Source organism: Scaptodrosophila lebanonensis, unplaced genomic scaffold (assembly GCF_003285725.1).
Source record: "Scaptodrosophila lebanonensis strain 11010-0011.00,11010-0021.00 unplaced genomic scaffold, SlebRS2 tig00000001-arrow-pilon, whole genome shotgun sequence".
Classification (NCBI taxonomy): Eukaryota; Metazoa; Arthropoda; class Insecta; order Diptera; family Drosophilidae; genus Scaptodrosophila; species Scaptodrosophila lebanonensis.
Window position 1 is genome coordinate 6,231,678 of NW_022060529.1, and position 143,127 is coordinate 6,374,804.

The 143,127-nt window shown below is 37.8% G+C and overlaps 14 protein-coding genes across 21 annotated transcripts; 6 read left to right on the forward strand and 8 right to left on the reverse strand.

Moving 5' to 3' along the window:
* Nucleotides 1–1,808: 1,808 nt before the first annotated feature.
* LOC115634675 (ras-related protein Rab-3) lies at nt 1,809–10,471 on the reverse strand. 2 transcript variants are annotated; one of them, XM_030532546.1, is made up of 5 exons: nt 9,609–10,471; nt 5,620–5,868; nt 4,784–4,902; nt 4,551–4,722; nt 1,809–4,494 (listed from the first exon to the last, which is right to left on the reverse strand). In XM_030532546.1, the coding sequence occupies exons 2-5, from the start codon at nt 5,842–5,844 to the stop codon at nt 4,348–4,350; spliced, it is 663 nt and encodes a 220-aa protein (XP_030388406.1). In that variant the 5' UTR covers nt 5,845–5,868; nt 9,609–10,471; the 3' UTR covers nt 1,809–4,347. The 2 variants fall into 2 exon arrangements, with proteins under 2 accessions (XP_030388406.1, XP_030388397.1); XM_030532537.1 differs by having other exon boundaries at nt 5,620–5,881; nt 9,609–10,470.
* On the forward strand, nt 6,420–8,292 carry LOC115634664 (carbonic anhydrase 1). The gene has a single exon (XM_030532527.1). The coding sequence runs from the start codon at nt 6,614–6,616 to the stop codon at nt 8,078–8,080; it is 1,467 nt and encodes a 488-aa protein (XP_030388387.1). The 5' UTR covers nt 6,420–6,613; the 3' UTR covers nt 8,081–8,292.
* Nucleotides 10,472–11,276: 805 nt separating the features above from the next.
* LOC115632789 (D-aspartate oxidase) lies at nt 11,277–13,275 on the reverse strand. The gene is made up of 5 exons (XM_030530044.1): nt 13,137–13,275; nt 12,410–12,733; nt 12,222–12,345; nt 11,960–12,105; nt 11,277–11,899 (listed from the first exon to the last, which is right to left on the reverse strand). Exons 2-5 carry the CDS (start codon nt 12,595–12,597, stop codon nt 11,350–11,352), a joined length of 1,008 nt encoding a protein of 335 aa, XP_030385904.1. The 5' UTR covers nt 12,598–12,733; nt 13,137–13,275; the 3' UTR covers nt 11,277–11,349.
* Nucleotides 13,276–13,474: 199 nt separating this feature from the next.
* Nucleotides 13,475–22,242, forward strand: LOC115622706 (ubiquitin-conjugating enzyme E2 W). Of its 3 annotated transcripts, XM_030516748.1 has the most exons (6): nt 15,063–15,090; nt 19,937–20,085; nt 20,952–21,043; nt 21,215–21,317; nt 21,382–21,613; nt 21,688–22,242. In XM_030516748.1, exons 2-6 carry the CDS (start codon nt 19,954–19,956, stop codon nt 21,699–21,701), a joined length of 573 nt encoding a protein of 190 aa, XP_030372608.1. In that variant the 5' UTR covers nt 15,063–15,090; nt 19,937–19,953; the 3' UTR covers nt 21,702–22,242. The 3 variants fall into 3 exon arrangements, with proteins under 3 accessions (XP_030372617.1, XP_030372608.1, XP_030372599.1); XM_030516757.1 differs by lacking the exons at nt 15,063–15,090; nt 19,937–20,085 and adding an exon at nt 13,475–13,683; XM_030516739.1 differs by lacking the exon at nt 15,063–15,090 and having other exon boundaries at nt 19,709–20,085.
* Nucleotides 22,243–23,015: 773 nt separating this feature from the next.
* Nucleotides 23,016–24,244, reverse strand: LOC115622697 (CDK-activating kinase assembly factor MAT1). Its single transcript, XM_030516728.1, has one exon. It carries the CDS (start codon nt 24,174–24,176, stop codon nt 23,214–23,216), a length of 963 nt encoding a protein of 320 aa, XP_030372588.1. The 5' UTR covers nt 24,177–24,244; the 3' UTR covers nt 23,016–23,213.
* A 613-nt stretch (nt 24,245–24,857) lies between these two features.
* LOC115628490 lies at nt 24,858–67,710 on the reverse strand. Of its 2 annotated transcripts, none has more exons than XM_030524633.1 (8): nt 67,444–67,710; nt 41,583–41,632; nt 37,932–39,108; nt 35,930–37,411; nt 27,131–27,293; nt 26,821–27,044; nt 26,317–26,517; nt 24,858–26,247 (listed from the first exon to the last, which is right to left on the reverse strand). In XM_030524633.1, exons 3-8 carry the CDS (start codon nt 38,991–38,993, stop codon nt 25,990–25,992), a joined length of 3,390 nt encoding a protein of 1,129 aa, XP_030380493.1. In that variant the 5' UTR covers nt 38,994–39,108; nt 41,583–41,632; nt 67,444–67,710; the 3' UTR covers nt 24,858–25,989. The 2 variants fall into 2 exon arrangements, with proteins under 2 accessions (XP_030380493.1, XP_030380484.1); XM_030524624.1 differs by lacking the exon at nt 67,444–67,710 and adding an exon at nt 60,160–60,879.
* A 6,300-nt stretch (nt 67,711–74,010) lies between these two features.
* LOC115625939 (activating transcription factor 7-interacting protein 1) lies at nt 74,011–82,973 on the reverse strand. 2 transcript variants are annotated; one of them, XM_030521178.1, is made up of 5 exons: nt 82,843–82,973; nt 78,828–78,983; nt 75,478–78,769; nt 74,945–75,333; nt 74,011–74,836 (listed from the first exon to the last, which is right to left on the reverse strand). In XM_030521178.1, the coding sequence occupies exons 2-5, from the start codon at nt 78,937–78,939 to the stop codon at nt 74,388–74,390; spliced, it is 4,242 nt and encodes a 1,413-aa protein (XP_030377038.1). In that variant the 5' UTR covers nt 78,940–78,983; nt 82,843–82,973; the 3' UTR covers nt 74,011–74,387. The 2 variants fall into 2 exon arrangements, with proteins under 2 accessions (XP_030377038.1, XP_030377046.1); XM_030521186.1 differs by lacking the exon at nt 82,843–82,973 and adding an exon at nt 80,023–80,116.
* Nucleotides 82,974–83,096: 123 nt separating this feature from the next.
* LOC115625956 (transmembrane protein 223) lies at nt 83,097–84,043 on the forward strand. Its single transcript, XM_030521198.1, has 2 exons — nt 83,097–83,614; nt 83,680–84,043. Exons 1-2 carry the CDS (start codon nt 83,224–83,226, stop codon nt 83,970–83,972), a joined length of 684 nt encoding a protein of 227 aa, XP_030377058.1. The 5' UTR covers nt 83,097–83,223; the 3' UTR covers nt 83,973–84,043.
* Nucleotides 83,968–84,380, reverse strand: LOC115625964 (H/ACA ribonucleoprotein complex subunit 3). Its single transcript, XM_030521211.1, has 2 exons — nt 84,253–84,380; nt 83,968–84,197 (listed from the first exon to the last, which is right to left on the reverse strand). The coding sequence occupies exons 1-2, from the start codon at nt 84,304–84,306 to the stop codon at nt 84,057–84,059; spliced, it is 195 nt and encodes a 64-aa protein (XP_030377071.1). The 5' UTR covers nt 84,307–84,380; the 3' UTR covers nt 83,968–84,056.
* Nucleotides 84,381–84,506: 126 nt separating this feature from the next.
* Nucleotides 84,507–85,476, forward strand: LOC115630686 (crossover junction endonuclease EME1). Of its 2 annotated transcripts, XM_030527345.1 has the most exons (2): nt 84,717–84,822; nt 84,890–85,476. In XM_030527345.1, exon 2 carries the CDS (start codon nt 84,966–84,968, stop codon nt 85,434–85,436), a length of 471 nt encoding a protein of 156 aa, XP_030383205.1. In that variant the 5' UTR covers nt 84,717–84,822; nt 84,890–84,965; the 3' UTR covers nt 85,437–85,476. The 2 variants fall into 2 exon arrangements, with proteins under 2 accessions (XP_030383197.1, XP_030383205.1); XM_030527337.1 differs by having other exon boundaries at nt 84,507–85,476.
* Nucleotides 85,477–85,600: 124 nt separating this feature from the next.
* On the reverse strand, nt 85,601–86,735 carry LOC115630699 (transmembrane protein 170A). The gene is made up of 2 exons (XM_030527355.1): nt 86,433–86,735; nt 85,601–86,341 (listed from the first exon to the last, which is right to left on the reverse strand). The coding sequence occupies exon 2, from the start codon at nt 86,141–86,143 to the stop codon at nt 85,757–85,759; it is 387 nt and encodes a 128-aa protein (XP_030383215.1). The 5' UTR covers nt 86,144–86,341; nt 86,433–86,735; the 3' UTR covers nt 85,601–85,756.
* A 363-nt stretch (nt 86,736–87,098) lies between these two features.
* Nucleotides 87,099–88,251, forward strand: LOC115633802 (craniofacial development protein 1). Its single transcript, XM_030531284.1, has 2 exons — nt 87,099–87,965; nt 88,025–88,251. Exons 1-2 carry the CDS (start codon nt 87,199–87,201, stop codon nt 88,116–88,118), a joined length of 861 nt encoding a protein of 286 aa, XP_030387144.1. The 5' UTR covers nt 87,099–87,198; the 3' UTR covers nt 88,119–88,251.
* An 8,100-nt stretch (nt 88,252–96,351) lies between these two features.
* On the forward strand, nt 96,352–99,415 carry LOC115631963 (UDP-glucuronosyltransferase 2C1). 2 transcript variants are annotated; one of them, XM_030528841.1, is made up of 7 exons: nt 96,352–96,491; nt 96,563–96,703; nt 97,261–97,444; nt 97,720–98,016; nt 98,136–98,800; nt 98,869–98,991; nt 99,050–99,415. In XM_030528841.1, the coding sequence occupies exons 2-7, from the start codon at nt 96,567–96,569 to the stop codon at nt 99,210–99,212; spliced, it is 1,569 nt and encodes a 522-aa protein (XP_030384701.1). In that variant the 5' UTR covers nt 96,352–96,491; nt 96,563–96,566; the 3' UTR covers nt 99,213–99,415. The 2 variants fall into 2 exon arrangements, with proteins under 2 accessions (XP_030384701.1, XP_030384691.1); XM_030528831.1 differs by having other exon boundaries at nt 96,358–96,497.
* A 169-nt stretch (nt 99,416–99,584) lies between these two features.
* Nucleotides 99,585–101,645, reverse strand: LOC115634659 (sensory neuron membrane protein 1-like). Its single transcript, XM_030532519.1, has 8 exons — nt 101,544–101,645; nt 101,323–101,480; nt 101,124–101,265; nt 100,810–101,064; nt 100,293–100,607; nt 100,033–100,236; nt 99,798–99,976; nt 99,585–99,741 (listed from the first exon to the last, which is right to left on the reverse strand). Exons 1-8 carry the CDS (start codon nt 101,643–101,645, stop codon nt 99,585–99,587), a joined length of 1,512 nt encoding a protein of 503 aa, XP_030388379.1.
* Between the last annotated feature and the right edge of the window lie 41,482 nt (nt 101,646–143,127).

The following is a 143,127-nucleotide window of genomic DNA, read 5'->3' on the forward strand; positions in this document are numbered from 1 at the left end:
ACACATATCCACCAGCAAATATTTATATGTCTGTAATTTAAATTGCATCTTAGCCATTGTGTGGGCCCCTTGAGTCTGTAGGCAGGCTTATTAAAGGCTGTATTCGCACACAGTATTTAGCTACCAATTGACCAAAATTCTCTCTCAAAGGAGAAGGAGGCAGCTATTAATAAAATATTAACTGCGCAAAAATAGTTAAATATGAGAAATAATGTATTGAAATGTGCTTCAACTTCGCAAAACGCTTAATTTGGTGTAGCATAGTGTATTGCTTATGTATGTCGAAAAGGAATTCATTTCTACAAGAACCCAAATGTTTGTAGTAACACCGAGTTATGATATTTATTAAAAGTGGAGAAATCCATAGCATTTATGTGAATTGACTTATTTAATTGTACAATATTAAGCAAATTTATCGATATACAATAAATTGAATTAAAATGTGTAAAATAAATAAAATACTCATTAAATGTTTTAGTAAGAAATGAAAACGGGTAAGTCCAAATTAATTTTAGGTTCAACTGTATTCCTTAAACTATTTAATTTGCGTATTTTAGCCTGTATCCAACAGATGAAATGGTATACTATATGTGCTCGCAACACAAAAGGAGGTAGACCTCACAGAATATACATACGAGAGAGATCTTCGAAAGCATTAAAGCTAGAGTCATAAAACTTGATAGGCAGGCGCAGTGCCAGGAATCTTTGTATACTCGCGCTGTGCTCGAAACTTAACATCACATTTTGCCTTTACTGTATTCTTCGCTAGTCTGGTGTTAGGTTTTGTCCTTTCAGAGCAGCCTCAGGACTCTCCTGCACGTTTACAGCATTCTTTCTTTATTGGTATACATAAAGCAAAAGCACACAAGTATACTTACCAAATAAAACCAAACAACAATGGGATAATTCACCACATTCCTGGTAAATGCAAATGTTGTAACAATGGACTCATTTTTGACAAACACGTGTTGGTTACGATATTTTAAAAGCAAGAATCGTATTTTCACACCAACTCTAACGCACCTGTGTAAAACTTGCTCGTCTGCACAATTTAAATACAAATGAGAAATTATTCAAAAATATACCAAATATGTATGCAAAAACATAACATTTAATTATCATGATTGGAAATTGACTACCTTTTCGAATTTGAACAAGCAAATTATTTTTATCAATCATAAATTTTAAAACTATAAATAATAATTGGAAAGCAAAATCTTAATAAAAGTTGTTAATACAATACAAGAAGACGTGCAGAGCTTTACGAGTATTACCTTTTTACCCAACCTAAATAGTCGTTTTAATTTGTATTCATCTTTATATTTGTCTGCGTTTTTTGTGTGTTATTAATCGAGTTGCCTGCACCAGAGTACAATAATAAATAGGTCTGTAAGTTCACTTTGTTATTTTGAATAATTTCAATACATATTCATTTGGTATTCAAAAACAAACACTAATTACATATGTATATATTTGTATTATAGTTTTATACGCAATTATTTATATTAGAACATAATAATTCTCTTTGTATATTCAAATACATAATACCCTCAATATCGTCATAGTATGAGTAGGTATTTATGCATTGCGTGTTCTGTTTAGGTATGTATTTGTATATTAAAAACCGTAATTGATTAATTTAATATTTTCTGTATACTTTGTTCAATTTTACGATTGTTACATTTGAATTTAAATACAATGAAGGTAATTTGTATTTCATGTTATTACATTTCTTGGTTGCTAAGTAGTTTTCACCCACACAGCAATAATTTATTCATTTTACTTTTCAGTTAGGTCTTTCTATTTGTAATGCAACAATACAGCTAGGATTTCGCTCATAAAAGCATAACCGACAGATGCATAACAACACATACATTAATAATGTTTTTCTTTAAATGATTTTTACAAATAGTTCATATGCCAATTGTTTAGTGTGTGTCATCTGTGTTTTTAAGGCATTTTTAATAAATCAATAATTCCTCAATCCTTATGTGTTGTTTATTTTTGCAACAGCGTTGCAGCAATATACACGTACACTGTAATAATAACGATCTCGCACATGGTATTTTATAGTAAGTAGTTGTTATATATATTTTTTAGACATTATTTATTCGTCTCGTTGTGTTGTGCAGTTGGAAACTACCTATTACTGATTACATGCAATCTGTAGGGTATTTGGGGTATTTATAATACAGCGATATGCTCTTTATTATTTCAATTGAAACACCATTTTTATAATATTTTGACGCATTTGTCCAATCGTTCAGCGATTTTGTTTTAACTATAGTACAAATTTGTTAGTACTTTTCAGTTTCTTGTTACTCAGTTTTTGAAGCGAGAAGTCAGGCAGAGCTGAATTTGAGTGTAAAGCTTAATATTTTACCGATGGCCAATGCACGAATAAGTGCACCCAAAAGAAAAAGCGTGGCAGCATTTGGCTTACTCTTCTTTTCCTTAAAAATCATAAAAGGCAATTAATAAATACATATATAGTATAGTTATCAAAATGTGCATATAAAATAGTAGGTTATTAAATGAAATAAATGCACCAATTTCTCTTGTGACTTGCTGAACTGTGCAGTGGCACGGTGGGTTTCATATTAAAAGTAAATTAAAATAATTGTAATAGTTGTGCGATGCGTGTGTATTAAATATTTGAGAATATTTTGCAGCCTATGGCAATGACCGATTTTGAACTAATATACAAATGTGTTCATACATATGTGCCAAAAAAGTAATAGTCCCTTAAGTGTGTCTTTTCCTGCTTCGTGGATGTGCAGCCACATCTATGTATGTCTATTCAGACGATGCTTTTAATACAATTATTAAAATGCTAGCTTCCATTATTGTACGAGAATGTGTGTGTTGATGTCCGTTATTGTCCACAATTGCCAACTTCGAATCTGTTGATATTATTATAGCATTGCAGTCAGCGTACGCCCATAACTCCCAAGTACATAACTCCCAACCGCTGTTGCAAGTTATTATATGAAATTTCATTTATCAGAGCAAATAGAAACTGCATACTTTTTTAAAAATTGAAAATACCCGATCACCAATTGTCAAATTTGTATACACATTCTTTTATTTATATAGGCTCTGCAAATTTTGATATATTTCATATTTATATATATATATATATGTATTTATATTAAGCAACACATTAAAATTCCCATTTGACTACATAAATATACATAATAATAATAATGATTTTTACTAGAGCATTATGCTTAAACAACTCTTTTCGTAATTCAATTTGCGCACTCAGCAATTACACTGCATTCGAAGACCATAACTCTGCCAAATTGTGTCGATACTGGATGCATATTGGTGGTGTGAGTATCCAGAGTGTTAGTTTGTAAAGTGTTTACAGCATGTACTATTAGTTGGTCTCTATGCGTTTAGGTGTAATTGTGTGATGTGTACTGTTTAATTTGTTGTACTGCGCTCACAAATTGAACAAAGATATATGCTTGTATTATGTTTAATTTCACCAATTGATAGCTTTGTGCGTTTTTGCTTATGCAGCTACTTTACTTTTTCTCTAGTGTACATTTCAAATGCTGACCCACACTCATTGAGAATCAAAATTCAAAGCTTGAACTGCACTAGAAAAAGCACGAAGGTGCACATTTCATTAGTGTATTTTGGTGCAAACTGAAGCTTCGAATTTTGCATAGATTTATCAATAATTACATACATACATACATAATAAGTACACACATCGATACACAACGGAAACCACATTCGAAAGCGTACATATTTAAATTGCACAATTTTAGCTTTTAATTTTTTATATATTTAGATAGTGGTAGCACATACCTTTTACTAATTCATTTGTTTCTTGCCAAGCTTTGCATGCTGGAATCGAAACTTTTTACCCGACTCTACAAGGACCCTGTTCGTAAGTAACTATTGATTAGCCTTTGTTGAAAGCACAGTTAGGCGCTTCGATTCAGCTGAGCATGTAGGCGCTCAGCATTGTATTAAAATGCTGGCCATAAATTCTTTTCTCTTTTCATTTCCAATACTTGTACATACATAGATAGAAAAGAATAGTCGGAATACAATTAAAACACTGATAACATTTATATGCAAGTAGCTTGACATTTACACTGAGCGACAATGCAGAAAAAAATATTTAAAACAATTGGATTAATTTGCAATTATTGTTGTGTTTGTTATTTTGGTATGTTATGCTTTTGTCTAACTTCAATACGCAAACAAATTATTTTATATATATGTATATGTTATGTGGGTATGCAATTTTTTATATATGTACTTATGGGTTTTATGCTAAATGTATTTATAGTATATATAGGCTGCTCAACTCTTTTTTGAATACATTTAACAATTACAATTAGCGTTGGGCGTACCCTGCGGCTGATCCGTCAAGCGTTGTCCTTTCTGTGTTCCACCTACTAACGTTGGATCAGCATCAAGACTTTCAGACATCTTGTCGCATATAATATCCACTAAGCGCTCGAAAACAGCCTGATCAATGAAATTAGTTGTTAATTATAATACAAGGCAAAAGTCATCTACAATACCTTGACATTAACATTCTCCTTTGCCGAGGTCTCGAAGAACTCAACACCCAGTTGATCGGCCAATTGTCGGCCGCGCTCAAAACTAATAACTCGTTGGTCTTCCATGTCGCACTTGTTCCCTACGAGAATGACCTGCGCATTGTCCCATGAATAGGTTTTGATTTGGGTGACCCTGGAAGGAGCATGGAAAATTTAAAACAGTTCTGTAAGTCAAGCAATGCTTATTCTCTTACCAATCCTGCACCGAGTTGAAGCTATCCTCGTTTGTGACATCGTACATCAGAATGAAGCCCATAGCCCCCCGATAATAAGCAGTGGTTATAGTGCGATAGCGTTCTTGACCGGCCGTATCCTGTTGGCAGAAATGCGTTCAAAAAATACAATAACATGGTTCTAGACACTTCCGACCGAAATCAAGTACATGTATTATATATACACAACTACATCGTGTTTTACTGACATAACTTGGACAAATTTTGTGAGTTGGACCTTATAAAGTACCACCTCTTTTTAATAAGCTAGTGATAACGCACAGAACCTCTGAAAATTTGATACAATACAATAATGATATTTTTATCTGAATATATATGTTGCGCAGAGAATGCGCTAATTTTAAAATAACGAATATTTAACGAATTACGATAACTGCTAGAATTCGCGTTTAATAACACTGATTTGTAACCGATTTGTAACAAAGATAAGATAGAAATATGGCTTCTTTGTGACCGGGAGAGAAAAGGAGCGTAACTTCATTGTGAATTTTTAAGGAAAAAAGCTAAAATTTGTATATTTATTAGGAAATAAAACCTACCCTAACGTACTTAACCTTATTACTTGACAAAACTGGACCTTTATTGGATTGTGGTGCTCATTGGTTTTATGCGCATATCTCTCGCTCTATTGAAACGGCTCCAACAATATACATATGTTGATTGACGCCATATTCGACATTTTAACGGCCTAAAAATTCTCCAGCATATCATAGCAAAGTTATAAATAAATTCCCCATGAAAGTAACAACATTTGTTTGAAAACCTTAAATATACAACATACAAACATGCTTACTTACCCATATTTGCAACTTCACCCGCTTGTCATGACGGAATACGGTCTTCACTTTGAAATCAATGCCCACCGTTGATACAAAGGCTGATGTGAAACTGTCGTCCGCATATCGAAATAGAAAACTGGTCTTGCCAACACTTGAGTTGCCAATAATAAGAAGTTTGAACATGTAATCGAAGTTTTGATCGGCTGCATCCTTTTGCCACTTGGGATCTCCACCGCCAGCCATCTTGACCGCTGTCTCGGATTCCTGCTGAAAAAGTCAACTGAGATTATAGGTTTGTTAATCATTTAACAATTCACACAATACCGATTTACAAGGTACCCATCGGTACCCCTATTGTTAGGCTAAATCATTTGTGTATTAGTTTCTTCTTATTACAATTTATTTGTCGCAAAATTTGTGTTTTTCTGCTTCATGACCTGTTGCGCGCACTTCCGATTGATGATTTAAGCTGCAGCTGGATTTTAAGCTCTGTGAGCAACACATGGGAAACTTTAACTGCTATTTGTATACACTATATTTACTTTGTTCTCGTTACTTCTTACATTGGATAGATTTTTTCTCAATGCATCCCCTTCTGTGTTACTAATGTACTATAGATGTGGGCTCACGAACCACGAGCAACTGAGCGCTACCGTTTCAACAAAGTGGTGCACCATGCATCTGAGGTTTTGCTTGCAAGTTAAAAAGGTGAGCAAAACGGACCGATCATATTATCCTGGGCTTTGTTGGTGTTTTTGTCAGTTTATACGAGTGCGACGCTAATGCTCTCGAAATAGTTTTCAATATTCAAACAGTTGAACACTAAAAACGGCAGCGTTAGTAACAGAAGCAAAAAAACACGAAAAAACGTTCCGTAAATCAAATTGAGAAGACGAATAATCTTCTCTCGCTTTAACCATTTTCGCACAACACATCCGCATTCGGTACAGTATCCGTTTCCGTTTTCGCTTGCATTACTTGGCCTTTCGATGTTCTGTGCCCAGACGTCATCATGTTTACCACCACCATTGGCACTTTGGTAAGTTCCCTAGTGCAGTGCTTATGGCTCCTGTGCTGCCACGCCTGGTCACATCCGCTGCTGTCAACGGGCGTCTGCGTTCTGGTGGCCTTGATATGCCAAAACAACGTAAAAGTGCGCCAGCTGCGCCTCAGCCAGCTCTATGAGCGCTTATGCACTGCATTGCCTTGGAATCGCAGCACTCGCTCTATCTATGGCTACAACTTTTCACTGGGTCCGCATACTTGGAACTGTCGGCCAGCCGTCTATCAGAGTCCTGTGAACATCGATGAGCGCTTAGTTCAGAAGCTGGCTATACGTGAGCTTCTCAACTGGAACCACTACGATGACCTTCCTGAGAGCATTGTGCTGGAAAATACTGGAAATACACTCGTGCTACGTGCCCAATTTCGAGGCAATGCACCCACTATCAGTGGAGCTGATCTGCTCGCTAGCTACACCTTCGTTGAGTTGCGTTTTCACTGGGGCTGGTGTAACAGCGAGGGTTCCGAACACACTCTCAACCATAAGAAGTTCCCGCTTGAGATGCAGGTGATGCATCGCGCGGGAGCTGGGGTTCCGCGCGCTTGCACTTCCAGCTATGATCTGTTAATGATTGCCTACATTTTTGAGCTGTCCGCGCATAATCCCTTTTTGGACCCACTAATTCAAAATTTAAAGCTGGTGCAAGTACCCAACAAAAAAGTCAGAATTGCCCCATTTCCACTCTCCTATCTCATCTATGCATTTCGCACCGGATTTTATAGCTATGGTGGCTCATTGACGGAACCACCCTGCTATCAGGGCACTGAATGGTTCGTTTTTCCCGAATCTCTGGCTATCAGCGACTTCCAGCTGCGCCACTTCCGCCAGCTTCTGAGTGCCGATAGAGTCACGCCGATTACGCGCAACTCGCGTCCTGTCCAACAACTTGGCAGCCGTGTAATTAATCTCAACTATTTTTGTCCATATAATAGTGCTCAGTTGGCGCGCCTACGAAGCGAATTGTGCGATCAACAGGAGGAAGGTGAAGCTACCACAGAAGCAGTGGCCTATGAAGAAGAGGGACAACTGGTGGAGACCCTCGACACAACCACCATCATCACAACCAGCTCCAACACAAGCATTTGTGCAACAACCCTAAAGCGCTCAGATGCCGATACAGATGGGCATAGCAACAAAAATGGACAACCGCATGGCATTGTCATCATCAGCAGCAGCCACAACAGCATCGGAGGCAGCGGCAGCTGCAACAATACTGGTCCCGACAGTTTCAACAACAGCCCCAGCAGCAATAACATTGGCGTCTGTTGCAACAACAATAAACGCTCCTGCTGCGGCCCCCTTCTGGAGCAGACCGAGGAAATACCATTAAGCATTACCCCGAACACTGACTGCGACGCTATGTGCGGCGTAGGTGACGGCGTCGGCGTTGGCGTCAGAATTGAACTAATTGAATAGTGGCCAGTGGTCGCAATATTCTGACTAGCTGATGGAATTTCTGGCTAGTCATTGTTTTTAAATTTGTTTTACTTCCGCCATGGCCAATGCATGGAGCGATAGAATGAAAATGAATTTTCTCATTTTCAGTGGCACTGAGCTAGCCATTTTTTGAACCGCGGATTAAACAAGTTGTGTTATATTTTTTGAAGCATTATAAGCATTGCCTTTTATTTGTAAGATATTTCTATCAGCCGAGTGGCACTCAAATTTCAATCGTAATGTATGTAATTTTGTTTATCCAAATTTCCAGCCACTGGACAAATACTAAATTTTCTGGGATTTACTTATCATATCTGGCCTACTAATTAATGTTTCAAGATCTATTGTTCTAAGATACGATTCGTTCTGCCGATTGCGTCAGAAAAACATAGAAAATGGACTCCCTTTTCCGCCCACTATATACAAGTATTTTGTATATTTCAGGAAATTATTCGATCAAGTACATTTTGTATGCTTGTACTATCGATCAGGAAATATTACGTTCACACAAACAGACAGACAAGCCTCTTTAAATTAGCTAATGTAGATAATTTTTATGTACAACCTTCATCAGGTTGACAGCTTCATAATTTATAAATCAAAAGTTGAGGGTTCACTGAGATGCGCGACGGAATAATCATCAAATTTTGATGAACTCAGTGGTTGTGGCTTCATCATCAATATCTCCGTGCAGGCAGGCGACAACCACCGAGGTTGCTGAGGGCCTCTTCAAACACAAACACGGAGACAGACACACTCAAGTGAGTAAGCACGGCTGTTATCAGCTTTTTCACGGTGGAGCTAGGCGAACGATGGGGGAACGTTTTTATCTTGCTTGCCTTTGTAATATTATCGATTTTTGCCGCATCTGTATATATGTGGGTTGTTGTTGTTTCAAAATTTAAGGCTCCGTGTGTCCCTTCATCGCTAAGCAGCTGTTCTCTTGCCTACGATGTCAAATTACGTTGCACACTTTTGTGACAGCAAATAAATCCTTGGTTAACGTCGATATGACTTTTATATGCTCTCTTTGAGCAGCCCAAGCAGCCACATCTAAGTCATATCTAAACTTTTCAAGGCCGATGATAACGTCTTTACTTAATATTTGTGTGAATGTTCCAATAATCTATTCAGAAAAAATCAAAGACCAGCAAACTTTGTTTCCAATTTGGTTTTCTCTATACCACGTAATTATTACAAGCGCATTATACTTGTATGTTAGTGGGATCTATCAGGAATATTTCTGCATTTGACAATAACAGCTTGTACCTTAACGTTTATTTGTGTGGTATGTGGGGGCACGTTCTTGACAGCCACTGCGCCGCAAAAGATTGTGGCTTCCGTTCATTTTGGTGTTTAGGTACAGAAATATAAAACCGCAACTGTCCTGCGGTGTTTTATGCGTCTTAGGCAGGAAGCTTATACATATGTACATATGTATTCAGCTTTGTTGCATTTATGGCTCTGGGGCGTATACTTAATATAATGATAATGCAAATGCACTTACTCTGCCCTGATTACTGCGGTAATCGGGTGTCCGTCCAATGGCACTAGGCTTTTGTGTACTCTGTCTCTGGGTGTTGCTGCAGCTGATCTACTATCGTTTTCTGTCCTTAGTTGTTTCCTCGTTACTTATGCGTCGACAATGTCGATGTTGATGTCGTCTCTGTACCTGTTTTTGTTGCTGATGTCCTTCTTCCTGTGCACCTTGTAACAACTGCTGTTGTTGTTGATTATTTTTGATGTATGTTTATGTATGTATGTGTGCTTGTTGTGTGGGTGTATTGCACGCTATTAACTGTTATTTTTCACACATATGTATACATATACACAAATCAATAATGTCGCTGACGTTTTTTTTTTTTTTCTATTCAACGACTTCACATCTGCTTCTTTTACACAATGGCAGCGTTTTTTGTATATTTTTCGCCTTTTACCGCAGATTGTGTACAATATGTTTTCGAATATTAGATTTTGTCTAGACCAATGCTGCCATACGACTTCCTTTGTTTACGGTTACTCAATCAATTATTCAAAAACGCACACTCACTACTTGCCTATAGCATCAATTAAGCAATTATTCAACTTTTTTCACTTTTCTTTCTTCTGAATTTGGCAAGACTTTTCCTTTTTCTTGAGTTTGTACACGTCGTCGTTGCCCTCGACTTTAACAGGACATAAATGATGAAAAAATTTCCTGTTCTACTGCTACATACATACAATGCATGTGTGTATGTCTTTTCTGCTATTCTATTGTGCCCGTGGAGTTTCCGGCGAATTCATGAGTGGCGAGGCGAATTAAAAAGCGCGTTTTGTATACGTTTTTGTAATTTCACTACGTATTTCAATCTCGGTCCCTTGTCCGACGGTTCGTTTTCGTGCTGCTGCCCACGCAGTTCAGTGGTGAAAATCGATGGGTCTGGGCCGAGTGGGTTGTGTGGGTTGCTTGCTGCCTGTCGTAGCCTCAAATATGGGGCGAATTGAATGAAGTTGCAGACTTTGTGCTTTCCATTCATGCGCATGCGATGCTCATGCGCAATAAATTAAGTATTGAAAAGTGGAAAGCTGTACAATACTGTTAACTAAAAGATGGCGGTATTTTCAAGCTTAAACCAATTGTGCAGTACATCAGTACTGTATAATGAATCAAAAAATATCCTGTTATCATTTTATTATGAATCTAAATTGTCGTCTCAATGAATAAAAAATGCAAAACGTAATAGTCCTTCAAAACGTCTAATGCTCACGCTGAGATGTCAACAATCATCCAACGTTTATACCTAATGCACTGTAATCTTTAAGTTTTATTAACTCAACGTTGTGCAGCGCTTATCATTTCAAATGACATTTAGCCATTCGATTTATAAGCTAACAAAAATATCAACTCCTAAAAATCGCCAAAAATGCATTTGATAATTAAACACGCAATCATTTAGATATATTTCCATAAAAACCCGGACGGTCGATTTTCATTTAGCAATTACGTTTTATCGACACACCGGATTTATGAGCAATTGAAAACTTTATGAGTTGGAGCAATTAAAAGCTGAATATGTTCTTAGGATCGTAAAATACGCGATTGGACTGTATATGGGGCAAAGTTTTATGCAGAACACCTGAAAATCAGCTATGTTTTGCGTGAAAGCGTGATATGCGAATCATAAAAGGTACTAACTAAAATGCAACAACATTTATTATAATTATATAAATTGCACAAACAGAAAATAAAGTACATATGTTATACGGCTTTACAGCTTGCTGTTGCCTGCGAGCATATCACGGACAATCTTCACAGCATACTTCGCAGTGCCCGGGGCTGTGGTTACTCCATATCCACCATGTCCATAGTTGTGCACAATCTTTAAGTGACGACCCTGGTCGTTGCTAACCAATTCAGGCTCCACACGCACTACTGAACGATGTGGGCGCAGTCCTACACACTCACGCACAATCTCCGCATTCTTCAAGCTAGGAAGCAAATTGTAGCAACGTTCCTTGATGGCCATGCTGTCGTATTTGCACCACTCAGTGTTGTAGCTATCGTACTGTCGACAGCCGCCAAGAGTCACAGTCTCAAATCCTGGGAGCACATATGTATCAAGATCACCATAAAAAGCCGTCTTAATCCAGGGCGCACGCACTTTTAGTACCTGTCCACGTATGGGAACTAAATGCTGATCGCCACAGAGGTCCTTAGCGCCCATACCTGTGCAATTGAGAAGAACGTTAAAGTTTTGCGGCACATCGAAAAAGCTCTGGACATGCTGGCGCACCACTTTGCCACCGTTGTCTAAGAATCTGTAAAAAGTATTTACGGTGTTATATATTTTTGTTGATCTTTAACCGTGCATCATTTACTTTTTGGTAGCATATGGCAAAAACAGGCGGCTCTCGGTTAGACAGGTGGTAAAGAACGATCCATATTTCCAGCCGCCATGACACAGCTGCAGTTCCTCCTCAGTGGCACGCCGATACACCGGCAAAAGTTTCTCGATGAAATGGTTCTAGACAGCGAAAGCAATTACATACATATAGTACATACATATGTACATTAGCTTATAAAAACATGAGCGATAAGATTGCTCAAAGAATAACAGCTGATACTAGCCCCACCACTTACTCTAACGATTGACGGCGTTGTGCGTGAGTAAATGTATCCAGACAACTGGCATACACCAGCCAGAGGCGCCTCCTTAGATCGCCGTATGTCATCCCAGTAGTTGAACGCATCGGTCATCCATTGTCTGGAAGTAAAAGTTAAATATACATATGTACTTATAAACTTATTTAATAGGCGACTGTTCATACTGAGTAATTTCCTGGGTGGGGCCCATGAAACTGGTTCCCGGACGAAAAATGCCCGCCGCCACATAGCTGACAGTATCCTCATTGAAGCGATCGGCAATGATAGACACATGTGCTGTGGGAAACTGTTGCTGCAACTCCAAAGCGGTTGTCAAACCAATAATACCGCTTCCCAAGACGCCAAAATGCATTTTGTTGTGTTACTGACTACTAGCTGTGTATCTGATTTCTGAGAGAACGCAACTGGCACTAACTTATATACTTCACACCGAGCGTATTTAAGGGTGCCGCCTGGGGGCAATTGAGCGTCTAATCAGCTGCATTAACCTTAGCGATAACATCAAAAAGATTTTTGAAGAATATTATTAACCATAACCGTAGCCTTGAAGGGGCTATTTTAAAAAATGATATCAACGGCTTTAGATGTGCGGGCAAACTTTAAGCCTTTTTTTTATTTTTCGATTGTCTAACAACTCTTTATTAAAAAGCATCTTTAAAAACTTTCCAAAAACTGAATTCCACTTCTTTGTTCATACATACATATGTACATAGATATGTATAGTATGTTCATAAATATGTACATATACTTATGTATTTTTTAAGTATGTAAGTATTTCAAGTTTATAACAATGCATTTAAGCTTTAGCTCATTGTAATTTTACTTTTGGGGAATGCAAAGCCTTTTAGGTCGAAAGAGTTTACATACATACATATGTATGTCTTGTATTACCGGTTGTTATCATTGTTGTTCGTAATTTGCGGAATATATGCTATGAAGTAGCTCTCTCACTCGCGTGTCAATTGTTTTCTTGAATTCATTCCAACAATTTGATGAACAATAGCACACCAATGCTATAAACGTCTTTGTAAGTTATTTATTTAATTATCAATTTAAATTCAGTTCAGTTTGCCGTCATTGTCTCTGCCCAATTGTTTCAGCTGTTTTTATACACTTACGTAGCCCTGGTGTATAGCGTTTTGACGTTTTCTAGTGCATTTTATATTTTAGATAGCACACTCGGTATGTAAACACTGTGTCAGTCATATGGAAACAAACAATTAAACAAATACCCATATTCAAATTTTCCGAAATTTGCACATGAAAATTAATCACAGAAGCGAAGGAAAAACAACGCAGGATCAGTGCGCCTAGTTTCTCATATTGCTGGCAATCACGTGGCCAGAGAAACCAGTCTTATACATTCTAAGACCATTAAGTGTTCAACGCCGTCAAAATAGATCCGCCAAGGAACATGTCATCAATGTCGCCAAGCGAGGTAAGTTTGAGTGGTTACTGTCATTGTTGTTGCTATTTGATGGAAATGATTTGCGAACGGCGTCTAGAGCAGCACCAGCTGCATTGCCATATTACATAGACCACAGACAAAGACAGCACCTTACCGGCCACTCTGCGTACAAACGAATGAAGCCACTTGTGCAAATGTTTGTTGTCTTGGCGCTTCCGTGGTCATACAAAGAGTTCATCGTCACCTTATCGGAGCAAATTATTTTGCTTTCGGCAAGACCTAGAAGAAGGAAACGTCATGCGATAAGCGGGTGCGCTAAATCAAGAAAATTTAATACATAATCGGTGCAAGTTTAACAGCGGTACCCGCACAGCAGCAGCTATCAAAGAGCCGCTTTGTACGCCGGTTTAGTCACAGGTCAAACTTTCGCTTGTCAGCTCTTGGGGGAAAGCCTTGAAAAAGCTACCAATTCCTGACATTGCAAAATGGGTGCTAATTAAGTTGTGCTCATTTAGCCTTCTTTATACCTTAGTGTGTCCCTTCGCATTTCCGCCACCACCTCCAGCAATTTGATCGATCGTTTCACTCGTGCATCGTAGGCGCCTTTGTGGTTTTGTTTATGCAACACAGCTAAATCTCAGTGACCATCGAACGCCCGTTGGGCATCGAATGCTTGTTTGTTTGTTTATGTCGTCTACGCCCACATAACTGCTGCATTTCCCCGACAGCTTTTGTTTATGCAGTGTAAACAAATTTTACTAGAGGCGTCTTTGGTGTCAAGAATGGTGTTTCTGCAATGCTCGAGCGATCCTAAACAGACATTAACCTGTCCCTGCTCAAATTTGACTCAAAATGACTCCCTGCTCTCTCTTATATCGAATGTTGACGTCTCTCACAGTTAGTAAAAAAAGCTCTTGTTGCTTCGCCTGGTCGCTTTGCATGCGCGCCTTGTTCATATTTCCATTCAGATGTTCAGTCGTAGCTAACACGCCAATTTGCACGCGCCGATTTTTTAATTGTTGTTGACATCGGAAAGTGTGTTTGAACTATTACAAAGCTTTACAATATAATAATATTAATAGCTGTTGCAGGGCGTTACAAAAACAAAGCGCATCATTTGATTTAGGAATTTCGCGATTTATGAATACTATAAATCTCCAGTACTCAACGAATCGACCACTTAAATGAAATTCATAATAGGAAATTCTGTTCGATTATGTGTGTTTGTTATCTAATCTTATCAACCTTTGTTCCCAGAATAATGCAAATATGTGCACATTCGGCATCTGTGAATTATTCGTCTGTGCTAAACAAATTCAAATAACCTGGAGACATTCCTAAAGAAATCAAGATAAAAAAAAAAGTAGAAAATTTTAAAACCGTTCACACTCATACTTTCAATGATGAACGAAAATACGTACATATATGCATCTACTTGTATGTAAATACATAAATAAGTATTAATCGAATTTTGAGTACGGTTTATTTCGAAACGAACCAGTTTTCGAGTCGCCACAAAATAAAAAGTAAACCTAAAGCACCTCATTCGATATTCAAGCTACTTAAAAAATTTGTTTTTTTTGCGACTTAGAATTCAGTCTTTAACGGCTTGATCGCACACTTTGATGATCATTATGCACAAGACATCGGTCATGAAATATGCATGTGGCTTTGGAAAAAAATTATGTATCTTTATTTCTCTAATATACGCTTCCTTATGAGTAAACAATGTACAATTTATATTATATTAAAAAATCGTTTCGCCTGCTATGTACTGCAATGCGTAGAATCTTTTGTTCTTATTGTTCTGAAAGCTACCCATAACAGAAAATATCTGCTAAATAATTCGATATAAAGACAATGTATTCAGGTCAATCAACTTCCCCCACAATTAGCGTTCAGTGATCCGCTAAACTCAGACGGTTTATTCAATTTTAAAGCTATAACTTTTCCACATTATGTAACTTTACATAAAGATTTCCCCCCTTTTCCAAAGCATTTCTTTCATCATGCCAAGAGATCATGTCAGGCCAGTAAAGAAATATTAATTTATATTTGCTCTTCACTGCGTCATTCTGTTTTGTACCACTGTATCTCACTGGCACGCTTTATCAATAAAATGTAAATTAATCATTATGCTCTGAATAAAAAAGCGCCAGCCACTCTTTGTAGTGATTTTGCAAATGGAAACGCGTTGAGTGAAAATATGAAAAATTATTTTCATTTAATTTCAATTAAATTGTTGCTGATTTTGCGCACACTTTTTGCCTTACCTCTCCCTTATATACGAATGTTTATTGTTGTAATAGCATGCGCCTTTCACGTGTCGCCGTCAAGCTACTTGACACGTCTTTATTGGTGGCGTCGTATGTGTACTCAGTTGCACATCTGTTACTTACAATAACAACACTTATGGTATTCCTGCAAATGAGTTAGATTTGATTTAGACTAATCAATGCAAACCTTAAGGTACGATAAATTATTTTCTGCTAAGCGAGTAACCCATTCTGCCTAGTATATACGAAGCCTGAGAAGCGAACAGGTCCGACTAAAATATCGCGCTATCCCGGCACTCCTTAGGCGTACGCTGAGAGCCTACTATACAACGAACTTTTTTTCAATTTCCTGAATGTTCAAATTACAATAGCAAACAAAGGCTACACCTACACATATTCCGTCAACACCAATCTCTTTTCAATGACGTCACAAAAAGATAATACTAAATATCTTGGCTGCGCAATGACCATTTGGTACCACGGCTAAATAGAGTACAAATTCAGAAAATTAGACGTTTCATAAGCAGTCTTTCCAGTGTTGTAACTCTTATCCTCCTCATCTAGAATATTTTCTGACTAGCAAGGGACATTAATACTCACTGAACAAGTCCGGACACATAGATACTTATGTACGTATATATGTACATATGTACGAACATGAGTAGAAGGGGCACTTTATTTGGACGTGACACACGCGGCTGTTAAATGTTCGGCTTCATCATCATCTCGGACCCGGCCTCTGATAAATGGCAATCAAACTTGCTGACCGACTTGCTCATCAGGTTTGTCGATAAAAATGTTTCTCTGACGTCACATCAGTCAACACTGATGTCGTTGGTGGGACGGATGCCGAGAAGCAGCTCGTTGCATTTTTCACTTCAGTTTAGTGCATGATTGCTGTTTTTGCATTTTCTTTTCGCTGCCCCTTTTTCGCGATTTTATCGATTCTATTTTAGCGCTGTCGCTGCTTGGTGCGAAAATTGAATGGCTAGAGATAAGTGGGAAAGAGGCGGAGCTACTGGCAGCGAAGGGCAAATTGTTGATTTAACAAGTTTAAGGTTCTGTAGCAGCTGCAACAACAACAAAAATGACAATAGCAACAGAACCGTATTCGCTTCCGAGTACAGCTATTTTTGCAATTTCATTTGGCAAGCAACGTACTCGTACTATTAGTTTGCTTGTGTTTTTTAATTTACGAATAATGCGCTTACCAATTCTTTTCATTGTTGTACGGAGGTTCGGGCTTATGCTATCAGGAAATCATTTTATATGGCTTTGTTGTTGCATAATTAAGCGTATTGGGTCGGGCGGGTCGGGGTGGGGTTTTGGATATAATGTTGAGATATGCTGTACATATTTCAATTGGCCATGAATCAGACAAAAAGCAGCTCAATTTGCACTACAAACAACAATCATCAACAACTTTCGACATGACTCACAGGCGCCACACTTTCCACTAATGATACACGTGTTTATTTTTGTTATTTTCCGGCTGGCTGGCAGGCTGCTTGGCTAGCTGGTCAACGTCCTTCGTGCCACCCACAAGCCTCCAAATGCTCATACATTAATTTAAGCTGAAAATCACCCAATCTCATTTAGTATGATTTTTATCGCCTTTCGGCACGCTTTCTAAAGAAGAAGAAGAAAACGAAATTGTACAGATTTTAGTAATTATTCTCAAAGTCGGTTAAGTTGTTTATTTACTATTTGGTTTGTTTTTGCTTCTCGGATTTTAATCGCCGACGCTATCAAATCTACGAGCCTCGAATGTTGTTTTGTTGTTTTTTGCAACAACCCGAAAATATGCAATTGATTATTCTTCTTTTTTTTTATTTACTTAAGGCACGCAATTTTATAGAATTTTGTGGAACTGCAACATCTGGTAGTTGAGTATTGAAAATGGAGTTTATGAAATTACAAATATATATTTTAAGGGTTCATTGCACGTCTCAAACAGAAGGCACGGCCACACACAATACGTTAAAATTGATGCACGCTACATGAGTAAAGTGCAGATATCAGATATATTATTTCTATAAAACACTCCTCAAAACGTTCAAAAGCTTAACTGTGCCATTTCGATGTTACCAGTGCTCTGACGGACTAAAATAGGTGATAAATCGACGTATATTTGTCTTTCATAATGAACAGAACAGATCAAAATAAATTATTAAATTGCTTAGTGACCACATCATAATAATGTTGTTTAAAACCGATCCTAATTGTTATTCCTACTATTTGTTTTATTTTATTTTAGATTGATATCTTGAACATTGTTGTTCGTAGTTCCTTCGAGCAGTAGACGCCTTTAAATTCGACTTTCATAGCGCATAACGTGACCTTTAAAATTGTAAATAATGCTGTTTCATTCAAATTTGCAAAAAATTTGAACAAATCACATTAATTATACTCATTGCGTTAGTAAAGAAAGTTGGCACATTTATCTAAGATAAGTGCACCATATCCATTCGAGTCGTTGTTACTTTTCGATAACAAATCAATTGCATAAATAAATTCTAGCTGAGTAACTTGCAAATCAAATGCATGCATACACTCAAATATACAAGTATATTTACTTGAAATCGAAGCTTCGACGACTCAGCTTTTGCCTTGACTGGGAACGTTGCCCATTCAAATGTTGCAGCGATTTTATTAAGCAGCTGTTTTCATTTACCCAGCGGTACTTACCATTTTCTTTACATTTATATATATATATGTATTTTTATGTGTGAGCGCCCGTCTTGTCTTGAAATATAAGGTATCGCAGTTTTTAATCTTATCAGCGCTTATCAGGTGTGCGAAACATGCAATTGCCCTGATAAGAGTATCACGTTCGTATGGAGCGAGTTGGGCAAGGAAGTGCTCTGTCAGACTTTGCACTAATTGCTGTTTCTGTTTGTTTGCTGTTTGTTTGCTGAAAGTCAGTAAAGAGCGCAGCGAATATGTTCTTTCCGGTACCCCTCACGCATGCAGTTCACATAGAGATACTCGTACACGAATTAAATGTAGATATAAATAAATAGTCGAGCTGCGGCTGCAATGGATATTTATAAACATGTTTAGTGTACACTTTATTTAACTTGGCTGACGCCTGAAATTCTTCGTCTGTCGTGACGCTCCTTGTTGCTTTATAGCCAACAATGTGCATATGGACGCGTTTATTTTGATAGCACGCCCAGTCGATGGGTACGTTTATCCTAAACTCCCTCCCTGCTTGTCTGACCCCTATTCGTGAAAAAACTGCCAAGACTTGAGTGCGAGGCGACACACAGATATAAATGTTGCCGTCCGTCTTCACAGTGGAGCGAGCCATACAAAAATATTTTGAAATATCTTGGATGTTTAGTTTTAAAGAAATCACTTACATCACACCTTCTTTCCCAACCGAACACTTTGGCAAATTAGCACTCAACTCTGATCGCTATTTGAGGGATGAATAGAAAATACAAATTGTTATAATTTTTATCCGCATCATTATCCGTGATTTAATGCTTTCAAGGGATTGTTTATTATTTAGTTTTGACTGACAAAAATCTTTTCCAACGTCAGTGTCATTGACAACTGATCAGAGTGTTGAAATGCTTTTAACAAAGTTAATACCAATCCGACCCACTATGCGCTGTTGACGCTACTGCGTCATCGGACCTTTTACTGTGCCCCGCGTCCGTCTTTCGGTCTATCACCTCACACCTATGAGTCGATGAGTCTACGAATGCGGTGCGGCGTCAACAAATTTCTCGTACTTTTCCCAGTCGCTCGTTCGTTTGCGCACTTTGCGGTTGTGTCGGACGCAACAAAAATTCGTTACGAAGATATGTATGTGAAGATATGTTTTTGCAATGCGTAGAGTGCTTTGTTGTTAAAATATCGAGAACTGTTTTAAATTCGGCAATTCGAAAACTGTGAACGGAGCAACAGTTGATATTAGTGTTTAGTAGAAGGAAGCATAGCAAATGTCTTAAAACAAAACAGCTGTCATAATTCCGAGTCCATTTATTGAATTCAAGAAAGTGCGCGTCTAAAAATGTTGAAACTTTTCAAAAAAACCAAGGATAAAATTCCGAAATCTGAAATTATAATTGAACCCAAAGAACTAAAAACTCCGCCCTTGTCCAAATGCGGCAAACCTCTGCTGTTGGACAATACGCGCTGGGAGGCAAGTATTAGCAATTAAAATAAAAACAAAAACAAGAAAAGTATAATATCTAAGCAAAATAAGTTAAAATGGTGTAAATGATACCGCTTTCTGGATATTTGTGCATATGTATGTACTTCTATATCGCGAGAATATGTCTTAAGTCTTATTCCAAATTACTGCGGCTTATTTTTTAGACTATATAGAATTTTTTATGGAAAAAATTTTTGCAAATCGAGCAAAGCAATTTAAAAAACGCTTTCTTTTGCTATATTATTTTTCATACTTACTAAGCCTAGTTCTTTAGAAAAGTACAAAAATTATTGATAGAGCTGATATCATGTTATTTATTGTGTTAGTATGTACTTCAAATGCGTCTGCAGTTTTATGAGCCAACAGAGCTACAAAAAATACTACAAATATACAACATTATACTGTTTATAGTCTAATAAGTGTAAGAACAACAAAAAACAAAAAACAGAGAGAGAGCCTACAAATCGTTTGCACAAATAGGGCTGTGTTTTATAAACTCATGTGCGATTTATCTTATCGAAAGCTTGTACGTATGTATAGTATATATAGTATGTACAATATTTGTAATATTTAGCGTGATATAGCGGCCTTAGTTAGAAATGGAATGTCGACGAAAGCTTAAAAAGCTGACAGAAGGGAACCAGAAGAATAGCAGGAAAGCGCATTTATTTTGAGGCGTATGTCTATACATTTATCTAAGAGTTGAATGCCTATAGCCGATAAGATAGCGTCCAAAATAAATGGTCGAAATAATGAGCAAACGTACTATTAATTATCGTGTCACGATAGCCTTTCCAATTACTGATATCTTGCATATAGTATCAACTGATAATGTGGAACTACTCTGCTTACAGCGTCGGCTACACAAAGAGCTTATGTCCTTGATCAAGGAGCCACCACCAGGCGTGACAGTGGACACCGAGAGCGTACAGCAAAATTTATCAGAGTAAGTAGTGCGATGGCCAGCCGGTCAAAGCAACAGCAACAACTAGGCCAAGTGCGGCCAAAACTGGTTGAACTTAATGTTTTTACGATTTAAACACTTTTGAACAATACGAACAACTGTTGAAGCTTTGCTCTTACTATATAACATAATTAACATTCGCCTCAATTACAGATGGAAAATAAATATCAAAGGTTTCGAGGGCACACTTTATGAAGGCGAGGACTTTCAGTTGCTATTTAAATTCAACAATAAATATCCCTTTGATTCGCCAGAAGTAAGTTTTTGAAATTTCATTTCCTTGCCAAAACAGTAGAAATGCATTGTGTGTGTTCTTTCAGGTTACTTTTATTGGGAATAACATACCCGTACATCCACACGTCTACTCCAATGGCCACATATGCTTGTCCATACTGACCGAAGACTGGTCGCCGGCATTGTCAGTCCAATCGGTGTGCCTTAGCATTGCCTCTATGTTGAGCAGTTGTCGCGAGAAAAAGCGTCCTCCAGACAATACGCTCTACGTAAAGACATGCAACAAGAATCCCAAAAAGACTAAGTGGTGGTACCACGGTGCGTCCAATTGCTATATACACTCACGCCCAATTATGCAATGTATAATTCTGATTTTTCTTTGTTTATTCTAGATGATTCTGTTTAGTACGCGTTGCAATGATTACTACTGCATGCTGTTTCTGTTGCCCACACACAAAAATTAGAACATAAACATAACATGCAAAATACAACACGCTAGCCGATATCAAACTGGCGCATCATGTTGCTGAAAGGACACCATCGCTGGAGCTTTTAACTCACAACTCCAAAACATCATCAAGAACAACAGACTACTTAAAGTAGGGCCACTTAAAATAAAAATTAGCTGTGACAATTTTTCGCGTGCAACCCCAATGAAAACACACTTAAATAGAGCGTGGCACGAATGGACTCTCATTAGAAAATTTAGAACTAACACAATCTGATTGCAATATTAGTGGCAATAGTATAAAAGGAACTGCAATATTGATAACAATCACCAATACAAAATGCAAAACAAGAAAAATTATTTCAATAATCAAAAACGGAAGCGAGAATGTAAAGTTAAACTATTATAAAATGTTAACATTTTAAATTAGATTGTTAAGTGCGAAATTTACGTATAAATTAAATGTTACTTACCACCTACGACAGTAGGTTAAATGTAATGCGAGTCTTTCAGTTGCTGCAGCCGTTACATTCCAAACAGCGAAAGCTCAGCAGCAACGTCGACTCTTGCAACTGCTTAGCAAACCATTTAAAATTATATGTTTAGGGTTCCCAATTTGGCACTAACAAGCAGTAGTAATCAAATTACACTTATTTACAGCATAAGACACATTAATGTATTAAAATAAAACCCACATCCAATGCACACCACATGCCACCACACAAGGCACACACATCTACAGATTTGTATAATCCTTAGTCATTTGATATTATAAATTCGACTTATGTAAAATTTCATCCTCGTCCAACACGTAAGCTTAAGTTTCATCATTTTACATGCATAAATGTATTCGATTAACATATTTGGCAAACGGTTTGCAAGTAAAACCAATCAGTGGCCAAAAGCTCGCATGTGGCACGAACACATTTACCTCTTACTGTGCAAGTAGTAAAGCAAAACGAGCTGCTCGTTGCAATAACTTTAATGTAATGTAATATGTAAAGATACGAACATTTTAAAATGAGGAGACATACACAACTATATCATATTTACTGTTAAAAGTATTTAATAAATGAAAAGTCTGTAATCATAGAATTTCGAAATCTTCTTTCTTCGGTTGAGATGTAAGATAAATTCCAATTTGAAATGCATCGTTTATGTGCATACAAAAATATAACAAACGCACTGCCAAAAATAAGGTTCAACAATTGCATCTTGTATTTCCGAAGATGATTGGGGCGAAGAAGAGGAGCCAGGATTTGAACAAGCTAATTTGTTATATTAATACATCGATTTATGTTTATTCAGGCCTTAACAACTAAGCGTAAAGGTAGGAGCATAATTTATAGAAATAATCACCTAATTGCAAGGCTTTCTAAAAAATAGGAGACACATTTGTTTAACAAAAATGTTTAAGCGTGCTGTGCTCTTTGTGCATTGGTATGTCCAACCGCATTAGGGATTCGGCGCCTAAGTGCCTGCTGCCATGCCTGCAGTCGATGTATAGTACAGACACTGCAAAGCTTCCTGCAATGCACGCTGGCAGGCAAGCGTGGAGGTAAAACCACCGGCATTCTCCTGCGGCGTCTCAGCTCGTATGTGCGATATATAGCCCATACCTTCAATATCGCTGGGAGGCGGAGGCATTGGTCCTTCCGTTATAAGCTCTAGTGGCTCATAAATAAACAGCGGCCCCTCTTCAGACTTTGGCACTGGAAGAAACGTCGTATCGGTGGTCTGGCCGAATTTAATGCCCGTCGAGAATTCATTTATCGATTTTAGTGGTGGCAGCTGCTTTTCTTCTTCGCGCTGTTTTTCGGCCTTTTCTGCAAATTCGCTGACAATTTGAGCTGCGTCCTTGCCGCTGTGCATTAACTCTTCGATGAGCGCCTGCTTATCTCGCGCTTTTTTCTTCTTGTGCTCCAGCTCTAACTCCTCTAACTCCTTTTTGCGCGCCTCCTCCTGCACTCGCTCCAGCTCCAGCATTTCCTCCAATTCGTACTCGTCGCGTCCGACACGCGTCTTGTTCCGTTGAATTACCTCTCTGTTGTCCCGCTTGTAGGCCTCAATACGTTTGTTTGTCTCGATTATTTCAATGTTGTTGCACAAATTATAAACAATGCTCTCTATCTCCTCCAGGTAGTCGTTGTACTCTTCCAGCGAGCCAAAGTCTTCCTCGCGCTTGTTATAGTCCCGCAGGATACGGCGTCGTATGTCCACCTCCTTCTCAACCATTGGATCCTCGAACAGTTGAACTCGAAAGTTATTTCGACGCAATGGGACGTTGCATTCCGGACACGAACCGGAGCCTTTGAGGAACAACAAATCGACGCACGCCTCACATAGCGTGTGGCCGCAGACGTTGACCATCAACTTCAGTGAAGGATTGCGGTACTTGGTGGTCTTGCATCGTGGACAGGCTTGCTCGTCCATCCTCCCACACACTAATTAAACAAGGCAAGCAACAGGAAAGTCAACTGGTAAAGCCGTGCACTCGGCATGCCATTGTAATTCTTAGGGTTATCGATAGTGGACTTGGTTTCCCTAATGTCAATAGCATCGTGTAGTCACAACTTTTAGTGTGATCAAATCACATGTTATCGATTACCCACTAATATTAAAGAAAACGATAAGATATCGAGTAAATAAATTTAAATTGCTTTTATTTCCATTTACACCATTTTTAGCTTTCAGCAAATAATGTAATAACAAATGCCTAAAAAAGCAAATTGCTCGTAACTATATTTTGAAGTTTCTCCATTTTTTAACTGTAGAGCCACATCATCCAAAGCATACGCAAATAAGTAATTTGGTAATAGAACAACTAGTTTTATTTAGGCTTTATTGGATAAATATTTGGAAGTCGAAGCCCTGCAGCGGGTGCTCGGTAGTGTTGGCTCCTTCGACGATAAATTATCGGCTTATAAAATTGTAAATATCAACATACAGTTTTTGAGAAATTGATAACATGGAAGGTTGTCAGTAAACTGCACCCACAGTTCCACATTGTCCTTTCCCGTTCGGCTTGTTTAGAATAGATGCTTGGATTTTCTTAGTACAATTTAGTTTACCAAACCTGGTAAAATATAATTATTTGCAATTAAACACTCGTTGTTGGGTTTAAACACGTTTATTTCAGCTTTCGCGGTAGTTTTCTGCACATTAAGAGTAAAGATATAGTTTAAATGTGATTTAAATATACATACACGCATATCTATATTGTACGATATATTCTGTTTCCTTCTATGCATAAATTAGTTTACACGAATCAAACACATTTCTTATACACGCTTGCATTGCTGGACGTTATATACCGAGTAAACACTGTCTATAGCAGCAAGTGTACAAGTGAATATGTGTTGTGTTATTTAAAATTTACATTTAAATACAATTGTTAAAATGGAGTACAATTACACACACGAACAAAGTTCATTCTCAATGTGTGTGTAAGAAAGAATATACATGTTAAAAGCATTAAAAAGCAGTTGCACAAACTTTTTAAGGTTAAACATACATTTGCAGATTGCTCGCATTTGTTAGTGGCATGTATATTTGTAATACTTGAGAAAAAGAGTTCTGTAAGGATGCAGGGATTGTTTAAAAGCAGCGAGTTCTGTATAAGAAATACATATGTGTAGAATGCTAATCAATTGAAATCAGAGCTTACTAGCTCCAATAGTCATTTGTTTTGTTTTCATATTTTGTGAACGATTTGTAATTCAAACTAACTTATGTACTAAGTGTGTGGGCTTAAATACAAAATTTATACATGGTCGCTTATAGTAATCAAATAAGAAATAATATAAACGTACAGTGAATCTAACAATAAGAATAATAAAAGGCGCGCTTTTTCTGTATAGGTTCAACAAATTTTCGATTCAATTAGAAATCGAATCACTGTAAATATCACAATTTAGTTAACACATATACATACAATTTAATTTAACATAAATTTAAACTGTTACTAACAAGAGGTTTGAGTTTAACTAAACTATACAAATGTTACAATACGTACAATTATTTGCGTTATATATGTTAGATGCTGCAATTCACGAGCTAACAAGAAGTTTTTACTTGTATGAAGAGTCTGTATTTAAGCGGGCTTTTAATTAATGGTTAACTAACGATTCGTGTTTTTGTTTAAAGCACCTACATATATATCGGAAAATACATTGAATTCTTGCACGAGTGTTTTATAAATATATATATTTTCTTGCGAAAACGTTGCTTGCCCCATTCTGGTTTATTAGCCTTGCAAGGCAGTGACCTCTTCCTCCAAGTCGCCATCGGCCTCATCAATTTTAGAGCCACTGCACCCGCGACACTTGCAACAAATGATGCAGGGAGCGGCAAGTAGCAGCAGCGGCGACGCCACCAGCAACAAAATTCCAAAGCCTGCAAAGATGCCAATAACTTGAGCGCGATGCCAGACAACAGATGCTCTTGAATGGCCCAATTTGTTTTTGCACGGTCCTTTGTCGTAATGACGCAACAAAAAGTCGTCCTGTAAAGAAGTACAATAAAGGAGAGATTTGTAATATTCTGATTTGTAACTGATGCTGCGTTTACTCACATCCAAGCTGGCTAGACAATACCAGCAAAAAACGTGCTTGCAACGCTTGCACATCATCTGGGCACAGCCCTCGTCTTTCTCAATGGGCACCGCGCACATGGGACAGCACTTTATGAGCTCGTTATCGAATGGTATGCCGATGTCGTCCCCATCTGCAATCAAACGTCGGCCAAACTCCTCGCAGCTAATGTTCGGATGATACTGAAAGTAAGGGTATACACTAGATAAGCTTTCTATTTCCAATTAAAATTGTTTTACTCAAAATGTATTCATTACTAAGACGGCTACATATTGGCTCACAGAAAAGACAAATTCTTATGATATTTATTTCCGCCATTTGTAAAGGATGAATAAAAATTAGTGAAGAATTACTTCAATGTGTACTTGTAATTGATATTTTAAGCACTGCATTGAGTAATTAATTGCTATCCAAAACTCATTGTGAATACAAATTTGGGTTTGTTTATGTCAATTGGTTGTAGTTTAACTCTTTATGTTACTTACTGCTTTCTTGCATAGGGCGCAGAACTCATCCTTGCAGGAAGGACACTGCACTGCCACCGAGAGGCCGGTAGCATCCACATGCGGCACGTAGTTAGCCGAGGTGGTCGAAGTCGAGGGCGACTCATCTATGTGGCAAATGGCGCTGTGTGCACCGCTGCCCACCACACAAATCGTTTCGCAGCCCGCGCGTGGACACCATGTGCGGGTTTTGTCTAATTCGATTTCTGATTATGGATATAAAAAAATCATTGTCAGGATATACAGTACAAATTTTGGTAAATATTTCGAGAATAGATTTTTGTATACGAACCTCTATTTAAACGGAACCGGTGATGCTTCTTCAGCAAATTCGTTGTGGTTAGATTCGCAATTTCGGGTAGTGTGATGGCTCCTTGAGCTGGACACTTGGCGTCAGGGCACGAGATCTCGTAGGCGCCTTCTAATATTTCATACTCGACATATGCGCGCATGCACTGCAAAAGAGAGATAAAGCGAACAAACAATTTAAAATTTGTTACTTCAAAAACTAAACATACTGCAAATTTCCTATTTAGACTTGGTTATCCATGCTCATGCGCTGTCAAACTATTTAAAAGTTGTTCGCTTGGGACGTTACCACAGGTTCACAAGGGCTAAACTGAACCCAACAGTAACAGCAATAGAAGCGGCTTAAAATTGACACACGGGTTGCCAAGTTCATCTCTCCCTCCCACCAACAGCCCTCAAAAGCCCTCCAACCACATTCCACAATATGGCAGCCACAAAATTGCGGCTGCCAAAATGATTTCATTTTCAGATCCCACTAGTAAAAGTTTTTCCCAATGCGGAACTTGTATAAATAAAGACTTAAAAAGCTTGTGCGGTCAGGCCCATGTCGTTTTGTTTTTCTCTGCTTGTGGACTTTGCTTTAAAGTAATTAAATTGAAAACATAACCTACAAACGTTTCATTTTTGAATGGCAGCAGAAGGCCACAAGAACGCACATTTATGAATTAAAAAACTTATCTTTCTGTGTGCTCATCTGTGTGTATGTGTGTGTGTGTGTGTTTGGTACTGGTGGAAAGCTGTAGCATACTTTTCAGTACTGATATACATATGTACATATACGAGTACATAAATAACCCAAATGAATTGCCTTCTTTGACCTTTGGGAAAACTTTTTTGCAACAAGATTTTTAAATTGCGGCCTCTTAGACTGCCACGCCTAACGCACATAGTTTGTTTTTTTTGAAGGAACCATCGGCTGTTCAACTATTATAGATGTAGCACACACAAGCTCCAAAACAATAACGTTCACCCGAATTGTAAAGTAAATTAAATAGTTAAGATATTTAATTATCCACAAATAACATGTACAAGAATATGTGGCGATTATTAAGAGATGCAATTTTATTTGGCATTTTTTTTAAGCTTAGCTAAGTATATTATTTATATTTACTATTTGATAGACTAATCAATTTCAATACCCCCACAGTACAGAACCGCATGATTGTACGCTCAGCTTGGTCGAAAAAATGGCGGAGAGCCTTGTGTTTTTTCTTTATTGCTAATTGTGCAAATGTATTCCCAATAAATGTTTGTCCGGCTTTAGCTTTCGGATGATGGTCTGCCAAACAATTCCGCATGAAAAAATTGCAATCAGCTTTTGAATAAATGGTTTAGCTTTTCAAATGTTCTTACTATATAGTAATGTAAATAAATTCACATCAAAACATCTATATGGTATTCTTGGTTAGTGTAATAAGATCGCATTATGTCGGACGATTTTATGAACAACAATTGGTTTCCTATCATGTAAATAAAGAGTCAGTGTTGCACGGACGATGATGCATTAAAAATTTAAAGTTGTCACCATCTCGTACACATACATATGTATACATATTTATGTGCACCAGCAGAGACAAATTCGCTTTTTTTAATCAAATGCAGCCGCTGTGCATTTCGTATAATCCGACTGCCAGCTAACCTGGCAAAATTAATATGCAGCGTCTGCCACAATTTAGCAGCAGGGAAATGGCTGGTTTCTCCGCCTCTGGAATATGGTGGACTTTTTATTATAATATTTATCGTTCATTATACGTGTGCGTGTCAAGCCAATTTTTGTTCGTTTTGCTATTGGGTTTTCGTTTTCGCAATATTTTTACAATATTTACATCCTCATAGGTACGATATGAAGACACAGCAATTTTTACACAGCTATGCGAGTCCTTTGTACTCAAAGAAACTTCAGACACTGAATTATATGCATAGCAGAACAAAAAAGAAGAAGAAGAGCGTGCCCCGAGATTCCCGTACATTAAATGTACCAGTTTGAAGCATGTTTTACTCAAGAGTGTCCACGTCTAAAAAGTTTTCCAATTCAAATTACTTACACACGAAATATAAATCCTATCCGCAAGTTTAAGCTGAGAAATCAACCAGTCATGCTCTCCCATCTCTTAAAAGCCTAATAGCATTTAGCTTGAATGTATTTTTTTAGACGTGGGCGGGCCAAAGTCAATTCAATTCAAGCGGATAATTAATAATGTACGAGTAGATTTGGGTGGCTTGCTGAACTTCGAATCAATTGATGAAAACAACCACAGGCTGAAAAACTAAAAGTACGTTTTACATTCACATTATTGCTATAATTTCTTATTATTATTTTGTACATTTGCTTTGTATTTATTTATTTCTTGTGGTAATGAAGTAATTCACATAATCAGATTGACTGTGAAGATAAATATTAAATAGTCGAAAAACCATTTGTTCAAATACCAGTCATTAAAATGAGATACTTTTCATATTTTCAGATCTCTGGGAATGACATAATTGTATATATGATATACCAGAACATGTTCAATAGCTGCAATATAACGAGAAAATGCCTGTGGTAGATAAAAATCAGAGTGAATGACTCGTGTAGCGATAGCCAAAAATCCGTGCGCGATTTTCACTTAAAGCCAATTACATGCAAGAGTGCGCACAACCAAACGATGTGCAGGACATCCAGACAGTCCAGCCACTCAGTTTGCTGCGCGCTCATATACATGTCCTGTCCCTAACACCCCCCTTACTTTAATCCAGCTCATTAGCGCAGACACGTTAATTAATATGCGGCTGTTGTTCAACTTATTTCTGCTCTCTTTCAGCGACTATCATTAAAGATGGACGCAAAGCTGTCGCCGTATTCGACGTCAAACAAATCGAGAATCCTGTTAGCGGTCAGGGCTTGCCAACGCGCTATAAATAACAATTTATAGCGATACTTACATTAATGTTTCCTGCACTACACGATCTAACGAAAGAGCGAATGAGCTGCGGCTGTCGCAAACAAACGAAATTTCTAGATCCGGCTTAATTAATGCGATAATTTTCAAATCGGTCAGCTAAAACCGTACACCTTGCTCAGGTATGTATGCCAGCAGCAATGTAATTGAGGCAGCTTAAATAAACCGCTTGTTACATGAACGCAACTACAGAAGTGTGGGGCAAGAACCAGAGATAATGGCGGACGCAGGAGCAGTACGGGTCTGGGGATATGCCTTTGTTGCATCGTTAAGTCAGTCCAAAAAGCGCATGGAATAATGCACGACTGCTTCAGCATTGAGTGCAAAATAATCAACAATGCTTACTGTTGGCAAAAGGGGAGAATGTAACTCGCATCAATGGTTTTAGATACACAATCCGCTTAGTTGTTGCATGCACGATTTAAAAGATTCGACGAAGAATTTTGGAACGACGGCAATTTATGTTGCTTTAAAAAATCAACACATCTACGTGCCACTTTTGAAGTATAGTGTGTATTAAAATAAAACACTAACTAGATCCAAAGCTCAGTTTTCTGTTAAATACCACCCTCGTAGTTGGTTTCATACAAATTATTATTGACAACGGCATGGGCTTGAATTTCGCCTTAACGGCTTTAAATGTTTGCGCTATCCCTCCTTAATCAGTAAAGCTACGACCCTAGCCCCATCCCAAGAAAATGGGCTCGCTAAACGTGCAAGTGCGTTTGGTATCTGTATAAAATTGAATTGAAATTGCATGTCCAACTTCGCTTCCGGTTCCGTTGATAAAAGCAGCCCTTATTGAATTTCAATCGATTGGAAATGTGTGCTGTGAATGCCTTGCTTTGTGGCAGAGAATAGCAAAGAAGGTAGAAAACCGCTTAAGAAATGTGTATAATGCCGTAGCCATGTGTATGGCATGCACCTAAGTTGCGTCGGTGCGGAGGATGAATTTAGTATTCTTAAGTAAATATTTCACTAAGATGCTTTAGTTGTGTTGCTGTTTAAAAACACAATTTAAGGGCTCATTTCTGTCCTGTAATCATGTTTATCTTTTAAGGTAGAGAATTTATTTGAAAGTGCTTGCATAAGATACCGGAAAAGCAGAAGCACGAAGGCATTGCCGTTGCTGGAATACTTGACCCAGCTGCCTAGCAACAAACCTACCGCTACAAATTATTGAAAATGAATATTAAAAGATTTAGTTTAGGACAACTGGTTAAATCTACCGTATTTATTGTCGTTGCTACCGTCTTTCATGGCTGTCCAGCAGTCTGTCTGGATTAATGTCTGGATTTCAGAAAAGTTTCCACATCCAAAGTGTCCAAACATGGTAGTGGTCGTGTTGCCGTCTAGTCCGGGATAGGTAGGGTAGGTTGAACTCAAGTTCAATATTAACTTTGTTTGCAGTATTTTTTAATACGGGGGAGCTGTGAAGCCTTTTAAATGTAAAATTTTAATTGTACATTGGCGGCGGCCGAATTACATCCTGTGTTGCTGATTTCGCCAGTACATTAACGGCCGCTCATAGAGACGGGCGATTATATCAATAAACGGTTTGCGAATCAGGGCTTGCGAATTCATTTCCGCCTTTGTGCAAAATCCGGTCTAGACAATGTATCAAAATTCAAATACTTGTAGATACGTACGATACATGCAAACTGGGAGGTTTCGTCCCCGCACTTTAAAATTGCAAGCATCCTATAAATCCATAGTGGCCCAAGTCAGAGATGCTTAGTGTTTTTATTAACTTTTATTGATTAAATTGATTGGAGACCCTAATACTTTTGGGAAAAAATGAAAATTTGAAGCGCTTTCGATTATGTTCAATTAACAACATTTGGTCAGAACGAGCACCAGGGCCTCAAAATGAAAAGAAACATATCTTAGAGCACGTCTGGATATTTGTGCATTTGTTAGTAAGTGTGTGCGTGCTAGAGCGTGTGAGAATCGCTAGTAGAGGTTGCACTTACGACTGCACCCATGTCAAATGTCATAACGTGACATCAAGTGCTTGCAGTTGACGAGTTGTTTCTTGTCATACAAGTATGCCGCGGACCATTATAGGTCACGTTGCACTGTGTAACTCACTTCTAAAAGTAGTTGCAATCATATGTCACTTTTAATACCATAAACAAAAATGCACAACTAATACAATGCTTCTCCAATTTTTAGCAACTCGTGTGTTATTATGTTGCAAAGTATAAACTGTATGTACTATAAGTGCATTTTATCTGCATCCCATAATATTTATATTCCCAGAATTTCAGTCACAATTTTTATATTTTGCATTATTATTTTTAAGACTTAATATTGAACTGTTTGTCGGCCGAATTTTTCATTTTAAAACAAATTAAGAAAAAGCAAACCATCTGGTCAACTAAAAGTTACACATCTCTGAGCAGTTTAAAAAAATGAAAAGTATGCTAAATCAGTATATAAGTATGTATGTACTTGTACATACATAGCTACACAAGTATTTGCAGCACAAAAACCTCCGCCCCCTAACACCCCACTGATAACGCCTCGTATTTTGTTATAGTCACAACTTTTGCATTTCGCTACTCGGAAAGTTTTTGCGCTGTGAGGCTATAAATACCAAGCAGAAGTTGAACCTACAAAGTTTTCAGCATCTCTATCTCCTGTTTCTTTATTTGCATTGCCAAAATTCGTAAGCAAAGTTTTGCCTGTTTGCAACTTGTTTTGTGGTCGTGGGAAAGGAATCAATTCTTAAATTGGAGCTACTTTTCGAACATATTTTAAAACAAAAACAGAGTCAAAGATATGTGGACTTGGAAAACGAAATAATGGAATTCATTACGACTATTGCCAGTTTATTTGATTTAAAACTTAATACATAATAGTCTAAAAATCTCATAAACTTCTCGAAAAAATCATAGCTAATACTAGTTACTAATTTATGAAGAACATAGGGTAGCTTTATAGTCCTTAAAATATTACAAACATACTAGCCATAACTTATTCCGACGACGTGTTCTACATTTCGCTTAAGTGCTTTGCCTTTGTTTGCTTTCAAATTACTTTAAGGTTTCTGCACCCCTTAAACGCTAGAAAAGATATTGCTTGACCAAGTTAAGGGAGCATCTTGCGACGACGGCCACTGCCTTAAATGAAGCCATTTTCACAATGGGCGATAAGGGGATTGGGACTGCGTCTAAGGGTGTCGTAATTGTAGCAAACATTTTAAAATGCCGTCGCTGCCGCAGCCAAAACAAATAAAGTTTACTTAGTATGAAGTCCTCAAGCAGCATAGGAAATGTGGCGTGGGCACTAAGCACGTGATCTGCATATCCATATAAAATGCAAATATTTACAACGGCAAGTAGTTGTTGCGGGTGCCTGGCAATTTAACGCGAGCACAAATAGACGCGCCAAAATGGCGAATATGCATAATGAATTCAAAGCAGACAGGATAAAGAAGTCGGAAGCGACAGATAGAAGTGGTCTCTATCGTTCTTCGACTTCGCGGACTTTGGAAACAACAGCTCCGGGTAGCGAAGGGCAGGACTCCGCTTAAAAGCTATTTCCGGGTTTCAGCCATTTTCTGTTTTCGCGTCATTTCCGCTGGAAGACGTTTGCGCATCGGACCAATAGCCACAAAAATTGGCAAAGCTCACTGACTTTTCATTTCGGGACTGGCAGCGGCAACAACAACCGTTAAAAGCACAAAGTAACGGAGTAATTCAATTGAAACGTGATTTTGACTGTGGGGATTTTTTTTATTCTTTTGAAACAGCCACCAACACCAACAACGCCTACGTGAACTTAACGCGTGGAAAATTGGCAATTCCGTTTGACGTTTTATGCGAATTTTATTTGTTTGCCTCTGCCACTGTTGTTGTTTGTTGCCTTGCTTGATTGTCTGCACGCCTTATCCTCATTGTGTATGCAAATCTTTGCATGTAGAAAGGTGCTAATAATCAAGTTTTTTTCGTATCAAGTGTGAAATTGAAATTAGGTGAAAACAAATACACTTTGTTACTTTCAGTTGATATACTTGTACGCCATGATGTAGGATTAGTCTTAAAACAGATGTTACGATGATATTTAGGAACCAGCTGAAGCTCATGAAAAATATATCAATGGACTTTGAAGTCTTATGATTGAAGTATTTTGCTCTGAAAAATCCTGAAATCTTAGAAAATCAGACTAATACAAACAAACACTCAAAAATATATTTCAACATTTGCTTATACGGCACTGTTGAGTTGTTTTTCTCTGTATGTAAGCAGCAAATTGGGGCAAAGCTTAAAGAACCAAAATGAATTAGATGCGAAATAAATAACGTAGCTAACGAGAACAACAATGATATAAGAAAAATGGGCACAAGTGCATCAGTATGTTAGCCAAACATATATACTTTAAGAGCGAGTATGTAGTATAAATAGCGCACGTGCTTTTAAGGGTGTAAGTGTGAATGTCGACTTTGTTCGACTTTGCTGGCAAGCTAAGATGTCAAAAGTTTAAATGCCTAAAGACAAAGGAGACATTTTGCACATTTTACCCACGGCACGTAGTTAAACTGCACGAGCGCTTTTGAAAGCGACCATGTTGTTAAGAAAAAAGTCCCTGACGTGCCACATAAATTTCAATAAGTTCTTCGCTTACATTGCTACTAACTTAAACTCTCGAGCACCTGAAAGACACCTACTTATTTAAAAGAAGGAACAAATACACGCACACAAGCGAACGCATTCTGGTGCCGCCATTTGTGGCACATGTTCTTTTGTGCACACGTCTGCGTGTCTATGTCGAAGTATGTGGAAGTGTTTGTGAATGCAATTTTCGCCACACAGAATTTGTGGACATTTTCCTTCTATTTCAACATATTCCACAAAAGTACGACCCACTCAAAATCACTTTGATAGACGCAGGAATTTTGTTTCAACTGTGACAGTTGGCACAGGATTCACATTCAGGTATTTCTTCGTTGAAATACTAGGATATTAAATAAACATATAAACATGTTTATATATGAGCAGGGCATCAATATGCAACAACGAGGCGTATGCGCAATATTATTTGAAACTCTGCTCTTATGTGAACGCTACAGTCGAGCAAGCCCGACAGTGAAATACCCTGTACCCCCAGGGGTGGGGGGGGGGGGGGGGGGGGTTGTACTGGCGAGAATTTGTTTCGCTAATAACTTTTCTTAGAATTGACCGAATTGAATAAAATAAGCAACAGTAGATAATTATATATAAAGTATGTGTGCAAAGACGGACGGACATGTCTAGATCGATTTCTCTCGTCATGCTGATTCAGAATATTAACTTTATGGGGTCGGAGATGTTTCCTTCTGCATGTTACATACTTTGCACAAACCTAATATACCCTTTTTACCCTACGGGTACAGGGTATAAAAAGCGAGTGCTAGGTGTACATTGTGCCACGCCTCCTTCTGCCTGGCACTCTATACTTTTGTACATTTTATCTACATCCGCTTTATTAAAATGCATGTGAGTCTTTCTGTAGCAGCATAATGTAAGTTAAGCAATCGATATTTTGTGTTATAACTACAATTCTGTCTGTGATGGGAAGATAGAAATGATTGAAATTGATTGATTTATTTACTTTCAAATACTAACAAAGCACACACACAACAACAGTTGGATTTACCATTTACTAGTCATGGAGTTGTTTTTAGACGAAGAATCCGAATACTCAGTGCTGAGTTCATTTATGAACATGATCAAAAGATAGGAAATATGAATGCAAAACAATGGGCGAATGGCCTCTGTATCTTACACGAAAGTTACAGTTCTTATATCCATTATTTATGTAAGTGTAAGATTAAAGATATCAGCATATCTACTCACATCAGTACCGAACTGGCAGCCGCATTGTACCAACATTGTCGCTTCGCCCACGTTATCCACATCTACCAGGCAAAGCTTACAGGTAAATGACTGAAAAGGTGCCTGTGGCGTGCCGACTGAAGGTGTGACATCTGCGGAGGCGAGCATCTCGCGCCTCTTTAACGTGATTCCATCGCGCACGCAGCATGCTTGCGCAGCGTGATTTGCTGTGGCCATGGAGAGTAGCGAGCTGACGGTCAGCGGGTAGGCATGTGTTGTGCCAAAGGCGCCAAGCTCAGCGGTGTTGGTGGGAGTGGGCGCCTGCACCACGTCCGACGACTCTTCTTCGTTGCTGTTGTTGTTGTTGTTGCTGCTGCTATCATTGCTATTCGAGTGCAGCGTAGCTGTAGTCACATTGGAAGGCGGACTGTTGCTACTAACGCTAAGACGAATCTTAGCATTGACATTGATATGCGGTTCCGGCTCCTGATCCACGACCTCCACACTTGTGTTAAAGCTGACACTGGGTCGCCTTTCAAACGAGTGAGCCGTGTTTTGGGGAGGTGCCGCTGCACAGCTGCTCACGAACCCGTTGGCCAGCGAGTATCGGGATCCGGACGCTGCCAGGGAGAGTATACTGGAGCAGCGAGAGCAGGTGGCTGCATTAATGCTATTGACACTGTTGCGCAGCCTATTGAGGGGACGAATTTGCTCCACTCCTCCTGCACTAAAGATGCCGCTGCCCGTAGAGTTGGCCGCCATCGAGGCATCGCTGGGCGCGCACAGTGAGTGCGCACGTCTAGTGAGGGCCAAAACTGTTTCACACTTTCGCAGTCCTGTATATTGCACGATCGATTGTGATTTCTCCTGATGAAGGCTACTGGCACTACCCTCGCGCCGCACCATGTGCCACAGCTTTTGTTGCACTACATTGAGCGAAGAGGTGGACCCGTTTCGATAAGTATGTGCTAGCTGGCTACCAGTGCTGAAACTCTGGCGGCCGGCGGGGTCGCGTACAACCACATCTTGCTCCGAGGGCGTACGGGTAATACGAATCTCGGGCGAGGAGGGACGCTGATTGCTCGGCGGTGTGGTGTGGCTGTTGTTGAGCGAAGGGTTTCCGCCGACATCACGACCCACGCTGCCCTTGAGGCCGACCAGCGACTTGAGGAAGTTTTCGAGGCGTCGGCGACGCGGTAGCTGTCCACCCGCCAATCCCAGTGAGCCTTCGACATCCCCGCCAATGCCACCTCCCAGACTGTTCTCGTGCAGCGACAGGGAGTGGGACACGCCCGCCTTGCGCTCGACAGCGTCGCCAGCGTCGCGTTGCAGGGGCACTGTGTTTGCGTCAGCTATGTTGATCCTGCTGCGCGTCTCTAAGAGCGCAACCGTCTCGCTGACATCGTGCGGGGGCGGCACTGCATGCGTGGCACTGTGTACGCGAGGCTGCTGCGGGCGACTGATGTGTTTTGTATTGGCCAGCTTGTGGAGTGGCGAGGAATCCTGAAATAGACAGAAATAATTAGTTATCAACACACATACTTGTATGTATATAGGTAGTGTATGCGGATGGAAAGAATTTTAATATTAACTTTTCTTTAATTTACAGGCACTTGATACTATTTTGGTTGAATATAGTGGCTTACTAAAGCTGTATATTGGATTGAATACCTTATTTCTAAGAACTTTCAAGAACTTAAACAACATTAAAGATTCAATTTAAATATTGATTGTAATATCTGGATGTGTTCTGCAAGTCGCACACCTCTCAAGCTAAGCTGGGTTGTTTTAAATTCGCTTAAAAGTTTTACAGCGATCGGATAAGATGTATCCCAATTGAATCATTGGAAACGTACGTTATAAAAATGTAGTTTTCTGCTTAAGCTAACGAAATATTCATTACATATAAGTGATAACCTAATAGATAAGCGTTTTACGGCTTAAATTACACGCAAAGAAAGTGACAATTCTATTTATGTGAAACGTCTAATATTTCTAAATATTATTTGATTGATTAACTTACCCTTGATTCTTGTTCCAGCTCCTCCTCGAGCGCGCTGTAGACTGGCGCGTACCAGGAGTAGGAATGTTGTTTACGCGCCGAAGTGCCGGTCGCGCTGGCCGAGTTGACCGTCAATGCTGAACCGGTGCCTGGATGATGCTTATGGAGCACGATCTTTCCGCTGTCGGCGGCACTGTGGCTACTATCGCCAGCCGAACCGGGTGTGCCGGCAACAGATGCAGCGCATGAGGCAGAGGTCACCAGATTGTTGTTGTAGTTGAGTTGCAGACTACGACGCTGGTGCTGTTGTTGTCGCTGCTGGTGTATTCGTGTGGGTGGTAGATGCTTCGTTTGTTTTCTCGTGCATTCGCCGAGTCCGTAGAGACTGTGGTGCTGTCGCCGTGAAACTGAAGCGGTTACCCGCTTATGATTTTGGGCGTTTCCCAGCTCCTTTTTGGTAAATATCAAAGAGGCGCTGTTCTTATTCAAGCGGATGGAGCGCTGCTTGTCCACCACCGTCGCTTCGATGTGCGTTAGAAGCGGCACAGTTTCGGAAAGTGGTAGAATCTGCTGTGTTGTTGAGTCGGCGGGAAAATTTATGACGAAATTTTCGGCTGCATCATCAAAAATGCTGGCGCGTTGTGCGCTCCGGCAGACCTCACTGGACGGGGAGCGTGAGATTTGACTGGTGGAGATCCGTTTCTCTGGCTGTGCTAACGGCAGGTGCAGGATCGTCGGCGCTTGACTTCCTGCCTCTAGCTGGGAGGAATGTGTGAGATCGAACAATTGTTGTTTGGAATCGTTCAGAGCAGCCGGCCTCGGCTGATATGTGACGGCTGCGGCTGCAGCTGCGGCTACTGATCTGTAGCTGAGCTTATGTTCGACCAACAGCTCTAAAGGCTGTAGCTTAGCTTTGTGCGTGGTTTGCTGTTTCTCCTGGTCAAACTCTTGGAGCTGTTTTGGCTGCTCTATGCTGACAGGACTGTGTAGTTGGGACTGATGTGGCGCCGGCGTAGAATGTACGTGCACCTGATGATAGCCTTCATTTTGCTGCAAAGCCGTCGGCTGAGTTGGTGGTCTCATCTTGGGCCTTCCTCACTAAATTCACGCTAGCAACTGTCAGTGAAATGCGAGCAGTGACGAGGGGCATGCGAAGCCTAGCCGTGAAAGGCAACAGCGACAGCAAAGTCAGCATCGCCTACAAAAAGGAAAATGAAATTTTATAGTGGTTATATACACAAAAGAGTTCCTATTATATGAACGATTAATTTTATTTTGCAACCCATTTATTAAATGTATCAGTTTTAAGAACCATCAAACTTCAATTGCATTCCATATCTGTAGTCAACTCAATAATGTCTAATAGTCGCAACTGAAAAGATAACCACCTACCCCACCGATGTTTCCATTAAACAGATGAAATTCAATAGCACACCATCCATATACATAAAAACTGCTCTATTTGCATTTTTTAACGATTTGCATTTTTTCGTAGTGCTGGATTTATTGCTTTATATTTTTTTTTCCAAAACTAGCCTGCGTTTATTTGATTAGTGCGGCACATGCAAATTGTCAGCATGGCCATAATTCATAAATGCCATCACCGTTACAATCGGCGACTGCGATAGTCGCGATCCTCGGGCGTTCGCTTTATTGGAATTTAATTTGTTCAGATTCCGCTTCTTCTGTGAATTTTTATAAGTTTTATAAGTCGTTGAGAATTTCCCCGGAATTCATATTAAAGATATGCAACTATTTTCAGATTCAACTGATAATGAATGACTTTGACATAGGCGAAATATTTGACACGATAGAACATTGAATATGTTAGTTCTGACTTAATTTGTATTGAGAAAACTATGGTGCACAATTCAAATGACCAAATCGACCACAACCGCTATTACGCCTAACGTTTACTAATTAATTGGCCCTCTGAGAAGACATTTAAAAAAATAGTTGCCTATAAACAACTTCACTGAGTGAGTGTCTCTGATAAAGTACTATATGTTGTCTAACGCCTGCTGTGGTTTCCTGCTTGAACATTGTGATGTTGTTTTAATATACATCAAAGAGTTTTTGTTGAATTTTATCGCTAATCAGCTTAAATGTTGCAACAAAGGAAATCAAATTTTGCGCCAATTAGTTAGCCACTAATTGTTTCCCAAGTTCAGCACAAAGCTATACAGCATAAATGGAAAGTGAGGCGGCGTAAATTTTCCACAGTATATACATATATGCGCATTTGAGTGTGTCTGTTGCTTAGGCTACACTCATGCGGCAGTCAAATTGAAAGCATAGACTTTCAAAAGCCACCACATGCTGTTGCACAGGTCGTCGGAGCGCTCGAAACAAATAATAACGTACGGAATGTCCCAAAAACGTATGCCTATGTATGCCAAAGAGGAATGCAATTTCCAATTTTAACTGGAATCATCAAATGTTATATTGGGAGCCTACCTCTTGAATACATATTCGACAAGACTAAAATAACAAAGGGTGCTGGATAGAGCGTTAGATATTTTGATTACTCTGTTGTGGCAGTCAGTAATAAGAAAAAGTTGTTCAACTTTCTTGAGTTTTGGCCAATTAGTTGATGGACGGCCACTGCACAAAAACTCCACTGGCATTAATGGCTGTTAATGACGGTATGTGAGTTTATTAATATTGGACATGCTTGAAGGGTAAGGCGCACAAAAGTATGCAATAGAAGAATTCGTAATTCGAATTGTTGCCATGAACATGAGAGAGTCAAGCCAAAAACACAAGAACAGGTCACAAGTTAGCGATGCGTGGAAAAAATGCCGAAGATAAATTGCTCAAGTTTGGCTTAACCGCTTTTACGCCCACACCCCACATCCGACATCTTTCTTACACTCTTCAATGTCAACAGCCAGGCTAACAGTAACCTCGCTACCAAGACGACACATTTGCTGCCTGAGTGCTTGCCTTGTTCTTGTTCTTCACTGGCATTTTTCCACACCCACAATTCCCATCTAACAAACACATTTATGGAGGGTCAAATAATCGCTTTTGGCGCAGTGTGTGCACGAGGAATTGTCTTTAACTTTTCATTAAACGCCATGTAAGAACTAAGAACGCAGAAGAAGATGAACACAAGGACTTCAGGACAAGCCGAGTACTAATGTTGACATTGTTATAGAATGAAGATTAATGGTTGATGTGAGGGAACTCAGAAATTCAGACAAATAACTCAAATATGGGCAATTGTTAGCGGACTTTCCATATACAGTATTTGTACGTATGTATAAGTATATATCAAAAATATCATCACATGTTTTGCAATTCTTACAAAATTTCCATTGATCACTTAAAAAAGCATCATTGTCATTATACACCTATTATTGAAAAAGTGACTTAAGTACTGCTTGTGATTTTTTCCGAGCCTTACTCGCATGTGCAACTATAAAAAATGCAAATTCATTTATTTTGAACACTGCTCATTAGCAGTTTAAGACATCAACAATTGATGACATGCCATATTTAGACCTTGATTATGCGAAGTTTGTTTAGTCAAGTAACAAAAATAGATAAGTTTTTAGTCAAAGCCTAAAATAAAATTAACATACATAACTCCAAAGCCGTTTTCTGCTACGAAATAATAAGCCAAATTTTTCCATAACACTATACCTAAATTATATAGGATTTACTTACCATTATAAAAATTACAAGAACATTCGTTTGATTGGCACAATTTATAGTAACTGAAAAAGAGAGAGAACAATGCTTTAAATAAATACCATAAATTTACATTTGATAACATTCAACATTCAATTAGACGTGATTTCGCACTTTTCACTGCAATTTTAATTATGCTTTTTATTGATGAACGATTGCCTAATTAATGCTGGCTATTATGTGTTTTGTTCCTCGCAATGCGAATGTGCATAATTTCATAATATATTAATGTTGAACTTTACACATGACGTGCACTTAATTGAATTACTGACATGGACACATTTATGTTAAATTATACATGGTATTGTGTACATTGGTATAAGAATTCAATTGGCAGATGTAATTTAAAAAATGCTCTCTGAATTAGCCTAGACATGTAAGCTCCGCTTTAAAGTAAAGCAAATTTACAAGAATACATTAATTCCCAACAAAATATTTTCAAACAGCTTGGTAATAGGTATTCACCTCGAATATGAGCTTGTTAACCAAATTATTATTGATCAATTGAACAATGATTCATAATTGTAAAGGCACAAGTGCAGTGATTACAAAATGGTTGCACACATTTGCGGAAAAACATGATTAAGTGCAGAAACATAAACGTATGACGTTTATGTATGCCATTATGGCAATGAACAAAACGTCACTCGCAGCACTTGGCCATTTCTCATATTATTTCAAAGGAATACAAGTGAAAAACGTTGTGCGTCAAGCGAAAACGTTTGACATGCCACAATATTTGCTGACGACAGAAGCATGCAGCACACAAATAATAATAACGCATACACTGACAGATTCACAGATTGCGCGAGCGATTTGATAAAAGTTCCCCTTCGGTTGTACCAAAAGTAGAATAAATACAATACATATACTTTTTTCAGAGAATGCAAAAAAAAATTGAGTACTAAAAAGCTGAAACACATAACGGTATTTGTAATATCGAGTTAACATACGGCAATGATACTCGTAATATGTGATGTGACAATTGACACTTGGAGCAGGCTACAGTCTAGACAAAGGCGATGTATGTAAGTACGTATCTGTATGAAACCGTCAACCAACGAGAGACATACATACTTGTATAGTAGCTATTGTATTCATTATATTAATTATATATAATGACGCTTAAACACAAGAAAGCGCACAATAAGTGAACATGCATTATGAATATGACGCATACGCCGCGTATTACAAATGAGAGTCTACAACATTTTGCAGTTAGAATTTCACCCACGTGTGCATCGAATAACGAAGACGCCCACCTATTACTATATATATATACCAAAGACGATAATACATGGCTATTAACGCTCTACGAACAACTTTTGAAATGTACACACTTAAACATGCGTGATCATACATTTTAATACAATCAAACGCAATTACATATAGTTCAAACTTAATTGAAATCTTGAGCACTTCAGCGCCAAAGTCATTTCCGCCAACCACAGGTTGACTTCCTTACAAGCTTTGAGCTTATCACGCTATAGAAAACCCAAGCCATTACTGTTGTTGCTTTTGCCTATGCAGTGGCCGACACTTTCGTGTGGCTGTCAAATTAAGTGGCGAAGGACTTGTGGCAGTCCTGAGGCAGCAAAACAGAATTTATTAAGTATATTACTTATATACGCGTATATATATATAAATATTAATATATTTTTTTAAATAGGTTTCTTTTTTTAAGTTCAAATTTAAATTATATTGAGAAATTATAACATTGCTTTAAATTTTTTTTCCCTAAAATTTAATATACAAATATTATTACTGACAATTTCATTATATGAACTTTTTTTAATAATTGGTCTAGGGGTTTTTCGGAGAATGGCGTTTCCATCATAACGTGTCCGATATAACGTCATTTGATAAGACTTTAATTTCGAAAGGAAATTGTTTCAATATCGAGATGTATCCAATTAGCCCTTGTTACCCTAGATTATTGTTCTCTTATCAAATGAATGATCAACCCGGGAAAAAAGAAAAAAACTTTTTACAAACAAGTAAAAGAAAGTGTGAATTAACTCATTAAATTTGCAACGATGTTCTGCCGCGGATATGCTCGCCGGCCAGAGTGTGCTGTAATTTCTATTGGACACCCCAGGGGAAAAAGTCCGTCATGTTGTTCCAACAGCGGATTAGTCCAACTCTGTATTTATTAGATGCCTTCCGTGGCGCAATACAAGTGCCCCTTCTCGTTGGCTGCCAAAACTTAACTAAAACTCCATTTTCTAAGAACACTTAACTATCATTACAAATACATCTACATCCTGCTCCTTTGTGACGACACCTTGTGTATCCAAGGCGTCGTTCCAAATTAATATCCTTAATCCAAGTGCAACAGATCACGCTATAAGGAGTGTAATAGACCTGTTTGCCAAATTGCAAACAAGTCCAGACCGCCAAGCGTACATAATTGCAATCATTTAACAGTAATCCAAGATATAGTTGTCAAGAAGAATAGGATAATATCGTAATCTAAAGAAGAAGAAATGCCTGTGCATTTTCTTCGTCGAATCTTTTTATAATTTACTGCATTCGAGGCTATGTTTATATTAAGAACGCTGGGCCTGAGGTTATTCTGAATGTGTTCGTAAAGATTCGAACTTATCCCGACTTTAAATTTTAAAAAAGCTGTGGGCGCGTCATGTGTTATACACATGTCGACTGCTGCGCACGATTTCCGTGCTTAACGTTTCCGGTTCAGAACTAAAATAAAAAACGAAGGACAAACACTGTCAGCTACAAGCGATGTCCGTGACAATAACAACAGCATGATAAAGGATGGGCGTACAAAACCATCCGAATGACAGAATGTCAGACAGACAAGTACTCAAATGTGTGGACAGACATGCACATTGTGTGGGCGTTGGCATGGACTTTTTTGCCTATGGCATTGCGTTCTTCGCTTACAGTTCAAGACTCAGTAGTTTTTATAACTTGCAAAAAATCCGCAAACAAACAGCACAAAAGCCACTAAGCAAAGTTACAACTTTGGGCAACGTCGGCTGTAGTTGAAGTAGCTGTTATTGCAACAAGAAAAACAATATCTTCACCTCCACGAAATTCACTTCCACTTTTCTGTACTCTGCTAATATTGAGTAACATAGAAACATATCGGTTCTATGGTATACAAAGGCCGATCAAAGTTTCCTCTATAGCATATTTTGAAATTGTTTAGTACTATAATGAAGAATTTTTTTCTTTACCAAAATGTATAATATTTGCTACCAGCGGAAAGAAAATAGTACTTCTCCCTTTCCTGTTTTGAATATCTTAGCATATAGCTTGCGTAAATGTTGAACTACTTTTAATTTTCTGTTGATTAAGCCATGAACAAAATCACACTACGTATTTCTCAGTAAACCCTTTTACCAGCCTGCATATCCGAGCAACAGAAAAAATACAAAGTTTACATGCCAATACCAGTGATGTAGGAATTAAAAATGCCTTTTAAATGAAATTTGTAATGGATATTATTTATATACACGTATGTTCTTGTTTCAAATTTAATCTAAATACAAAATTGTTGTTGCCATTTCCAAAGTTGATAAATAAATATTTGACTTTTATCATCATCACATGTAAAGAAGAAAAGTAATTAAATGTTTGCACACGTAAATTGAAATGGCAAGCTAAAAACATTTAAAAGAAGCGGTTTTTTATTTATTTTGTACGAAATTACTTTCAAATCGAAAGGCAAAAATGAAACAAAAATGAATTTTTGGCTTCGTTTGATTGTAATAAATACTTATTTCCAATCCCCCCAGTCAAAATGAAAACGAAAGCTGAGACAAACCCAAAGTAAAGCGAAATTGTATGCCCCTCCCCCTTCTAGGCGTCTAACCGTTTTACAGTATCAGATGAGCTGTGAATTGTTTGTTGAACGGGTCAAACAAAGTTGGGTTGATACAACATGTAGGGTTTGGTTTTGTAATTGGGAAAGCCACAGTTCCAATATTTAAGAAAAATCAAATAAATAAAGTTCCTCGAGTCCAAACCGAAGATCCGGATACATTCACCTCACATATACCGAAAGTAACCCAGCGTGACTGTAGACTCTACAGTGTAGAGTCTATTATATATGTTAATTCACTTGTTCAGATTCACTACACAAAGTAATGTACGGAGAGTTTCTCAAGCCCCTTCGTGTAGTGTATATGAACATTTTTTTATGTATGTGCATTGAAATTAATTTTAAAGACCGATGCATATGAAAAGCGAGCTGAGGTGAAATTGGATACACAATTAAAAGTCAGCAGAAAATTGAATTAAACAGTAACTTTTTGTATGCATTGCGTAGTTGAAATGATGATGTTGAATCAACTATAGACATTTTGTTAATCGGCAACAAATAATAAATATGCGGTAAACAGGTCCACCTTTCTTATAAGAGTGATAAAAAAAACAAGACAAAAGATATCCTATCACATCGTAATTCCGCAATGCTTTAAAATGTGCTCAGCCTGTTCTGGGGATAAGTGAAGGACTCACAAAGCTTAAAAATTGTTACTCCCACAAGTAAACATACAGGCGCACAAACACACACACAGAAACTTCAGCTTGAGACATGGTATGCTATTATAAAATATTGACATAAAGGCAAACAAAAGTGTGAATGTGTGTCGATTGTGTAGACCATAGCCCATAGTACGAGTACTTCATATTAAATGTCATAAAGTACATATTTGCAAAGCTCACCATGCACATACGTTCATAGCTGTTTGAAAGTAGTATAATATGCGCGTCTGCATATTTGGTTGAGAATGCTTCTACACCGCAAATTGTTCCATAAAGACATCGAGAGCCAAAAGGTGTGGCCACCCGTGTGTATACCAATTATGTCAATTTGTTCATATACACATACGCGTATGTGTGTCTATAAATTTTGTTCTAACTTGTGTATAGTCAAACAAATTTAGCTAAATTGTTTAGTATCCACAGAAGGGTTTTGTAGATTTCTAGACAAAGGCTTTGCACATAATTTAGTAGATTAAGAAAAATATTTCAGAAAATAGTTGGAGTTTTATTAATTAAAAGTTGTGGTATATTTTCAAAATGAAAAGCTTTACAAAGCTTTACCATAGGTTTTTGTTCTATATTAAAAAGCATGTCTTAAACGTATAATGCTTTTACGAGTATTAAATATTCTTGCTGTTTAGCATAATTGAATATGGACAGTAAATTGCATTCTGCTAGTCATGGCTTTTGTTTTTTTTTTAAATAACAAATGAACACTATCATTCATGAGCATTTAACAATTATAGCATTCGATGAATGCATTTGCTGTTGCTGCTCAAATGATGTTTAACCAGAAATGCAATTAGGATGCAAAATCCAGTTTATGCAATTTGTGGCTTATATGCAATGACACATTAACATAACTATAGAAATACATGAACTTGTTTTAATTCAAATGTTGCCTTCTGTTTACCTATCGTTTTGATACAAATCTGAACATATTATTATTATTACCGTGGGACGTCCCTTAGCTAGGCAATTGCTTATTTTCTGCAAATAATAGTTCAATATTTTGTTTTCATATATTTTAAGTTATTTTATTATTACTTGAGCTAATGCATATTTAAAAGCCTGTACCCGAAGGATGAAATGTATGTTACAGGAAGAAGGTGGAGTTGTTTTGTTTGTTTTAAGCCAACTCAGAATAGTTCCCAAAAGCAAAATTGTATGCCGGCATGAATAAAACATAAGAGTTTTTTCAATGGGACAATTATATCAACAGAGCTTAAGTCGCCATATTAATACGCATTTATTATTGTATATTCATGAATACAATAGTTTTGGCAGCGTCTGAGCTTTAGTAGCCCTTTTACTACAGTTCTGCTAGGCTTTAGTCGTCATTGTCAGACACCATAAGCTCTCTTTGGTTTGTAACAAAATTAAAATGCATGCCACATAAAACATGCATTTATACATACTATATGGCATTGTAAAAAACATAAAAATCAGCGTTCAAGTTCACTGTCAGAGGCCTTTAATTTATGTTACAGAGCAGTTAAAAAACAAGCAAAAAAGCCCAGGGCATAGTATACATACATGCAACATTTGCTTAATTTATATGTATTTTTGTAGGTATATGTGGTTGTGAATGTTTAATATGCGTACAACATTTTCTAATTAGCATTTTCATTAAATATTGCGAAACCGGAAGTGCATTAAGTTCATTAGTTGTGATTGGCTAAAGGGTGGAGGCTTACCTACGCAAATTTAAATTGCCCACGAATAATGCCCGAAAGACAATTAAAAAACAAAGTTCGCCCAAAACGAAAATAAACAGAAGCATACAACATCAGAACATGATGGAACTTAAAATTGGCGAATTTCGCCCGCAACTTCAAAGTGAAAATACACTCGGCGAAGCTAAGAGAAACGTAAACAATACATTCCCCTACATTGCAGAATAGCAGATAAATTAATTAGGCAGCTTCGGGTTTTGTTGGTGTTGTTACTAATTAAGGGGCAAGGCAGAGGGCGAATTTAAAAAATTATTATTTTAGCTTTTATATGAAATGTTTATAATGAGTTAACGAACTTCGCAAACTGTTTAATTCAATTTAAAAAAGTTCATCGTTCGGGACGTTCAACTTTTGAATGGTCCGACGACTACTGCCTTTTTTTAAATCACCCCCCCCCCCCCCCCCCCAGCCCTGCCTTTCACCTTATAATTGTTGATCCTCATCATTTGACTGCACTTTTTGTGCAAGCATGCGATTTACACAAAAGCTTCACTTGAGATATTCATTAAAGAAACACTCAAACTAAAGTGAAAGGCGCATTTATATTTGCAAAATACACAGGTTTGCCACAAATAAAAATCAAACAATGCTTTCTAGTGGTGGTGGATAATAAGGCTCCTTTATTATGCGACAAAAGGAATTCTTTTCAATGACCAAATTTTGAAGGCTCTATATTGCATAAAAAATGTATGCTTTATGTTGAGGACGACAGCGACGATGTTTCGTTAATATGTAGATGGTTCACATAATTGGGGATTCAACTACAGTGCGAAAATTGGCCACGCAACGCTCACAATAATAATGCGATGTGATCAGTTTTATGGTGAGTGTCAATTGCAAGATGACTGTCTCAATGGTGCTTTAAAATGTATTTATCTGTATGTTTTTTTAAGTAAGGGGAAAATATATAAGTATATTAAGCAAAGACAATAGCACAATGAAACTACACGGCGTATGCTTAATATTAATTAAGCATGCCAGTCATCTGGTTGTCTGTCCTTCAACTTTTCACCCTCTCCCCCGTCACTGTGTGCGTTTTATTTCCTCACATTATTATGCGTTACTTATTGTAATTTTTCATTTTGCATGCAAATTATTTACAATTCGCGTGCGCACGACTTACGAAGGCAGCCAAGCAAGTCGGTAGCAAATGAATTGAACGACCGAGTGGCTGAACAACGAGAAACTGCGGAAAATGAGGCTCGTTGTGGTTTGCTTCGGTTTTTGCGCAGCATTCAGAATGTTAAGATATTTTTATATGTGAAGAACTACTATAGAACACTGCCGGGCGGAAGTAAATAGAATATATGTATCTAAAATTTATAAAAATATCAATTGTTTTTAGCGCTTTAAATGATGTTGCCATTATTCTGAACTTCTTTTAAACTGTTTAAGATTTCACAACAGGTCATTAGAACGCACTCAAAAAATCCATATAGCTCAGATAATGCCTTGACAATTCTAACTTTAAGTGGACAAAATAATACTATGAAGTTGTGTCCTATCTGGTGGTGCGCATTTGGCAGTTGGGGGTGTCTTCTGTAGACTGATGCCTTAAATGTTTCGGCCTTGCACGGGCGCTGGGTTTATTTAGCTTACACTCATAATATTTACATGGCCACAACCAGTCAGAATTGCAAATAAAACCTGCCATCCCTGGGTGGGTTGCATCCCTTAGACCGAGCCTCGCGAAAGTGCATTCACCCGAGTGGTCTCAAAGTGCAGACATATAAAAGCATAAAATACAAAAACTCTTTTGTTTACTGCACTTCATTGCATTCCCAACGATGTTAACGTTGACATTAACGTAGACGTTGCCATTCCCGTTCATATGAAGCGAAGCCAAATGAAGCAATTAAAAGGAAGGCGACAAAGAAATGCAAAAAGAAAGCCAAGAGCCGTGCACGTCAAATGACTCTTGCGATGTTTCGAGCACAGGCTTTTTATTGCAGCAGACAAGGGAACACACTGACAAAAATAACGACATGCATCAGGTTATGAAGCTAAGATGAAGAACTTTGCTTAGATCGTTAGCATTATATACGATGCCGTAGTGCCAAAGTATTGCCTTACTTATATAGTTATCTTGGGTGCAGCTTTAAAATGATTAGTTATAATTCAAAAACCGATTGCAGTAATAATGATTTTATTAATGGAGGTTTTTTTCAGTGTAGTTGAGTCAAGTCGCCTGGTGGCCTCGGGGCGTATACTATCGCAACAGCAGTGCGCAGGCTGAAAAGATGAAATGGGCGTTGGTGGGTGCTCTATGCGGTAGTAGCACACTTTATAGGCAAACTTGGTAAGCAAAGAGCGGACACACAACCAACAACTCAGGCACCAGACTCACATCGTCTTAAGATAAACGCGTTAAAACTTTAATGCTGTTATTGTTGATGCTGTCGCAGCAACCTAAAATTTCAAGGCAAACATCCGCAGCTGCTGTTAAACGAGCTATGCTGAACACTACATGACATAAGGATAATAAAGCAGTCAGTACTGCTATTAAATTTTGTAGTAAACATATATACATATGCTCGTATATACGAGCATACCTTTTTCTAAGACTGTATGTTGCATTAATTGTATTGAAATATATATTTTTAAAAATAGCTTTAACGAAGCGTATCTGATGTTGCATGGCAAGGAAATGTAAACGAAACTCCTTTTTAATTATATCAATCAAGAAGGACAAAAACAGTGAAATAAGATCATTCTTTCGACCAACTGTCACACAACAATATGCGAAGGGAGCTTGTGCATTGGCCTACAAACTCTGCTTGGCATTGAACCAAGTTATGTGAGCCGGAACAAGTAGTACGGGCAATCATGCTGCACTTTAGGGCTCATCATTAACTATTTAAAGAGCTTTGCGTAACAAGATTAGTTTATGCAGCCCAACTGCTGCAGCACAGAGGGCAGAGGACTCAAAAGCTTTGCCATACTCACTGCTTCAGTAGGGATGCGGCAAAGTGCTCTGCACCGATCTTGAAATAAGAAAAGTGTTTGCATATTTATAGCTGAAACAGCAAATTAAGAGGCAAGTTAACGTTAAGGGACTGGGACTACGAAAGACGCTTTTGTGTGCAATTACGGGCACTAAGCCCAAACCCTTAAACACTAATTAAATACCAGCAATATAAATACATCTCCTACAGGAGCTATGAATCTGTCTGAAATTTGACTATGTATTTTAGAATGTTTTGTAAAAAGTGACTTGATAGTTTTACGAGTAGATTGTCGCTTTTGATTCTCATTTGAAATTTGCACACATTCAGCCAATGCAAATTAAAACTAGTATACTCTTGTATACTCTTTTCGTACAGGGCACTTTGAAAGGTAACGACAGACAGCTCTATATAACAGCATTACTGTTCCGGCGCGTTGTTTGCGATTGTGTCCTCAAAATAGTAGTGAGATATAGGGCTTTTAACTGCCAAAAATGTCATAAAACAATTTGTGTATGCAAAAATGCAACAACAAAGGGTGAAATGGAATTTATCATGAGTGAAAAACTACACAAAATATTTATTCATTTTACATATATACTTGTATGCATACACATACATACGTGCCTATGGATGCTTGGAAAAAGTATTCATGGCATCTTTGTAATGGCATGCGATGCAATAAAGTACAAGCACAAACACACGTTTATGCACTGAACAAAATTTAAGCCCAAACCATTCAAAAAATAGTACATAATTACAATCAATATGTTGAGAATAGTCGATACAAATACTATAATTAATCAAATGTTTTAAAATGCACTTCCACATAATATTAACTATTCTAGGCAGTATTGTTTCCTTGCACATGCTTACGTATGTGAATTAAAATCCTAACATAGAATTAAACAAGTGGAGAAGTTAAAATCTGTTTTCCCAACATGGAAACACTCTCTACTTCAATTCATTGTAAGGGTCTCAACTCCTTTTTTCGAAGTGTCGAAACAATATTTTGCCTTGGCCACCAGGCGTTTTTGTAAGTAATGGCCAGCAAAATGCTGCGGGCGATTGGGAAAACCATTTATTGTGCAGACTGGCGCAATGAGAAAAACAGGGTGGAAAAACGTGATAGCAAGTGAAAGCCAACCGGCAAACGGTGAACGATGCGCGATGTACGATCTGCGGCTTTCTTTTGCCGCAGATACAAATCACAGACGCAGATGTTTGCACACACATACACACACACATACAAAGATGGCATGCAAGCATTCACTTTCGGCCAACGAAAAAGTTGGGCAAGTGCTGAAAATGCATTTGTTTGAATTTGTGCTGAGAAATGGGTTCATCGTGGGCCTCAGAATCGAAAGTAGGTCGTTGTCGTTTTGCAAAAGCAACGCTTTTGATGTCTTGGCCAGTACAGTTGGCTCTTGGCAAATGGCCAACGGGCAACGGGTAACCGCACAACAATAATAAAAGCAGTTAAGCACACAAGTGACACCAAAAACAGAAGCGTCGGCAACTGTTGGTGAAATGTTTGGTAAATGCAAGAAATATGATGATAAATGAAAGTGCTGCCTGGCCAGCCAATTGGAAAAACGTAGTTGTAGCTGTAAAAATGTGGAAAAAGTGGCGTTTCAATATATGTATTTCCTTTTTTTTGCCCACTGGAAATTTAATAATGTGACCTTTTTCTATTTGTATTACATGCATGTAATGGAATCGAGTGCAGTTTGTTGTTCTTGGGTGGTTCTGTTTATGCCCACTTTCCTTAATAATGTACAAACGAAAAGATAATATCTTTTGTTGCGCAAATACTGCGCGAGTTATTAGGGAACTCACTTATACAAATGTGTGATTAAATTACGTGCTGTATGTAAATGCATCGACTATGAATTCCTTATGCTCATATTTCGGACACTACCGAGTGAAATTCAAACCAATTTCTGTGTCGTCTTACCCGTTATATCTGATGATAAGCAATACCAGTCATTGACCCTGAAAATTTCATTCCAGTGTTTTTAATCATAAACACAGAATGCTGCGAAGCATTAGTTACTTTTGTAAACCCCGTACTCAAAGAGTAAAAGGGTAGACTAGTTTAGTGCGAATGTATGTAATACACACTAGGAGGCATGACAAACTTCACAAAGTATATATCAGCATGATCAGTATGACAAGACGAGTCGATATAGCCATTTCCTTGCCAGTTCGACTATTGAATACTTCTCTGCTATAGCTATTTAACTCAGCTAAACTTTGCTGAACTAATTATTCGTATGACAATGATTGTGGTATGACAGTATAGAACTCATAAATACGAAATGGGTTCAAGTAATCATAATAAAAACGGATTTTATAATGGCAGTTACATATTTTGTAATAAACATTATCTACATATTGGCATAAGACATCATTTCCATAATACTAATAATGGTGATACATTAGGCGTATACTAGAAAACAAGGTGATGTACTAACGTTTCTCAATTTGCGATGCATAATTTTAACACCCACATGTGTTAGTTCCTTGATTCAATCGTAATATCAACAGCCCAACACATACTGTGGAATATATTTACAATAATAGATTAATACTTACTAAAAACAGCTACAAATTTAAATTCAGCGAACGTTGAAAGCAAAATAATCAATAAAGCAAAACCAAGGAGGAAAATGTAATAAATAATGCGAAAGGGGAAAAATTCTATTTGCATAGATTATAACGTAAAATGCCCGTCTGTATGTGTATAGACGAGTGTTTGTGTGGGTTAAAAACTTTTTTTTTTTTCAATAAAAAAGAAAACAAGCCAACTACTACTAGCAAAATTCAAAAACAGCTGTATATGCAAATTTTAATAAAGCTATTATTTCATATGTCTAAGCTCAACTGTCTGTTTCTATGTAAACTAGTCTCAGTTTTAAGGCTATCACGTAAAAAGGCTTTCTATTCGTTCAAGCAGACCATTTGTCACAGCCATTCGAATCGGTCTAGTATTTTCTATAGCTGAGGTATAACTTTGAATTAACTTATTTATCTTAGTCAAGTTAGTTGACAAAATCCGCCTGGCCGCCTGGCATATCAAATTGCTTCCATAGGTGTGATATGTTTATATAGTATGTAATTCGAAAGCGGGAGTATATTTCCAAAAGTATACAAATGTCAGTGTCGCTAAGCTAATCAATGAGCTTGTTTTATAATACAAATACATTTTATTTATAATAGTTAAAAGGCCGGTTCATTGTATCGTTTTTCAAAATAAAAAAGAGACTACAGAACGAGATAGCATGTTTAATACTGAAACCCAATTGACCAATGCCTTTTTATTTATTTATTTTTTTGCTGGACTTGGCCAAAACCAGTTTGAGGCACATATACACGAACATGTACATAGCACCGACGCACAGTGGGGCCTTCGGACTTTTTTCGTTGCAAAAATCATATCTTCTGAACGGCTGAAGCAATTTTCGTCATTCAAATTTTGTTTGAAAGAAAAATTCTTAAGCTTTGAAACAAGTCATAGCGCATTGTGCTGTGATTTGTAGGAGCTGCGCAATGTGTGCTCAAAGTTGGATTTTGTTGCCAGTGCAATATTTGCCTAATCAAACTAATAAAAAACATTTAATGATACAATTATTTTCAGTTATGTTATATTTTTAGTTTTTAACAAATTAAAAATTGAAAAAAAAATTGTTTAAATATTACAAATTTTTTTTTTAATTTAAAAATATTGAAAATTTTTTTTACATAAAAAAAATTAAAATAAAATATTTTGTTAATATTTTATGATTACATTAATTTTTATTATAAAGTACTGACAGCTGCAATTATTTACATTAATATGTTTTCTTTAAAATAGTCGTCTACATTCGAAGGAATATCTAATAATTTCACCATGTCCGAAGAATAATTACTAACTAATTCTTTGTGAGACCTCACATGTCTAAGGGATGAAACCAGTGGATCTGAAGAGGCTGACAACATATTGAAGAGATCCTCGTTTTGCCTTATTCGTGACGTCTTGCATGTGTTCAAATATCTGAATTTTTTATAGTCCTTGTTCCTCGACTCTTGGGCTTCCTCTGACATTTCTCCAATTGGTCATGAAGTGTTACTTGCACTGACTGTTCCGTCACTATTGTGGGCTGAGGTACTGCCTCTTTCTTAGCCGATCCTATTTGTTTGTACCCAGGAAGAACATCAACATTATGCCGAATTAGGGAATGTCGCAATATTAAATATTTTTCCTTTGACAATCCCAAATCCATAAACAATGCCAAAGCCTCATCGGCACTGAACTGCTTTGGCAGTAAGTTTGGCGGAGTAGGAATGCTTTCCTTGATCCTTTTAAGTCGCACTGGGCTTGCGTCAGCAACCGCTTTTGTGACTTGCGATTTTATTTTTTCCTGATCCTTGGTGTATTTCATGGACAGCGCCTCCGACAAGTGATCCGTAGCTATGGCTTCTGTGACATCGACAAGCTTTCTTTTTCTTGTAAAATCCGAGCATTCTTCAATGGATTTCGTTGGTCTTCCTCTGGCTCGTCCAGTTGATGTAGAGGGTACATCGTCCATTGATGTATCCAAGTACGTAGTCGTTGATAGCCAGATTTCATATTTTAAATCAAATTTCTGCTTGCTATATCCTACGCTTATCCATTTCTGTTTGATTTTAGAATAAATTAATTTAAGCTTATTTCTCAACATTTTTTGCTGATCTGCACTTTCCAGAGCATCATACAGCTCTTCCAGAACAGCTTCTTCAAATTCCTTCTCATCATTGGAATTCCTAAATAGATCAAATAATGTTGCATTTTGCACAGCCATGTTAAAGAAAAATCACTTTTAAGGTATTTAAACGTAAATTATATTGAAAATTACTATTCACTGCTAGTTAGACACAACTGATTGCTTTTTAAGTCAAAATTCGACTATTACGCTGCACCAAAAATATTGGCAATATATACCATTTCTAAACGCATACCTAAGATAATAAACTAAAACCTCTTTTTGCCTGTTCAAATGCTTTAAAGCAAAGAAATTACAATTCATGAAAGGGTCAAAAATATTGCAAGACCTTCACCTGATATTGTAAATTACACTACCTGTAATAAATGTTATGCATAATTTTGGTTGCACAATATTAAATGTGGATCAAATAGGACCGCTTAGGTATATTTTTGTATCCATAATGCTAAATACAATGTTCCTAATAGCCGTTACTGCGAATCTACCTGCAATGCATTCTTCTTCTTATACCCGCGGCAGCGCCTTTTTCGCTGATTTTTTTCCGAAGTTGCGGCACTCTTTTTGCTCTGGTGCACACCGGCGGATCCGGGCGGATGAAAGTTTTATTGCGTTAGGTAAAAGAATATTTAGGGAACATATTTTGAAAATATGGGCGAGGTACTTTTGGGTACTTTTTTTTTATTTTCCATCAAAGTTGAAAAACACCCTAAAAATAGGTAGTTTAAAAAATAACGTTTTCTAGATAACTACAAATACGAAAGACATAGTTTTTATTAAATAATGCATAAAATTAATTCATATAGCAATACAAATCAAAATATCAATGATTCGTTTCATAACTTAGCTAATATTATACCTGAAATATGAAGTATTTGCATCAAATTGAATTAATTGTTGCGAGCTTAAAAAAGGGTCGACTTTGAGTGCACATATGTCCTAAACTATAATTCCGATTTTTTTGAGAGTAAGATTTTCGTAATCTTTGGAAAAAAAACTATTAGACACGTTTATTCATTACTCCCAAAGCGTTCATGAAAATTTTGATTTTCGCAAGCTGTTTCGGCCTAAGGCCCCACTGTGCGACGTACTTAAGATACAGCTAAGAGGCAGCTAAAAGCAACTGCTACGAGTACAACAAAAATACATACGACCGAAAAATATTCACAGCTTGAGGTTATAACTTATTTTGTTTTCGTCGTCATTTTGGTACCCTGGGAGAAGGGCATTTTAACATAGTCTAATCTTGTCACTTCACAACAGAGTCGGTCACAGTAGTATTATTTACAAAATATTTCTAGAAACTCAAGTCACAACTAAACGTTGATTGAATATGTTAAGCAAATTTGAATATTGGCCACTTCTAGTATTATGTTTGAATTGCATAAAATCAGCAGCATAAACAAAATGTATGCTAGAATAAAAACTGTTTGTGCAATTGAATCACTCTTTTGTATGGCTTATCGGTCTAAAATTGCCACTCACAATCTTTCAGTTTGCCGATTCTCACATTACTATTTACTTGTTTCTCTAACTAAGCGATCTAGCATTTTCGAGCCATGTCCGCACATACTTAGTTTCTAGATGAAAAGTGACACTTCATTTTTTAATATTTTCTAATATTTTTGCGATACTTTTAAACAACGACGCCATCTTGATTATTCATCAGCGACGACATGAATGTACCTATACATTTATAAATATATATAAATGCATTTCATTTATCTGTGAACAGACACGAGCCACAGCGAAAAAAACAAATGACTGAGAAATTCTCCATCTACATTTGTTAAAATAAATACATTTACATATGTATATACGTGCCGACCAGTTGCTGATTTTTTGTTATGGAGAAGCAACGGCGCCTGACTTCAAAATGTAAAATAAGAAAGAAAACCGGTAGAAAGCAGTTATTAGGGTCACAATTGTACTAGTGATGGAAAATTAAAACCCTTCCAAAGGTACAACACTTTGTTCCAATTCCAAAATAATCAGGCTTTTTATTAATTGTTTATGACCGATGAAAGGTAAATTACACTTACTAGTTAGAATCGGAAAAGAATTGAATAAAATAATTTGTAAAAGGCATGGAAGTCTCCCAATAATAACTTTAAAAAATTTATTAAATCATCACGTTATGTAAAGTTTTTGTTTTTTAATAACAGCGCATTTCCAAACGTAATGACACTATCGCCATTATCTGGACAATTCGTTCAACAATAAAGATACACATGTCGTTCCCTCTCGCTGGCTCTGATAAGCGAAAAATACACAATTGAACTAATATCGTCAACATGGCTGAAAACCTATCGGCAACATCGTAATCAACAACCAACCATCGTTTCTTTCTATTGTTTTAGGTAAACGAATGTGGCACTATCTAAGCCCTTGTTTGACGGCTATTCTTACAGGTATTATTTATGCCACATACAGCCATAGAATACGTGTTTTATGTGTTCAGAAGGAAACATTGGCCATTAAACCTAATGCTTACATACATATTCGCTGATTATAAATCAAATATTTTCTATGCACCTTTCTTATGGCAGGTCATGATTTTTAATTAAGCGCAAGGTTATTGCAAAGTTTCTAGCTTTGAAAATTCAAATACAGAGTTGTAGGTTTGTTTTCGCTCTTTAATCAGATCCCACAAACAAATGACTACAAACACTGGTACTACAAATACATAGATTCTTGTTTGTAACATTTTTATAACTGTTTTTTATTTTTGGGGCTAGTTATATTTACTGCAGTTTTTTAAATAAGTTTTGTTACTCTTCATATGATGAAGATTGATCTGTTATAGGTATATTAAGTGGCTTCCACCCTTTTTCAGATAATTGAAATGGTTCGCATATGTTAATTTATTTTATTATTGTGTATGTGTAATTATGTGTATTACCAATCGTCAATTTCAAACCAACCGCGTGCAGTTAATTGCTATTTGCGTTCCCATCAGTCAATGGAATTGACGAAAGCACACTCAAATTTATATGTAATTATCGACTGCCAAAGATGTTTTTCAGCGAGTTTACCCAAAATAAGGCAGTCCCAATTTCATGCCAGTGATTTTTGCTTAATTTAATCCTCAAAATATTGTAAATATTGTATATTTATAAATGATCAAAAAGGCAAAAAATTCAATCTGATTCAAGCGTAATTTAAATAATTAACGGCAGGCTATAATTAAAAGCAAGTAGCCGCTGTGAAAGGAAAAAGCGGCGTCAAATACGAGATTTATAAATAGCTGGGTTAAACGCTAACGATTACGGCTAAGTTTATGTGTATTGGTTTGTTTTAATCTCTTTGTAACTCAAAAAAGCAATAACAGGCAGTGCAAGGTTTATTAGTGATTAACTGGGGCAATACCGTTTATTTTAGGGTCAAGTTCAATAGTTCAATTGTTCGTCAGGTACTATGTTAAGTTATCAGTCAGCAATATTGGTGCACTGTTGTTTATGTTCTTAAGTTGTATTTTAGAAGCATTCCTTCTCATTTTATAGCAGATTTTCGAGATACAGGCTTGGCATCACCACTTAGTACCTTCCCACCCCGGCGAAAGATTTTCGAACATAGTTATAATAATTATTATCATGTGCGCACGCTTGTTTGTTCGAATATGCGTGCATAGAGACGAAACATTCAATGTCAACAACTAAATATGTATTGTGTACATACATATGTATGTATGTACACTGAACACGAAAAACTCATAAGTTGAACCAAAACATTCAACTTGCTACCAAGAGCATTGAGTTTTGGTTTTACAAACAATTATTATTAGGAATAGATAACTTTTATCAACCATTTTAGTGAAAGCTTTTGTGTGTAACAAACATTTATAATTAATTATATAGATATAATTATTTCCAATAGGATTAAAATCAAAATAATATAAGCATGCGCTGCAAAGTTTCGGCTGGCAACGCCATAAAGAGAGAAACGGAGAGAACGTTGTAGAAGCAACAAGGTGAATTACTCACAACAAAATAAAATTATTGCATATTTGGGCAAAGCTAAACATTTGACATACATACATACATATGTATATATATGCATACATTTGTAAAGATTGACATATACATACAAAAATGTCTGTTTTGCTTACAGCCCAGTACCTACGCTTTTTGCTAACAATAACAATTTTAACGGTCAGTGCTGTTTTCCTTTTAGTTGACGTATTGTTTATTTGCCTGCTGCCGTTAAAAAGCATACAAACTCAAAACTGATGCAAAAGTCAATTAGCAATAAAGAAGGCCTGCTAAAAACCATTTTATTTAAATGCCAGACGATGTTTTGTTGACTTATTTATTTGAACCAAAACGTGCTAAACGAAATAGGCGAGAGAGCGCACAGCTGACGTCGCTCGTTCTCTCCCTCTGTGACGCACTCACACTTGGTTATTGCGCGAGCGAATGGCAATGCAAAATGAAAAATTCAAAAGCACACACACTAGCACATACTTTGCTGGAGTGACAATAAATAAGAAATCAAACAACACAATTTCGCAAGACAGAAACAGATTCGTTGTTTTCTAGCTTTGCTACACAATAAAACTCGCACGATGACGACATATGCCTAAGGGACTTTAAGAAAATTATTAACATTAACTTACTTATTCGTATTTTTATGAATTCCCGCTTAGCCGCGACAGTAACACGAATATAAAAAACACTAACACACGCACAGATAACACACGAAGAAGAGAAGGCCAATACTCTGGTTCACAAGACTTTCACAAGCTGGTAATTTATATATTTTCATTCACTTTTCACTCTTTTCTCTCCCTCTCTCTCCCACTCTCTCTCTCTCTTTTTATTTGAGACTATTAATTCGGAGTGCACTTTCACCGCGTTTTCAATGCATCAAAGAAAATTTTCACGTGTTTTTGTTTTACTTCGTAGATTGTTTTCTATACTGAGCTTTTACAAACTATTTTCTTTTCGTAATTATTTACGTTTGTGACCTGCTGTTGTAGCTTCTACTACTGCTGTGAGCCATTGGGCAATGTACACACATGCATACATACAAATGTTTGAGCAAACGGCAAATACGCACACTCATGCACGCACACACAAAGAGCAACCACTCCAGTACGTTTCTTCAGCACTGCGTTTTTGTTTGTTACTGCCCGCTATATTATTCGAGCATTCATTCACATCTTTCCATTTCAGACATCGTTACAGCAGTCTGAACTGAACAGCACGCACAGTTTTTTATTTTTTAGCGCTTTGCACTTCAACACTCGGAACAAAAATAAACAATGCAAAAATATGTTGCCCCTCCACATACGAATTATCTGTCTGCCGTCGAAATCCACCCGTTCTCCCAATAGCACTGAGGCTGGCTAACTAACTGAGGTTTATGGCAGCTGTTGCGAGAGCGACCAGTGTTGCCATGTGCAGCAATTGGCGTTGCCAGCTACTTTTAAATTGGGTAGACTATATAAGGTGCACAAACACTTGCTTGGCATTGGCCTTGGCCGTTGCATACTTTTGGGCAGGCCTTGAAACAACTACTTACTTGACCACTTAGTCAACAGAATAAAGTGTATATATATATTTATTTATTTTTAAATACAAGACTAGTTGAGGAGATAAACACTAAAGTATCAGAGTGAACGGACAGAAAATAAAATAAGAGTACTTCTGTTTTAGATTTAAATAACGAAACAACAGTTTTCTTATTAGAGCGTAGTCAACAACTCAAACAGTCTTTTCATTTGGGCATTTAAATTCTTCAGCAACTAAATTCTTTTCTTTTCACTTAAATATACCTTTTATCTGTCATCGAACTTTATTTATGTGACTTATCGGTAAAATAAAATTAAAACAGAAGCGAAATATAAATAAACGGGCAGCGAATTTTGCTGAATCTGGAGATTAATGTGAGGAGCACATAAGACAAGCTTCTTAACAGACAAAGCATACCTGTCAACGATGGAGGAGATACCGACAACACAAATAATCCCCAGCAGTTTTTTTAATGATGGACAAAACAGCACGTACTCCTTTCCGCGATATGCGCTTAGAGTTCGTTTTCGTTCTCATTGCTATCCGGAGCTGTTGCCCATTGGCCATTTGTGTGTTTGTCGCAAGGTGGCCAGAACATGGCATTCTTCCCCCACCACCTGCGGCCAGGAAGCTGATTGCAGTCAGCAAAAGGCAGATGGCAGATACTACTTGTATATCAAAAGGCTTAGACATTGACGCACTGCGGTAGCTTATTTTAAGCTGTTTACCCCGTACCTGTAGGGTAAAAAGGGCATATTAGGTTTGTCCAAAGTATGGTACAGGCAGAAGGCGTATGTATATTTTTAATCAGCACGACCAAACCAATCCGTCCGTCTGTCTAGATTACGGAGAGGGCTGACGGCCACATTGACCAAACTAATTTTTGGATTTTCCCTTCTCCTCAGGCTACAGATATTCGTCAATACTGTACACATAAAAAATACACACTTCTCTACTATTGTTTGTTGTTTATCCAAATCGGTTGACAAACAATTTCATTCCAGTACTATGCTCACATTTCCTTTTTTTCTTCGATTGGTGCATATACCTCAGCGCCGGAAGTTTGTTTTGGTACAGGGTATGTCACTGTCGGGCTTGCTTGACTGTAGCATTCTGTCTTGGTTCTGTTCGTTTACATTCATCCTTCCTGGTCTACCGAACACTTTGCGTTGGGATTGCAATTTAAACATGTCTGCTGGATGCGGAACTGCAGTAAACCTCATCGCTCTCTACAGTCTCAAGAGCAGAAATAAAATTAGATGTTGTCTCGCTAAACATCGCAATCAATTGAGCTGGTAGGGAATGGGAATGCATATTATACATAGAGATATTGAATCCTGCAGTAGATTGCTCAGATATGTGTGAAATTATATGTAAAAAGCTGCACATTTATTTGTTTCTAGCTGCAAGATAATTATATCCACTTTTTATTTATTCCCAGTCGCACATAATAAAGCAATAATAAATCCATAGACGATGAATTCCCTTGAGCTTTTTAAGTTAAGAATATTACAATATTGTATAATAGCAACTAAACTGATAACAACAGAAATCGATTTGCCAGCTTCTCCTGAAATAAAAAATAATGATGAGACCGGAAGAATTTTCAACGCCCTCAACGCTCAAACAGGCTGCCCCCCATCAAATGCTCAAAGCATGCTCACATCATGAACAATTCCCTTGCGACTTTGATGGAATTGAACAGGCTAGCATCAGAACAACAATAGAAAAAGTTTATGGAGACAAAAACAAAAGACGGAAAACAGACGCCAATGCAGCACTACGGAATTTAAGGACATAAATTCATATAAATTGCGTTAATTTAACCGCAAGCACAGTTTTAAAATCTCAAATAATGAGCAGTCAGGCAGTTTCCTCTCGTCCAACGATACTGCTGCTTTACGCGTTATAAAGGAGGAGGCAACTTAGGGACAAATAAGTGGCAGCCGCCACCCCTACTAAAAGTTGAACCGGCGGTCTCTTTGCGTTAACCGAGATTTTAAATTCAAAATTACGCTTTGAAATGTTTGCTACAATTTGTTTTTCTTTATAATGAGTCCTTCTGTTCACCAGCAACCAGACACCGACTTCGGCCTAAGTGTATGAGTATATATAGTATATGCGCCTGTACTTTAGTTTGTGTTTAGTAGACACTTAAAATATGTGTGAATTTTGCAGACTTTGGTGGTGTTTTAAAGGGTCGTCTAGTCGCAGCGGTATTTAATCCGCCGATGCTTTCCTTTTGCTCCAATAATACGATGAAGTAGCTAGCAAGCTATGTATATTAATTATTTATAATTAGTAGGCGTGATTATTGCAAATAATTGGGTCGACAGTCTGCTTTCATACATCATGTAATGCGATTTTTCACTTTATAATTATTAAGTACTTGCACAAAGTGTTTGAATGATGCTTGTAGGTAGTTAATATAAAATAACATAAAATATGAAACTCATAGTTTTACTTAAGAGCACACAGAAAATGCTTAGTATGTTCATTTTTAGAACTTCCAAAGTATTGCATAATTGCTATTATATTTCGAAATAAATGTATTTAATTACGATTTGTGCATTATTAATTACATCCATTTTCCAGCTCAAAGCCCACAGCTTAATTATTTGCGTCGCACAAAGAAAACATTTCAGATATCTCACTCTCGCATGTAACCGTATAAATGTCTTCATTAAGCTTAAGGACTTTATTTGCGCAATGACGATAAAAAGGAACACGTTCATTTTAAAATGGTGGGTCCCTTTCTGGTCTTGTTTGAAACTTTTCGTGTCGAAACAACGCTTCAATGCATTTCAACGGCGATTGTTGAGCTAGCAGTTTCTGTTCAGCTTAGACTTTTCACTTTCTGCTCACCAAACAAGCAGGCAAGGCATAGCGTCAGGAAAAGGGACAGAAGTCAAAAAAAAATCAATCGAGGGCAAGCGCTGGTCTTTCAGATGTTTCAAGGCGTTTATTTAACTTGCGTTTCTCTCTCGCATCCGCGACGCTTTACGAGCAAGTACCGAAGGAAACGGGTTTACCAGGCTTACGAAAAGGTAGTCATATGTTGTTGTCAATTTTATTTTAGGAACAACACACAACTTTGGTTTGAAATGGCTTCAATGGGCTTGACGCTTCATTTCATTAACTTGTGAGTACTGGAAGCTAAATTCTAGTTTCCCAGAACAAGGTTTTTCGTACTGATATTTTTTATTTGCATTAGGGTCAGTATTTGTTTCCCTTTTTAGGCACGCCAATCTCTTATTCCCTAAAGGAGATCCGAAAAGCAACCACTGAAATATTCATTGCATACTTTGCAGAGCTATAAATGGCGACGGCCTTAATTGTTGGCCATGACAAAAGTTGCCCTGATATTTCTATGTGGGTAAATACGAAAGTCTCCACTGAAATTGAAATTTGCATAAGGAAACATTTTTTTAATGATTGTTAAGCTGAGTTCGAAACATGCACCCAATCCGTTTTACAAGTATTGCACATGCCAAATCATGTATAGTGTGTATGTATGGTTGTGCTTGCAGATTGATCAACAAACATTGCGGTTACCAAGCAGAAAGTGCAGTTGGGCACTTGGAAAGGAATTCTGATGACACACAGCACTTGAAATCAATCGAATGAATTATGCGAAATACTATAGTCTTGTAAATATTAAGTCTATACAATTGCATTTCAAGTGCACTTAAAACGTAGACACACATAGTCGAGAGAGAAATGAGTAAGAAATGAAATATGCGGACAATATAACTTACAAAGCAAAATAGGGATACCTTATATCTTATCTGGCAGCCGTACAATGACAAAGTGCAACACGGACTGAATGCAAAGGCGTACAGTTGAATGCCGATAATAATCCAACCCCAAAACCCAACAAAAAGCCCAAAGACCTACCTGCCCTCCATCAACTCTGGTCACCACCCACTTCCACTGAAATCTATAATGGTGTTTATGCGTGAGACTCCCGAGGGAATTATGTGTATATATAATGCATTGTACGTGTGTGTGTGTTATTAGAACATGGCAGCATTTACTATGACTTTCTTTAAAGTCATACTAATTCAGATACTAATGCCATTATACAAGTAGGTAAATCAGACTGTCTTTCATTGACTTCCATTGCAATTTCAACCAATTATGTCTGTATGCCAGCTATTCTTCACACACTCGGCTGTATAAACCTAATTCCCTTGCAAATTTTCTTTAAAAATTTGTAACGAAAATTTGTGTATACATATGTAAGCATTGTTCATAATACCTAACGACAACATATACACGCACGTATATGGGTTTATAATTAATTTAATCTTTGCATTGTCAAACATTACACGCCCTTGATAGAACAATTTGTTTCGTTGTTTAATTTTATGTAAACGGGTATTCGTTTGCTGAAAACTCCCATAGGTACCCTGTATTTAATGGAACTTTAAAATGTGCAACAACAAGAAGGGAGAATGTGTAATACAATACATATATGTAGTATGGGCACATAAACAAACAAAGCGAAGAGGTTAATCTATATAGTAAGTATAATTTGATCAAACATGACAAAGGTAGCAAAAAAATTAATACATGTACATTGATAAACCAGTTACATTTGGGAAGATATCCCTATCCATAGCGTGCAATTAACTACTTGTATATATAGTATAGTCTCGGCACAGCCAAAAACAGCTTCTGCGCTGGATTACTTTTTATTTTCGTGGAATAAGATTAATGACAAGCAATTTTTCATTGACTATGATTCAGCGGATGGTTGAAGGGAGAAGCAGGCTGTTTAGGCCCGCCCGAGGGCAATGGGAAATGGCAAATTCCGTTAAAAAATTATTTTGTTGTCTGCAAAAACACAATGACAAAATTATTTTGAGTGCCCAAAGGAGTAAAATACATATGTCTGGAAATAGCAACAACTGTCATGCTCTAGATTGCCAAGGTAATGAATTGAAGCGATAGCGACGCAGTTGAAACCCGAGCTCAGATGACAGCACACAAGAAGCAAAGAAGCCATATAGTACAGCAGCAAAATGCGTCAAACCCAACCTGCCAATGTTAATGTTTAATCAGCCCCAAGCAACAGCGTAGAACCATTAAGCTTCACTGAGCCTGACCATTTAGTAAATTTTCAACTTTTTAGTCCGTGCTACCTCGCTGTGAGGCCATGGAAACTGTTTGCCCGGAATGGCCATCATAATTTAAGGCCAATGTCAACTGTTGTTCATGCCAGTTGGTGTAGCATTAAAAAAAAACATGTATTCCAAATATGAAAAAATTTAAAATCACATTAATAATTACTAACTAAAACATTCACTGACTTGCGTTGTAGCTTGGCGGATAAATGCTATAGAAGTCCGATCATGCTTTAACATTTCGATATCTGTCAAATTAAAAGAGCCAGCAAGGGTGAAAGCCATGATTTTACAGGTATTCGCTTACAGTATTCTACTTTATTCATTAAATTCAGTGCTCAAAGCATATATTTTTCATATTTTTCTACCTAATCGGGCTTCCTGCTTTATTCATGTTGCTAAAAATTAACTTAATATTGAATTGAAATTTAACTGACATGTAAGCTAAGCAATATTTAAATAATGCAGCGAGACTCCCAATCGGCACTCTTAACATATATATGCAAAATATTTCTGATACTAGTTAATAAACGGTATTCCTGAACCAACAACCCACACGGTTTGAAATATCGTTAAAAACAACATATAGTATATATGTAAGTGTAACTTACATCCATTAGATGTACCTTGGAATTCAAATACTGCTTTTATATGTGTACTGCAAAAAGGTACCATACGTTTAATAAATCATACAAGAGGCACACAAAGTGGGGGTAATTCAGTTTAACGCATTTATGAATTATTCAATTTGCTTTAAGCGTTGACTGAGGAGGGACATCACAATATAAAAGTGAAGTGAAGAATAGAAGCCCGATATTAACACAACAAATTGCAACTGATTTTTCAACCTTTTTCTGCTTTTCCAAAAGGGCAGACGCCAAAATTAATATTTTGAGTTAATCACATTGACTTGGCTTGTGAGCAATGGGAATTCCAAAAAAACAAAATAAACTCGTCCTTTCTCGGACGGGTACAGGGTATAAAAATTTTTAGTAAACCATTTATTGAATTGACAGCAGCAATGATATCGCTTAAATCTACCCTTTTAATATATTGTTTTAATTTATAGTAAAACTGAACTTATTCCCTATTTTTATAATTCATTGGCTCGCTCCAGAATTAACGCGTTTTTGCACCTTATTCTTCAGAAAGTAATGACCGAAATATTTTCTTACGCTGGCCAATTGAAGAATATAAATGTAAAAACTTTATTTACAAAAGCAACAAATAATCTGGGTATAAAAGTATTAGACTTACCGTGCCATGATATTTTTCTATAACCAGGCGTGGACGCTTTCGGCAGGAGAAGATGTTGTCAACATTTAGTTTATGGTTCAACTGTTATATATACATATAGTAATATGTAGTATGTTGGTTTCTGGTGCTGTTGTTGCTGCTGTCGTTTGTTTGTTTGTTCAGACGTTGCTCATTTTTTGCTATTCGGCTTTGATTTCTGTCCGTTGTGCTAGCCTCATCCTTGAGTTCTGCTAGTCATGCCGAAACATGGCCAAGTACATATATATTTATATATGTATATATGTGTACATTTTTGGAGGCTTACATATCGGGCCACGGGCTAAGTCAACAAACGGCAACGTCGGTAGTTGAGATAATGCTGATGATGATTATGCTGATGCTGATGTTGAATCTAAGACTGAGGATGAGAATGTATTTGCCATCAGACCCATAGCTATTTTCGCACGCGTCGTTTGTCTTTGTCGTGTTTTTTGGCTGTTCTCGCTGATGTTGTTAATGTTGTTGTTGCCTTTGCTACCTTCTTGAGCGATTGAGTTTAGATTTATGCCTTAAGTGTTTCTCGGGGATTTGCCTGCATATATATAGTATGTATATGAACGTACTTTATGTGGCACGAAAACGTGCTATCTTTGCAGCTTTTCTCAACTTCTCTTCTTTTCTCTTCCTTTATTTTGCTGACTTTCAATTTTCTATATATGTATGTACATACATGTGTACATACGTATACAATGGACTTGGCACGTATATAAATATGAGTATGTATCTGTTATTCTTGTGGTTTGCTTACGCCTAGAAATAAATAACAAATTTTTATTGCTTATGCTTACATATGCAGAGACATTCATATAAATGTGTTTCACCTTATGGTGCAAGCCTGCCGTTTTATTCGATTGCCGCTGTCATATTGCGTTTATGTATATGTACAAACATCAATATCATTAATATTGCGAACGCACGTCAGTATATGTTTGCCAGATATAAGTAAGTTTGAGTGTTATGTGTGCTGGCTTTAAACACTTCCTATATTTCATTTCCGCTACAAATTCTGTTTCGTTTCAACCATGTGCTTCCATCAATCAAGGGTCCCTCACGCGCACATACACACATATACCAAAAGGCACTGTCGAAATTGCTGTTCGAAAACCAATAGCCACAATCATTTTTTGTTAAAACAATAAGTGTAGCAGTATCTGTATTATTCTAGATATTTAATTGTTTTAGCTATTCAGATTGCTTAAATGTGCATTCTTGATTAATTTCCTCTGTTCGATTTGTTGTTGAATTTGCTTCATTTTTGATTGGAACTATTCACTGCTGTTTATCAGAGTTCTCCAACCTATGTTGCCTCAATATTATATGTAGATACATATATGAACATTGAACATTGTATATTTATTGGCATGTACAAAGCTGTCGTTTGAAAATAATCGCGCGTAGAGCACTTATTTTATTGCTAAGCTCAGAAACGGTTAATTTTTGTAAGAAAATGTAGGAAAATCCTATCCGTATGTTGTCCTAATTCGAAACCGAATTCATTTTTCTACTAACCTTCCGATGGAAAATTCTGGAGATCTATTTATACTCTTTACGTTCATAAAATCATGTCCTAAATGGGTGTAATGTCTATTTATAAAGAGTTCCATACATGTACATAGGTTATGTATGTATGTGTGCTAACTGTATTTGTTTGGGTGTGTTCTTATCAGCTGTTCGCTTTTATGACTGCAACGGAAATGTATGAAGGCAACCATGGTAGCCGGCAATGGAAAAACTAACAAACTTGCACGCTAACCGATTGAAATAAACTAAACTGGAAATAGAAAAAAGAACAATCCAAACAAAACAAGCGGCAACCAAGCCTATGGCCGACATGGCCCGCATGTCAAACCGCCTCCTCCTCAATTGTCAGACAAAAGTCTTTAATGGGCCGCCTGGCAAATCGACAAGACACCTACGTCGGACCGTCACTACAAGCATGCGCACACATACATACATACATACTTACATGTTCAAGCACACACATAAAGCAAGCCTGTCTGTGCCTCTTTTTTTTGTAAAAATGGATAGTGAGCCTTTAGAAGGGCTGAGGCAGTCAGGCAGTCAAGAACAGCTGCCATGGCGTCCACGACAAATAGCAAACACAACAACCGCACAGCAATATTTGCAAATGTACGTATGAATGTAAATGTACATACATATATACATACATACATATGTTTGTGTGCGTGTGCAAACTTTTGTATAAATGGGCTATACTGATAGTGTTTTGGCCTTACGCCCCATTTCTTAACCTTATATTAGCCGTATACATTAATTCAAGTATACTATTTCATTGCAGTCTGCAAAAATTTTCTGAAAACTAAACCAACCCGTGTAGGATTGTTTTTGTTTTTTTTAACTTACTTAACCTTAGAATATTCAATATTTGCAGAATGTCATTATTTTCCAAGAAGAAATTGTAGCTGCTGTTGCATTAAAAATAGTTCAATCAGGGGTTCCAAATATTTCTCACACAGACCTCGTGAGCTCGTCGTTTGTGTGGTCGCTTTGTTTGTTTTCTAACTTCCTTGTTACCATTTGTATATGTTTGCGATTGGCCAATGGGAAACCATATTAGTATGCAAAACTGATAATCAATACTGAATTCGAAACGCTCCTACTATTAGAGCGCATTTATGCTGGTGTTTACACATTTGCATATTTCTGTCTTTAATAAGCAAATACGTGTGTTTTTTGTGGTGTTCACATTCAAAATATATGTATATACTATATATTCATTTGACATAATGTAAACTCTGTCAACTAGCTGATAATTGCATGTATATTTTCCTGTGTGAGGAACATAGCCCTACACAACGCAGAATAAAGTGCCATAACTTTTACGACGCTTCAGGTCTAAGCTTATTTCACATCGAAAGGTTGCCAATTTGCAACTTAATTGAACAAAGTAACTTGCAGGATCCTTTATAAAGTACCTTTCTGTTCAATGTTGTAAGAAGAACACATAGTAAATGTTTTCCCATGGTAGCTGGAACTTGAAATAAATACACTAGGCGACATAGTTTTGAAGCCTTAAAACTGAATATATTTTCCATTATAAAATTCGTCTTGATCTGAGTAAATATTAGATTCGATTTTTTTCAAATAAAATTATTAAATTAAAGATAAAATGCTCTATAAAATAAAAACAAAAGAATCAATCAAAATATTCATGATTCAATTAAAAACAACATTCATCTTCAATTGTTTAAAACAAAAATCAAATTACCTCGATAAAAACAAATATTGGAAATTATTGGTCAACATTTGCTATTCTAAAACGAAATGGTATTGCAACAATCTAAATATTCCAACCGTGGCATTGGTTTTAGAAGCATATTTAAGTTCCTATCTACCATCATCATACCATGAATATCGCCCTTCATTATTTAACGCATAGTTCATTTGCCATATTAACGAAAAGTTGTATTCAATATGTTGGAGATACTAGTCTGTGAGCGAAGCTCGTGGCGAGCCCACCAATCGAAAAACATAGCATACTTACGCGCGCACTCATTGGTGTACAATAAGGCGCTTAATAATAGTAAACCGCTACGTGCAAATGGGCAGGGCACACACACTATTCCGACTATATAGTATATTCAAATACATCCTTCTACACACATCAAGCAAATGAGCCCCAAAGTACCATTGAACGTCAGACGTTTGCGGCTCTTAGGGCATTGGACATGGCCATGTTATAGAAGTGGATTTCTATTTGATGTACACGATTGCTCATGTGTTGGCCCTCACTGTGTGTTTGTTGTTGTTGCTATTGCGGCTACTCTTGGTTTTGTTTTTTATAATTACTGCCATAGAGGGAGATTGTGTGTTGGTATTTGTGTCTTGTTTTATTGTGGCTTGGTATTTATGTCGATGTCGATGGTGGTGTTGCAAAGCACACATAACGGTAATTTAATTAACATACATATACATACACACATACACACACTCCCAAAGTGGCACGAAACTAGGTAAGGCAGGGGCTTGGACAGTGGTTTTATATATAAATATGTATATATAAATTTTTTTGTTACACACAAAAGGCTCTACAGACCTTTAAATGAGTTTCGTGTAATCGATAATGTGATTTAAGCTTAATATTTGTATTTATATTTTTAATATATCATTTATGCGCTTTGAACAATAAAACTTGAATATTTATTTATTTGAAGTTGAAAAGCGAATTGTTTGTATCAGGATCACATTATTACAAGATTATCATTATTAATTAACATATGTATACACTTCAAATTTTTGTAAGAAACTCATCTACGCACACAAAGAACGCCGTAAAAATCACGCAAATAAGTTCCGAACTGGAATCGAAACTGTGTGAATACTAAGCGAACAAATGGTCTTTTACCGCCATATCTTGTAGCTTGATGCCGTGCCGCACAGACCCCACAACGACAACCTTTAAATAGCGCGCACGGCGATGGAATGAACGCTAAATCGCAGGAGTAAAACAGTAGCCTCAAACAGTAGCTACTAACATGGTCAGTGTTGCCGTGCCACATGAGTAAGAGAGGTCTACAAAATTTTGCGCAGTCGCAGGTCCGTTACCTCTCGCATTGAGCGCATCAAAGATGAATGAAACGCAAATTCCTTCAAGTTGCAGCTATGAAAACATCTGTGCTTTTGTTATGTTATTGCAAGGCGGTAGATGTGTGTGTGTGAGGGGGGTAGTGTGTGTGCAATGGCTATTCATATAACGCCCCATAAGAATTTAATATATCTAGATATTTAGATAGGTTTATTACATATTATTGTGTTTTATGTCTGTATACCTTGTGTGATTATATTTTCAATTCATTAAATATGCATAATTGGTGGATTACAGATTTTGATAGCTCAAAATACTAAAAACAAAGGCATCTGTAGGTCTATGCTAGCAGACTTTGCTACCGATTCACAGCGAGTAACTACCCAACTATTCTAGACATGTTAAGACCATTCGAGTGAGATAATCTCAAAATGATACACATGTCAACAGTTTTGAACTGATTTATTTGAAAAATGAATACTAGAGTCGCGTGGGCTCAGCTCTTATACACTCCCCTAAAAAAAAAAAAATAAACAATTTAAAATGTATTTTTTTTTCAATTAATATTTAAACTGAATTAATTAAATAAAATTCATCAAATCAAAAATAAATAACACGTGCATAGGTCGTCGTTCAATAAAATGGGTGTCTACGCGAGACAATGTACTTGTGTATGTGTGCAGTACAGAGTCAAGCCCAACCAACAATAAGGATGTAATACCAAGTTGAGTTAAAAATTCATAGAATTACGGGAATGTCACTTATAACGGTGGAATGGGGGGGGGGGGGGGGAGTTCGTCACAAAAATACACACTAAATCGTCACGCATCCTAGCTGCTTGTTACATACATTCGCACTAAACTAGTATTCCAATTTACCCTTTATGTACAGGGTATTAGAAATGCTCACTTGAAATGTATTTCCAAATGCGCGCACGTGTACCAGAAGGCAATTTCACGACTTCTCTAACAACAAATACCCTTAACCATCCACTCCCCACGTGCACACACAAACATACACTCATGTCTATACAGACGTGCAACGTTGCACTAGCGCCTAATGTCAAGGTTTTTCGGCGGGTGCTCAAATTGCTGGTCAGGCACATGGCACACTAGAGACTGCCTGGCCGCCTTAGCAACTAGCACACGATTATGTCATAAAACACAAACACATACTAGATATATGAATATGCATTGATATGGATACTGCAAGTTACCGCCCCTATCCTTACCCCGCTTGAGTGAACAGAAATGTCAGCGAAACTTTCGTTGCCACCAACACCCATTTGTATCGAGCGACCGACCCACCAGCCCCTTGCCACGCCAATGTCAAGTGCTTAAGATTCATTGCCATTGTGTCCATTAGATCGATCAGCGATTTAAGTGACCCCACAAATTGGCATATCTATGTATGTGTTAATTACTTATTTTCAACAACTCTGCTATGAATACAAAATGTACACAGTATAATTATTAGGGCCAACAAATCCATATTCAAGAATACCATACATAGTATACAAGTAGTATGTGTATACTTGTATACACTTTCTAAAAAGTGCAGTATTTTCAAAAGCATGCAAATCATATGGGGTAACAAAAAAGAAACTTTGCTGTTTAAACACAACGAAATGTAAATTTTGTTAAACAAAATAATATTTAATAAAGCTGTTGTGGACAAATCTGCAGGCCGATTTCGCAGTATTTTAAAATAAAACTGAATTTCTTTTAAAAATTGTTTATTCTAAATATAGGACTAATTTTAATTCGCACGGTTTGTTTTCTTCAAGGGTAATTTATTCATTTATTGTTATTGGGTTTAGACATTATACTTAAAACACTTTCTTCTATACTTTTCGCATTTCTTAACGTCTAAACGCCATTTACTTAGTTTTCTATGTAGATGTATAATTGTTGTTTAATATAAATATTGTTTTTTTTAATTCCATAAAGAATTTATATATTAAAATTTGAGTCTTGCATATGCTAAAATGAATTAAAAATTGAAGACGATTACTGGTACTATTTTATGTGGTTTGCTTGTGTTTTTTTTAAATTATTTATTTTTTACTTAAGGAACAAATTATGAATACGTTAATATTTTGAATTTAGAGCAGATACTCGTACTTGTAGATTCGAAGCAAAAAAATGGGCATTTCATTTAGGCCTGTTCGGAATTCCGAAAAAACACGTTTTGTTTCTAGGATTAACAGCATTACTTTATAAATTTCAGATAAACGCTTATTCTTCAAACATATTTTAAATATTGAAATTGGAAAACAGAACAAGCCTAAATATAAATAAATTAACCACAAATTAACGCGTCGTCACGGCAATAAAACAATATCGACGGACCAAAATATTTAGTTCCATGTCTTTGGTAGACTGAATGGACCATAACGTTGATGGCAGTCGACCCCTCGTACCGCAAAATAGTATCGCTGGTTCTCCTGGAACTGATTCAGCGTCACTGCCATGGGCAAGAGCATTGCCTTCACATCGCCCACATGCCTCCAAGAGTCAGTGCTAGGCTCGTGGATGGTTTCTTGGTAAGCGTAAATTTGGTAAGTGACGCAGTTAGAAAAGCGATTTGTGGTATCCTCTAGTGTCCACGAAATTACAATGCCGCTGTCGTGTAAACTGATTCGGATGACGGGTCGAGATGGCGGCATTTTCCATGCAGGATTAAAGGGTTGGGCAGGTGAAGTGGGCAGCGGTGCCGGATGCGAGTAGCGCAGTCGTGTCGAACTAGGCGGGACATTCTCTGATCGTATTTGCATGGTCACATTGGAGCCAATTGTGGGGCGTGGAGCTATAGAGAAGAATAAATGTTTTAAAGTTCGCTGGTAAACTTATTTCAATTCAACACTTTTTAAATATTTTTAAAGATAATACAAATGTTAATAATAGCCGTACATACCTTGGGAGTTGACGGTATTCACAATCTGACGCGCCACAGCATTGGCACGTGGCATATTTAGCGGGGATACACGCACCACACTGCCGGCCACCGGACGCACATTTCCGCCTTGAAGCGCTGTGACCGACGCTTGAACAGAGCGTTTTATCGTGACATTAGGGGTTTGCCTTAGCCGAGAAGTAGCATCCGCAGCAGCAGCAGCAGCAGCTGCTGCATCATCCTCGTCGGTCAAATCAATTACTGCCTTTTCTTTGGGTTTGGCAGGTGTCAAATTGGGCTGACTATAGGCTTGAGTATTCGATACGGGGACAGAGACGGTACCACCCACAGGCAATCGAACTTTTGCAGGGACCTTTGGACCCAACTTGTATTGCTGATTATTGCGCAGTCTGTAATTAATAAAGGGTTGTTAGTAATGCAATACTATATGCTATCGATCAATCTGATGTGGACACACAGGATGACTGATGAGTATATATTTCCGAACAGGTTTAACAACAAAGTAAATATATGTATATTTATTAATAACTTACTGGTTGTTCATTTGTTGTTGTTGCTGCTGCTGTTGTTGTTGCTGCTGCTGCTGCTTCTGAGTGGCATACGCCTGTTGGAAGTCCTTACCAGATGATGCACTTCCCATGCTGCGAGAACGTATGACAGCCGCAGTTGCCGCAGCCACTGCTGCAGCAGTCACAGTTGAACTGGTACTTGCTGGCAGCTTACTTATTGGCGATGTCTTGCCCTGCATAACGGATGTGTATGTTATCCCTGACTGCGGCCGCGGACCACCTAATGAGGGCTGATTACTACTGACAGGAGTATGAGAGTTGTTTATTGGCCCCGGACGCTGAGGGGTAATCTTTTGCATGCAACCACGACGCACTGACGGTGCGGAACTATTTACACCCGGACCATAAGGACCAAATTGGGAGGCACTGCGCAATGTGTTCGGACTGGAGCTTGGCTGGGGACCTGGTCTTGTTGTTGCGATAGATGCGGCCGCGGGGACTGAACCCCTCACAGGGGAACGGATTGAAGATGTGCCCACATTTTTTGATGTTGGGCCAACATTTTTGGGCGGAGAACCCATATTTTTGGGTGATGTGCCTGTACGTGCTTGGCTACCTGATAACGATCCGATGCTGTTGCTACTATTCACTCCGGTACTGCTTGGCGGGCGTGTGTCCTCGGTAGGTTTCTTAACGGACATACCGACCTGCAGCCCAACGGCTCGGGTAATTCTTACAGGTGCCGTAAACTGTCCATTCTTGGCTTCAAGATCCTTTACCACACGCTTGTGAACTGTGTCAAGATCCAGAAACTGTTTGGAGATTTCGGCGATTTTGCGACGATATGTTGCCATTGAAGCCTTGTACTTTTCTACTTGGCTGTTTAACTCAGCGAACTCGCTCTTTACCAGCATGCTTTCGACAACCTTTTGTAGCACAAGTTCCTCCAAGTCGTGCCGAGTCATTTTGTCAAAGCTCTTTCGAAAAGTTTTCATAAACTCTAGGCGCAATGGCGGAACATCGGTCTTCAACTCTGGCGGAGGCTGCAACTTAATTGGCTTTATCTCTTCAATTAGATCTTGTTGTTCGTCGTTTTTACTTAGCTCGATTTTCTCTTGTTCTTGTTTTAGGGCTTGCTCAGGTGACTTTAATGGCAATTCGCCGTCCTTTTCTTGCGCATCCAAATCAATGTGTAATTGGCCGTCGTTAGAGTTATTGGAGTCCGAATCATCAGTCTTTATTTTCTTGTTTGGAGTTTCCTCCTTCGGCGTGGGACTATCCACTAACTCGTATGTGCGCTTAACACCAGATGTTTCAGAAGCATCTTGATCTTCTTTGACGACAGAAGAACAGCTATTATTTGGTTGGCATGGCGCTTTCTCGTCGTCTTCTGTGCTTAGTCTGAGTCGCTTTAGTGGGGGTATTTTCGTATACAGTTGCTCGTCTTCAGGTTCGTCTGGAATAATTTCAACATCGGCGTCATCAACCTCTGTAGTGGCAACTTCATTTGATTGGGTCACTCGTTTATTCGAAAGACATAGCAAATTGCTGCTCGAATTGCTGCTGGTATCGTCTATTAAACTTGATTTCAGTTTTTCAAAAGATTTTGATTTTTCAAACTGATCGCAAGCGTTGTCCGAGTTGTCAGTGTTCAAGTTCGTGGCCTTAACAGGTTCAAGACTCACTCCATTATTCGCTTCAGGTTCAGCACTACTTTTCACACTTTCAACTGTTTTGCTGGATGTGTGTTTTCCTGGTTTCTTCCGAATCAAATTTTCATCTTCGTCCTCAGACAGCAACACAATCTCATCGTCTTTTTTATCAACCGTTAAAGATGGCTGATTTTTTTCTTCCGTGTGAGGACTACCAATAGAGTTATTTTCTTCTGCCTCTTTTTCAATGGGCTCGAAAAATATTACTTCATCATCAGAATCTTGGTCTTTTGCATGTAGTTCATTTTTCTCATTTTTGGCAATGGAAGACGACCCAACACACATTTCGTCTTCAGGTTTGGCTTCTGAAATCTTATCCGCCGTCTCTTTATCCTCAGATACATGGGCTTCATCAGCTTCATTTCCCTTAGTATCTGAGGCAAGAATTGTCTTGGTACTGTCATCATTACTGTTTATCGTTCTAGCCAAATCCTTTGCCGACCAATTTTTATTTAAAGCTGCTACCTCATTAGACCTTTCTGAAGTATCTTCATTCGATTTGTTTTCATCAACAGCATCGTCAGAATTTAAAAGTTTATTCTCATCCGTTTCAAATTCATTCGTCGCCTCGATGCTTAATTCGTTCACAGAAGTTTCGGTATCTGCTTTCATAGGAGCTGACTCGACTACATCAACAGTTTTCAATTTATTCATATCTTCTGCTGGCAGATTAGACGCTTGACTATCTTGTTCGAGGCAGTCGACAGATATTTTCGTCTCTTCTTTCTCCAAAGCTTCAGCGCTCGGTAAGCATTCTTCGGAAGAATCAAGATTAATAAATGTTACGTCCGTTTTGGATTTATCAACTTTTTCATCGTTGAACTGATCTAAGCTTTCATCCGAAATTAATTCCAGCCCATTGGAATGTTTTTGCTTCGATTCTTTATGATAAGAATCTGCTTCACTCTTAGAATCTGTACTTTTAAACTTTTTAGACTCTTGACTGGCAAAGGCATCGAAATCATCTGAGGAACTGATGGTTTCCAGTGCATCCATGAAGACATCTTCATTGGAGGATGGTACTGGCTCATTTTTTTCTGTTACTGCATCGGTATTATTCAATTCGATGCTATCTGGAGATATTTCTTTTAGTTGAATCTGTTTTACATCGTTTTTTATTTGTATGGGGATCTTTTTCACTACGTTTGCTTCTTTGGCGTCTGTAATTTTTACGATTTTATTCATGTCTTTTTTGCCGTCGCCTTCAGAGGTATCGTTCGATTCCACATTATTTTCGGTACTATTATTTTCATTCGCCATTATGCTATCGTCTTTTAGATTTCTCTGGTCCAGATTTTTAGATTTAGCTTCCTCTGATAAGAGTCCTTCAGCAGGCTTCTTAGAAACGCAGTCGACAATCGAGCTTATTTTATGTAGTAACGCATCTAAATCGCTACCCGTATCGCGCTCTCGGTTAACACCACAGGCCGACTTATCAACATTTTCATCTGTTAATTCTTGTGTACTATCTTTTATTAAAGCCACTTCACCGTCATCTTTCGATATTGTGTCCAAATCATTTTCATTGGTGTTGTATTTGGAATCGACCTCTTCGACTTCAGGCACTGATAAGTTTCCGTTCTCTTTAGCTGCAGCTGTGATATCTGCAAAAAATTCAAAAATCGAACAACATTTTTTAATATTTCGAAAAAATTTACATACCAGGGCTGGACAGTACTTCCACTTCATGGTTGTTGTCCAAAGCTATGCTTTTTATTATACTCTCATCGGTTGGCAGTTTCGACAGTTCCATATTTTGAGTAACTTCCATCATGTTTTTGATTAATTTTTTTCCGTTCAATACATTGAAATTTTCAACTATAATATAGAATATATAGAATATTATATAATTTTAATGCATACATTCATTTTTCTTTATTCGTAATAAAAAAAATTTCAATAGTTACTTATTATTAATAGTAAATTCGTACTGTAAGCAAGATCAGTTCGAATACATACATACATATGCATCAATAAATGCTGTACATTTTTTCAAAATATATTACTATATCGATATTATTATATTACTAAAAAGTTACTGTGGCATTTTCAATACTACAGAAAGCTTTCATGCAAAAGCTTTTCAGAGCTTTCTTTAATATTTCGCGTTTTATTCTATATGACTAAAAATTATATATTTTTAGACCTTACTGAAACAAAAAAAATTAATCAGCATTAAGCCAGGGAATAGCTGATACAAAAAGAATCCCCTTTTTTCTTACACTTGTATGTACATTATTACATACATGTATGTGCATACATTTGTATTTAGAAATTACGTTCCTTTTCGAGAGTAAAATGAAGTTGAACGGAGAGTACGAGTAACAAAATAGAATTCACTATAAAGGTCTAATATAAACCAAAGATGTGTACATACATATATGTATGTATATAATATTAATCGATGTACATGTTTCTAACTGTATATCTAAACCTTTAAAATTGTGTATACATATCTACACATATACATGTGTGTGTAAGGTACACATACGTACATATGTATACGAAGTATGTATGCAAGTCTGCTATGCCGTATGCTGTTCGCTCCACGAGTAGGTGGACGGTCGGCCGGTCGGGTGCGTGTGGTGCCGAACGTGAGGGAAAAGCAGAGAAGAGAGCGCATAGAAGGCAGAAATGGATGATAAAAGTTTGGAGCTAATGAATGAACCAAGAATATGTTTTGTATGGGTGTAACGTAAATCATTGAATTCATTCCATTTCTCTACGTACCTAGGTATGTATGTATATACATACATACATACATATGTATGTACATATGTATATCTATGGAAACTGTTAAATACTGTCTATAAAATTGAGGTTAAGTTGAGTTTATCAAATGAATACAGTTACTTACATGTTTGAGCGTCACTCGAACCTAGGTGTTTTTTATTTGATGTTTTCTATCTGATTTGATTTTCTTACACTCGAAGAAATCGAAAACAACTTGACTTCACTGACGGGTTCAAGGCAACACTGAACACAAAACGAAGTGAACGCTAAGGCAAACCAGCTGGCAAAAACGTAATACGCAGACAACAAAACGCGGCAATCCGAGAGCAACGTTGCTGCAAAGATAATGAGAGCGCAGAGAAAAAAAGAGAGCACGCGAACCTCTGACTTTTCGATATGGGTCGATTGAAGGTTGTCTATGTCGTCGAAACCTCAGACAAACCTAGGTTTACCCATAATCAAAATTAGCTAACTACATTATTGTATCTTCAAGTGTATTTATATACATACACATGTATGTATATACAAAGTACATACGTAATTTCACTAAACAATAAAGAAATCGTTACTATTGCATAGGTGCAATTCACTTGTAACATTTGTAAAGAGAGTTTTTTACGCGGCTTAGCAAAGACTCGGAACAAGTTGGCAGGGTTATATTAAAACTAGGGACAAGGGGTGGAAAGTGCGGGGAGAAACTTTAAGGACTTTGTTGAACTTCATACGTGGGATCGACGTTCGCCCAATTGAGACTGGATTTATAACGGTTCTATATCAAAGCAACTAAAAAGATATATGTATGTATGTGCATACAAAGGTACTAATGTAAGTGACCCGCTTGCCAATTGTATGCGTGTGTGTGCGTATAGATGTATCAGTCCATGAGCTGAACTGACTACGTGTGCGAGAGTGAGCAGGCCTTAGAGCATTACATAGGAGAATGAGAGAGATGACTCTAGGACACTTCAGGGGGGGATACGTCGAATACCTATTGTAATTTTCATTTATCAAAACCTAAACTAAATTTAAGCCACGTACATTTGTATATATGTACATATATGTAGGTGACAACTTATTCTATAGCTACATGTAAAACAGCTGTTGCTGTAAACATGTAGCAACAGAATGATAAAAGCAAATATGTATGTATGTACATACATATATAAAATTAAAACACGAGCCTTTGCTAACTTGAAGCAACAGAAACTGGACATCAGCAACATATTAACATACATACATGCATATATATGTATGTACATGTACGAAGTTGTTCATTTCCATACAGGATCCTTCGCCTAGGCAAGGACCATTGAGCGATACCGGGTTTCCATTGGCAAGAAGGGGGAACTATTCAAAACAATAACCAAGAGAGCTTGAGAGAGTAATGGAGAGCGAAATTGGACGTTAATACGAGGTAAAAATACATATGCATATGTATGTATGTGTAACACATCTACATACATACGTATGTATGTATGTATGTATGTATTCATTTAATAAAAAAAAAGTTCGCCATAGTGCCGAACACCGCACGACGGCTTTGCTGTACGAGACCAACCGAAAGATACAGCAGCAAGCGTAAAAGCAACAACCAAAACAGATGCAAACAAAAACTGAGGCGGTGGCAGCCATATTTGTTGGTCAAAGCAATATTATACATAGAGATTTTTTCTCTCGGGAAAACTGGTCTTGTACTCAAGCGCTGCTTTTCCATATTCTAAACTTAATTGATATTGAAAAACTATATAGAAATACTTACATATGTATATACATATAAATATGTTCATATGTACAAATGTTTGTTTGTATTCATAATCCTATTGTTATTATCCCTAATGCATTAACCCTCAAATAAATCTTAAATCATTTTTACATCTTATACATACAATGTAGATGGCTAGAGCTTTGTGGAAGTTAGGACCCGTTTGGGTGTGATATCTATTATAGCTGTTTCACTCCCACACATGCACATATACATATGTATGTATTTATACCTGACATACATACATATATGTATGTTCAAAGCAACACAATTACTTGTTCCTGTGAATACAAGTGAATATGAATGCATTCGTATGCATACATACATATGTACATATTTATGTATGAATAACATTTTGCCACGGGCTCATTTTATAGGTTACGTATCGATTTTGATACAAAGTTAGGTTAAGTCGAGAACTTCAACGGGTTTATTTAAGTATGCTCAGTTACTACATATGTACATACATACATATGTATATATGTATGTACATACGAGCATATGTAGGTCAAGACCCTATTAGCTTTATACAGTATAATATACAACTGCAAGTTGCAAATATTTCCTGAATGTCTAAAACCCGACAAACAAGCTGCGACCAAAATAAAAGTAATAGGGAACACATTTTCAGCCTTCTATTGTACATTTTATGTTTTTAGGGTTGTCAGGTACCTAATCAGAATTTTAATACTATTTGTTAATATACAATGCTATTATAAATACGTTGCACATAAATAAAAACAAACTATATTTAGTATACATATTATATAAAGGGTTGTCATGTTTGACAATTATTTATGTGTACCGTATAAGTACACGAAGGATTGATATGCAACAATGCATATTTATTTTGTAAGTATTTTGACGGATTACTCAAAATATAATCTTTAATCATGATCTTAGTACACATTTTAAGTTTATACTATTAATTTAATAGAACGGACACTTGACAACCCTGCACAAGTAAAATATATTAAAGTGGTCTTACCCAAACCAAAAATTCGGAACGCGAACAGGGTGTTCTCAGATACCTCTCAAACCACTTGTTTTATACTAAAACTTCGTACTAATCCAAACCAAGCCATATACATAGATTAATTGATATTGTTTGTAATAATACATTCAACTTGGCAATACATACATACACATATATCAACATTTTAAAGGGTCTGGGGAACTTACCTTGCGAAAAACCAAGCTAATTCTGTAAAAAGTAAACTGCAAATGCTTAGAAAATGGTTGATACACACTTCTTTTATGGTTAAATAAAGTTTTGATAATATTTTGTGTATTTTTTAACAATTTTCAGTCGTTTTGTTTACACCCCAAACGGAGCAAAGAACCGCTTGTACATCGGCGTTCCAAACACAGACTAAATCTTTGTAGCCAACAACAAATGTGCTGATGGAAATTTGAACTAGTTGTTGCAACTAGTTCAGTGCAGCGAGCCAGCAGGGAGTCGTGGTGCAAGTGGAACACAACAAAATCATCTGGGAAAAAGCGAGGTTATATTTGCTATCGGTTTATATAAATAAATATGCTTAAAATAAATTGCCAATTAAAATGAGCAATTTATTAAATGTCGTGCTTAAACACGGACTTAATGCATTAAAGTTGAGAAAGCAAACACTGCAGGGATTGTGCAGGATTAGTAAGGCACCGACGGCGCCGACAAAACATTTCTGCACACCCAGCCCTGCATTTGATGTCAGCACCAATGTGTCTAAGGACATCATATTGTTTAAATACGAAAATCCTCGTTTTTACAACATCCTCAACGTCTTCGCCGTTTGTCAGTTTGTGTTCTGGAGCTATCTATCGCATTTCGCTTTTACAACCCTAAAAGATGCTCCCGTTGTAGAAAATCCTGAATATGAGCTGAAGTGGTATCAGCGCATTAATCTCGGTGAGAACAAGTACAGAAATGGTATTGCAGTATGCTGCTTTGCCATAGGTAAGTAGAAGCTAAATACATAAATCTTAACTTCAGAAACTATTTTGCTAATAAAATTTGTGCAGGGTATGGCATATTGTTTGCTGCCTGGATGTTTACACTGCGTTCTGTGCGTTTCCTGATACTGCGAAAAGGTGGACAAGATGTGTCTTTTGTTACGTATGGCCCATTCAATCGTAATCGCATCATGACGGTACCACTGAAATGCATATCGGCGCAAGAGTCTCGAGAATTAGCTCGAGTGCAATTGCCAATAAAGGTGAAAAACAAGACGCTTTACTATGTGCTTGATATGCGTGGCGAGTTTCGGAACCCCCAGCTATTTGACTATACGGCAGGCCTTAAACGACGTGTTTAGCGTATTTGTTTATAAAAAATTTGTTATTTATAATTCGTAAGTAAATACATTAGTATCAGCCATTAAACTTAGAAATGCGTTTATTTAAAACACGGGCTCGGGCTTTTGCGTCAGCAACAGTCCGAAACGTTTCTTGATAGTAATGCGTTGTCGTGAGTATTTGTCCTCAGGCGAGAACCGAGCTGGATGTGCCGATAAAGTGGGGCGGCCATCCTCGGTGCGTTTCTATAAAATTGATGAATTGTCACTTAATGTTTGTTGTTATTTAACCCTAACATACCTTCAACGTGTAAACCCGCTCGCCGTTTTCGTTTAGCGTGTACATCAGATACATAATTAAAATGTTGGTATTTTATTTGCAATTTAGAAATCCACAACAAAAACACGTGTGAGCAGCACTAGTTCAGACTGTAAAGTGACAGTGTTGTTAAATGATCATCCAGTCATCAAATAAATCAGCATCAAAAGAGAACTAGAACAAGAACTAGCAGAGCTAGTTCGCTTAAATTTCAAATATTAAATCCGCATAGCAAAATGTCTAAGAAGGTAGAGAATTTGCAAAAGCTGGCTATCAAGGAGCAGCAGAAACGGATAAAGCCTGGTGTGTGTCAAAAATACGTGCGATTGGTTTTGGATGCCAATCTCTTAAACAATTCCTTTGCCCAGGAGCTACTGCATCAATTAAACAATAAAGAATTGAAATACGATGTACGTAAGCTGGAAATGAGTAATTGCATCATCTGGGAGCGGAATGTGGGCCAGCACTCACTGGTGTCAGGTGTCAACTTGGATGATGCCTGGCACATGGAAAACCAAACGCTGATGTTACTTACAGATAGAGATTTTCAGCGTGAGCTAAACAATCAAACTCTGGAATTCATTGGAGCGAAATTACATACTGCTTTCCCCGAGTGTAGGTACACGGTAGTGGTTCCACGGACTCGTCAAAATAGGAATAACCACAAAAGCCACGAAGTTAATGCTTTGATTGAGATGCAGCTGTTGCAGGACCTCCACGTAGAACAATTGGGACTAGCTGGATGTGATGAGCTCCTAGCTTTGCTACAACGTTACACCAAAGCCATTGCTGAGGCGCCATACAAACACCAGCGGGCCGAAACGCTGCACAGCTTCAAGAAGTATTTAGCTAATGATAAGAAGCAATGCGTCCGCGTCCAATCAGGTGGGGCAGCATCGTATGGACGTCTGTGGCAACAGCACCTTAATCGCCTCCCTTTGGTTACTTTAGAGGTTGCAGAGTCAATTATTTCGCACTATTCGTGCCCGAAACGTTTGCTGGACCATTTTGATAACAATACAGACGCTGTGCAAACGCTTGCAGATATAAAGATAAAACGAAGCAATGGTCCACATCCGTTACAAACAGAAAGACGAATTGGGAATGTGCTCTGTAGCAAGCTGCATACGTTGTATAGTACTCGAGACCCAAATACTTTAATCTAGTAATATCTGAGATTTAATGTCAGTAGATGGTAATTTTATGTTGAACTAAATACTACTTTATTTCATAGATTTTCCGTATCGTATATAATTAAAAATCACAATATTTGAAATTTAAATACGAAATTGTCATATCCAATATTTTCTATATTGAACAAAATAAGGAAACTATATGTAAGGAAATTAATGAGAAGAGTGACTGATAACACATAAAATCTAAATTATTAAAGTCGATTGATTATAAATGTTTGTTAACATATGCTAAGAAATGAAAGTTGATTTACAATGAACAAAATCCTTACTGTTCTCAGGCTCAGCACAATTTATAGAGTAGCCAGGATACGTGTGAAGCCCAGACAAGCTGATACTATGGTCTGGCCCAGACCCCAGATCATGGCATAAACTGGCGACATTGGGAGGCTAGAAGCCCGGTGCACAAACGCGATAACTGCACTACTGAAGATCCCGCTGGAGGCCGGCGATAGAAAGCCCATGACCAATATCAGTATTGAGAAAAATCGACCAAATTTATGTTTACGCAGCGTCACAAAGGCTACCAAAGCCGCACACAGATGTATGAAAATGGAGGAGAAGAGTGCCCAGAGGAAGACATGATACCACATTTCGCGAAAAGTGTTAAGGCGAGCCTGTGATCGCAGCCCCATGACATCTGCAATAGTGTCCAGTTCATCATTGTCTTCGGAAAACATGACCAAGCTGAGTTTATTAACTGTCCAACAGATTTTAGAGATGCCAATTGGAAGTACGCGTTCTTGAGTTATTCTCGCTACTTAAGTCGATATTTATTGCTTTTGTTGATGCCTTTGCTCATTATTTGCACATCGGATAGCTACTTGTATAAGCTAATTTTTAAGCCCTTAACATTATTGGTATTATTTAATATGAACCTGCAATTGAAAAATGATTTTATAAGCTATTTTTATGTTCATATGTATGTACATATGAATGTACGTTTCTAGTAAGTGGACGCGTACTCACACAAGCACCCACGTACTCCAAGAAGTGCTCTAATTTCAAAGGCGAACCTTATTTTAAATCCGCATGCGACTTTTTATGTTACACCTGAGTTACAGTAGCAGTCTTGCTGTAATATCCTGCTGCGTTTTTCTCGTTATTTATGTTTCAATTTGTAGATTGAAAAAGGATGGCTAATGCTTAATAAGCATTGCTTATTATTAAAAATGTTTTTTAGTACGCGCGTTACATTTTGTTTTGCACGAATCTAGAGATTAGCGATAGCATGACAATTAGTGGCTAATAAAATAACAATATCACTTTATTCGTAATATTACTGTTTTTGTTTTCTGTCGCATTTCTTACATGCTCTAACGATGAAACGTTTTGGAAATGAACTGGTCAGCTGTTGTTCGCGCAGGAACTAGAAGATTTAGATCACCGTTCAGTAAAAATAAATGTAAATGTTATCATTTTTTTATTTTACTTAAATATTTTTCTGAGAGAACAATTCATTGATTTATGAAAAAAGATTTTAATATTCGCTATTCAACATCCCTTTTAACTAAAGAGCGAAATGCTAACCAGGTGTAGCATGGCCAGAGTGACGCGCCATTGTGCTTGCTGCGTGACACGCGTGCAGCAGCTGATATGTGGTTTCATTTTGCGTCGGCTGCCCTCCTCTGTCAAAGCGAACATCGCGGCTCGCAACTTTTGTCACCGAAAATCAACACGGTAAAAAGTTAAAACAACGAGTGCATCCAATCAATAAATTTGTAAGTTAACAAATATGAATAAAGAGGAAAACTACGCCTCGGATAGTGATCAAAGTGACGAAGATTTTTGCCTAGAAAATGACGCAGATTCTTGTTCGTCGAGTGGCAGCGCCGAAGACAGTGAGGACGCCGGCAGTGATGCGGATTCCATTGAAAATACAAAAACTACAAAGGGCAGCAAAAAAGCCAAAGCTAGCTCAAAAAAGGAGGCCAGCCAAAACTCTCGCACCACGCGTCTCAAAGAGGCGCAACAAAATGATGGCAAATGTTCAAAGGAGAAGGACGAACTCGAGTCGGACGAAGATGTCGACAAATCACGTTCTGATGCGTTGTGGGCTGACTTCCTATGTGATGTCGGAAGTGCGAAAGCTGAGAGTCCAGTTAGTTTAAAAGCAAAGGAGGCAAAAGACAGTGTAAATCAAACGCAAGCTGGATCTACAGCCAAGGTCGATACACTAGTCACCAGGCAGATAACAGAGGTATTAGATTTTGCTGGCGAGCAGGTGACTGTACAAAAAACCGTGAGCAAGGAAAATCAGAAGCAGAGTTTACAAGAGCCCAATGCCACACCTAGCCCAAAACCAGCCCCACCAACTCGATCTTTTGGTATTGCGAAGCGACCGGCAAATGGAAATGCCGGTGGTCTGGGTTCATTACTCAACCAATTGGGAAAAAAGAAGAAGATGTCCGTGCTGGAGAAATCACAGCTCGATTGGAAAGACTTTAAGAGTGGCGAAGGCATCGATGAAGAATTACAAACACACAACAAAGGCAAAGATGGGTGAGATTGGATTGGATAGATATTTAATATTGTTCACTACTAACTTTATTTTTCCTTAGGTACTTGGAGCGCCAGGACTTTCTACAACGCACGGACTTACGTCAGTTCGAGATTGAGAAAAACCTGCGCCAGTCAACGCGACGCCAGAACTAAGTCAAGGTTTTCATGTCAACTCGCCTATTTACACATTCGAACTTTAAACTAAGATAATTCAGTGCATAAGTTCCATATTTGTGCTATCATAATTCCTAAATATATTTAAACAAATTTCGCATTATCAAACAAATTTCGCATTATCAAACTGTTCTACTGACCTCTTATGTTTGATCGAACTAGCGCCTAATATATGTATTTACATATATTACGCAGAAAATGGGAGTTATCTGCAAAAAACAAAACCATTTTTAGCTGTGCCACTTCTGAAAATGAATCATATATTGTATTATATATTTAGCCAATTCAAAATAATCTAAAAAAAAAGAATTGCGACCGCTTTTAATTGCGTTAAAGTGCTAAAAAATACCAGAGAAACGCAACGTTCGAAGCCTAGCTCGGACCAAAGTCGTCAACAAGTTCACTGATTTCGTCGTTAATGTATGTGCAGCACTAACTGCTCTGCCTGCTTCTGGCCGTTTTGTTAAACAGCCCACCGAAAATACGTCGTGGCTTTATCAACACGCCAATGCGGCTCAGTTGCTTTTAGCCAGCTAGCGGGGAAACTACAAGCGCATGCTGAGCGCGTCGCTCCGAGACGACTCAAAGAAAAGTGAAAAGTGGCTCGCTCTGGTTTAGTAGAAGTTGTTGTTTCTTGTTTTGTATACATGCAGTAGCCGAATGTCAATTGGCCATAATAAGTTCAATTGGCTTATGCGTTTCCACTTATTACCAAATAGGTGGCAAGTGTTTGTTGTTGTTACCGATGCTGCTCCTGCTGCGCTTAAAATAAGAAATACGCGAACTTTATTGCGGCCGTTGCGAACCGACATGCATTGTAAAATTGTTCCGTTTTTATTATCACTGTATTAATATCGATGTATAGTGTATTAAATAATACGTTTGCATTGGTGAAAGTGTGTTAACAGCTTTGCATACGCGACGCCATTCCGAATTACAATTCAAAAAAGAGCTGGAAAATTGAATTGAGCGGCGGCGCGAAAGAAGTACACGCCGTTGGCGACTAAAATAAATGCATTAATGCAAGTGACTGAAGTGGCAGTTTGAAAAGTGCATTCACCAAATGGCTATAAATAAATTAACATGAAAAAATATCTAAAGAATATAAAAAATAAGTTCAAAGCTCATGCAAATATATAAAAACAAAAAGGTCCACAACAATAAAAAACACGAGCTTTAGTTTTGGAATATATAAACCATATTTTTGAATACATATAAGGTACATACACACACTATGTGTAAGTTTTGCAATTACTCAAAATTTTGCATATTACTAAGCATTACTTTTCAAATGTATTGTGTAATTTTTGATTATATTCAGAATGCCGTAGAGTTATAATAGAAAATTAATTGGGGAAGAGAACTTTTAGCTTTGCTATGGTTCTTAAAATTTATTAGCTTGAATTTAAATTTTGTATTGTAATTCAAGACTTAGTTTTTTTTGCCACCAACCAATTAGGTATGCATACATATTTTATATAAATACTGGTATTTTATAAATGTATACTGCTTGGGAACTAATTGGCTATGCTTGTATTAAACGTGGTCAACTTTTAGCATAAGAAAAAGCACACACACATTCTACATATATGCCTACACATAGTATGTAGGACCAAGTATCTAAAAAGTTTTGTATGTAGTAGAAGAATCTAGTTTTTTTGTGTTTTCAACAGGGGACGACAAATTGACGGCAAATTAACGTAATTGAGGCTTTTAAAAAGGAAAGCTAGAAGAGTCTAGTCGAAGTCAAGCGTTGGTTCATGGATTACACATTTTTTGCACAACTCTAAAGTTGCGTAAACACACAAGTCAAGCGACATAAGACCTACCCGAGATTGCCCAAAAGGTAGGCGGAGAAAATTAGCTGCATAAACACGATGATGACTTAATGTTGAGAAAAAAGTGTGGCAAGTGCGTTGGGCCGACGCAAGGTCAACGTAATTCAAGAAAATTACTTACATAGTTCATCTGTTGTCATAAAAGAGCTGTAGTCAGCAAGTGCACGTCAAACATAAACGCAATCCAGGAAAGTTAATGCTCATAAACGAAAGACTTAAGACACGAACTTGTGTAGCTGTTGTAAGAGTACTGGACTACATGATTTATTTCATATTAAAATGGAAAACCTGTGGTAAATGGCCCAAAACTATAAAAAATATATAAAAGGTTTTATTCGTTTACATTTTTTTTAAAAAATAAAAACATCATATCCACGGAAATGTGGTCAAGGTCGTTGACGGTTTTGGGATTTTTAGCCAAAGCTCTGTTATTGCTTTTAGTTGTCGCATCTGTAATTAATTTATGAGAAATGATTTGTGTCGATGGCGCGCCAGTCTGTACCATAATTTGGCATTATTTAACACGCTGCAAAAACAACGTCAGCCATAACGTGGGGGAGACAAATGCTGAAAGACGTTTTTGCTGCGCCCTCATGGACATGTGTTGGCATTGCACAGGCTCAGGTTTTTGTTGATTGTTTAATTGTTGTTCATGTATCATTTCTAACAAAATTTGGTGTGCTGTATGCTGTATGTCGGTGATTTCTTACTTCATCGACATGGAAAAAGAAGCAACGTTTTGTCGGTTTTTGCACATATTTCGACTATCCGTTTTATTTTAATTACCCATTTTTTTGTCGGCTCATTTTAATATTTTTACTGCGTAGAAAAAGCTTGTTTATTTTGAGAAATATACTACTTGTATGAAATTTGACAGTTTTATTAGTTAAGGTAACCAATCGGTGTAAGCCTGGCGGATTGTTTTGTAAAGGGCCGCCTGAACAGCCCAAACCAGAGCCAGCACTTCACTCAGTTCGTGCAAAGGTAGGCAGTGCCACTGACCATGGCAGCGATTTGCATACATTTACACTTGAACAAATGAGTTCGGCGACAAACTTGTGAAGCTAACAACAACACATTATAAGCAATCTGTATCCAATGCAAAAACTGGGTTATATTCAAAAGTGGACTGAAATAAAAGAGCCAAAAAGATGCCAAATTTGAGTTAATAAACAAAGCGTTAAAATAGCTACGGGATCTTGTGCATGCGAAAAAGAGCGCTTTTAACTTTACCATTTTGCATTTTGAGTCATCTCTTTTGTTATTTTGTTTTATTACACCTCGTTTTGGCAAAAACACATAAGTATGATGTAAAACTGAAACAAGCAAACAAACAATAAGCCTCATGTGTGGCAGTTGAGAGACAAACACAAAGAGCCGCGCCAGCAATGTGTGTGTGCGCGCAATAAAGGAAAGTAAAGATTGTGCATACGCATACAAACGATATATTGGAGTACATATTGTGTTATATTTACTCTGGTCGACAATTAAATAGAAACTATATCCTAGAATTGTTAATCCTTTAGGTTAGTTAATTATAGTTTGTGTGCCATACTTTCATTTAACTAAATATTTATTTCTTTAAGGAAAGTTAAGTTAAAAGGCGAAAACATTATTATATTTTGTATTATTAAACCCTGTATGGAATTGGATGACAGTGAATGCTTAATTGAGTTAGAAGCTGAATGGTATACTATAAGGGCAGACAATCAAATTAGTTTATTCATTTGGTTTGAAATATTTTAAGAATTATTGGGCCAAATAGTTTGTGAACCTATTCAAATGTTCGCCAATGTAGAGAAATGTATGTAAATTCGAGTAAGCACTTCAGAAAGCACGCGTATACACAGTAATATTATAATGGCTAAGTTGTAAATACTTGTATGCCTCCTGTTGTTGTAGTTGTTTGGGAGCTTTTGCAATAACAATTTGCCGACCGAATTGTATTTACAAGTACGCCTATTGGGGCGTATGTGAAAGACAAATGAATTGCGACTGAAATCGTGGGCCATCGCCTACTTGTATATGTAAAGCCAATACTTGTAAAATGCGTACAGTTAGCTTTCGGTATGCAGTTTCACAGCAAGTATTCCACCTGATTACAGTTATACTCCCTTGTTTATTTTTGGCTGTGTGTAAGCATCGCTTTGCTCTCTGGTTGGGCACAGGTAAAAGGTCTCTACTTTCTCTGCATGTTCTTTTTTGGTTTTTTGGGGCCAAGCCAATTTGGAAGGCAGCCGGTCGGCACTGTCAACACGCTGCACGGAGATGCTTCTGTCCAATCGAAAAGCGCATATGTTGAAACAAAAACAATATTTATAAAAATAAATATATATTTATATATATATAAATAAATAATAAAAATGCATATCTAAATAAATGAACGCGAAAGAAAATGCATGCGTAAGAAAATGCATTTCGAAATTTCTGTTCAAAAAAAAATAAAACTAAAAAATAAAGGCGCTTGCAAAATACTTAACCATGTTAAGTTGCGTTGTAAGGAGGTTGACGCATTAGACATGCCAAAAGTGGTTATGCGATTTTTAGCAAGTTTCCAAGCATGTGTGGGTTTGTTTGTATGTATGTGTGGTTTGTGGTGTGCGGTGTGTGTATCGCTGTCATTCGTGCCTCTTTATGTGTTTTGTACTTCTTATTATTATTATTATTTATTTTTTTTTATCTTTGGGCTCTTCGACTGAATGAAGCATTTTTTTGTACTTCGCATTTCGGTCTTGCTTTGTATTTTCAATTTTCTGAGCGCTTGCAACGCCTGCGCCGCTTGCACTTTCGTTTTCGGCGCATTCAACTTGATAGCAATGCCCCAAGCCGCACATTGTCCAACTTTGTTCAATTGTGATGATCATCATCATCATCATCCTCATCACCATTACTTCAACGTAGTTGTTTTTGTTGCCAGATGCAACTGGTTACAGTGAAATGCAGTTCAAGTGTGCTGGAAACCACAATTCGTGCCTTTGTATTCGTAATCACGTACATACATATGTACATACTACACTACTACTAACATATACATACTTGTATATTATATGTATACAGTACAGGTATGAGTGGCGCTTTGCCGCACATGCTAGGCATTGGAAATTACATAAACATGTGTTTGAGTGCTCGTAGTTGTTGGGGAATTCATGAGAAGATGGTTTGGGTGGCTTGGAGGGATTGGCATGCGGCAAATAGTGTAGCTTCTTTTAATGCCCACTATGCATTCGTTAACCAATAATCAATTAGTGCAGAGGAAGTGTTTAGGCATAATCTGCGCAATTGTGCAAAAGGAAAGACTTAGGCAACGAACTAGCTAGGGTGGGATTCGAAGTGAAATCAAAATTGCCGCGCTTTAGGCTTGTAATTAAATGAAGTAAAGTTGTTACATCTTTTTTGGCACGCACCCACACATACACAAGTACTCAGGCATGCACACACACACACACACACACACACACACACACACACACACACAGACAGACAGGTAGAAAAAGGTAACGCACCGATAACAATGACAGCTGACACCGTGACCAATTAAAATAAAAGTCAAAACGTTTTGTTACGCGTTTGATTTTTGATTTTTGTGAGACCGAACAGCGACCACAGTGTTCGATCAAATTAAACATAAACGTAATAATAAGCAATGTGTGTGTTTTTTGTTTCCACCGCTTTTTTATGCATGGGCATAAAACAAACGTATTATGAAATTGAATTAATACGCGCACGTGTGCGTGTTAATTTCAAATACTTGCATATTGCAATATTTGGATCGGTGCTGGTCAGTGGCTATTAGCCTTTGCCCGGTTTTGTTGCCGCTGTGATGATCTTTGGCAATTGGACGTGTGCGGCATAACACCAGCCCGTAAAATGGTGTTGCGTTATCTGTAAATGTAACTGGTAACTCGCATTGCAGCCGGACATTTATTTCTGCGATAGTAGTATAACGATTCATTTTATTTGCAAGCAGAAATAAGTTCCGCATTGCATATTCTTAAAATTATAATATCATCATTTTTATTTTTCTTAATTAATCTCACAGAGAACTTAAGGTCTTGCTTCGTATATACGTAGTAAACTGAAGTTACCATTCAACTTCGACCATATAGCGATGCAAATTAGAAACCGATTACTATTTCAGAACTGTATGCAGAATTTTTATTCGTTAAATTGATGGCAATATTAAAGTAAACCTTGTAAGCGTGTAAAATGGCCAGCTTTATTTACCAATAACGTGTTTGGTATTGCTGCCAATTTTGTTGTCATTTCTGTTTCGTTGTGTCGTGTGAAAGTGGCAGTTATGCTAAGCAGCTTGTCTCGAATACTTGAACGACCACCATGGCCACCGACCACTCAAGCATGCTGACAACATTCGGACTTATCGAGTTTCAATTTATTGTGGCTTCATTATTAAATGTTGATTCTGTGTAGATGGCTAAGATCAGCTCTCAGTACTCATTAAGCCGGTAGTTTGGGAAAAATAGGGTGTGCATGAGCTGCGTATAGAGTATTGCTAGAATTTACTTTTCTTTAGGACTGGCATTTGTCGGTGTGTTTTTAATTTGCCAATTTTCTCAAGTAGCTTAGATGAGCTTTGTTCATGCCACTGCTCGGGGCGCACTCAAGTGTCCCACTTAAGTGCCATTCGGCCCACGCTATCGCTTATTTTCTTGATGATGCGCAGAGCCCAAGGCGCAATAAAAGAGTTCGAAAGCAAAGCATTTACCTTGAACTTGACAAAGAGTACGCCGATTTTTTCTGTTTTGACAGAGATTTTTGTTGTTTGTTGTTTACAAATTGTTTGCTTTGTGTGTTATGGAATTTTTGATTTGTTAATTGACTTAAAATATTTTACTGTATTAAACTGTCAACTGCAATAAATGGCGCTGAAATTGGTAAGCAGATATTTCTTTTATTTAGGGTGATATTCGTGTTTTCTTGCATCTCATGGCGTTGTCTGCATCGAATTGCTGCTATTATATGGCCTGCAAATTGATTTTTATACATCGATTTCGCAAATCGTTTTTCTCCATAAGAGTAGCCAAATGTGTATTTAATGGCTCTTCGATGATTGCGATTAAAAACATTTGCAGTTTTATGTGATGAGACATTTGAGTAGTGGGAATACTTCCTATAGTATACAATACTTCGTAATTAAAATGTATTTATGAATACACATGTCGATTTTGTATGTTTTTATATAATTTATGCACACACATACATAGAAATATTAAGCCTATGTTGGCGGCACGTGTTTGTCTTCTTTGCTTCGTTGACAACGGCTTGTTTTTTGGACGGAAGTGTATAATTTCGGCAGCTGCAATCAATCAGTCGGAGTCTTTCAAGAGGCTACTTAGTTGCTTGTTACCGCTAAAGAGAATTTATACATATCTGCAGTCTTACCAGTCTTACCAGTTCCTTCGCAAAGTGATTGCCAAAGAATTTCGACTACAGAGCACAGAGCACAATTTTCGATTAATTATTTTATTAAGCAATGCGTAAAGCAAGCCGCCAAAATAAGCAATAACAACAACAACAACAACTATGAACAATTACTGGCATGCAACATCGGGTCTGATCTAGAAACACGCTGCTTAAATACTTGTTATGGTTGTGTTTTGCTGCCATTACAGAGCAATGAGCCGCCTTGAACTCAATGATAGTTGCTTGGACAGGGAGCATTCTTCAACCTGAGAAGTTTTGCGTGTATATGAAAGGTGTTCAAGGCAGAAGTTATAGTTATGAAATTTCGATTTGGTTTCTAAGTCGAATAGTATGAGTCAGGTTCAGTGTTTCATCTGCACGGTGTTAAGTAATTTTTGTCAAGCGTCATTTGCATTGTTACTAAGTAGGTCGTATTGGGGTTTGCCGACGCGGTAACTGGCAAGTCGAATCTTATTATCAATTTTCGAATTATCCATGGCGCCTGTACTGATGTTAAAGAAGAAAAGCTGATTTAGAAAAGTCGCCACATCTTGCAGTGCACATAACGGCCCTTTCATTTATCGTCAGAGCCCTATTAACGTCACCGCTTTAATTACGACTAGAACTAATTAGATTAAGTACGCATCTTAAAACGCTTTATACTTTTGCAATAAAAAGGCAAGTCGCTACCGATTAGCACCTCACATTTGGTTCGAGAGTGCTGCCAAATGTGCTGGCCTGTCTGCTCATTTGTAATTTGAGCTATTCAAAGTTGAAAAAACGTTTATTGACACGCGCGCGTTGACTTTTTGCTGACACTGTGTGCGTGTGATCGCATTAGTGAAAAATTCCTTTAAAAAGTGTATTTAACATTAAAGTCCCCGGACGAAGCAATAACAAAACAACAAAGCAATTATATGAACATTATATCATTTTGGGGCGCAGATATACTAAACGCTCGATTAAGTGAGCTAAATAGTCGGTGCGCAGTGGCTACCAAAATTCTATAAAGCCCAGTGCCCAGCACGTTCATCTTCCAAATATCACAATAAAGTTGCGTAAAGCTGTTGGTCGTGTGCTAATTCTAACTCTAGTAATTGTTAGTTATTTGTGCAGGTATAAAGATTCTAAGTTAATTTCAATACCATTCCTAATTCTTTGCAGCAAGATGTCCCGAATATGCGGTCTGCTTTTAATAATTTGCACATGCAGCACGTTGGCGGAGGATATTTTAATGGCCACCTTGGGCGGCACCAAATCGCACAAAATACCCTTTTGGGAACTAGCCAGAGGATTAATAGCCAGGTGGGTTCAAAATCAATGCTCACTGCAGGGCCTCGCGTCAAGTTCAAAGTATTGCTTTCTTACAAAGCTTAACTAATGCATTTGTTACATTGAACAATGGCGATTCTATGGAAAGAGTTTCCTGCTATCTTTTGTTGTTGCTGTTGACAATGTATGCAATACCAAAGTGATCATAAAAAAAGTTGACAAAGGATGATAACTATTTACAACACAAGTATGTGTCTTTTGTGCAGTTTTCGTTGTCAATATTGAATAGTGCGGCCGCGTAATTTATGTGATTCCGAGAAGTGTTTGAATATAATGTGAAAATAGTAGTGCTTAAGTATTAATAACGACTTGAGTAAAACTTGGTGTACAAATCATGAGACTCGTAAATGTTGCTTTTAGTCTATGGATAATTGAAAGCTTTTCACAATTACCCAAACAATTCCTGGCCCAAGTCATGTGCGGTCTGGTGAGCTTCGTTAAGTGTCAAAGTATGATTAACCTCTCTATGACTAACAAATAATAATAGAGTAATGACAGCATTTGCTTTTCTTTTTTGTGTCTCTTTGCAGAGGTCACAACATTACTTTCCTAAATGCGTTTCCGCCAGACTTTCATCTGGAGGGCTTGCATGAGGTCACACCAGCAGGTCTGGTTGAATACGTACAGAACTATACGAATTGGGATCTTCTTGGATCCCGCATGGCAGGTGAAATGCCCATTAAGCCCTGGGACGGCTTGCGATATGCATTTGAGGTAAGCAGTGGGACACCTTTTAGTAGCAAATTTAACGACGAGCATGGCATTTTCCACTATGACTATGTCGAGGCCTAGCAGCAGCTTGCTTTCAAACTTAGATGCAATTGTTTCACGGTTGACAAATGGGCAAATGTGAAAAATGCATTAACGATAAATGTCACTAAGCTGCGACTTTGCGACGAACACGAAACCTCCGACTAGTAATTAGTCATACTGATGTCTATGCCGCCAATGACACTGTCATGATTTAATTAACCATACCATTTTGCTAGTCGTGTGACGCCATGCTTGCAGATGCTGAGACCAAGGAGCTGTTGAACCGCAACTTTGATCTGGCCATACTGGATGGTGCATTTCCCGAGTGTGTGCTTGGCATGTTTTATCAGAAAAGGACACCTTTCATGTATATCAATACCGTCGGCTTTTACATGGGCAGCTTGTCGCTGGCCGGGAATCCCGCCAGCTATGCCATCACACCAAACTTTTATTCCAAATACACTGATACAATGACCCTCTATGAACGATCCGTCAACACGTTCATGCAGCTTGGCCAGAATGTTTTACATAGTGTACGTAAAAAATTACAAAGAATACAAGTACTCATGAAATAGATTCTGTTATCATCTGTACCTTTTTAACAATATTTTTCTTTCCGAAATCTAACCTAACCATTTAACTTTGCTTGCAGTACGTCATGCGGCGCACTCATCAAGTGTTGCGCGATCATTTGGGCCCACAGATTCCCCACCCATACGATATGTCCCGCAATGTGAGTTTCATATTGCAAAATGGACATGCTGTTGTGTCCTATCCGCGCGCCTTTAATCCAAACGTTGCTGAAGTGGCTTGCATTCATTGTAAGCCTGCACGCGCGCTGCCAAAGGATCTCGAGGACTTTGTGGCGTCTTCAGGAGAATCGGGCTTTATTTACGTATCGATGGGATCGTCTGTGAAGGCCTCAAATATGCCAGAGACGTTGAGGCGCATGTTGGTCAAAACATTTGCACGTCTGCCTTTTCACGTGCTGTGGAAGTACGAGGGCAGCGCAGCAGACATGCAGGATCTGACTTCAAACGTCAAGTTGTCGCGTTGGTTACCACAACAGGATATATTAGGTCATCGTAAACTGCGCGCTTTCGTAACGCACGGAGGTCTGCTGAGCATGTTCGAGACGGTCTACCATGGTGTGCCGGTGGTAACCATGCCAGTGTTTTGCGATCATGATGTCAATTCGGCCAAAGCTGAGGTTGATGGCTACGCACTAAAGCTGGACTTGGAAACGCTAACTACTAATCAGCTGTACAAGGCCATTATGAAGGTTGTCCATGACCCTCAATACAGAAATGCGGCCAGGTGAATTTTTTTTAGTAGTAGCTGTTTTTAGAACATTAACAAAACCTATATATTATATTGCGTTACAGGTACCGCCAGAATTTGCTGAAAGATCAGCGCTCGACAGCTCTGGATACGGCAATTTATTGGACAGAGTATGTGCTACGTCACAAGGGTGCTTATCATTTACAGTCGCCGGCACGCAACATGAGGTAAGTTGTCTCCAATTCGATTTGAAAAGTTAAGCTTAATGACTTGGAAACTTCACAGTTGGTGGCAGTATTATCTGCTGGACGTTGTGGCCGTCTATCTGCTGGCACTATGCGCTATCATCTTCCTGCTAAAACGTCTAGACTTTCGATCGGAAAAACCCCGCAGCATACATGTGCCCGCCTCGCCTACGGCTACAAAGAAGAAATCGAAGAAACTGTGAACATTTTTGGCCCTCTTACTATAGTCCCCTTAAATTAGTTATAGTACAGCTTCAAATTGAACTTATTCCGGGTTTTTTGTGATTGTCCAGTCTGTTTGTTCAGAAAAAATATTTCGACTTTTTCTCTCATGGAAAAAGTGCTTTGTATATATTTTCTTTATTTATAATTACTGCGCGTACAATTAATATACGTATCCTAGTAATGTTGTGCAAATTTCGTAAATGGAAAAGTTGAAACCAAAGTCTGCAAAGTATAAGGAAAACAAATGTTCTTTGTATGTATGAAAAAAAGAAGAAACGGAAACGAAATGTGAAAAGTTTAATATAAATAAAGTTTAAGATTAGGTTTTAAAAAGTAATTCATTTTTACATTTAATTTTTATCGTCCTCGACGCTCGCACCCTCGATGCTGTGCGCCACTCGTTTGACATCATTACGTCGCAGATGCAATAAAAGTGCACCCATTGCAAAGCCCAAGGTTCCCAGTGCGATGGCCAACCATCGGAACACATTGTTGAACTTAATGGGACTAAACGATTTTTGCGAATGCGTTAATTGTTCTGGCAAATATTAAAAAAAACATACGAAAATAGTTGCTTTTGCAGTGTGTTGGTGAAGTCCTTGTTCAATTGCATGGACTCCTCGATCCAAAATAACGGCATGGTCAAATTTCGCAGCTTCGACATGACTGGAATAGCCGACACAGGCTCAACATTTAAGCTGAACTGCAAACGATTATACACAGAGAGAACGGTACCCGATAACTAAAAATACAATATTGGGATTAGATGAGCCCCTTCGAATTTTATCGGCATCTAACCCGCTCAAATATTATAACGCTGCTGTGTTTTTGAGCTGATGGACTAAGTCCCTTCACTTGATGCACTAGTTGCATATCGGCCTTATAGAAATGTGGTAAGGAGGCTACCATTGGTGTGCCCGTGCATCGAGACAAGTCGACTGTGCCTGCCACTGGACAGTCAAAGGGATACGCTTTACAGAAGCAGTTCGAATCCGTATCAAGCTGCAAGAAATTCATGAGGCACTGATATATAAAGCCATAAATAAATTTCCACTTACGCTTGCATCACCAAAGTCCAACTCGTAGCGATATGCCGGCAGCAAGTTATAGTTAACCTTGCCTACCATATGGGGGGACAGCGAGCGACATAGTTGAGGTGAGTAGCTCCAGAGGCCTTCCTGCCGACGCATGTAGGGAGCAAATACAGTTCCATCTGTGCCACGAAACTGATTGCAGCTGCTGTTCCCCAATCCTTCGGACCACACCTGCAGTTTATCCTGTTCGTTAAACAGCAGTACCTGACCGACGGTGCTGCTATGGCGGTTTCCGGACCCTCGGGAAACTGTAAAGCGTCCGGCATTGCTGTGGTTGCCCTAAAAGTATGCTACAATAAATGAAATGTTTTATGATTCGAATTAGAGCTGCGCATCGTGACTGTCATCCGCTCACGGTATGTGTCAGTGCACAGTAAAAATAATTGATTTCACAAGCGTTTTGAAACAAAAAGACTAATAACTACATCAAACGATGTCACGATCCATAGCTTTTTTGCTGAATAATACTACTGCAATTTACCGCGCCCATAAATGAAAACTTAAAGTGTGTTGCATTTTGTTGGACAGCTCCATGAACATCGCCTTTGTAAAAGGTCTGGCATATGGCCTGAGCTGCTGGTTGTTCCTGCGCACAATCGACATCAATGCCCCGGTAAAAGAGATCCATAAAGGGGGCGGTTATGAAGGCGCTCGTCGGTTTAAAAATCACATCAAGTCCCACTGCCGTAGCTGTTAACATGTCTGGCTGCTGGTTTTGCACGGAAATAGCCATGAACTGCAAATAAGTTAGAGTGCACATGATATCTTATTTGTGTTCATGTACAGTTTACATACTTGCAACAAGGGTTGTGGCATCGTTATAAGCTCCTCACCACTTAATCCCAGATCAGAGCGCAGTTTGAACGTGTTACGCATATTAAAACTAACCGTGTCCTCAGCTTCGTTATCCTCAATGTTGTACTTATCCTTCCACTCCCTATGGAGTAATCGTTTTTAGCTCATTTATTTCGGCTTTTCTAAGACAACCACTTACTCAAATACAAACGGTCCTACTTCTTGTAGCTCGGGCATTTCACCATCTTCAATGTCCACTGCATTGGTCACGTTAAAAACAAAAACCTTAAAACTCATGGGGAAGGGCATTTTCTCCCAGATCTGTCTCGTATCACTGCCTTCTTTCAAGTTGATTTGCTGGCAAATCAAATTAATAAGAGATTGTACCAATTCAATGTGAAAAGCAGCTTCTGATCTTACCCGCCTAATTAAGTGTTCTAGTAGCATGGGAAATGCTAAGAAGCCCACAAGTGTTCCGACAACCAATATTAAAAGGGACACAATAATTACTTTCAAATACATTTTAAGTTAGAATGCTGATTAACGACTGGCAATGTGTGACATTGTTTGTTCCAATTTATAGCATTTCTTCATATCAATAGCGTGACAAAATTCGAACATGCAAGATAGAATTTTTGTAAATTTTTAATGAACACACCCACACGCACTTGTAAGCCTGCAGTAAAAAGTAAACCACTCTTTTGGGTCAAATAGTGAAATGTTAGTATTTATTTTCCGCTGATGCCAAAATAGGAAAGGTACCTGTTATTATATATCACAATTTTAAATAACCTAATTAGCTATACTATTGAATCAAAATTAGGTGACCCTAATATTTAGAAAATGTGAAGTGTTTTTAACATGTATTGGTCTCTTTGAAACCAACTGTTGAAATGTTTTGAATTTAAGTATTTACTAGTCTGTTGTTGGTGTCTTGGCTGTTACAGCAATAGCTGAAAAGTCTTATATTCCTCAACAGTTTTGTGGTTTGTGTCTATAATGGATCCAGTGTGGTGAGTTTATCGGAGCTAAAGTAAGTTTTACCGATCAACTCGGTACGATGAGAATTACACAACACTACTTTATTTTGATAGAAGACAGAATCGGTTAGCATCATCACTTAAAGGCTCCAAATGTGCCCTCTTTGCCTTTGTAGGTGGATATAAAAAAAAATTTATGGAAATAAGTAATATTATGGAAATGTCTTCAACATTTCGAATGAGCGGTCTCGCTGTTCGTTGTTTTTGAAATCGTTTGATCTGCTTACCAAAAAAAGCCTTTATAGCGGGACTGAAAGAGTTAGGAAGTTTAAGAAGTTTCTTCTGTAGCTAGATACATATGTCCGTCTTACAACAATTTATTGGAGTTGAGAAACACACAATCGAGGAACCATTTCATAAACTTTTTCGACACTTCGCAAATACTTGGAAATATTTCGAGCACACAACTAGGAATTTTGACAGGCCCAGGAGAGTATGAGGATTTTATAGATTGTACTTGTATATAAGAGAGTATACAAGTATCCATAATAGAACTCGAATTTAAAATAAACGAAATATTTGTATACTAATACCATTTAAACACACATATTTATTTAATTATAAATTTGGCATTTCGATATGATCAACATAACATAGGGTCAAAGACTTCTCTATGACAAGACTTACAACTAAAATGCAACAAATGCATATCATATGTATAAAGCATATGGTGTATAGGAGGTTCATAAAGATACATTCTTACAAATATATAAATTATATACAATTTTATTTTATTAAAATTAATTGTAAAGTTTATATCAAAATTAAACAATCCGCATACCTAAAACAATTTGTACAATTTTCAATATGAAGGAAATATACATATTCATGTGAAGTATATATAGTAGAGACATATTGGTGTATATTAAAATCAGTCAGATTTGGGTAAGGTTACATATGATGTTCGGGCCCTGAACTATAAATGTAAAATCGATTTACAAATATTTGGAAACCTACTTTCAAAGATATTTTCTATTCTGATAATCCGTCAAAACAACATTCATATTATATCTTTCTCAAAATGTGTTTTCCATTGCAGTGTGATTTGTCTTGGCTTAAGCCGACTCTTTAAATGATGTTTGACTAACTGCTTCCCGTGAGAAGACAATGGCTGTGTGCTCGTGGACACTCACATCGGAAGCTAGAGGCACGCCAGTTTGATTCTCGTTTGACTCGTCGATGTCTTTAAATGATGTCTGGCTGACTGCTTCTCTTGTAAAGACAATAGCAGTATTATTCTGATAGTTTAGATCCGATATTTGAGGCAGTGTAATTTCATTTGTCGGCGTCATTGTAGCACTAGCTGTTGGTCCGTGAGTGACTGGTCCACTGAAATGGAAGAAGTTAGTTAGTTAGTTTGAAGCCATTACTAAACACAGGAGCATACGTACTTCAAGGAGTAGGTGGAGCGGTAGAATGGTGGTGGTGTGTTCACCCTCATGGTGGCGTAGGCGGCATTTGGATGAAAGAGATATGCAAATTCGTTGAGGGACGTCATGTAAGGAGGCGGAGGGGGTCCATGCTGGAACTCTGGATACATCAAGCCACCCGGGAACATTCGATTATTACAGTGCACGCTATTGCAACGGCGACATGGATCGATCCGGAAGCAGGGGCAATCATCAACATCGTCTGGTAAGCTCAAGCGCCAAATGGCACCCGCAATAACAAGCAAGGAGACGCCAATGCCAATCATTAAAAGTGCGGCGCTCAAATATTGCGTAGAGTGCTCGATGAGGCCGGTAGATCCGAGCACGATGCCGCCAAGCGTGCATGCCACGCCTCCCAGGGCGAAAATTCCAATAACAAATGGCAGTGAAGGACGTGCGAACCACTTAGGAAATCTGTAACTCAGCGAAGCACCTAACTCTCCAGTGTTGGGCACATTTACAATAGTGCTGTTTGGGGCGACGCCATCATTGTTTGGAGATCCTGCATCTGGCACTGGTACAGGCATGTCCACCAGTCGTCTGGAAGGATAAAAGATAACGTTGAGCTATAGTGATATTGCTTTTGTTTCGAAAGGGAGCAGCAATGTTTTGGCTTAGCCGGCAATTAGCTGGCTACCTGAGAGACAGCGCCTGCTGCGTTCATATCTAACTGGACCTCGAGCAGGCAGGTAGATAACAATTCCTTTCCTATCCTTACGTTACATCATTTCAAACGGACGCCTTAATTTATGTCTGTTTGAAAAATGTTAGGTCCTTTCTAACAACTGTTTGTGTACATTGCGTCCCTTTCTCGCAAATCTCTAAACAATTTTTTGTCGACCCCTGTGCTGATTCGAGCATTCCTCGTACATTTGTTGCTTTCAGTTGCCTTTGCCTAGGCCTTTGTGTGATGGCGGCCTTTACAGCCTGAATAAATCTGAAAATTGAGGCTGACACATTGCACCTGCCTGTTTCTAAATGCATTCGTAGATGTGTGCATGTATATAGTTCGCATGGTTTTATAACTACGAGTCCCTTCAGCAGCTGTTGCTCGTTTGATTTGCTGTTGGTTTTGTCATGCTCAATTTTTTTGTTTTCTCGAGACATGCACATGCATGTGTGTATGGATGGACATTGATTTTGAGTTGGGTTACCAATTGTGTTTGTCCTCTTGTCTCAGTCGGTTTCTATGCAATACGGAATTTGTTACTTTTTTGGCCAAGAAGACGAGGCAACAGGTAGTTAACAATACTACTGGCCCCTTGTCCGTAGCTGTTACATTATCTTTAATTTGCAATCGGCCATTTGAACAGAAATATTTTGTTACAGCTCGCTCAAAAATGTTCAATATTTCATAAAATTAATAATGCGCATAAATTAGTGGACTTGACGCATGAAAAAGGAAGCGGAAAACAATAAAACGTATATAGGAACTTTTAAAAGCCTTTAAAAAACAAACGGCAAGGGGGAAGTAAGAGAAATAGAAAAGAGCAGGCATAACGCGGTGCCCAACGTTTGAGATTTCATTTAATTACAGCCCCAAGAACTGCGGGCGCAGCGTGTTCCCGCCAGCCATTGTCTGCCATTTGTCATCAATGTTGAACAGTCTATTCATTAAGAACTTAGAATATATAAGAAGGAAGGGTGGAAAAAAAGACACGCATAAGCCCCACATTATTATTGGGCGTGAACGGACTCATCAAATTTCTATTTATCAAAGTTGTCGAAAATTACTTTTTTAGCCACCTCAAATGCGATTTTTTAAGTCGACAAGCTTTAGGTCTGATACTAGCAGTGGTTATTACAAAAAGAGTTCATCCAGCCAACATAAATTATTTAAATACGTAATAGTTACTAGAATTATTTTTGATTTATTGATAAAAACGTTATTACGCAACTTATGGAATTGTACTTAATTAGTACAATATTGCTTTTTAAAAAATATTTCAACTTTTATTCAAGCATTTTTTACGCATTATTGCCATATGCTTTTGTGATATCATTTTTTCTCTAAGTTGCTAAGATCACAAGAGTAAATACCTATAACGTAATGTAAATATGTATTTGCTTTGAAAGCGTAAATCATTGATATTACAAAAAGATGATTAAGCTCGGATTCGCTTACTCATTATGCATTCATTGCAAGTGCTGCAACTTCTTCACGTACAGTCTTAAATCACAGGGATATATATTTTGTGCATTGAAAATGTGAAGCTACAAGGCACATGACTATGATATAAATGACAACGCGCTTTAGTTTATGAGGCTCGTCTTCCAGCGCGATCTGTGGAACATTTTACGAAAAAAGGTGGTGTTAAATTTTTAATTTGCCACAGCATGAGGCACGGTCAGTATAGAAGTAGTAACCAATGTGAAATATATAGTATATTCTCGTTTCTGGGATCATTTGTCAGCTTATGGCGTGAAAGAAAGTGTACAAAACGACAGGAATCTAAACACTGATACAATGAATACTATATATGCAAGTTATATTCATAGATTTACTGCCGTCTGACAGCACCACAAATTTTAATAGCACCCTTCGCACTCACACTCGCCCAACACTTACCCAAAGTCACAGCTAATTTATGAGCTTTCAGGCCGTTGCCAGTGTGGCAGAGGGAGGGAGACCCATGAAAAGCGCATCGAGGGCGATGGCGCGCATTTATTGTTTCTTTGTGACTTCAGATCATAAACATTTCTGACACTCAAAGCGAATTGGGGGTATACTGGTGTTAGACAACCAGCAGCATTTAGACATTTTTAGAGATCAAAATTATATGAAGCGTTGCGAAGCTGCGGCAACTGCTACTGTTACCATAGTTGTGGAAGCACTAGAGCGCTATTTCTGCTTTTTATTTCGCATAGATGGTTGAATTTTTTAAAAAGTACTCTTAATACCTATACTAAAGAAAATGGCTAATTATTGTTTTTGGAAAGAAATATTTAAGAAATATAGAAGAATTGCATGGCATGTCTAAAAGAGTAATAAGAGAGATACTTATGATCAAAAAGTATACAAACTAAATTGATGCTTACTTATGATTCTATTTACTCATGACCATTGAAGTGTATTCTCTTTTAATTAATTTACTTTCAACATGCTTTTACTGTTTACTAAAGCTGGAAACTCGACATAGCTAAATGAAGACAAGTCCAACTTTCATTATGATTTGGTCGCGTATTCTCGTTGCTTTTATAAAAGTACCATTAGCCATAACCCCAAACACTTGCTTGACCCACTTGAGCCAGTCGACCACAGCCATTAGGCATAATTACTTCCTTAATCACATTTTGTAGGCAAACACCGTTTTTTAACATTGCGCATGCGTAGCTTGTGGAACTTGACCACAAAAGACGTGGCTTCTATCTACGAAAAAGTTGACTTTGCTGGTGGTTTTTGTGGTGACATCAGTTGACTGTTCAACAGCTGCGTACGTTGGTACGTTGGAAAGGTATAATTAACAATGCTATTAGGGTGCAAATTACCGGACTGGCCTAGACGTGTGAGACGCGCCGGCCAGACAATACAGCCGTAATTGGCTGCCAAAAAAGTGTAATAGGAAATGCATGCGCACTTGAAAAGAGAAAGAAAAGTTAGGGCAGAGAAATGAAAAGCAAAGCAACAGAAATGCAATTAAAATGCGAGAAGGCAACCTTTTTTTGAAATTAGCCGCCTTCTTGATAAACACACACAAATGCCGTATGTTTGTATTTACATATGTACAAACATAAATAAATTTCTGGCTGTCTGAAAACCTTTCTTTGAAAGCACTAGACGCGGCTCATTAGTGTTGATTAAATAAATTATAAATAAATTATTATTAGTATATGAGATCAGAAAGTGCAACAACTTGAAATTAAAGTCGACTTCATCCAAGAATACAAAACTCAAACCCCCGTCAATTCTGCTCTCAACGTAGGGATTTGAAATGGTTCTAAAATACATAAATATCTTTAAGCGGCTTATGACACAAATAGAGCCTAGCGGCATGGCATGTCTATAGCCTATTGTTGACCGCTCAGTCACTAGATACAGGCAGTGGAGAGAAGGAAAAGGCATTTAATGGTCTTCTGATATGAAATAAAAAACTTTGTATGTGCCACCCATGCCACTGACAGCCACCAGCAGCAAGACTACGTAAATGAGTTCAAATGTGAGGCTACTGGTGTTGCAACAACAGATCTAGAGAAGGCAGCACACACGTGTTGTTCGCCTATTCCGAGAAGAAAAATGATGATGAGCCTGGGGCTCTTTAAGCTGTGTGCTACCATTAGGCGGGATACACTATGGGCTTGGTTTTTATACTCTGTACATGAAATGTACAAGAGTATATTAGGTTTGCGGGAGCTGAAAAATGTAACAGGCAGAAGGAGGCGTGGCAGACCCCACAAAGTATATATATTCTTGATCAGCATGACGAGACGAGTCGATCTAGCCCTGTCTGTCTGTCTGTCCGTCTGTCCGTCCGTATGAACACCTGGATCTCAGAGACTATAAGAGATAGAGACACCAAATTTTGCACGAAGATGCGTTATGTGTGTATTCTATACAAGTTTGTTTTATTTTTTTGATTTTCCCCCCCACTTCCCCCCTATGGGGGTTTTCCCGATTTTCCATTTGTATAATCGCCTATATCTCGGAGACTATAAGACCTAGGAACACAAAATTTTAGTCCCAGATGCCTTATGTGAATACGCAGAAAATGTATATTTTGAAATTCCCCTCCCTCCCCCCTCTACCCCGCAAATCGTAACTCCCGTAATTCTTGGAATTTCGAACGAAAATTTTGGAAATACCCCCAGTTAGTTATTATGTGTCCGTATGCCAAATTTCATTATGATAGACCGATTTAACAAGAAGTTATAGCCATAAATATATTTGCTGATGCAGCGCTGCTGCAGCGCTGCTCAAGCGCTGCCCGCGGCTGTTGTTGATGTTGCTGTTTGGTTGACTGCGAAAATGCTTACACAGACACGAATTGATGCGCATAGGCATACATACACTCACACAGACGCAATTGCTATGTAAATGTGCAATTATACACCCTTTACGTGAGTTCGAATACCGAGAGAGGTAAAATCGATCACATTTTTTTTTTTATTTTCTTAATTTTTTTTATTTTCTATAATTATTGTAAACATATGTACAGAGTATTTCAAAGTCGGGACACCCGACTTTAGCTTTTTTACTTGTTTTTTTTAATTTTTCTTTGCCTTTGTGTTAATGAACGCTTGCTTTAAGCTGCACTTAAGTCGCGTTGAGTTGAAGCGGCAATGGTTGTTAACTGTACTATAGCTGCGGCCACTATTCAACTAATGGATTTCACTTTAAGCCCCATATGGAAATTTCATTAGGCATTTGAAAGCGACCTAAGCTGACGATTGCTTTGAAGTATGGTACCAAAATATCAACGATAAGGGTGTTAAAAAATCTATAAATGCGTACTCGCGGCTGTCGCACTCACCACCGAACTTGACTCCAACACACTTATTATCAGCTAAGTGTCAGTGCCCAGGGAATCCGCCAGCATCCCCTTACTGAGCTCAACGTGCCACATTTGGGTCCGCATTCGCCATGCGCTATGGGCAGCTATGATAAAATATGCAATTTAAATTCAATTTCGGCCCGAAAGCGATTTAATAAAAACGCCAAAATGATTTTTAAGCTGACAGCATTTTATGTGGGCTTGAAGGTGAATCTGTTTGCTATCTACAAGTATAAACACAAATGGGGTTAAGGACAAACAGGCAGAGAGTCTGAGCATCAATGGGGGCGGTCTGAGCTTGAAATACCATAAACTGTAAAGCCTAATGAGTATTTTATGGCACTTAATTTTGTGGTGCGTGGACGAGATTAAAGCATAAAGTAGAACCATTGACAGAACAGGAGGGCAAATGTGTGAGTGTGTGTGTGTCATTTGATATGCGTGCAGACAGTTTCAGATGAATGAATGATCAGTTTTTCATTCAGGATATGAATATAAAAGTATTCGTCTTTTTAATGCAAGCGATCCTGCCAGTTAAAAGTGCTTAGGGTATATGAAACCCAAACTGACTATTGATGGACTTCCCTTGTGGCTGTGAGTGTGTCTGTATGTGTGTGTGTGTGTGTGTGTGTGTGCATGCGTTGCGGTGTCAAATAACAGACAGCGCTCAGAACGAAGAACGCATCACCACAATAAGGCAATAAGGTAAAGGTACGAGTACCAAACGATAGAGTTCAAGGAACCGGCCCGATAGCTGGCTGGTCTTGTGGCTGGCTGGCTGCTCGACTTGACCGTTGGTACCGTAAATACAAGTATAAAGAATACGAACCAAAGCAAAAGGCACAAAGTAGACTCTGGCGCATTGTGCGCTCAAGCGGCACGACGATGTATCGATTTTATATGCCCATACACACATACATACATACATAGAAGCATACATTAGCTGAGCCTGAAAAAAAGCATGGAGCCCACAGCACATTACATTGTTAAGCCGATTGTCAAATTACAGACCCATGCTCGTGCGTGTATGCACACATATGTACTTGTATGTGTATGTATGTGTATCGAACATTTGTGTTTAGTTCAGTTTTCATGATGTGCTTAGGCACCTTACAGTGTGTCTGTGTGTGTGTGTGTTTTTGTGTACAGTTCCATTGAAATACGCACGACATCGTCGCCATCGCCACCATTATCGGTTGGTAACATTATCATATGCACACGTCTAACTCAATTGGAGTTCGGGTTTTGAGCGTGTTTTCATGTTTGTTCAATTTTAAATTTACAAAATACAACAAGACTATATGTATGTACAATATTTGAAATTGATATTTTGACATGGCATTAAATGCACTTCAAACATTCAGTCAATTAACAACACGCCACCATTGGCAGAGGCCCTATCAAATATATATTTTGAGCTTCGTTTTGACAGCAACTACTTGGTTCCAATGCGTCGGGTCAGTCATAAATCGACTGTCTTTATGGCTTGTTGGACCTTTCTTTCTGCATATCAGTGACAGCATCGTGCCGTCCAGCCAGCCAGCCAGCCAGCTTGCTGTGCACTCAGTTTGAGGCAATTAGCATAGTGCCGATTGCTTACTTGGGCAATCAAAAATGAGTTGCTGCCGCGGCCGCTGCCTCTGCCTCTGCAGATAAGCTTCAAAAATCAAATAAATAAAATAAATACTTTTCGAATGCAATATGACTTTTAGTAGTACTAAGAGTACATTTTCATACAGCTTTTAATTGGATAAATAAATGGGCCTTTAAAGAAGCAGACAAAGAATATAGAGTACTAGATTTTCTGGCACAATAATCATTAATCACGTAAAACAAGCGTTACAAAACCGTTTTATAACTTAATTACAATTTTTTTCTTTTGTTAGGTTTTGCTTAAAATTTCTAAAAAAAAAAAAAACATAAAATACGCATAATAATTAATCAAAATGCTCCAAGACATTTCATGTTTGCCTGCCTGCGTGACAAAATTTATGCCAAGCTATTAATTTTTTTCTCCAACACAAATTCCCAGAAAAATATTTTTGATAATCCTAGGGCATTGGGGCAGACATGTGACATGTAAAACAGAAGCAAAGAGACAGAAAAAGGAAAAGAAAAAAAAAACAAGTAAGTCTTGTGTGTTTTTCATGCACGGAATTCTTGGCATATCAATGACAGAAAATCTGCCCAATAATACAATGGCAATGAACAGAAAGTGCCCCAGACTTCAGAAACAACAACAAGAAGAAACAAGAACAGAAGCCACTTCGCTGTGCCCTTTTTGTGATGCAAAGCAGTCAGACGGACCCAGAGTTTCTGAAACTCGTCAGACAATAAAACGAATAAATGTGCTTCCTCACTTCTTTTTGCCCGTTCAAGATTTTTGGGAGCATGTTTGCTCCATTTTGAACAGGGAAGCAGACGAATTCGGAAGCTCACAACATGAGGCTAACTTGTCAGCTGCTGTGGTTGTCATTGAGTGCGTGACATGATTTTTGTTAAATGGTAAAATTTTATTTTCGACAGAATGATGAGACTACCAGCACAGCAGCCTTGGAAATGACTGCTTCTTCGTCCCCTCCCTGGCTCACACATTTTGTGATTTGCCATGGAGACCCAAGTAAGCAAGCCAATTATATTTTCAATGTGTCTGTAAAACTTTCGCTTTCTGGCAGCAATACACACACGAAGACACATACGAAAGTCACTGACACAGCCGCAGGCGTTTGTGGCAGACAGTAGCCAATTTAATGGGCCACTGTGGTAGACTTTTTGCAATTACTTGTATTTTTGTTGAGCTCCTGTGCTTCTGTAGGAGTTTATATCATTACTATGAAAGTTATGCTGTCGGTTAGTTAGAAAATTTGATTTCCTCTTCAGTGCTAATTATACGTTCCACAGCACGCAAGCATTGCTTCCCTAGCAATTACAATATAACATAATATTCCCTTTAATTACATCCTCTAAAGATAGTATTAAAAAACGTCTTTATGAAATAATTGCTTCTTATGTTTCTCAGACTATTTTTAAATACATGAAACTATGTAAGCATTAATATGTTTGTTCACAATGTTATATTATATTTTATAAAGCTAGAAGTGATAATTCCTATTTGAAGTACATTTATGTTTTTTTATGAAGGTAAATTTTAATATATCTGTGTGTTTTAGAGTAGATATAAAAATATTAAAATATACTATGAAATGTACAAAATTTCAGTATGTATTGCTTATTTGAAGACGGTGCATATTAAAATTAAATATGGCTTTACATTGAATTGAGTAAGAAACACTTTAATGACGAAGATTTTCACTGTGTTTTCAATATTATTTATATTTAAATTAGTAATTGAATATTTTTGAACGTATTTGTACTAAGCAAGTTTTTAATATATCTTTACAGAAATCGAACATTATCTGAAAAATATGTTTTCTTTCTGCTGGCGAATCTACATATGTATGTATATATATCCCGTATTTAAGAAAAGATTTCACTACTCGAAACTTGTATTATTTTGTATAGCTATTTTCTTATTTTTCACTTTGTTTACCTGTGCGTGTGATGAAGATGATGATGGTGATGGGCTACTGACATAGGTCTCTGCTGATAGCACTGATGATATTGTAAATAGTTGGACGAATCGGATGTGACTGAATTTGAGTTTAGGAACGGCGAAGCTGTAGCCCCATTTGCCAACTGACCGATTGCATTGGCAGCGTTTCCATGATGGTGATCCAGAAAGATGGCCGTATATTGGGGAGGAGGATAGCTGCCCGTAATTCCTACAGGTGTTGCGCCCCCTGCAATTGTTGCGTTTGCGCTAGCGCCAGCGCCAGCTGCAAGTGCATTGTTATTGCACTTCGCTTTCGATTTGTTTGCCTTACGGCGCGTGCGCTTGCTTTGTCTCGACTCGGAGCGGGAACAGGCACTCGCACTCGTATTTAGCATATCACTGGCTATAGTTCCGGCAGGGGTGGTGATACCCACACTGGGGGGTGGTAGAGTAGTCGAGGGTGAGAATTGCAATTCACTGCAGATGCTCGAGTCGAGCATGTTGCTCTCGGAAGTTGTACGATTCAATATGAACTGTTCAAATTCGGCTTCCCCCTCCTCGAGTTGTTGACCCTCAAGCAAGGCTTGTCTCTCAGCGGCGGAGTCATCATTATTGTGGCTGTTGCTGTTTTTTATTCTATTTGGACTGCTAATATTGTTGTAGGGTTGATATTGTTGTTGTTGTTGTGATGCTGACGACATATCACAGCGACTGCGATTAAGGCTGTTGCTGCTTAAGCTGGCGCTAATCACAATTTCCGGTACAACAAAAGACTTGGTTGGAAACTTGGACTCACGGACATGACACTCATTCCCAATGGCGCCAAACATGGTGCCATTTTCAAGGACAACGGTGCGCGAGGATGCCATTGTGGCTGTTCCTGTATGGGCCGCCATATTCAACACTTCTTTGATTAAATCCAAATCTAATTGCCCGAGCTATTTAGGTATAAATTTAATTTTGTTCCAACTTAGCACAACATTTCAGCTGCCTGTACCTTATTTCATATTATTTTTTCGTGAACACACACACTCACACACCGTGCACGGCTGTTACTGCACAGAAAACACGTTTTATTTTTCGCTAGCTATGCGCGCCAATTTTACGCACGAGCTTCTGTCGATTTTTGTAATGCGAAGCCGGAAAATTTGGGTAAGAAAACTCGAACGGAGCTGCTGCCGTACTGACGACCGTTCTGCTTCGCGTACCGCTCCAAACTGATTTGTATTGTTTGAGCGTTTGTTGTGTTTACGGCTTCTGGTTTCTCTGCTCGTTCTCTTTCTTCTGCTTCGTGCTTATGATAGCAACGACGCGACGGCGGCACGACTTCGACAATGTCTGCAGACCATTAAGGTATGGCTGACAACCACCAACAACACCGCCACCACCACACTCGTCGATGTTGATTTTGCCTCTCTATTACATTCGGCAGGCAGTCGGAGATTCGTAGTCATCACTTTCATTAACGAAGCAGCATACTGACGTCACAGTCGCTGTGGCAGCAACAGTAACGGAGCCAGACACCCTCACCAGAACCAGTTTTTACCCAATTATACTCATTCTCTCTCACTCTATTTGATTGTTTCGTAGTTGAAAAAAGAACCACACTTCTTGACGATACCTTGTATATGTTTTCTTCAACATCGTCCATCTAGTGGCGAAACTGAAAATCTAACTTGAATACCGTTTTAATAATATGTATCGAACTCTATTAAAATTATAACATATAATATAATATAAAAATATAAATTAATTTATAGCTGCCTAAAAAAGAATAACCAATTTGGATTATAGTTATTATTTATGTTATTTTTATGATCCCAAAATTTTTAAAATAAACTTTCCTAAATGTGTTTAAAAGGAGTAAAGATTAAAGAAGAAAGAATGGCTTCCATAATAATATATAAATGAGCCAGAATTGGGTATTTATTAAATTAAATGATAATAGATAATTTATAGTAAATGTTTTATACCAAGGCTGTTGGTTCCCATCACATGATTGTCGAAGTTGGCAATGTACCTCATACCCTCATCAATCCACACTCTTGCTAAATGAACATTTGGGTGTGTACATTTCTCAACCCTCTAGACACAGTTTTCCCTTACGAGTGTGAAGAGCTCATTTTTGAAAAACTAAGCCAAACAAATGTCAGGCAGAGGTCTCAGCAGCTCAAGCAAACAAAATAAAACTGAGACGACACCACAATGCGACTTCCAAGTGTGCAGCAAATTCTATCTACAAGATACATTCGCTACCATTTGTTTGAATGCAACATTTTTTGTGAGGGTGAAATATACATATATACACATCCATACATACATATGGATGCACATACATGTACATTTCTGTGTGTATGTATGAATTTGAAAATGTTTTTGTATGATCATTAAAAATGGTTTTTGTTATAGCCTTAGTAGCCCTAGTTCTGTGACAAATTTAATTAAAATTTACACATTTCGCCAAAAATGTGAAGTGTTGCTGGCAAAATAACAACATTTTTTTGTGAGGATGAAACACATACTTATATACACAGATAGGTATGAGCACTTGTATATGTATGAAATGAAGATCCTTATTATTAAGTTTTTGTTAAAAAGGATTTGGTCATGAGGCTGTTATTTAAGTAGCTCTAGCAATCCCCTTTTAAATTTTTCTTTGAAAAATTTAATTAAAATGAAAACACAGACATTTCGCTGAAGTGCGAGTTATTGGTTTTATGCTCTTTGCCGTGCCTGTTGATTCGTTGAGGGTCATTCAGTTGTGAGTTTATCAGCTCCGCTTTTATTGTATCATTTACATATCTTAGTCGAGGGATTACCTGCAAAGTGGAGAAACTGAGAAGCTGGCTTTGCACGTTTTGTGATTGTTTAGAATAATTCACCTTCGTTACTTGATGTAAATAGGGGTTGCCCGGGGTTGCTGGACAGTTGTGAGGCTTAATAGGAGCGGTTGGATCAGCGGGAGCCAGATTTCAATTGAAACTGTTTTCAGAAGAAAAAAGTACACAGGAGCTTGAGCTTAGCATTTAATGTTCAAGCATGTTTAAGAAGCATTTGCGTAATTCAGACTTTTCCCATCATTCTTACTGTTCATTACTGCTGTGGCCTTAAGGTCGACTTGCGTTGAGTCCTCAACACGGCAATTATGCGACTGCAAAAACAAAAAGTAGAAAATATAAAAAACAAGCTGGAAAGCAAAATTGAGCTTAATCGTAAAACATGACGAGCCACTTCAAATGCCAGCAACCCGCAATGCTTTTGCTTGCTCTTGCCTGACCCTTCGGTCTGTGAGCGACCCTTTTCATTTTATACATATGTACATTCATACATACATACGTATGTATACATGTAAAGTGGCATCCTTGTGCCATTATCATCAGTTGGCACCCCCGATCAGGCGAAGGTGTAATTAAGAAGAAGTCGTGGGATAGTCGTTTTTCAACAGTCGTAAGCAGCAGTCGTGGCATTCAGTCGTCAGTAGTAAAGTTGTACAGCAGTCACTAAAGTTGGTCAGAAGTTGCAAAAGTCGGCGTCTAAACATATTTTTAAGTCTTATGTTATTATATAATACTATTCTTATTGTTTGTCAAATACTCGATATACTTTATTAAACGATTTATAAACCTAATAAATCTTACATGGGGGCTCAACCGTGTCGAGCAGCCGGACAAATATTCAGAACAGTTCAAAGTTTTTAAGTGAAGCATTCATAAAAAATGATTCTTACATAAGGGCTCAGCCGCATAAATTTTCATACGCAGTCAGTTGAAATAATACATCTAAAAGTTGCAGTGCTTAAAAATGATACGCTCAAGCAGAAAAAATAAAAATGGCGCACCAAGCAAGAAAAATCTGTTGCCGGTGGCGCGCATGGAAAATGGAAAGACATCACAAAGTGTAGACGATCTCGATCTAACGTTTGAAATGGTAGAGGAAAGCAGAGCAGTGGTAAATGATGAACAAAGTGTAAATCATACGTGCGAAAAAGAGATAAATATATACAAGTGCGAACAAGGCACAACGGCAGGAATAAAAGAAAAAGGTGCGAACGTCGAACTACATGATAATTGCGCAGTTGAAAATACCGAGAAAAGAATGTATTCTGAGGAGACACACACATGTATACAAAACCACGATTTGTCAATTTTAATTAAAATGCTGAGTGAAAAGAACGATTCTAACCCAAACAAGAACAGTGTGTCGGTGGAAAGCTTTGCAAAAGTAGTCCCTGATTTCGATGGCATAGCTATACCAGTTAAGCAGTGGGTAAATAATTTCGACGAAAACGCCGAGGCATACGAATTAAGTGAAAAACAAAAGTATGTGAATGCAAGAAATAAAATGGTTGGCACGGCCAAATTATTTGTGGAAACTATTACTGTATCAAATTATGAAATGTTATGTGCAGCCTTAATAGAAGAATTTGATAAACAGCTGAGCAGTGCCGAAGTACATAAAATGTTGCAAAAGCGGAAAAAGCGTGTGTCGGAAAATTTTCATGATTATGTGCTCCAGATGCGAAAAATAGCATCACTTGGACAAGTTGAAGATCAGTCGGTTATAAATTATATAGTTGATGGCTTAGACGTGCGTGACGATCTAAAATTTCCGTTGTACAGTGCGCCCACGTACAAAGAACTTCGAAGTCGGTATGAGCTTACTGAATTAGTGGCAAAGAGCAGTTCGTATAACAAACGTCGCGAAAACGTTGATAAAGTAGGAGACAAACAACAACAACAGCAGCATTGCTACAATTGCGGTTCAACAGAACATAAGCGGGCAGAATGTAAACGAGAAACAAAATGTTTTAAGTGTAACGGTGTCGGTCACATAGCGAAGCAGTGCGTGGCAAGCAAACAAAGCGTTAACATTGTATTAAAGGAAAATCGCGTTAAAGAAATAAAAATCGGGAAAGCAGTTGTATCGTGTTTGATTGACACTGGCGCGGATGTTTCACTTATGCGAAAACAAAAATATGAAAACATTTTCGGTGACCAAAAGTTGCAAAAGAATTTTACTAAACTGTTTGGCTTAGGCAATATTGCCACTGTCGTGTTGGGTGAATTTACAGAAACAGTTGAGGTCGATGGTTTTGTGACAAATCATACATTTCTTGTTGTACCAGATGCAAGTCTAAAAGTTGAAATAATTGTTGGCTATGACTTTTTACAGAAGTTTACTGTCACACTAAATTCCAATGGTTACACGTTCGTACAGGCGCAAACAAAAGCTGATGATGAGCAGTCTGAGTTGAATGTTTTTAACGTGGTAAGTCCAGCAAGCGAGATCGATTTAAATGTTGAATCCCAGTATGCCGAACCAGTCAAACAAATGATCGCCAATTACAAGCCGGTGGACAATGCAGTAGAATGCCCAATAAAAATGACCATCATACCGAATGTTCCAAGCATCGCTTTTCGCGAAAGTCCAAGCCGATTGTCTACAACAGAACGTGAATTTGTACGAAAACAGGTGGATGAATGGCTTCACTGTGGCATTATCAGAGAGTCGTCGTCAAACGTTGCAAGCAAGGTGGTGTTGGCCAAAAAGAAAGATAGGACCTACCGATTATGTGTGGACTATCGTAAGCTGAATACCCTCGTACTTAAGGATAGGTTCCCAGTACCAGTTGTCGAAGAAGTACTCGAGAAGATGCAAAATGCGAAATATTTTACTGTTATGGATTTGCGAAATGGCTTTTTTCATGTGCAGGTAGAGGAGCAAAGTCGAAAGTATACAGCGTTTGTTACCAAGGAAGGGTTGTATGAATTTAATAGGGCACCCTTTGGATTTTGCAACTCCCCAGCAGTGTTCGTACGATACGTTAATTACATATTTCAAACATTGATTAACAAAGGCATAATGGAGATGTATGTTGACGACATAGTTATTTTCGGAGATTCAGCTGGTCAATGTTTGGAAAATATGCGAATTGTACTGAAGCAGGCAGAAATGTATGGGCTTGATATAAAATGGGCCAAGTGTCAGTTCTTAAAGAAGAAAATAAATTTTCTGGGTCATGAAGTAGAAAACGGACGTGTTTGGCCAGGTCAAGAAAAGGTAAAAGCTGTGAAGAATTTTCCTCTTCCCAAAAACATACGGGGAGTACAGGCCTTTCTTGGACTAACGGGGTATTTTCGAAAGTTCGTTAAAGATTATGCATTACTAGCCAGACCGTTGACACAATTGTTGAGAAAAGAAGCCGAATTCAAAATTGAAGGGTTACATGTACAGGCGATAGAACAATTAAAGAATGCTTTGACGAATGAACCAGTATTGAAGATATTTATGCAGAATGCGGCAACACAGTTACATGTTGATGCGTCAAAAGATGGGTTTGGTGCTACTCTTCTCCAGCAGCATGATGGCAAGTGGCATCCTATTCTGTACTGGAGTAAAAAAACGACACCTCAAGAAGAAAAGTTGCATAGCTATTTTTTGGAAGTGAAAGCAGCATATTTAGCAACAAAAAAGCTACGACATTATTTAATGGGCATTGAATTTGTTCTCGTTACTGATTGCGCAGCGTTTAAGATGACATCAACGAAAAAAGAAATTCCCAGAGAAGTAGTGCAGTGGTTAATGTATCTGCAAGATTTTACGTATACCATAGAACATCGCGCTGGTATAAGGATGAAGCATGTCGACAGCCTCAGTCGATTCCCAGTCATGATCGTAAGCACAGAAGTTCAGGCACAATTTTTAAAGGCCCAACGCAAAGATGAAACCTTAGTTGCAGTTGCAGAAATTTTAAAACTGAAACCATACGCAAACTACAAGGTCAGAAATCAGCTGATTTATAAACAAGTAGATGGTATTGATTTGCTAGCCGTACCGAAATGCATGGAAAAAGAAGTTATCAGGAATGCTCATAACTTTGGTCATATGGGTGTGAAGAAAACCATGCATCACATTCAGCAGGACTATTTTATAGCACACTTAGAGAAAAAAGTTGTGGAATTTATCGCGAATTGCATTGAGTGTATAACACATAACAGAAAGCTGGGTAAACAAGATGATTTTTTGCATTGTATCGACAAAGAAGATCAGCCGCTGAGTACACTCCATGTAGATCATTTGGGATCATTGGACCTGACTGCAAAGAAGTACAAATACATATTCGCTGCTGTTGACGGGTTTTCAAAATACACATGGTTGTATCCAACAAAGTCTACCGATGCGCAAGAAGTTGTTAAACATATCAGCTCGTGGGTAGCTATCTTTGGGAATCCACGGCGTATTATCAGCGACAAAGGAGCAGCATTTATATCGAAGCAGTTTAAAGATTTTTGTGAGGAACACAAAATAGAGCACATCGAGACTACTACAGGGATCCCAAGAGGAAATGGGCAGATAGAGAGAGTCAACCGAGTTATTCTGTCTGTTTTGTCAAAAATGTCTGCAGCCGAGCCGTCAAAATGGTATAAATATACATCACAGGTGCAACGATCTATTAATACACATGTCCACTCATCTACGAAGTACACTCCGTTTGAAATTATGTTCGGCGTCAAAATGCGTAATGAATCTGATCTGGAAGTGGTGAAAATTCTTCAGGACGAGCTACTGGAAGGCTTGCAGGATGAACGCAACCAAATCAGAGCTGATGCCAGAGTACAGATTGAAAAAGCTCAAAGTTGCTACAAGAAGAATTTTGACAAAAAGCGACGTAAGCATAGTGGTTACCAATTAGCAGACTTAGTAGCCATTAAAGTAACACAGTTTGTAAATGGTAAAAAGCTGGCTCCGAAATATATCGGGCCATACGAGGTTACCAAAATAAAACGTAATGGAAGGTTCGACGTGAAGAAAGTTGCAGAGTTCCAGGGTCCGAATCAGACTTCAACTTGTACTGATTCTATGAAACTGTGGCGTTACATGGGTCAAGACGAAGACGATGAAGCTGGAGAATCATCTGAGACAGATGATGAGCAGGATGGCCGAGTGTAAAGTGGCATCCTTGTGCCATTATCATCAGTTGGCACCCCCGATCAGGCGAAGGTGTAATTAAGAAGAAGTCGTGGGATAGTCGTTTTTCAACAGTCGTAAGCAGCAGTCGTGGCATTCAGTCGTCAGTAGTAAAGTTGTACAGCAGTCACTAAAGTTGGTCAGAAGTTGCAAAAGTCGGCGTCTAAACATATTTTTAAGTCTTATGTTATTATATAATACTATTCTTATTGTTTGTCAAATACTCGATATACTTTATTAAACGATTTATAAACCTAATAAATCTTACATACATATACTTGGAAATGCTCTTATATGCTCACATAAGCATGCATGTTTGGGGATATTTTGGTATTTTGATCAAGCACGCGCTCAGCACATAATTACTAATTAGATGCTTTTCAATTCCTCGCAACGGCCAGTGCTCAACACGTACACATTTTCAAATTGTGGCTTGTGAGACAATTTGATGGACGTTGGCCGCCTACTTTGGCCGTAACGCTACAGCAAAGTCAGAGTTTGTCTCATTTTTCGATGTTGGCTGTCGTCGTGATGCTGCTGACGTCCTGTTTGCGGTGGTTAGCATCTCCAGCATTCCACAGCGGTTTCATTATACACTTCATAAAATGTACACTCAGAGGAAAACAGAATGAAAGCTTCTAGACCGACTAAGTATCTATATAAACAAATATTTGTAATGTGTACTTAAGTTTACTTGGAATAAACTCACATTGTTTGATTCCGGCCAGCTTCATCAGCTGAGTCAGACCCCGCAAGTACTTGTATAGATGGATGTGATTAGTTATTGATCAATGGAAAAGTCATTATTAATAGTAATACTCACAATACTAAATCCCACATCAATGTTTTTAAAATCGACGTTTTTTAAATATTAAAGTTCTATTATTCTTTTATTACTTCGAGATTAGAAAGTGTACTGTAATTTTAGATCTGCTATTAAAGACACTGTGGCCTGTTTTTCTTTGGGTTAACTTGTTGTCTGTTCATAGTTTGTGTTGAGAAACACAGAATGGTCCGTCACTTGACGTCCAGTCATTGTCCTTCACATTGGCTGAAACCTAGTCTTGCATGAACTCGTCGTACTACAATTACATACAACCGCAAACTTATCTCTCTACTGGGGCTGCCATTTCAGACAGCTTGCTGAGGCTTGGACGCACACGCTTGTGGTTTTGAGTTATGCAGTTATTAAGTTTTGCTCCAGCACTTTTCAGTTTGTTCGGCATTTGTTTGGTATTCTTGTCCCAACTTGTTTGCAAATTTTGGCTCTAAAGTTTCCGGTCGCAATGGTTTCCGCTATTTCAACACACGTTTCAAATATTTAATTTTCGTTTGCATTTGCGAAGCCGACAAGAAATCAACAGCTAAGTTATCACCCACAATTTCATTAATGCAGCAGCTACAAAATTGAATCTGGTCTCTTGTTGTTTACCTCTCGCATGCAAATTTATGTATATTGAGATAAAAGAGGCGGTGCGAACGTGTTTAATAAATCATCAAAGTGAATGCAGTACCAGTAGCCATAACAGCTACTACGACAAAGCTACATACTATACATTAAAAGCTTCATTAACTACTGCATATATGTGGTTTTAAACAAATTAAGCGTACACTTAAAAAAACCATACTCTAAATTTTGATCTAAATTTCAATAGAGTCAGCATTTAGGCACTCCGAAAATATTTTACGTGTTATAAACTCTTAGATCAACCTTTAGTAATATATGGTTCATATCGTAAGATGATGTGCGAAGTAGAATAAAATTAGAGTTTGGAATGTCAATGTGATAATTATGTTTAGTATGGTTGGCAATATTTACGTTGAACAATATGGATAATGCGTCGCATCATTTTCATTTTACAGTGTACGCTTTTGATCAGAGCTATACAGATCTCTGTATATCTGTTAGGCGACAAGAAATGTATTTCCATTCTGACAAATATTTGCTTATCCAGCTCAACCTAAACACATTCTTCATACGCATCCAATAGTCATTTCCATCAACATTTGCTTAGGTGTCAAACGCGAATGCACCATTAGAAGTGTGTAATGGTGCTGGTAATGGTAAAAATACTTGTACATACAGATACGAGTGTATCCAGAATCTTTCTGCTCTATGCTTCAATGAAAGCAAAGAGTTTAGCGCTTTGATGCAGCCAATTGTGAGTGCCTAAAACAAATTTGTTTATTTTGTTGCCATTTGTTTATTTATTTCCTGCGTTCAAACACGTGTGTAAAAAAGGGCCACTCGAGATGAGTTGAGTTGGGCGAACCTAAAACAACAACCATGGCAGCAGCAACTACAACAGATTCAAAATACATGTTTATGACGCTGCTAAAATTATTTAAGTCTATGGCTGAACTTTGATCTCACACAGTTGTCGTCTCTGTGTTAAGGTTTTGGTGTTGTTGTTCAAGTTGTAGTTGTTGCCGCATCGGTTGCCAAGATTACAACCCCCGCCGCATTAGCATCAAATTGATTTTTCATTAGCTTGTCTCCCATAAACTTGCCATCAATATACGATATACTTGTATGTGCGTATGTATCCCCACATGCCTATATGCTGGCTTATAGCCATAAAAATCAGTGCGTTAGAGTTGAAGTTTGACTTTGCGCTTGGTTGTTCGTTGTTGGTTGTTGTTAAGGCCTTTGTTGGGCAAGAGCTCCGTGCCTAGATGAACGTGCAGCAAACTGTGCACAGCATGCGTTGAAGAAATCCATTAATGTGGCTTCAAGAAATATTTTGTTTATAGATCCACATACATGCATAAGTAGGTGGACATTTGTATTATTACATATTAGATTAGGCCCAATGATTACTCTGCCCACCATAATGAACTTGTTGTACGAGAATATGTGTGGTTGTGAGGTGTGTAAGCATGACAAGGTCAATGGAATGATCTTTGAATACACCGAATATAAATGTTAAAAGTATTGAGCTGCCAAAAATGTGTTAGAAATTAAAATCACGTTAAATGAGGCTCTAAAACTCAAGCAAAATGAACATACATTAATTAAAAAGTGGAGAACGCTCTCTATCTCTCGACTGCTCGTATTTTCGTTACATTGGAGTATAATTTCCTATTGTAAAAAGAAGAAATTAATACTTTTTCCTAATAATTTCAAATCTATGAAATTTAATTTAATAAATATTGAATCTTAAATCAATATGATAAATGAATTTTGTGTACTTTGTTTAAGGAATATCCAAGCTCGGTACTTATTTGTTTGCTATCGGGATAAGTACAAAATATTTGAATTCACAAATACTTGAGTAAAGCGACAAATTAAGTGACTGACTTAAAATTCGCCCGAACTCTGTCTGTATTGCCGTTTTCGTTAAGTGCATCCTGCCAGCAAATCACATTCGATATTTTAGAGCACATGACGCGTCTCAACTAATTTCAGTAGACATAGAGCCGAACATTGCTACACAGGCATCCCGGGGCGTTACAGTCAAATGAAATAGTCAACAGGACCATGACTAAAAGGCATGCCAATATAGTATGTTGTTACATTCAATGAGAAAAAGCACCCACGGTGCTCACGGCGCTGACATTAACTGAAAAGGATGTTTGCCAAAATGCGCCTCGGCCTTTATACTTGTAGCATTGGGTTGCAGCTTAATTGCATCAGCGGTGGCAAACGGAAGCGGAAGTGCAAACAAAAAATAGCAGCTCTGCAGCTGAAAATTCAATTAGCTGAGCGGCTGCATTTTTTCCATGCAAATGTGAAAAACGTGAGGCAGGACTCAGCTTATTATTTTAGCAATGCGATTTTTTTTTTGTAGGTACACCTTGACTCGGTCTCACATTACATTACTGTCAACGTCAACAGGGAACAGATACACGCATGAACATATCACAGCTGCTGCTCACCCGCACACACACCGAAAACACACACCCATAGGCACTCTGGCACACACACAATACGAGTGTATCTGTAAGTATGTGCGGCACGCGCTTTACACCCAGGCCATATGCTTTTGGCTGAGTTTCCGCTTTCAACCGGAACTGTGGCATTGCACTGAGCCATGTAGTCGTATGCCGACTTTTGTATGGTACTGTAATTAGTTAAATTTGTAAGCGTGCGTAAATGATTAAATGCTCTGACTGCAGTCGTGTGGTAAATGCCATTTGTAATTATTAGGTGTTCACTGGCGGGGGCTTAGTTGACCCCTCAACATCAGCACGCCCTGTGTGTGTGTGTGTGTGTGTACTGAGGGTTAAATAGATAATGGCATCATCTGATAGATGCAAGGAATTTACTTTTAGCAATACTATGTACTTTTAGTTGTTCAATACTTTTTTATTTATTAAAGGGTTGTTAGTATTTTCATCCTTATTTTAGTAAACAAGTGTACTCCCACCAGAGTATGCCTGCAACGATCAAGAACCTATAATTACGAACGCCATTTTGAGCCGGGTACATACGATAAATGACAAATCAGTCACGCCTACTTTTTGGCTCCTTATACTCTTTCTATAACAGTTTTTGAGCCGTACACTAGCGAGACAAGAGGCTCATTACGCCAGCCCCAGGACAGACAAAGTGTCAAAGGACTGCACAAGGGATCCTTAATATCAAATCATTCAACGAACGATGCCAAACAGGGTCCACAATAGCATACGAACATATTATCATTATCATAATTTTGTGTACCATATGAAAAGAGGACAGACGCAAAGAATCAGCAGCATGCATGCACAAAAGGCCGCAGATCCCATCAGCAACATCGTCGTCAGCGGCGGCTGGGCAGGGACGGGAGAAAAGATAAAAGCCGCTTTTCGAAAAACATCTGCTGCTGCATTTGAAAATTCTTTTCAAAAATTACCAAAAACTCAAGCGGTGCGGCAGACAGACGACGACGAAGAACGACGACGAGGGCGACTGCTCGAAACTCTATAAAGGAGAAGGAGCAGTTAAATGTGTGGCCTTAAAATGCATACAGAAATTGTACACGCCTGATTTAGCGGTGGCATGGCAACTGTTTACACAGGCAGTCAGATGAGTCGCACACAGACACAGACACACGCACAGACAAACACACAGACGCCACAGCAGCCGCTAAAATTTGTTTTCAACGTCCGACAATGGTAAGGGACGATGTCTGCTGTTGCATCTTTCCGAGATCGTGGCAAGTAATTTTGTGGCGTCGTCGCTGCCGTCTCTTAGCGTATGCCAATGTCCGTATTTTAATATAACAAGTTGAGTCCTGCCAGTCCTTGTCCTTTTGTCCGATTTCGCCGTCTGTTCTATTTCTTCCTTGATTCTGCCTGCTTTTAATTGTTTTTTCTTTTTTTCTTTTATGTGTTTTTACGGATGAGTGTAATTTGTATAACCATCGTGCTGTCCATTAGTTGCAGCTTTGCTTACTAAAGCATTGCATGTATCCTTAAATTGGAAGCATTTTCATAATTTGAAAGATCATTAGACACAGATTTTAGTTTAATTTCTTCATTTCTTAAGACTCATGGTTTATTAGTTATACATAGCATATCATATAGTAGAAGATATCGATGCATTTATTTTTGTAATGTGAGCAAACTGAGCGAATGCGGGAAGATGGAAAAAGTGGCATCGCGCGTATTAATTACAAACACTTCATGCTCTTTGCGTGAGAAAGATCCGTTCTGCACGAATGGGGTGTACGATAATACAGTGGTTCAGAGAATGGTTTAAAAAGATAAACTTACCACAACTTGAAATCAACAATTTCTCAATTCTATATACTATATAGCTAAGGCGAAAAAATAGTATTCAAATCATTAAATAATTTATTTTAAAAACTTATTAGCATAAATTAATGAACTATCTGAAGAATGAAACTGTAATGTTCCTGTTCAAATTTAATTTTGAAATTGTTCTGTAATAATTTTAAGGAACTTTTGAAAATATTCCAGGCATATAAACTATGTAGTATAATAAGTATGATATAAATATTTTCTTTCGTCCAATTAGCGATATTTTCAAATCCTTTTCAGTTCTGTTGTTGATCTATCTGTTTGAGGTATAAACATTGCTTCTACAATTTGCGGGGACCAACAAAGTCTACAGTATTCTCTTAGATGCTCCTCTGTTTGACAGATTTCTTAATAAATTATACTTAGGTATATTTGAATAAAGTTAATAATGTTTTTTTTAATATATTTTTTTGAATTCTTCTCGACCACTGTGAATTGTTATGAAATCCTCTATTGACTGTGCATGACTGTGATTTCATTGTCCTCATCCTGTTCCAGTATCTATGACAAATGCTTCACCATCCTGCTTCTCCCCTACCTGGCCATTGTCTTTCCATTTACCTCTGACGCATGTGACGTAACCTCATCGCATTTTATGACATTTTGGTGCTCTTTTGTCTGCCTGCCCTGAGCAAAAAAAGTTGTTTGTAGTGTTGGAAGTGCGTGTGAAATTTATTATTGTCAACTTTAGACAATACAACAATTTTGATTGTCTTACACTCCAATGCGCTGCGATTCAATAGATTGTGTTAAAAGCACTGATACTGATCCCAACATGCGAACTGATGAACTCTTCATTAAACTTCGAATGCATTGACAGCTGGTCAATGGCGAGGGTCGCCTCTTCTTTCTATCCACTGCCATTATTAGCGGCTGGCTCTCGATGGGACCCACACACGCGGATGCTTCATTTTCTACGTCAGAGTCCGTAACAATTTCAGCCCTCACATGCCTCGCTTCACGGATGCACGTAGTACTCACAATTTGCAACCTCATTTTGAGCATCATGGCCATATGCTGTATTATTAGCTGGCCGATGCGGCGCGTTCGTGGCAGGCCTTCAATTATTGATGCATAGCAGTTACCTAATTCGCTCCCCAGCCATCAAAATACAAGCATATGACACAAAAATGATTTATCTGCTTGAACATTACTATACGTGCATTACACGGCGAGACCTTCACCTGGGTTGCTGTAAAGGCAAGTTGAAAAGTTGTAGCAAAACGATCATACTATTTAAATTTCCAAGCCACATTCTATCATAATTATGTTTTGAAATATAATTCAAAATAAATATCTATATATTAGACTAATTTTGCATTAATTGAGTTCGTCTAGTTTCTATAATTTTATAGCCGATACCAAGCCCAGTATGTGCAACCCTCTGTGGTTCCGTATTCATTTCTGGGGTGCATATCAATTAGGCTGACTTAATTGACTTTCGACCATGTGTGTGTGTGTGTGTGTGTTGAGTGCATTTTGTACAAAAATGTCCCATATGGTCAGTGGCCACAGTTACAAATTGCCGTTGGCAGTTCGTCGACTGACATGCCGACAGCGGTTAGTCATGAATTGTAGGCCTACTAAGTAGAACAGCTACCGAAAAAGTATGTAATTTGTAGTCGTAGATTCGTTTATGAAAAACGTGTGTGTCTTCGACCGTTTTTATTACCATGTTTTGTGACAACTTTCAAACGTCTGGCTATTCGAAGCCAAGCACTAAAGTCGCATACATTTTCGTTTTTCATTCTAAACCCATTGATTGTGCGAGGACATGGAGCGTATTGGTGAATGAACACTAATAAAAGAAAAAATTGCAATGAAGGGACTTCAGCCAGCTCTTTGTTGGGATGGGCCAAACCGAGTAATTAGTACTCTCTAATAATATGTACTTAATAACCACAACACATGGCAATTGACTGTTTATTCCATTATTTTTAAACAACATACTATAACATTTTACTTTCATCTGCAGTCTAATTCAGATCAGTGCACTACAAGTATATTGAATAGATATAATTATGGTGGAGAGAGCAGCAAGTGCAGGAAGATACTTGTAAAAAGTCGGTTTGTGCCACCTTAAATATTAAATCATATTTAAAATATCAAACAAATCGAGATAAAAGATATTGCTTGAAGTTTTCAAGCCCAAAAACACCTGCACACCAAATTCCGAGACATTTTCAGATGCATACAAAAAGATGCGTAGAAAATAAATTGCGCAACTCCGGCATTCGGCAAATTTAATAAAACTGTTCACATATCCGCTGAACGCATTGCTCATGATAAAACGGTAAGCCAGCAGTGTGAAGTTTGTAAAAATAAAAATAAATTAGTAGGTTTCATGAAAGATGAACAATACTATACCAATAGAATGAAAAAAGGATTAAATGCGGTTCAATGTGTACACATTTAAGGTGGAAATAGTCGCGAGGCTTGTATAATTTGTACAAACATAATGAAGTTCCATTTACCATTTTTTGTCTCTTTACTTAGAAAATTCTGAATTACCAGGGCAAAAGTATAAAATTACAGAGCGCTTAGTTTTTCATGACGTTTGAGTGGCTGGAAACGAACCAGAAAAGAAAAACAAGGATGAGATGATGGGATGGGCAACAATTCATTGATTGCCTTTTAAAATGAAATCCGAAACCGCAAGTCATGTGGACATGGGCATGCAGGTCGGGACTTGTATGTGCGTCCTGTGGTTAAAAAGGATGCGACAGGATATGTCTGCTTAGAGTGCAACGTAAGGATGACTGGATAAGTAAGTGTGGTGTGAGTATGCGATAATGCGGAACAACAGCTGTGAAAAGTCGTGTTCCTTGAGCCATAGACTTTGGGAGACATGAATACAAGTAGAACACCCCAGTTTTCTCTACTTTCTAAAGAGGGCAGCTGAAGAAAATAGAAGAGCAAAGAAATGAACGCATTTATTAACGTAAAATTGGGCGACTGCTTAGCATATTTCCGACATGGCTGGGACATTTTAATGAAGGTAATATTTCCGTATTTCTTATTTTCTACATACTCTGCTGTTCATAAGCCGCATCCTTCTCTAATCCTCGAAGTGTGCAACACGTGTGGCTGCAATGTGTTAAACTCGTATAATGAACTACGAAAACAGAAAAGTGGAACGAGATTTTTCGGGGCGTTTTTGGCACAACAAAATGAAAGGCAAGCAGCTAAGGCTGGCTGTTGTTGTTGTTTCTTCGATATACGGGTATAATACCTAAGCGTGAAGAACAATGAGCAGCTAAAATTTCAATTTCAAATACGGCTTACTTATCACTCACACGTGATCTATGAGCAGCCTGCAAACTAATCTTCAAGCTAAACATACATATAACATGCAAATCTAAAACAACAACACAATGAATTATTTTTGAACTACCCTTCGTTTCTTGTATCTTCAAGATACGAGTATCTATGTATGGATTGAGTTCGTATCTGTAATCGCTGCAGGCGTTCGACACAAACAACTGCAACAATAACAAAACCAACGACATGCTTTTGTTATTTATTTGACTCATTTGAAATTCAGTGAACTGAAAACATTTCAGTTTGAACAGAATTGCAGATTTATCTGATTGCTAAGGCGACGGGCAACGGATATCGCTAAATGTTTTTGTAGTTAGAACCAAAACTAAGGCAAACAATAACCTTGTTGTCTTGTCTTGTTTGCTTTTAGCCGTTGTTGCGGGATTTAGGATTACGCTTTCGTTTTCTATTCATGGGACATCTCTCTTCATCTCCTTCTATTGGCTCCGTCTGCGAGCCAATTAGTCGTCTTTGCTAGTGTGGCTACCGTGGTTATTGCTGAGCACAACCGCCATCATCTGTTAGCAGACTTAAAAATGTGTAAGGTTTTTGTAGCCGCAATTGAAAGTGTCTTGTTTGCTTTTGGCTAAGTCATAAACTGCTGGCTAAATATTTTGTAGTCGTGGCTTAAAGAGCAATATTTTATCATAGGCTTACTATATATACGATATACGTGTACGGTTATCGATGAGCAACCCCAAAAGTTCAAAACAATTCGCTGTTGACAGCGCCGCTACGAAAATCCAGTCTTTTCCAACCCCCAAATGAGACACTTTGCGAAGGACTGTGGGCCATATCCTTTTAATTTTTCACGGAACGCACACAATAACGCAAAAACCCAAATGCAATTTGACCAAAAAAGATTTAGAGGACTTTATTACTGACGGCACCGAGCAGCAGAGAACATTGAATCCAAAAGCAAATAAATGGCCATGAGTCGCTTGTTGTTGTACGAGTAGAGCCCGCTGTGAAGCAACGGTTTTGGGCAAATGGGGGTGATTCTTGGATGGAATTTGTGTGCCAACATAGAGAAATGTACACAAAGAGCGTTCTATGGATGGCACTAAGGGCACTAAGGAAATCAATAAATTTAGTGGCATGAGAAATGATTTGGAGAAACGCACACGCATAGTTCTCTGCTATTTGACATTTCCCAAAGAAGTTTTTATTCATAGCCGGCCAAGAATTTTTGTTGTTACTCTTTTGACAAATTTATCGGAATTCACATTTATTTAAGTACACATAACAATCTATACATATCCGAAGATGCTCAATTGGTCTGGGAAAATATGTAACTTCTACGGCCCCCGCACAATTTACAATCCTGACAGGCATTAAATGCATTTACAGTCCTAACTCCTACATTTTCATGCACGAACTGCAAAATGCGCTTGAGTGCAACAAAAGATAATTAAAACGAAATCAATTTTCTACAACAAAAACAAAAGGCACAATAAAAAGCAGGAAATGCCTCACTTACTCACTCGCTCGCCGGCACAGGCATAGGCAGGGGCAGCGGCAGAGGCAGGCAATTGGAAACCCAGAGACCCATTTAAGTGCATTTGCCGTTAACTTATCAGCACACACACTCGCACACTCATGCACACACTCATACATGCAGCCGCGCGGCAACCATAAATGCGGGCACAAGTTGACGTTGAACATGAAACGGCTATAAGCCAAGCATAAAACACTTGTGCTCCGCCAGCCAGACCAACACCGCAGCCGACACCCAAGCCAAGCCGGGCAGCAGGCGAGATCAGATTATGCCTTTTGCCGTTTGGCTATCGTTTAGTCAGTGAAGCGTTTGAAAGTATGCATAATTAATTGAGCGCCATTTACAAAAAATGTACGAAGGAGCAACTGCACAAGAATTGAACATGTGTAATTACTTTCCTGGTTACATACACTAAAAAAATGATTGCATAGGTTTTGATTTTTCTTCATCCAATTACAATTATAATAATATACTGGAATGTTTTAAAACCGATTTTTCCCATATACTTATTGATTAACATCACTTTAATATAGGTATATATTTAGATATCTGGCTGCATCGTCTAACTAACTTGTTTACTAACTGGTGATCGAAGAACAACCCAAGCCGCTTAAGCTAAGAAATTATACTTGGTATATGTTTCTATTGTTCGTATGTTCGTATTTCTGTAAATGAAGTACGGTAACTTCAACTTAAATGGATGATATATGAATGATGATATATGATTTAAATATATGAGACATTAGGAATATAAGATCGAAGATGCTTGACATTAATTTGAAATATTTTTTAAATTTAAACTGCACAAGAATTTAACATGTGTAATTACTTTCCTGGTTACATACACTAAAAAAATGTATGCAATCATTTTTTTGATTTTTCTTCATCCAATTACAATTATAATAATATACTGGAATGTTTTAAAACCGATTTTTCCCATATACTTATTGATTAACATCACTTTAATATAGGTATATATGTAGATATCTGGCTGCATCGTCTAACTAACTTGTTTACTAACTGGTAATCGAAGGACAGCCCAAGTCGTTTAAGCTAAGAAATTATACTTGGAATATGTTTCTATTGTTCCTATGTTCGTATTTCTGTAAATGAAGTACGGTAACTTCAACTTAAATGGATGATATATGAATGATGATATATGGTTTAAATATATGAGACATTAGGAATATAAGATCGAAGATGCTTGACATTAATTTGAAATATTTTTTAAATTTAAACTGCACAAGAATTGAACATGTGTAATTACTTTCCTGGTTACATACACTAAAAAAATGATTGCATAGGTTTTGATTTTTCTTCATTCAATTACAATTATAATAATATGCTATAATGTTTTAAAACCGATTTTTCCCATATACTTATTGATTAACATAACTTTATATATGTAGATATGTGGTTGCATCGTCTAACTTGTTTACTAACTGGTGATCGAAGAACAACCCAAGCCGCTTAAGCTAAGAAATTATACTTGGTATATGTTTCTATTGTTCGTATGTTCGTATTTCTGTAAATGAAGTACGGTAACTTCAACTTAAATGGATGATATATGAATGATGATATATGATTTAAATATATGAGACATTAGGAATATAACATCGAAGATGCTTGACATTATTTGAAATATTTTTTTTTAAGCTTGCGTTTATTTTTCAGTGTATTGCTATCCATAATGAACGATAAGCGTTGTGGATAAATATTTTAAAGTCAAGCAAGTTCAAGTGCATTGGCCCCGAGTTCAAATAACTTAGCCGACGTTTTTCTTCATAGAAATGCATTTTTGAATGAGGAATTAAAGAGCCATCGAACGTGCAGCTAGTCCAAGGTGGTTAGACCGCCAAGACCACAGCCTCTGCAACAAAATGTCGATAATCCACATTGCTTAACGTTTGTCACGTACGCGATTTTTATTGCCGACACCATTAGTACTTACGACTACTCTGTTATTAAGTTGGTCGCTGGGAGGTTGTGTCTATGGGGGGGATGCAGCGCACTATTGTCAATTGAAGTTGAAACCAAGGAAAATGGCAGTGCGAGAATGAAAAATAGTAACCACTTACTCAGCATGCAAAGCAATCTAGCAGTGCAGCGTTGTCTGAAATAAAGTTATGTGACCCAATTGGATTGGCCAAGCATCGTCGACATGTGTGTTCTATGATAAGCCTTCGACAGTAGCTGAGAAATAAAGGATGTATGTGTAGAAAACGAAACATGGGGACTATTCCAAAGTACATTTTGTTCTACATTGTCGCATTGCTTAACGTCTGCTGCAATTTATGTGATTGATACAGAACTAAATGAAATTAATCGTTAACATGGAAAATATACACTGCAAAACGTAAAGTTATAAACACTACCTCCTCCGATATCGTAGAATACAAACGAAACTGTAGCTTTAAATACAAATTGCAACAATTAAGGGAGTGACGAATAAAAAGACACATACGGATGTAACATCACAAAGCCTTAAAAAAATCTGATCCTCCAAATGGGACTCTTTCCTAGTCTCTGAAATTCTTGCGCATAAAGATATGTAAGCATGCTTAACCGTATTGGACGATAGCTTGGTCCTCATATCTCCATCGTTATTTTTCTTTTGTAGCACATAGCTTGGAAGAGATATCAGGAATTGCACATGCTTATAAGTCTGCAATTCTTTTAATGTCTCATGTGAATCGTCAAGAGAGATGTTTTGCTGACCAACTCTGAGTTTGAGCACGAATTGGCTTATGACTGCTTATTACATGGTCCTTCGTGGTGGCAACACATGCACTGATTCCCAGGACACGGCGTGCCTTGCTTTGCTTTTTTATGAATGTATTGATTTCTTATTTTTTTGATAAGCGCATGTTTTAACACAACCAACACCCTGCAGGCAATTTCATCTTTCCATCATTTTTTCTTTGCAACTGAATTATGCTTTGAGCTGTCCTTTACTACATTGTTCGATTGCTTTGATATAAAGCGCCTTTTATAAATCAACTTATATTTAACAGTTGTAGTGGTTGAGTTGTTGCTCTTAAAGAGATTATTATTAAGACAATGAGTATCAATGAGAACTTAAAAGGTCCTTTTTTTAACGAACGTGGTAATAGTATAAATATTGCTCTTAAGTCTTGTTAATTGAACTTAACCCACTGGAAAAGTCTTTAAAAATTTCTTAATCTGTTGGACAAAATTAAAAAGGAAGTAAGTTAATGTTTACTCGAACCATTTTCCTACATTAATGCATAATTGTAAGTCGAACCGTTTAAATACTTATATTTATGTTTGCTTGATGGGTTTCGTTATGCACCTCAGACCAAAGCCTGCTCAATAAAATGCCGGCATTAAATTGCAATTTTTAACAGTTGTCAAAGCTTAGCTCATGAGCCACGGTATCAAAATCTAAGGGTGCATTGACTCTTTGTATTTTCTTTTTTATATGCAGCGCGCGAAAAATGCGACGCTCTTGACAATTTGTCAGGGTTTGGCGAAAAAATTGCCCGCTTTTTCCATCCCTTTGTGGAGCATTTTTTGTTTTTCTTCGAATAGGCTGCCGTCGCGTGCTAATGTGATTTGGCTATTCGTTTTCCGCAACCGTCTATCTAAGCCCGGGAAATTGAATTGCGTTTCAAGCGACGGGCTAGACGTCAAGGGTAAGCCCGCATGCAAACAGGATACTGAGGTTCGCGCATAGATTGGGGGGATATTTGCAGACAGAATTTAGGCACACCTTGTCGCGGCCCTTAAACTGTAAATTAAAACTGATAAATTAAAAATCAATAGCTGCGTGTTCGGTGGCAGCTCTAGTTGCTTTAAGTACGGCACTCCAGTTCGTCTGGCTCTTATTTTTTGTCACGGCTAGAGCAGCCGTAGCGTTTGGGGAATACACAAATTCCGTGGCAGACATTCTGGCTAATTTATTTCTTAAAGTTTTGTGTTGCGAGTGCTCCTTTGGGTGCACTTTGTGGACAAACAGAGCAGTGGGAAGCAACACCAGCGATAAATGGAAATAAATGACTTTTACTTAATTGTGAAGAAGGTCTTCTATTTTAACTCCGGTGTACGTTTTAATTATGTTTTTAAAGGGAATTCCTAATCAATAGAGCTGAGAAAAAAATGAACAGTGTCAATTTTTTGTTGCTGATAATACATGAAGAATGATTCAGCAAACTGTGGTACAATGAAAAACGAGAATTCAAAAGACAAAGTCTAAACATTAGTTGGCTTCAACCTAAAAATTGTCTTCCACATACAACTGGTGTGACAAATAACAGCTTGTTCTGTACCTTGTATGAGATTTTGTGTTTCAAACACAATAGAATATCGGAACAATAAACTTTGTTCAACTAGTGAAAATTCAGACACACCCACATGTGTACAACAGGAGGTTTAAACGTGTCCAGGTGATTTTTATGCGGGTGCATCCTTTAAATCGCCGTTTGTGTAGTTTCCGCACTGCACGCCGTGGCATTATTACAGATGTTGACATTTACCTGACTGAGTAATATTGGCAGTCCTTTATGTCCTGTGATGCCAATGGCATATGAGTGAAACAATAAATGGGCCAAAATATCTTCTTATCTTCATAAAAATAGAAAATAGGACGTTTCAATTCAATAAGAGAAGACTCGAATTAACGTAATAAAAGAAAAATATTCGCGTTTTGAAATATTTGTTAGTTTAAATTATACTCAATCATTTCTTTGCATTTGCAGGGTTGAGGTTGGGTAATTTGCACTTGAACAATTTGTTATCCAATCTTTGCCCATGGTTGTCAACACCAGTAGCGTTGGGTCGCTGATAACCGAATGTCGGCACGTGGCTTTCTAATGAGCATTTGTTCGATGATTTTGGGTACATGGTGGTCCATGCAAATGTAAAAGTTTCGCCAGCGACCACAGAAAAATACGGCACCCTCTTCATTGAAGGGCGTTCCTCAAGGGTCTGACAATGGGCAGACATCAGGGCACTGTGTGTGGTGGTGCTTCAACTGCACGCAAGTCATAAAAAAGTCGTTTAGTTAGAAGCAAAATTTTCTGACAGTGCCCAAAAACTAGAGTAACTACGAAAGACAATACTAACAAAAGTGCTATATAATTTTTGGAATATGAGAAACGGTGTAAGCGCGGTGGCAGGTAGGAAGCCGTAGCCGGAAATTTATGTTTTTCACTCTAATTAGGCGTCGAGCCCGCCAGAAGATTTATGTCTGGGCGCACACAAGTAGCCGCACTTTGTGCGGTCGCGCTCGTTACTGAAGATTTGCCGGAAATTGTAAAATTAGTTTAAAAGTCAAAGGCTAGGACAAAGAATGACATGGCACTTCTCCTGAACTTTAAAGCGGCAAACCACTGAGAGGGATATTGGTACTTTAAATAATTTAACTCAAGGGCCCTAGTATTTGCTTAGTATTTACATTATTTGAAGGCTAACATGGATTCATTCTCCATTGCAGCCTGGTATTTAACAGTTGTTAGTAGTTTTCGTATGTCAGTAGCTGAGCAAAAATTATGCTAACAAACATTGCATGTTCAAACAAATATATATATGTAGGTTCCGTGTTTCTAATTTGCAACTGCCACCATTATGACAAACATTTAATTTTTCATTTTTGAAAATGATTTTTTTTTTTAACATTGAGGAAAGCCATGGTCAAATAAATATAGTTTATGTTACAGGCAAGCTCATATACTTTCCCTTTCGCTACACAAATCGCATTTGTCTGCATCAAGGAGCAATAACACAAAACCAAACACTAAAAGCATGAGTAAATATTGTAAGCAAAGCATACAATGGTCATAGCCCCTTTTTCGTTTCCTGTGTCCTTATGCACTTCAAACTGTTCAACATTAATGCGCTAGCGCAAAAACAAATACAAATATTTGTGGAGATATTAAGGGGAATGCTTAGTGCCCTTATATGCTGGGCACCTTAATGATTTGTCAATAGCCGTGCATGTGAGCCTACTGTAATTGTCTTGAGCTCCCCCATTCGAAGCTCGAAAGTTCATTATTTTTTATGCATACAAGTATGTTCCTTGACGCACGTATACGTCTTATCGACATCTTTGCCACTGTGACCATGTGTTCTTTCATAAGGCTTCGCATTGCATTTAATATTCCTGTCGAACTGACACATATGGTCTCCTTACAGTTGGAAAAGTGTGCCAAAAACAACAAGCACATAAAACGTGTGTGCATGTTCCTTTGTTTATGCTCCGAACATTCCTGCTGCGCCCTCCTATGTCGCAAGCGTGTACTCGTATTCCAAGCGGCAGATGCTCACTTGAGACTCGCTGCCAACATGGACAAATGATTAGCAGTAAGATTACCTTATTTTCTACTTTACAGAACGGATATAAAATTATTTATATTGTCGATACTATTTCATTCAAGTCTATATCACAAATATAGTATTCTTTGGCTGCCTTATTAAATGGTAATTGATTTGTTCGATTTTGTGCATTTCTTAATCTTAATCTGCGTAGCTAATATGTAGCATATTCTTAGGCTGCTCGATAAAAAATAGTCCATTTCAACAAGTGGTCAGTTTATGTTAAACGTTGTGGTGAGTAGAGCCCTTAAAGGTATGCTACATATTTTATATATTTCATCTTTTTCGTTAGGTTTTAAAATTGCATTTTTTTGTATATTAAATTACGCATATTAATATACTCAAAGGAACTTTTTACATATGTATATACAGATGTTATTTTATGGGAGGACTCTCGTGTGTAGATCCTGGGGATAGAAATTGATTTTATAAATTGAATCTTTAAGCCACAACAATTTTCTTGTCTGCTTTTATAGGCAGTAGTTTAATTTAAATATTAAGTTAATTACTGTGGGCAAATCAACGAAGGCAAGTTTCATAATTAAGCATAGAAAAAGAGAAGCATACTTGTAAGACTCTCTGACAAAAATGTGAAAAACGTTGACACGGCTATGGTCAGTTGCGAATGCAGTTGGTAGCACCCGTAGTTACAAAGAAAGGGCCAGCAGAGCACACACACACACATATGAAAATGTATATGTACTTACGCTCGTTGGAAGCCCCACGCATTTGAACGTAGATTAACAGTTGTTGCTGAGCAATTACTGGAAACCAGCAATTAACACTCTGAGGTCAAATCGTGAAGCACAAAAGCGGCCAACTTGCCATTCATCGTACCATTTCACCTCCCCCTCCAGCAATGCTTGCCGTCTCTGCGCTCATTACAGTGGGCAAGTGCTTAAACGCGCTCCATAAGTCCAAATTATTATAAAGACATGTATTTTTGTTGCTGTGGTTTCGTACTCAAAACTGGCATGTGCTTTACCTTTTTGGTTCCTGTTTTGCATGTGGTTTCGTCTTTGGCTATTGTCGACGTATTGTTTTTCTGTCTACAAATTAAATCTCAGCGTAATTTTATACGCACCACTTGTATATTAATTTCAAAATTGGTTGCTCTACCACTTGTCAAAATTGTCTTTGTTGGCTGATTTGAGGTTTCCATCAACACGGCATCTAGACGACAAACAATCGGAAGTACGAGCGCCAAGAATGAAATCCACGCATATGCCAAAGTGCTAAGAGCACCAACGGGTTGGTGTATAAGGGCAAAACCTATTTTTGGTTTTAAGTACCAGCTCAGTGTATTTACATTTTTTGTATTAATGCGTGTGAGCGTTTGTCTATTTTTACTTTTGAAGTTGCCATTATGAACATGTAAGCATATAAATTAGTCAACATTTTTTTCGCCTGCTTGTCTGCGGCTTTAATTTCATTTTAAACTTGACTAATTTGCCGTTTGTGGGCGATCCCATAAATAACAGCATGTGCTTCAGCACTAGAGTGCGAATCGGCTCTGGGCCTTTAGCTCCGATAATCCGTTGCTGTTTATTTAATTAATTTGCGACAGGTCACAAGCTATGCGAATCTCATTTAAATTCATTCGCGAGCGAGTAAAATGTTAAGCTATACGCCAAACTTAAATGTATTATATAAATATAAAATAAAACAAAACACTTTCACTTTCAAACAAATAAACCGGCAGATTTTTGTGATTTGTACGAGGTGTGTTAATGAATTTTCCCATTTTTGCTTATCAATGACATAAATAAAACTTGTTTGCATGTCGAGGGCTCTTTATATAAGTATATCAAGCAAATTTTATAGTCAATAATATAGCCGATATGTAGGAGAAATGGTTTTGCCCATCCCCACAAAGAACAAACATAAAATAATTATTTGTATTTTGATTTAAAGATTAGTTCCATTGGGGATTCCCCCCAATGTAAATACTAAGCACACATTACAGATCAATCGAATCGTTTGGAAATTGGAAGCCATCAATTTCTTTAGCTTGAGCTTTTTTTCTTTTTTTTGCTAAAAAGAATGCCATTGAAAACTATAAGTATATGACATATTCCATTCATCGTTGCGGCCGTCGTGGCTAGCCACATCTCTATTTAAAGCAATTTGCGCATCTTCAAAATATTTGCAAATAAACACTGATACCGCTTATAATTGCCTTACCCTCACAGAAATAGCAGCAACAACAAGCGACATGGCAGACCAACGGCAGCTACTTGTATGTAAAAAAAACCTGACAAAACAAATAATAACAAAGTAATTATCATTGAGGGGAATATTCATAAGTACATATTTGGACGAGAGCAGCTGCTTTATTATTTTGTCAAAAATAATTGTACACATTTTCACACACAGATGTACGTAATATTAAGCTGCAAGAACAAGAAACATGAAACATTCCAAGCATTGGCAATTAACATTGCGAATTTGTTAATTGCCTTGCATTGATATTGGCCTTAAACGCATCTGGCGAAATGTCAGTAGCTGTCCAGCTAAAGCTGGAGTCCAAACACCTCCAACTAAGTGTAGGACTTTGCCGGCGGTGCTTTTTTTTTTTTTGTAAAGGTCATAAAATATTAAGCAAACATCTATTCAGTGGCACATACCTATTTATATTGTAGATAGATTGATACATCTTTGCATTAAATGAGTAATTAACGCAAAGGCCAACTTCAGAAATTAGGCAATGTACATGTGTACATACATACACATACATATGTACCTGTATGTTCGAACAATCGGCAACCGTATGCTCTTGAATTATGGCCAGAATTTAGCCAAAGTTCAAAGTTGTGCGCGGGTGTACGAATTGCAAAATGATATTTTGATTATGACTGCGAATAAAGCTCTTTATTATTGATTATTAGGTTGAGCGCGTCATTAATACATCATTAATTTTGCAACTTGATGTTGATGTATTTGTTTAACGTGGCAGAAAGTGCTGCAAAATAAATTAATTATTAACAACCTTAACAGTTAATTAATGCAATGAAGAATGATTTCTATACGTGCCCCAGAAGTCCTTGCTATTTACCGGGCCAGTTTAATGAACCCCACTAGCTATAGCAGCAGCGGCATTAAATAACATGCTCGGGTAACAATTAAGTCATAACAGACGAATTGATGAATAGCTTTTAAACTAAATCAATGGCCGGCAAAAGCACCAAAGACTAAACCCAGTCCAAGTGCTATCATTATAATGCGTGCGACTGCGCGACGGGCGCTCGTGCCCGACACGGCACGCGTGGTGGGGGGTCATCGACAGTCACCAGTTTCCAGCTGGTGGCCCCTTAAACCGGAAATGTTGTGCAAAAAGTAAGGCATTTGAAATGAAGTCAGAAATTCGAAAAGACATTAGCTAGCTGTCTGTAGTACAGGCAAACTTCCCTATAAAATAAATGCATTACAACTATGTAAAAGTCATGTTGAAATACAAAGCAAACAATTGTCGAAAATCTACAATTTGTAGCTCAATAATATGTTACTTTAACAAATAAGTTTAGCCTTAAAGCTGAAATAGATATACTATGTGGTGGGTGACAATGGGTTTTGTATAAAATGTGATTATAGCAAAGCTCGACTGTAGTTGTATTTGTATTTATTTTTGTAAATGTGAATTAGCTTCATGGCTGAACTAAAAATGTTATTTACGAGCGCCACAAGTCATCAGAGGCATACCACAATGCGTATGCGCAATCTTGTAAAAAGTATTTCATAGCCGATGGCAAATTGTATTAAAGTTGTGCTGATTTGTTTAGAGGCCACTCACAACAATGCATGGGTATCAGTTGTTTTTAAGTACAGGCTCGATTTCGGCGTTTCAACAGCACCAATAATAATTTGCAAACAATAATATACATAATTAACATATGATAGCCCAAAATTGAAATCAATGGGGGCGTATACGCAACCATGCAAAAAAAGACACACAGAGAGAAGAAAAAATTCCTAAAGCTTGAATAGTTGTGTTTACCGAAATTGAAAAAATCAAAATCAAGTGCAATTCGTGTATGGAGCCATGCTGAAGGTCACAAACGAGCAGCTTGTTTATGAAATGCAGCGATTTGGGCTCAATTTGTTGGCTCCAATCATGTCCGCTTGTTGGCATTTCAAGTATGTATGCACATACATACTATATAAGTAGATACGTTCAAAATAAATACAAGTACTATATGTGCATGTTTGTGTGAATTTATGTTGAATATTGCACTGAATGGTTGCACTTCACTGACAGTCGGACGACCGCCGCCTGCGGCGCATTTTATTTCTTCATTATGTACAAAACAATCAAATATAATTGAACATTCAATTTAAAACGTAGCACGAGCTCCGCGCCACTCCAAAAGGGAGAAAATTAACTCATTGTTGCAAAAAGCGCAACTCAAAAGATATGCAAATGGGCGGCAAGGTGCCAGACAAATTAAAAGGGCATAAAATGTATATACTTATTTGCCCATCGCCAATAAATGAATGAAAAAGAGGGACCTGAAAAGTGTAAAAAGTAAAAGTGAGCACATAAAAGGGCTCGTTTATTTACGATTTTAAATGTGGGCGTGAAAATTAATTATACCCCAGAAATAACTTATTTAATTTTAACCCCATTTCTATATTGTGTAATGATATTTTCTTTGCCAATGAATAACAAATGTTAATCTCACACAGAACTACAAGTATAATTTCCACTCCACAAATGATAGTCAAACAAAGCTATTTGAGTTCTTTGGTTATTAAGAGTTATTTCTCAGGCCGAATCAAATGTGTTGTGAAGCCCACTAATTTACAATTCAATTGGCCTTGGGAGAATTTCCATTGATGCCACTGCCACTGCCACTCAGTTGAAATTAATTTCTTGTACTAACAAAGTCAGCAATGTTGCATGAGCAATCATTAAGCACGTGCACGCCCATATAAACACATGTCTTATGCATGTTGGCTGCACTACAACAATCTCTTTACAATAACTTGCAATAACAACAGCAACAACAAAGCGGGTGACTTGTGTAAATCAGTTTTGGGCTCATGCCTTACATTATGATTCATTAAACTGCTGAGCATAAAGCTAATGCGCTGACAGTTAACATGAAGTTAATGAATAGCTCTGTACGCATCGAGGGCTGTTGTTGGTCAGCTCGTAAGTTGTGAGTTTTATGTTTATGTATTTATTAGTAGTACGCATGGTGCTTTGTTTGTGGCATTGTGTGTCTTCGCTGAAAACCTTTGTGCTACAGATAATTTATGCACATTCTTATAGCTACATACATACAAACATTCAAGCCATGTATTCAAACCACCACCATCGTTACAATAACAATTAAGAACTGATGACTTCAATCAGCCGATCAGCGATCAGCGATCTTTGAATTTGTGTGGGCTGTCACTTTTTGTCTTTTTTATGTATCGTCAAATGATTCATGTTGACCTTCTTTTCAAAGTTTTCAGATGAGGCATAATACGGATTAACCATAGTAAATTGAGCCAATTGTATTAGCACCCAAAAAGCTATAGAAAAAAAATTTTAGCGGCGCCAACGCCAAGCTAGTTTAGTCACAGACGATTTACAGATCCAACTAAAAGCCGATGAATCCAAGCGCAGAGCGAAAGCAACC

Bases quoted from the DNA above. Each gene is read 5' to 3' on its own strand.
- LOC115634675 (XM_030532546.1), bottom strand. From the start codon at position 5,844: ATGGCTGGCGGTGGAGATCCCAAGTGGCAAAAGGATGCAGCCGATCAA. The intron at 4,903-5,619 runs GTAAGTAAGCAT...TTCTGCCAACAG, and splicing joins GGGTGAAGTTGCAAATATGG to GATACGGCCGGTCAAGAACG. The intron at 4,723-4,783 runs GTAAGAGAATAA...TGCTCCTTCCAG, and splicing joins TTCAACTCGGTGCAGGATTG to GGTCACCCAAATCAAAACCT.
- LOC115634664 (XM_030532527.1), top strand. From the start codon at position 6,614: ATGTTTACCACCACCATTGGCACTTTGGTAAGTTCCCTAGTGCAGTGC.
- LOC115632789 (XM_030530044.1), bottom strand. From the start codon at position 12,597: ATGCATTTTGGCGTCTTGGGAAGCGGTATTATTGGTTTGACAACCGCT. The intron at 12,346-12,409 runs GTATGAACAGTC...TTTTACTTCCAG, and splicing joins CCCACCCAGGAAATTACTCA to ACAATGGATGACCGATGCGT. The intron at 12,106-12,221 runs GTAAGTGGTGGG...TTCGCTGTCTAG, and splicing joins CAACGCCGTCAATCGTTAGA to AACCATTTCATCGAGAAACT.
- LOC115622706 (XM_030516748.1), top strand. From the start codon at position 19,954: ATGTTGAAACTTTTCAAAAAAACCAAGGATAAAATTCCGAAATCTGAA. The intron at 20,086-20,951 runs GCAAGTATTAGC...CTCTGCTTACAG, and splicing joins TGGACAATACGCGCTGGGAG to CGTCGGCTACACAAAGAGCT. The intron at 21,044-21,214 runs GTAAGTAGTGCG...CCTCAATTACAG, and splicing joins GTACAGCAAAATTTATCAGA to ATGGAAAATAAATATCAAAG.
- LOC115622697 (XM_030516728.1), bottom strand. From the start codon at position 24,176: ATGGACGAGCAAGCCTGTCCACGATGCAAGACCACCAAGTACCGCAAT.
- LOC115628490 (XM_030524633.1), bottom strand. From the start codon at position 38,993: ATGAGACCACCAACTCAGCCGACGGCTTTGCAGCAAAATGAAGGCTAT. The intron at 27,045-27,130 runs GTTCGTATACAA...ATCCATAATCAG, and splicing joins CCGGTTCCGTTTAAATAGAG to AAATCGAATTAGACAAAACC. The intron at 26,248-26,316 runs GTGAGTAAACGC...ACTTCTTTACAG, and splicing joins ATTGTCTAGCCAGCTTGGAT to GACGACTTTTTGTTGCGTCA.
- LOC115625939 (XM_030521178.1), bottom strand. From the start codon at position 78,939: ATGATGGAAGTTACTCAAAATATGGAACTGTCGAAACTGCCAACCGAT. The intron at 78,770-78,827 runs GTATGTAAATTT...AATTTTTTGCAG, and splicing joins GGAAGTACTGTCCAGCCCTG to ATATCACAGCTGCAGCTAAA. The intron at 74,837-74,944 runs GTATGTACGGCT...TCTTCTCTATAG, and splicing joins GAATACCGTCAACTCCCAAG to CTCCACGCCCCACAATTGGC.
- LOC115625956 (XM_030521198.1), top strand. From the start codon at position 83,224: ATGAGCAATTTATTAAATGTCGTGCTTAAACACGGACTTAATGCATTA. The intron at 83,615-83,679 runs GTAAGTAGAAGC...AAATTTGTGCAG, and splicing joins AGTATGCTGCTTTGCCATAG to GGTATGGCATATTGTTTGCT.
- LOC115625964 (XM_030521211.1), bottom strand. From the start codon at position 84,306: ATGTATCTGATGTACACGCTAAACGAAAACGGCGAGCGGGTTTACACG. The intron at 84,198-84,252 runs GTATGTTAGGGT...TCAATTTTATAG, and splicing joins AGCGGGTTTACACGTTGAAG to AAACGCACCGAGGATGGCCG.
- LOC115630686 (XM_030527337.1), top strand. From the start codon at position 84,507: ATGTCTAAGAAGGTAGAGAATTTGCAAAAGCTGGCTATCAAGGAGCAG.
- LOC115630699 (XM_030527355.1), bottom strand. From the start codon at position 86,143: ATGTTTTCCGAAGACAATGATGAACTGGACACTATTGCAGATGTCATG.
- LOC115633802 (XM_030531284.1), top strand. From the start codon at position 87,199: ATGAATAAAGAGGAAAACTACGCCTCGGATAGTGATCAAAGTGACGAA. The intron at 87,966-88,024 runs GTGAGATTGGAT...ATTTTTCCTTAG, and splicing joins CACAACAAAGGCAAAGATGG to GTACTTGGAGCGCCAGGACT.
- LOC115631963 (XM_030528841.1), top strand. From the start codon at position 96,567: ATGTCCCGAATATGCGGTCTGCTTTTAATAATTTGCACATGCAGCACG. The intron at 98,017-98,135 runs GTACGTAAAAAA...CTTTGCTTGCAG, and splicing joins GCCAGAATGTTTTACATAGT to TACGTCATGCGGCGCACTCA. The intron at 98,992-99,049 runs GTAAGTTGTCTC...GAAACTTCACAG, and splicing joins TCGCCGGCACGCAACATGAG to TTGGTGGCAGTATTATCTGC.
- LOC115634659 (XM_030532519.1), bottom strand. From the start codon at position 101,645: ATGTATTTGAAAGTAATTATTGTGTCCCTTTTAATATTGGTTGTCGGA. The intron at 101,481-101,543 runs GTAAGATCAGAA...TTGATTTGCCAG, and splicing joins TAGAACACTTAATTAGGCGG to CAAATCAACTTGAAAGAAGG. The intron at 101,266-101,322 runs GTAAGTGGTTGT...ATTACTCCATAG, and splicing joins GTAGGACCGTTTGTATTTGA to GGAGTGGAAGGATAAGTACA.